Source organism: Cannabis sativa, chromosome 4, assembly GCF_029168945.1.
Source record: "Cannabis sativa cultivar Pink pepper isolate KNU-18-1 chromosome 4, ASM2916894v1, whole genome shotgun sequence".
In the NCBI taxonomy this organism is placed as follows: Eukaryota; Viridiplantae; Streptophyta; class Magnoliopsida; order Rosales; family Cannabaceae; genus Cannabis; species Cannabis sativa.
The window spans coordinates 68,142,301-68,286,479 of record NC_083604.1 but is presented as its reverse complement, the minus strand read 5'-3'; the positions used below and the strand labels follow the sequence as shown (position 1 = coordinate 68,286,479).

Sequence of the window (144,179 nt, the reverse complement as noted above, 5' to 3'; positions counted from 1 at the left end):
CTTTGACAATTAAAAATTGTGTAAATTGGATTCCATTGTACTTGTTTTAGAAAAATTTAACCCCATATAATATTTAACCATAAATGGTAAAGAGTATTCGTGGTGCCTATCATATGAGATATAATATAACTATTGGCGTCTCTCATGCGAGATATAATAAATTTAATAAAAAAATGATTAATTATGGGTGTTTTATAACAATGCCAAATATTAATAGACAATTTGAAAATGGAAGCTGTGCAAGTGCAAGATATTTTTATAATCAAGTTAACAAAGCCTGGAATTAGATGAGAATTCTAATCTTAAGCAACACGCTATTTCTTGTTTGGATTCATAAAGTTGATGCCACGAGTGAGTTGAAGAATATAGAAGGATAAGAGTAAGGTGTCGAGGCATAAACGACACAACATGAGGTGGATAAATCGAGGCCATTGATAGCTTAAAAGACTTCTCCTAGTAATTAGAGCATATATTAATTATATCTATGGGTCCTTTTCATGATGTCATTTCCTTGCGGGGAAACTTCTTGGAAAAGGACTCCAAACTCAAAAAGTGAAAAATTGGTTTAGGAATCATGAGAAATATGTATATTATCCCAATCCCACTATGGTCTATGAGGAAAGGTATCGTATTTTATAGTTTCACACATACGTGAAGTTGGAAAATTTAGTTATTAAAGACTTGGGTAAGTATGCAACTCCCTAGTCAATGGAAGAGAACCAATGGTGTGAAAGTAATAGAAGAAACAGGTTGTCTAAATATACTTAGTGGGGGTTGGTTGGTCCGTATTATAATCATTGTACATAAGTTACTAATGGGTTCTGTCCTTTCACATGGGAAAACCTATTAATTTAACTATACCAAAACTTCAATTTGTTTCAGCCTTTTGATAACAGTGTTTGAAAGGAGAGATAGTCTTCATTTATTAAGTTAACTTTCTCAACTTCGATAAAGACTATACTTCATTACATATCTATCCATTTACCTACTTTTTAACTGTAAATTGTTACCTACATCTTCTTGGCTTAACCTAATGATGTGTATGTACAGTACAACTTTTATCATCAGCTTCCAACTTGGAAAGCGACAATTATGGCTTTGGTTATAGACTAGGACCATGTTTGTTGGATGGTTTCATATGTTTCCTTTAGTCTTTTATTTATTTGGGGAGACAATGACCTTTAGTTTGGACATATAAATAAGATGAACATGAATACAGAAAGCTTTTCATCAAAGGGTAAATATCTTAGTTTTAGGTCACCTCAGATATTTGACATTATAGAAAAGCAGATGTGCAAAGTAATTGGACATTGCATAAACATATATGTACAAGCCAATTGAGAGTGATTTCTCAGGCTGATTTATTACCAGAGTAGATACCATAATACACCCAATTACACAAAACAAGGAAGTGTCACTTCATAAGAACTTTATTTTTAAGATGCAGTGCATTTCTTTTTTCGAGTCCATGATATGAACAGTGACCCCATTAAGGCTAAGCAGCTACTGCCTCATTGACTTGGGAAGTTGATGTTCCCTTCGACAGTGCATCTGCACAAGGGTTGTCAGATTGAGCAAATTTTGCACCACAACCACCACCACCACAGCCGCCACAGCCACCACAACCACCAGCACCACACCCTCCACAGCCACCACTAGACACCATGTTTCCACATCCACCGGCACCACAGCTTCCACAGCCACCACTTGAGACCATGTTTCCACATCCGCCGGCACCACAACTTCCACAGCCACCACTAGACACCGTGTTTCCACATCCACCAGCACCACAACCTCCACAGCCACCACCACAACCACCACTTTTCACCATATTTCCACATTGCCCACCACCTCCGCATCCACCACAGCTATCACTCTTCACCATGTTTCCAAATGTACTTCCACATCCTCCTCCACAGATTCCACTGGACAACTCGCCATTTCCTGGCACTGATGCATCTCTTTTGGCCACAACCATGTTAAACTTAACTTCACTTGTTGCAGAAGGGATGGAGTTGGTTCCGTTGGCCTCTTTGTTGGTTTCATTACTATTTTGAGTTATGTTGTTAAGCTCTGCATTCTTAGCATCAACAGCAAAGCCATCATATTGCTGCTCATTTACTGTATCCGAAAATATTGAAAATGATATGACACTGGGGATTAACATCCATTCTTCCTTCACCTATTTGTTATTTTCCAATGAAAAAAAAAATCACAATTAGAACAAGTCCAATCATCTAGTCAGTAAACAGAGCTCAAGGTCAATACCTTAACAAGTCCAGATTTTAAGTCGAGCAAAGCCACTGCTTTGCCATAAGGATCTTCAGCAGAGAACTCAACCGCAGTTATGAAGTCTTTTTCATTTCCATGTTTTTCACAATGTTTAGGTTCGTAGTCTAGCTTTCTACCAGGATAAAATTTCACCTGAAACATGAAGGTAGATTTGTCAGCATTGATCTACTTAATTTGAACAAGCAATTTTGTTTTCTTTGGTTTCTTGTTGTTGGATGACCGTGCTTCCTATTCCAAAAAGACTTATCACAAAATCATCTCTAAATACAACATTTATAAGATATTTCAACATAAACTATACAATCAAGCATGATTATTTTTGTGCTGGTTTATGCCAGTCTCAGGTAAACAAACATCATTTTCTTTTTTTTTTTCACCAAGAAAACAGAAGTTTTGATTGGAGAAGTCATTATACAAGTGAAATGGATGATTGCTTACCATTTTATCACCCACAAGCTCAAAAATGTAGCAATCTCCACTGGACTTCTTACAAGGGAATAGAGACCACTGACAATTCATCATAGACCATCCAGTCCCAATAAATTCTGCAAGAGTATGAATTTCACCAGACTTCATCATTCCAATTACCTCCTTCCGAGCATAGCTGTTTTCTCTCACCTTCTTTTCAGTATTCCTAAGATGTAATGCAAGAAAATAATATAGATAAGTGGGAGCTTCGCGATGGATCATAAACACAGATATAATACAACAAAAAGAAACATACATCATTGCTAACAAACCTTGGCCACACTGAAGCAGAGATTTCAAACCCAATTGAATGTAGTGCACAAATTTCTAAAACTCAGGATTATGAATTTTTAAAAATAATTTAAGAGATTACTATCAGCTTTTGGGCTAATAATGCCTCAATAACTCCCTTCTGCTTTACATGGTCTTCGTCTTTCAAAAGAAATAGCTAAAATCTTAGAATATCTCATGCTACTATAAATGCATTTTCTTTGAAACTAGAGGAAAATTATGCAATCATAACAGTACAAGATTTTAGTTTGGCCTAACTCTGTGAATATGAGTAGCTAACCAGTTGAGAAATATAGTGAATATTAGAAAACCCATTCTAATTGCATATGGTAATAAGCTGCTGATGTAAAAGTCATTGAGCATTTGATGTAAAATATGTTATAAGTTTTAACCGTGCATAGGTCCAACAATAAGATCTTTTAATAACAAGGAGCTAAACAACTTATGAAACTACCATTTCTCATCACCTGCAAGTATACGGTTTCATATTTAAATTGTGACCAAACAGAAAATTGAATGCTGCTATTACCTCATTATGGAAATGAGTAGACCATTATGTATAGGGAAACTTCAAAATGTATCCACTGATATGAATTTGAACACATTCTATACCTTATTTGGAGGTTCATGAGTTTAGTGCCGGTTTCATCAATGACATGGATTCTGCCCGTGGCATCTTTAGTCTTCCCAGGAATGGGGAAACAAGATTTTTTTAATAACTGTCGAGAATGGACCATTTCAAGCACACGTTGTGCAGCTGCTGGAGCAGTAAATGAGACAGCAACTCGTAGGCGAATTGGTTTTGAGCTCACATTTCCAGAACTTGGTACCAAGTCTAACCATTTTTCCACAGATAGGTCAGAAGCTGAGACACAGAGGTCTTGAAGAGATAGTGAAGTAGTACCCAATGTCTTTAATGACTTTGTTATCGGTAAGTTCGAAGGAGAACGAGACATGAGCTCAAATATAAGCTCCCCATTAGGTTCACACTGAAAAGATGCAACCTGCTTCACTTTGGACTCTGACAAAATAGTCAGTTTTCGTTTGGCATCAAACAAAATATCAGGTTGTGTTTTACTAAACGTGACAAAGAGACTTCCTTTGTGCCCCTCTGGTAAGTTATTAACTTCCACAAACTCCAAAACCACCTAAAAGGAGAAAGGACAATAAAGAAAACTGTTAGGACACTGAAAGCTTTCTGTCCTAGAATAGGCTCCATTACCTCTTTTGAGTTAGTAACTAATAAGAGGCTAGAAACAAATCAAAAGCTATGGGAAATGCATTAATTCAACCAGTAGAGATCAAACCCCATGAATAGGGTTGAGGTGTACCAACAAATTACTATCTATTAGTACTCCAGGGCCTAGATATCAGAGATACTAAAAGTAAAACTTCTGTATATCATTTCTTCAAATGTATAAATGAGATCTAAGCCTTATGCAGAATATTCTACTTGGGAATGAGCGGACAAGTAAATGTATATGCATAAGCTAAGCTTAAGTTCTAAATTAGGATAACTGAGTCACCCTACTGTATTGTCTTCAAAAGTACGATAAGTCAGATGTAATAATAGTTGATGAAACTTACCTCCACAAAGTTCACCTTGGGTAGCTGAATTATTTTCTTATATTCATTTGTTTTAACTTTCTCTTTGTTGATCATATTTGGTGGGAAAGGAGTGTTTGTAACAGGAGTTGGAGTACTGCCTCTATACATTGCCCCTGCTCTCCAATAACGTGTACCAAATGTTTCTTCCCACTGTTTGGTAGTGCTAGAAAACCCAACATCAAGCTTCATTCCTTTAGTTCTGTCCGAGTCTGTGTCATCATGCTCCAATACCTTTCCAAGTAGTTTATTCAGGTCTTTAAAGTAAGACACAGGATGCAATTGATGGGAATGCCAGATAAGGTCAATATCATAAGTTGGAACGCAAAAGCGCTTCAAAGATTTCTCCTTGTTTCTCCTTATCAAATGCAAAAACCCTTTATATCTAGCCAGAGCTCCTTCAAGAAACAGGTCATTGTTCATATGGGGTCTAGACACCTGTCCGGAAAACAACATAAAAAAATTAACAGGATTCAAATAGTAATTCATGCACAACCAAGTGCTAACTTACATAAATTCCTCAGAAGACCAAGAAACCGCATTCAAAAGAGTTTCAATTAAGAGTAATAGCTTCAAGATGATAATAATTATGTAACAGACAGTCTTCATTACCTGGTAAAAGAAAGGAGTCTGCCTTTTAGCAGCTGAAACCAAATCATATTTGGTGCATATCTCGAGTGCATAAACTTTATCAGAGGTATCCTCAGAAAATGCCAAGTTTAAGTCTATGATATAGGGTTCTTCAGGATAAAGACTGTCCCAAATTTCTTCAGTTTCCCTCGTACAGAATTTATCAACAGAGGATACAACATTACAGTTGTCAAGGATCCTTCCATAAAGTTCCTCACAGTCAGACTTATACTGAACCTGAACAACCAAACCAAACCAAACCAAAAGCTTGAAAATTGACAATTTCAATTCAATTAGACAAAGTTCATTAAAATTGAAAACCCAGAAAACCTACTGGATTGAGCCTGTGACAGTGCCAAATCCATTCACAATCAAGAGGTACAACCAAAGGTCCCTTAGAAACCGGCACCTCAGAATGCTTCGCAAGCAAAGGAAGCCAACAAGCATTGTACCTGTATTTATCATTCTATTAAGCAAGACTTCAAAACGTAAATACAGTTCAATCCTACTTTACCAGATGGGAAAGCTCAATAAAAAGGACCACCCACATAATCATTTTCAAAAACCTATTAACCCATAAATCAAAATAAAATGGATTCAGTACTTATAAACATATATGTCAGACACAATTTGGTTTGAACGAAAGGAAACAATCTTCTTTCCCTAATTTTGATATCAAACACTCGATCAAAAGGGTCTATTTTACTAATACTAAGCTTACCTTTCAAAGATTATGGTGCTAAACCCAATTTTGGATTTCTTTAGCTAAACAAAATAACATCACACAAGAGAAACTAGATTCTCCAATCGAGATCACACGTTGTAAAATTTAACCACCGAAAATCTCAACTACATAATACGTTAACTAAAAATTGACAATTGAAAAAAAGAAAAAGAAAACTAACCTATATATAGCTCTGTTCAGAACAGGGCCATCATAGAGAGAGCGATTCCGATCAACAGCGGCGAGAAATTGAAGCTGGCGTTTGGCCACAGCAACAAGATCAACGCTTATTCCTATATTTTGTGCTTCAATCCACTCAAGCTCTTGTTCCATCGCCATAATTACCTGCTATTGATTCTAAGAAAGTGATTATAGCACCACAAAACACAAAGCTTCAATTCTAAGAAATAATTGAAGCTTTGATGATTGACAAGTCAATAGAATTGAGGTTTGAAGGTGAAGTTTCTGTGCTCTATCTTCACTGAGCTTTGCATTTTCTTACATATTTCCTCATTTTCGATCACATATTTATAGTAAAAGTCTATAGAGCATCTCCTAGTAAAAATTTAGAAAATAATTAATGAGGTGGATATATTGAATGGTAAAATATTGGGATTGTTATATTATTTTTAAAAATTTGAGCAAGTTATTGTTGCTAAAAATTAGTATATATATAATAAATAATAATATGTGAGATTATAATTATAATATATTTGAAGAGTGATATATTATTAGAGTGTTTTTAAACAATAAAAATATAAAAAGTAATGTGAAGGAGAAATAAATATAAAAAATAAATAACATCAATTTTATTGTACATAAATTTTTAAAATAACATTATTTAATATTGAAGATAATTAGACTTGATATGTATTACTTGAATCACTAGAATACCCTTACCATAATTTTGAGTGTAGATATATTTCCTATTGTACCCTTGCATTATTTTTATCCAATTTTAACCATTATTTTATCATTAGTAATGAGAGTGAATGGAGATATTTTGTAAGGTTAAGAAATAGTCCACTAATTTTTTCCCCTTTATTTTCTACACAAAGTGGTTACTGTTCCTTTTTGAATTTTACTTCTTCAATCTAACAAGTATCATTTTATGATCTTCTCTCTTTTTTTTTTTTTTTTTTAGGAGATCTTCAATCTTTTAGTTGCTTTGTTTGTTATTATCAGGTCTTTTAATTATAAATTTAATAAAGTATTTGATTTAAAAAAAAGTCAATAAAACTAAGGGTTTAAAAACGATGTTGAATTTATATAATATAAGTAACTTGTACACTTGTTTATTTTCATATTTATTATCTGATTCTGCTTAGTAAATTTTTGTTATTAAATAATGTAAGAAAGAAAAGTAGTAAGGCATAGAAATTAGAATTGTGATAGAATTTTTTCAAAAATTAGAGCTCTTTAGCTTTGATCAATTTTTAGAGCATCTTCTTCCATGTTATAATAATATTAACAAAAAGAAAAGAACTAAAGGGGCAGGAAAGACAATTAATAATAGAAGCAATTTATTTATTTATTTATTTATTTTTGTTTTGGACAAGATTGAATAGAGTTAGAAATAAAAGAAAAAGAACTGTGGAGACGATTTGCATGGATGACATGCCAAGTTCATGTCCTTAATTTGTGTAGGAGTTAAAGTACAAAGGAAGAGAATTGCAGTACAACTAAGAAAGATTTTAGCGGAGAAAACGACAAGTCTTGGCAAGGCATCAAACATGTGTAGTACATCAATCAAGAAACCACTTATTCACACATCATAATCATATTACGTTACTCTCTTCATCTTATCCTTTCAACTATTTCTCTTTCTATAAAATTTTATTGAACCAAAGGAGGAAAGAAATCGTCACCCTTTTGTTGTTATTTCTTAATCAAACATTTTATATCCTATATTATTTTATATTAAAAGAGAAAATGCAAATTTTTGCAAATCATACATTAAGATATTGCTTATCTAGTAGAATTAATATAGGTTAACAAAACTGTTAAAAAAAACAATGGGAAGAATGGTAGATTTTCAATTTAAATAAATATGTGATAATTGATCATTAATCAAATAAAAATTAAAAACAACTTATACCGACTACAATAAAAGAGAATAACTATAAGAATATTTTATATAAAGTAAATGAAATATATTATTTGATTTAATTTAGAATATATAATTAATTATTTGTTAATTAATTTTAAATATTCTAATATAGTTAGATTTTGATTACTAAATATTTAAATTGTTTGAGTTAATTTTCTGAAGTAAAATATATGATATATATTTTTTTTAAACAATGAACAAACATTTTATTGAAAAATCATAAAAGAGTAGTACATCATGAAAAAAAGATAAATAATTCATCCAAACTAGTTTACTATCATTCTGAGTGCATGCTCTGCTAATTCATGAATACGAACATGCATTAAGGATGCCTCAAGAAAATTGGTAAGTAAACGTGTAAAAATCTCTATTAAAGATCTTAATTAATTTAATACAAATAAAAGATTGCGTAGAGAGACAAAGAACTAAATCCAAACTGTCAATTTTTTGTGACATAAACTGTCAATCTTGAAAAAGAGTGGAGGAAAATCATGCATCAAAGACTAATCCAACACCATCATCATAGCAAGCTTTAGTAACTGTGAGCCTTCCTATAAAATAAATAAAGGTGAATTAGCATATAGTAATATCCATAATAATAATATTTAAAATTTAAGGGATATTTTCTATAATAAACTAAAAATGGAACAAATTTACATTTATGACCTAAAAAAGAAAAATAAACAAAAATAGAAATTAAAAGTTGTTATTTACAAAAATACCGTACAGAAAAAACGAAGGGATCCTTCTTCTTCGTGACCCAGCCGACGAACCCCAACAACCCATTCTCAACCATTTTCCTTCCAAAACTAGGAAAATCAAATTTAAAAAAAAAATGTAGATCTCAACAAAAAAACCACTCATATCCCGAAAATCCAAATACAAAAAGGGAAAAAAAATCATCCAACCTCCATTGCTGTACAAAAAAAACTCAAAAATAACATTCAGCCAAAAGCCAAACGCGTTCAGAGAAGAAGAATCGAAGAGAAGGAGAACTGAAAATCATTGAAACTCACCCATGATTGAATCAGAGAAAGAATTGAAGGTAATATAATTTCTTCATGAACATCTTCCAATCTTTTATTCTACATAAATGAGAATTTGTTATTAATTGAGGAAAGCCGGAATAAATTGAAATAATAATGAAATATTGGTGAATCTGAACAAAAAAACAACAACGGTCTGCATGAAAAAATATTAATGCATATAATTATATGCTACAGAGTTTTAATCTGTGAACAATTGTTTATAAGTTGTTTTCCAGTAAAATAATGGTTGTTTGGGATCTATAAACGAGAAAACATGAATCTATTCTTATTAATTACTAAATGCTTCAAAATAGTTGTTTAATAGTTGATTTGATAGATTAAAATAGTCGTCTAGATCGAAATGTTATTTGCAAAAGTTGTTGCTGGAAAGAGTTGTTTATTAGTTGTTTTGCCAGATTGAAATAGTTGTTTGCAACTTCTGAAACTGAAACAAATAAACCATTACGTACAAATTTTGGTACAGAGCAATGGTGTAATATCCAGATTAAAATAGTATTTATTTATTTTTTTTTTGGATATTAATTGAGCGAGGATAATTATCTTGTTTCTTTGTGTTGTTAGTGAGTTGATATTATTGCTTAGAGTAGTTGTACCAATTTTCTAGAGAGAGTTAAAGTTGTATTAACTATGAAAGTAAAATATTATGGTATTTTTACAGAGTAAGTAATCGTTTAATTAAAGCCCAATATGAAGGTTCATTAGGGTTTTATAATATATTTAGTGAGTTTAATTAATTAATGTTAAAAATTCGTAGGTTTGGATAAATTCGTAGGATTAAAAACTGTTTTACTAAAATGATCATATCTAGAGTTCTAGAGCTCAGATTGAGTTGATTTCAGTGGCGTTGGAAAGATAATTCAGAGATCTATCAATTATGTAGAAATAGATTTATCGTAATTTTAACTTTATTGGGGTCAAAATTAAGCTACAAAGTGACGACCTGTTAAGCTTAGAAATCCTATGTTTTGAAATTTAAATTTAAGACTTATATCTAACAAATAAGATTTTTATTTAATTGTTCTATTTAGAGTTAAATTAGCATCAGATTATAGGGGTTATTTTATTATTTTCTTTTATAGGTTAATTAGATTATAAAACCTAAAGCTATCCCATTCTTGATACGTAATATGCAGAGCCTCTAACCCTAAGAAAAATAAAACTCAATCTCAATCTCTTTCTTTCAGCCTGAACACAATTCTAGCCTGAACACAATCCTTAGAAAAGACACTCATAAAATCCTATACCCTACAAGTTATTCATCTCGCCATCTATCAAAGATTTATAATTTTTCCTTCTTGTTTCGTTCTCTTCGCCAAACAACACTCATGATTTTCATCAACATAAGATTGATGTAACACCCTAACTAACTCAGGCGTATTACGTGATTTTTAAACGTACTGTGCAGCTCGTTGCTAATCAACGAGGTTTATGGAAAAACGTGATTAATTAAAATTTTGCTTTTTAATTAAACTTATAAACCATATTACAAAAGACTCGGGATCCCGATTTATAAAACCATTTACAAAAGTTTTAACTGTTTAACTATTACATAAAATTAAAAGTCGTCTAACGACCAGTTACAAAAATTCAGCCTTGTTGTCCCGAGGATCGTACGCTCCAGGCCTAACCGCCCCGACATGTACAATCTTCTCAAGCTCGCTCACGGTCCATCAGCTTTAGCCTTGCCTTTACCTACACATAAACGTAGATCTGTGAGTCGACAGACTCAGTAAGAAAAGCATAATAATACTCATACATAATACTAACTGCCGTGTCCAACACGATACTGAGTCCCGTGCGCCATGTCCAACATGGTACCGAGCCACTCTTGCCATGTCCAACATGGTACCGAGTTACGAACGTTCATAGGGACGGTACTATTGACACGTAACGGCTGATCGGTCGAGCCGGTCATACTCCATTCTTGGTCATACTCCGGCTGTACCGACGTGTTACTATATCCTCCCGATCGGTCGAACCGGTCATACTCCGGCTTGGTCATACTCCAGGCTGTACCGACGGGATACGTCAATAGTACGGAACCACCAACCAAGTGTCGGCTGATCGGTCAAACCGGTCATACTCCGCTTGGTCATACTCCAGCCTGTACCGACGTGACAGGGTTGGATGGTTCGAAGCCAACATACATAACTAATGTAATCTAACAGGCTTCCTACATGCTCGCTAAACATGTAATCTACATATGCATACTGTTATACTAATCTTACCTGGATTCCGAATTCAGGTGTGCCGGTCAACCTAACTGGAACTTAGCTGAGCGGCGGATTACAGGCTCCTAAACCGTAAAAATCACAACACCGATAAGTGACACGCTAAATCACGACGAGGACAAAGGTTTTAAAACCAAACTTAACCTACTACAACTTAATACTAAAATACCCCCAAACTAGCAGAGAACAAACTGTCTGAAAACCCGAAACTAGCACAAAACGGAAAGTTGAGAAAAACCGGTTTCTCACTCTACTGCAAAATCCTGTAACCGAAATGCAAAACATGAAAACTACTGAATAACATAAACATGCATTTCTGAATTCCATAACTAACAGCATAATAAATTATTTAAATAGCTATAAATAATTTCATAAATAATCATGATTAACTGCTAATTTCCAAATTAACTAAGCGGGCTTTACAACTATCCCCCCCTTAAAAGGATTTCGTCCCCGAAATCTAACCTGAATAACTCTGGATATTGAGCTCTCATATCTGACTCTAGCTCCCAGGTGGCTTCTTCCACCTTGCTGTTTCTCCAGAGAACCTTGACCAATGCTATGGTCTTATTCCGAAGGACTTTATCCTTTATATCCAGGATCTGCACTGGCTGTTCCTCATAAGTCATGTCTGGCTGTAGCTGAAGGCTCTCATAACTGAGTATATGAGAGGGGTCTGAAACGTATTTTCTCAACATTGAGACATGAAATACGTTGTGCACTGCTGATAAGGCTGGAGGCAATGCTAACCGATATGCCACTTGACCTATCTTCTCGAGAATCTCGAAAGGTCCTGTAAATCTAGGGCATAACTTGCCTCTTTTCCCGAAACGTTTAATCCCCTTCATCGGAGATACCCGTAAAAACACATGTTTCCCCTACTTGGAACTCAACATCTCTGCGTTTCGGATCTGCGTAACTCTTCTGTCTGCTCTGTGAGGCAAGCATTCTAGCTTTTATCTTCTCTATTGCCTCATTGGTCCGCTGCACTGACTCTGGACCTAGGTATTTCCGCTCCCCTGTCTCATCCCAGTGGATAGGGGATCTGCATTTCCTACCGTACAACAGTTCATAGGGAGCCATCCCTATCGTACTCTGATAACTGTTGTTGTACGCAAATTCTATCAACGGTAGATATTTATTCCATGAGCCTTCAAAGTCCATAACACAGGCTCTCAACATATCCTCCAATATCTGAATTGTCCTTTCGGACTGACCATCTGTCTGAGGATGGAATGCTGTACTAAATTTCAGCTTGGTACCCATTGCTCGTTGCAAACTTTGCCAAAATTTGGAGGTGAACTTCGGATCCCTGTCCGAAACTATAGACTTCGGTACCCCGTGAAGTCTTACTATCCCTCTGACGTACAGTTCTGCCAACTGATCCACTGAAAATGTTGTTCTAACCGGCAGAAAATGAGCAGATTTCGTAAATCGGTCCACCACTACCCAGATGGAATCATACAAACCCGTGGTCCTAGGTAACCCGACCACAAAATCCGTCGTGATATCTTCCCATTTCCATTCTGGTAGGGTTAGAGGCTGCAACAACCCTGCTGGTCTCTGATGTTCAGCCTTAATCTGCTGACAAGTGAGGCATCTCGATACGAATTCTACCAAATTCTTCTTCATACCGCTCCACCAGAAGTACGGTTTCGAGTCTTGGTACATCTTAGTGATGCCGGGATGCAGAGAATACGGGGTAGAATGAGCCTCCTCAAAGATCTCATTTCTAAGTTCCACACTGTTCGGAACACAAACCCTGGCTTTATACAAAAGCATCCCACTGTCTGACACTGAAAAGTCCTTGGCTTGACCAGCCAACACCTCATCTCGGATCTTCACTAACTCCGGATCTGTCATCTGAGCGACTTTTATTCTTTCCAACAGATCAGATTGCAGCGTTAAGTTGTGAAGCTGACCTACTACAAACTCAATGCTGGATCTAATCATATCCTCTGCTAGCTGAGGTGAGATCTGAATCATATTAGCTACTTGCCCGGGACCCTTTCTGCTCAGGGCATCGGCCACTACATTGGCTTTTCCGGGATGATAGAGGATCTCGCAATCGTAATCCTTCACTAATTCCAACCAACGTCTTTGTCTCATGTTCAAATCTTTCTGAGTAAAGAAATACTTGAGACTTTTATGGTCGGTATAGATCTCACACTTCTCCCCATAAAGGTAATGCCGCCAAATCTTCAGTGCAAAAACCACTGCGGCCAATTCTAAATCATGAGTCGGGTATCGCTGTTCATAATCCTTTAACTGACGGGAGGCATAAGCGATGACCCGATCGGCTTGCATCAATACACACCCCAAACCCTGTTTGGATGCGTCACAGTAGACTACGAACTTCTCCTTGTCCGAAGGCAAAGCTAGTACCGGAGCAGTAATCAACCTCTGTTTCAGCTCCTGAAAACTAGCTTCGCATTTATCTGACCAGATAAACCGCTGATTCTTCTTTGTAAGCTCGGTTAGGGGCATTGAAATTTTGGAGAACCCCTCCACGAACCTACGGTAGTACCCAGCTAATCCCAAGAAGCTTCTGATCTCTGTCACTGTCTTCGGTCTCGGCCAATCCCTGACGGATTCAATCTTCCCGGGATCCACCTTGATCCCATCTTTACTCACAATGTGCCCTAGGAAGGACACCTGAGACAACCAGAACTCACATTTCTTGAACTTGGCGTAAAGCTTATGTTCTCGAAGTCGTTGCAGTACCATTTGAAGATGTAACTCATGCTCCTCTTCTGATTGAGAGTACACGAGGATGTCGTCGATAAACACAATCACACAGATATCGAGGAAATCCTTGAATACTCTATTCATCAGGTCCATGAATGCTGCAGGAGCATTGGTTAGTTCGAATGACATAACCAGAAACTCGTAATGTCCATACCTAGTGCGGAAAGCCGTCTTTGGATTGTCCTCCTCACGGATTCTCAACTGATGATAACCCGAATGGAGATCAATCTTAGAAAAGACCGTCTTCCCCTGAAGCTGATCGAACAAGTCATCTATCCTAGGTAATGGATATTTATTCTTCACCGTTAGCTTGTTCAACTCCCTGTAGTCGATGCACATCCTCATAGATCCATCCTTCTTCTTGACGAATAAAACCAGGGCTTTGGAAACCGGTTCCACTCCTGGTGCCAAGTCAATCACAAAATCAATCTCCCGCTGAGGTGGTAACCCTGGAAGTTCTTCGGGAAAAATGTCCAAAAATTCCCGAACCACTCTGATGTCCTCTAGCCGAATGGTGTCTGGCCGAGTGGTGTCCACCACCACGGCCAGAAACCCTAAGCACCCGCCGTGCAACAATTCTCTCGCTGACATAGCCGAGATCACTGGGATTCGAGATCCCTGAACCGAACCAACAAATACAAATGGTTCTTCACTTTCCGGTTGGAAGACCACCATCTTCCTTTTACAGTCAATGCTCGCCGAATATTTAGATAGGAAATCCATTCCTAAAATAATATCGAATTCGACTAAACTCATCTCTACCAGATCAGCACTTAACTCTCTACCATCTATCCTGATCGGCATAGGCCTAATCCACCTATTGGAGATAACCAATTCTCCGCCGGGTAATAGGGTTCCAAACCCTGATTCATATCTATCATACGGTCTATCCAATTTACTAGAGATTCTAGCAGCCACACAAAAACAACATTGACCCAAGCACTCACCCGGAGAATGCCTCTTACTAAAAAGACACTCCAGTAGGAATAACGGGTCTTAACACTACCTTGACGATCGTCTTGATTCTGGTTCCCTCGGAACCTCTTGTTCTGCCTCGAGCCACCGGATGCAGTGGATGATTCCTCCTCCAGTCCATGGCCGAACCACTACCTCCCCTGCTGAAACCTGACGCAGGAGGGGTAGGAGCCCCGCCACATTCCAGAGTCCTAACTGATTCCACATACATCTAGCTGCGCCCTCAGCTCACCATGCTTTCTCCGCCATCTCAGCATAGATGGTCTTATCGTCGGTAGTGATCATAAGTCGTACTTGATCTTCACATTAAGTCCATCCCGATATTTTTCTTTCTTACTGAAATCGGTTGGCACAAATCCCGAGGCTAACCTCGCCAACCAGTTGAACTGAGTAATATATTCCGTCATGCTCATATTCTCTCGCTGGGTCAGGTGGGCGAACTCTTTCCTCCTGGCGCTTCTGACCGCCTCATTATAACATTTAGCGTTGAAGAGTTCCTAAAACCTTTCCCAGGTCATAGAGATGACGTCATGGATCTGAGACACCATGTCCCACCAGACCCGAGCGTCTACTTGAAACTGGAAAGTGGCACACACCACTCTGTCATTACCAGTGACACCCATGAAGTTCAGGATCTTGGTAATCACCGTCAGCCACTGCTCGGCTTTCATCACGTCCGGACCTCCCAGGAAAACTGGAGGTGCTTCTTCCGGAACCGCTCGTACAAAGGTTCCAATCTATGGGCCGCCACCACTATCTCGGCCTGGGCAGTAGGGGCAGGTGCCACTGGAACTACGGGCACTGGAACTGCGGGAGCACCCTGCTGTCTCAACCTCTGAATCTCGAGATCTTGCTCTTCTATCCGGGCTTGCATTTCCGCAAACCGTAACTTCCCAAATCTGGGCTTCCTGATTGACTTGGGCAGCCTGCGGCGAGTTAACATCACTCCAACCGCGAACCCTGCCCCTGGGACCTCTACCTCGGCCTAAAACACTTGAGGGGAACTGAGCTCCTCGACCTTGATCTGACCAGACTGAGATGCCCTGACTCCTAATATTTCGTCTGGCGTCCATCTAGTCTGAACCGCCTCGAAATCCCGAGTTGGCACTTCAGGTCACGATCATCATGAGCTTACTAATGCCGCTTAATTTGGAAATTAAAAACGAAACATGCGCCTATTCTACTATCAGGCTACTAACATGCTTCCTAACAGGCTTTTCTTTTTCATAACTGAATAAAATAAACTACTAAAGCAATAAAGGCTTACTGAACCGTGAACCGAGCTAACTGCTGATGATGATTGTACATGTCGTGACGATCTTCGGAAGACAACCTGGCGGCTCTGATACCAAATTGTAACACCCTAACTAACTCAGGCGTATTACGTGATTTTTAAACGTACTGTGCAGCTCGTTGCTAATCAACGAGGTTTATGGAAAAACGTGATTAATTAAAATTTGCTTTTTAATTAAACTTGTAAACCATATTACAAAAGACTCGGGATCCCGATTTATAAAACCATTTACAAAAGTTTTAACTGTTTAACTATTACATAAAATTAAAAGTCGTCTAACGACCAGTTACAAAAATTCAGCCTTGCTGTCTCGAGGATCGTACGCTCCAGGCCTAACCGCCCCGACATGTACAATCTTCTCAAGCTCGCTCACGGTCCATCAGCTTTAGCCTTGCCTTTACCTACACATAAACGTAGATCTGTGAGTCGATAGACTCAGTAAGAAAAGCATAATAATACTCATACATAATACTAACTGCCGTGTCCAACACGATACTGAGTCCCGCTACTGCCATGTCCAACATGGTACTGAGCCACTACTGCCATGTCCAACATGGTACTGAGTTCTGAACGTTCATAGGGACGGTACTATTGACACGTAACAGCCTGATCGGTCGAACCGGTCATACTCCGGCTGCTGGTCATACTCCAGCCTGTACCGACGTGTTACTATATCCTCCTGATCGGTCGAACCGGTCATACTCCGGCTGCTGGTCATACTCCAGCCTGTACCGACGGGATACGTCAATAGTACGGAACCACCAACCAAGTGTCAGCCTGATCGGTCAAACCGGTCATACTCGAGCTGGCTTGGTCATACTCCAGCCTGTACCGACGTGACAGGGTTGGATGGTTCGAAGCCAACATACATAACTAATGTAATCTAACAGGCTTCCTACATGCTCGCTAAACATGTAATCTACATATGCATACTGTTATACTAATCTTACCTAGATTCCGAATTCAGGTGTGCCGGTCAACCTAACTGGAACTTAGCTGAGCGGCGGATTACAGGCTCCTAAACCGTAAAAATCACAACACCGATAAGTGACACGCTAAATCACGACGGGGACAAAGGTTTTAAAACCAAACTTAACCTACTACAACTTAATACTAAAATACCCCCAAACTAGCAGAGAACAAACTGTCTGAAAACCCGAAACTAGCACAAAACGGAAAGTTGAGAAAAACCGGTTTCTCACTCTACTGCAAAATCCGGGTAACCGGAAATGCAAAACATGAAAACTACTGAATAACATAAACATGCATTTCTGAATTCCATAACTAACAGCATAATAAATTATTTAAATAGCTATAAATAATTTCATAAATAATCATGATTAACTGCTAATTTCCAAATTAACTAAGCGGGCTTTACAATTGAGATCATCATCTCCATTCTAATAATTTGAGATTTCAAGATCTAGCACTGATTAAGAAGAGTCATCAAGAGGTAAGAAAGATCTTCCACTTATTGTTGTGAACTTTTAGGTTAAACTATGAAATCTTGTTTTTTATTTTTTCTGAAAATTATTGTCTTAGTAAAATAGTCATATCTCTTTCAATATTGATCCGTTTCCAGTGATTTTTGTATCTTTAGAAAGCTTATTCGACGATCTAAATTTTTTATGAAGAAACTATTCACCATTTCGGTAATATTCTATGTCGAAAATTATCATCTTTCTGTTGTAAATCGTTTTTTTCATATTCCCAGAAAAAATACTTTGACTTAAAATACTATCTCTCTCAATTCTCATCCATTTTTAATGATCTATATATAGTTTCAAAGCTTATTTGATTTCTCATAAGTTTCATGAATAAACATTTCATTAATTTGGAGTTATACTATGTTGAAAAGTTATTTTCCTTCTGTATTATTTGCTTCGTTTCTTGAATCTTGTTCTTCCAAAACTGTTTTGGTAAAATTGCAATATCTCTTTCAAATAATTCCAATAACGAAGATTTTGGTATCATTGGAAAGGGAATTTAATTTCCTAAAACTTTCATGAAGATGTTATCTTCTATTTCTGAACCTTTCAATACAAAAAGTTTGTATTTTCGCTAAGTCGTATAATTCGTTACTCCATATTCCTTCTCAGAAATAGTTTCAGTAAAACAATCATAACTCCCTCAGTTTTAATCCATTTTTTATTATCTTTATATCATTGGAAAGATACTGGAATTTTCTATAATTTTTATGAAGACAACTTTTACTGAATTAGTGTAGTTGCTAGTCAAAAATGGTGATCTTTCTGCTGTACTGTAAGAGTACGAATTTTAATATTAGGGCCTTGACCCATGTCTTATTATAGGTAGTAGTGACAAGATAGCAAGTCTTAAGCAGCGGGATTTGAGGTAAGGAAATTAGATAGTTTTGTATGTGTTTATTTGCATAAATTTAAATTCTTTATGTATTGAAATATGATTTATGAATCTGTATATGGTACTGAGAATGTGTGGTATAGACACAATATGAGTTTGTGAATTGATATGTAAATTATGGTTGTATGACTTGTATATGTTGTATGTTGTATGTTGTGTGTTGTATGCTAACGTCTCAGGTAAAGTGAGGGACCATGGTGGGGTATGATACGGGGTAAGACCGTTGAATGTAGAGATACCCTACCCTGCATTTTACTGAGTCGTGTATGAGATTGTTATGGTGAAGTATGATACAGTGATATTACTGTTGAATATAGAGATACCCTATCCTATAACAATGGTAGGGCTGCATAGGCCCAGGTTATTATATGGTAGGGCTGCATAGGCCCAGGATATTGTAGGGCCAGGTTAGGCCCGGGTTATGTAAGTAATGGCTACGATATAACAATGTTATGGTAATGACGATATTATTTTATAGTATTGGTATGAATATATTATGAGTATAATATTAGGGTTATGATCTCTGTATATGTGTTTGGTGTGAACAATTAGTATGGACCTATATGATAAAAGTTTTCATGTGTACAGTTATTTGGCTATAGTTATAAAATAAGGTGTATGATATTGCTAAAACTTAATAAATTAATAATATGTGTGATATTATATGGTATTGTATGATAAGCATTTCCTTACTGGGCTTTTAGCTCACCCCCTTACTTTCCCCCTACAGGCAATAGGCAGGAAACATTGAATGTAAGTTTGAAGAGTTGGGTCAGTTCTGGTATGTATACTGCGAGGGGCTATGGACGAGCAAACGGTCTAGAACGCCGGTGGAGCCTTGGTTTTGTTTTTTTTTTATAGTAAAGTAATCTGAGCTCAGTGGGATGTTACAAATTTAATTTTTTTTTGCACTCAACTACTTATTTTGTTTTTAATATGAATGATCATTCACCTTTTTGCATATTCATTGTAAAACCCACTGTGTATTTCTAAACATCTTTGAATCTTTTTAACTAATGCATCAAAAATAGTATTTTGTAAAATAAGGCAAAATATTGGGGCGTTACAAATGGACATTGGGATGACAACAAAAATTATGTTGAATATGAATCAAGTTGAGAGAATTAATTTTCAGCAAATGCACTTCTGATGAACTAGTGAGAATAATGATGGAAGAACTCCAATGCAACCCTGAAACAACACAAATACAACTGAAAGAAGGAGGCCAACCACTACAAATCAAGGATGACAAAAGTCTGTTGTTCTACATAAAGCTATTAGCCAAAGAGGTTGATTTCATAAGGTACCCATTGTGTGTAAACAAAATCAGCAACACAACACTACCTAACCAAACAATGGTGTGCAACAATATGATGATGGCATCATATGACAACAACTCAGCACAGACAGATTTGCAGCAACTTGAAAAAAACCCGGCAACAACTTCCAAGCAACAACTATCTGCGCACACAATTGGATCAATTCATCAAGATGATACATTTTTTCTAGAAACAGGGACCGTGACATCAGAATCAACCATACAATAACCAGAAAACAACAGAGAAAAAACTACAGCAGTAGATGAATATTTTGAATTCACCGACTACGCAAAGCTTGTGGCTGCAAAAATTGTACAACAACGTGAAAACAACCAGGAAGAAGAAGAAGAAGTCGATAACACAGAAATAATTATCATCACTGACAACTTCAAAAAAAAAATGAAATTTAAAAATTATTTGTCAATCCAGAAATTATAATAAACAACCAAAAAAAAAAAAACTAAAAATAAACAGATAAACAACCGTTTATAACAATGCTGTAAATTCTTGCAAAACCAATAACGCTTTGAACTGTGTAATATAAAAACAACCAAAAAATAACTCAATAACAACACAAAAATAACATCAACAAAAATACATAAATGAAATACAAAAAAATGACACAAAACATAAAACCGTCATGATAAACGAATAAATCATTGAAAAAAATAAATAAATAGTTGTTGTAAAAATAAACTCAATAAAATGATACAAATCAAGTTAATAATACCTTGAATTTAACTTTAGGCTTTTCTCCCACATCATGCACTTCATCCTCAAAATCAGAATCTGATATAACCTAGAACAAGAAGGGGGAAAATTTAAAACATAAAATGTAATACAAAAAAATACAACAACCAGAAAAAAAACTAAACAAAAATTAAAAAACAACAAAACCAAACTTACATCCTTTGCAGACTTCGAAGGTTTTTCTCTCTTAGCCTTACGAGACTCGACCTTATCTGGAATGGGTCTTTTTTTAGTACCAGATGGCTCTGGAACATCACCTATTACTTTCTTAGCAATGCACTTCAAACCCATCTTAGGATCGACTTTAGATGAATTTTTAGGAGGTTTCTTAGAATTTTTTAAAAAATTTTTTAGCTAGAGATGGGGACTTCGAACCACTTCTAGTGGTGGCTATTTATAGAAAAAGAGAACACAATGGGGGAGGAAGAACTTACAGATATTATCGAGAAAAATGAGGATAGTGGCATAGAAGGGAGGTTGAGAAAAACGTGGGTTAGGGCTTCGACTGGATCGTGGGTTATGGAGGTTGAAGAACAAAGGAAAAAGAAATAGAGAATAAATTTTTTTTTTTTTAAAAAAAGAAGAATAGGGCAGCTTTGGAGGAGGTGGGGTGCTAGAATGCATAAAACATGACATATGCATGGTAAATGTATATTTGTAATTATTGAACTTTTGAAAAAGTAAAATTGAAAAATGAAAAATGTATAAAAGTTTAAATAACCAAAAATATATAAAAATGTAACAAAATGGTGGAAAAGGGCATCAGGTGTAAAAATCCCAAAATTTAAAAGAAAAAAACTTATCTGCTACAAATAATTCAAGATGTGGTATAAAGATTCTCCATCTATACATTGTCACCAAACAAAACTTATGCCGCAACATCACATAATGTAACAAAATAAATATAATAACATACCATCACCATATTCATAAATAGAAATATTCTTCTTAAAAAAATAGAGGTAAAAGTATTTAAAACACAATTAAACTCTTTAATAGAATAAAAACTATTAACTAAAAATTAGACACACTATTGAAATAAAAAATAAAATTAATATCTCAAATATAACTATTACTGTATATAATAAAAAAGAAAATATTGTACTACAAATCATTAATGTAAATTATTTCAGCAAAAACTATATATAAATAGTATACATATAATTATTAAATAAAAATCAATATATTAAAATTATTAACTAAAAAGATTATATAAAATATAAAAAAGGAAAAGCTAAAGGCCAAATTAACGCAAAATAAAAATAAAAATCAGTAATCAAGGTAATTATCGATAAATAGATAAAATTTTATAAATTAAATTAAAATAGAAAAAATTAATTTAAAATTATTTTATCTTTTTTTTTAACCCATATATTTAAATTCTAACCTAACCCTAATAAGTTTAGTATAAAAAGATAATTATAGGCTCTTATTTGAAAGAGGTTGATAACCTAATTTTATTTTGTCAGAAAAATAAGAGAGCTGTTATAATTAATTTTCGAATTCCCTTCTTTTCTCTCCTCTTGAATTCGTGTCATATAATATCAAGTCAATACTCAATCATAGTGTGGAAGATTGTGAAGAATTCCATCACTTGAAGGAGATTCAAGTTCAGATCTTGGCAATACTCTGCGACAGAAAGAAATAAGGTGATGTTTAGTTTGGTAGAATGTAATAGTAATGGTAATGGTAATTGTAATGGAATAAGAATAGTAATATGTTTGGTTTGTTATTGGAATGAATATTAGAATAAATGATAAATTGATAAAATTATTCCCTACTTTAACTTTTATATTTATATAAAAAAGGGTATTAAAGTCATTTTAGTTTTACTTTATTTAGTCTTTTGTAATGTAATACTCATTAGATAGCTTTTCTAATGTAATGGGGATTCCCTTGTATAATGTAATTATGATTACAATGTAATCCCATTACATCATTTTTAAAAGCAAAACAAACATTGTAATGGATAATCTGATTCCATTACCCATTACAACAAACCAAACATGCCAAGGGTTAGAAATCTGAATAGAAGGAATCATTATATTCTGCTACCACTAATGTAAGATTTTCTACAACTTTATATGTGTTTATTTTACTGTTTTAGGAAAATCATATTTAGGGTATTATTATAGTCCTATTATCAACATACATGTTAATAAATTTAGATCCTGATAAAATAAGTTCTAAAATCTTGTGACATGTACACATTTAGCAAAACTCATATACAATTTAAGTACAATTGTCAAAATTTTGTATAATCACGACTAAAATATTGCGTTTTAACTTAAAATCGCCGCAGATTTCCATAACGACTATTCTAAACCGTCAGGAATACTCAATTTTTCCTGACAGTTTAAAATAGTCATTTAAATTTATTAGCGACAGTCCCCGAAAAAAAACGTTTTTAGAACAGTCGCGAATACCCCTTTTTGTAGTAGTGAAAGAAAGAACTGAGTCCAAATACCATAAATGAGCACTTCACTAAAATAAGATTAGAGGTATAAAGGTTACATGTTTTATTATCCATCTCACAACACAAGAATTGTAGAATTAAGAATTGACTTGATCAGTGTGAACGATCAATCCACGAACATAGTTTCTGAGAAAGGTCATTCATATTTTCAAATTTCCACCTCAAGTATTAGACTGATTGTGATTCACAACAACCCCTAAAATTAAATGGTTATATTAATCATTGAAAACTCACAAGTCATTGATAATATTTTAGTAGATCAATCTATTTAGTAGTTTCTTGCAAATTGCCAAACAACTTACATGTTGAACCATCTGCTCTTTAAGAGAGGCTTCTGGTTCATCCTTAAAATGACATATTAGAACAACATAATCAAGGATTTTTAGTGATTACATTGTGTACAGTAAGAGTTCAACTACAATATTAATTTTAGACACATATTAAATTGTGGATTGCAAAGGATTAAAATTATAGTATAATATGCTATGAATGAAGAAATAAATATCCTAAAGAGCAATGAAGTATATCTTCAATTAAATTTCCTAAGGCGTGGAGGAAATTAAACACAGATTTTTACCAATAAACACTCATTAGCCAACATAGAGATTATAAAGATGTAAAATAAGAGTCAATGCTAAAAGATTCATTTAGAAGAAAGAATGAATTACAATGAGATTTACATTCTCACTAATCTTTATAAAAGATTTTTATAGTAATCTTGACTTTTGTTGCTCCTTTAAATTTATTTATCAATTCCAAATAACGAACTAGAGGAGAAGGTATACTAAAATAACCATAAAGATTTTCCTCTAAATGATGGTAAACATATGCAAGATGCTTAAGAAGTTTATCTGCAAACTAAAACAAGCCTCTCACAAATAGTATTTTTCATTATGTCATATTTTCTTTTTGATTTGAGAAGAACATTATGGAATTAATTATATACCAGAATGTTAGTGGGAGTAATAATTATTTTATTTGTAGATGATATATTACTTACAAAATAGTTCATTCTCAAATTATTTTTTAAATGATACATAATTTCAATTAATTTGAGAGTAGTCACAACATCTCTGATTAAATAAAATTATATATTATTCATCTCATATTATTTTATCTTTATGGGTGATAAATTCAACTCAAACTAGTGTCTGTAAATGATCTGGGATGGGAAGAAATTAAGAACATTCTTTTTGCTTCTATCTATAGAAGCCTAATGTATGCCTAAGTCTCTATAAGATTTGGTATTGCATTTGTTTTAGGAATGTTAAGAAATATCAAATTAACTAAAGTTTAGACCACCTTAGAGTTGCATTATATGTGATGATGTGTCTTTAAGATATTATAGATTAGATTCATACATATTTGAGATGAACTAATATTCTGGAAATATTGTTAGCCACTTAAATTTCGACCTCAGTGGTTATATTGATTCACGAACATCAATATTTAATTACGTCATTAAAATTACCAGTAAATTGTATCGTGAAGAACTTTAATTTTTCCATTATAGAAATCAGATTTTTTTTAGAGAACATTATAGAAACCAGATTACTTTCTCGTTTTGAGGATACATCATATTGTGTATTATAGAATTTCATGCTAGACTTAGAGTTTATAATTACATTTTCAAGCAATTAAGAAAATTTCACAATAAATTTAGCTAGAATATTTATGGATGAAGAACTATAATAATTCTGGTTGAAGTTAGCATATCGACATTAAGTATTTTAGTCATTAAGAAGCATTAGTGGTCATTAAGCAAGCAACATTGAATTGAATGATCGCAATATCCTTGACTAATTACATGCTGCAACATAAATTCAAGGATCATAAAGTAAACATGTGATTTAGTTTTTCCTTTTGCCATTTTTGTTGTACAACTAAAATTATTCAATAAAACTTTTTTTTTTATTTATTTTTTTTTTTTATATTTTCTCATATTCATGTGCACCTTAATTTCATCTAGAAAAATTATCTTCATAGGCCGAGAATAAATATAGGGTTTATTCAGTTAACTACATGTTATGTAATGAATATATTGTAATACATGGAAGATAATACTCGTCATATAATGAAACTAGGAAACAAAGCCGCGCTTCGCGCGGTTTTGAAATATTTAAAGAAAATTATATATATTTACATTCAAAAATATATTAATTTCATATTTATTTATTAGTTTAATATTTAAAAATATATGTAATATGAGTGAAGAATTTTTCAATTTAGTAATTTTTCATTTTTCATATAATATAATATTTTTGAAACTCATTTTATATTTATATATATACACATGTATTAAATCATCACTTATAGTATAATTGTTCATCAATTAATTATTATTTGTATTTAATTTGTTTTATATTTTTTATAATCCTTATATAGAAAATATATGCGGAACAATACATACCACAACTATTTTTATTTTTTATTTTTGTGTCATATGATTATTACAAAAAATAAATTAAAAGACAACAACAATAATGTGATAGAGTTCATAACATAAAAAATTATTTTTTTTTAACAAAAATATATATGAAACTCTCACACTTTATTTAAAACTAAAATAAAATATTACTTAGACTTATTTGAGCTTTCTTATTTTATATATAAATATATAGATTTTATCAACTCAACTAATATTATAAATATTTATAAAAATATTAAATTATTTATATTAGTGTATATACTTTAGACCAAACATAAATAAAATTATACAAAAAAACACAAATGCATGTACATATATATAGGAAAAAAAATAGAATACAGTGATAAATGAAATGTCATCCCAACACTCAAGAGGTGTAACTAAAATTGTATTATAATTATTATCATTAAAAAGATATTGATGATTATTAAAAATCGTATGATTATTGCTTTTAGAATATCATAGGTTATTTTTTATTCTTTATGATTTTAGAAATTGTATTTAATATATTTTTTTTTATTAATTATCATGGTGATATATTAATACTATTTATAATTCTCGTTATTATTTTTTTTCCTTCAATTATTAATATGTATACACACTTTTATATAGAATATGTAAAGACATATATATGTTACGGTTTTTATAACTGATTGTAATATTTATTATTATAAGATATAATTGAATATTACTTATAATTGTGGTTATTGTTAGGATAATATATAGATTAAGAGTATAAATTACGAAAAATTAAAAAATTGCAAAGAAAGAAAGATAGGCTGCCACTTAAGAGTTTATATATTGATTTGTAAAATAATTTATATTAATGCATATTATAGGTAATACATAACAATAGAATTTTTCTAATTTTATAGAAACATATATAGAGGTATATATAATAGGTATGCGATTAGTTATTCAGAAAATATAATAATAATAATAATAATAATAATAATAATAATAATAATAATAATAGTGGGAGTTATAACAAATGAAAAGTCACCATTGATAATGAATGATAATTAATTAAAAAAATACTAATACAAACATTAAATTTTAGAATTAAATTATAATTAATTAATAATCTTTCATTAGTAATAACATAAAAAAATAGAAAAAATAAAAAATTAAATAAATTCAAAATAATGAAAAAAAAAAAAGAACATAGAAATAATGCAGGGAGAATGCCACAAAAATCTATAAGTAGCTTCCAAGAGTCTCAAAGCCTACGACAGTTGAAAAAAAATAATATTAGTACTAAACAATGCAATATGATTAAATATAGAGAGAGAATTAAGAAGGTAATTACTTTTTTTTTTTAAATACCTTCGGTAGTGCAGAAGACAATATGATCACAAAAATTAATTTATCAAAATATTTTTTATAAGAAATTAAAAACAATTAAACATATACACACTGCACACAATCTCAAAATTTTTGTCTAAAAAAAGGAATAATAATAATATTAGAGACAATGATAATAGCATAAGTATACAAACCATATCATCCTTACAAACTATCTTTGTCTCATCCATCATCCCAACCCACTCTGTGAACCTACAAAACAATAACCCATAATGTTGAATCATAAGGTCAAGTTCATTTAATTTTAATTATGAGATTGAAAACATATATTGATCAAACAAATCCTAATGAAAACAAATGATAGATAATAGAACACAATATAAGTTAGGAAAAAAAAATGAAACTAACAGAAGAAATTAAGAAAGGACTTACGTGGAGATGTTGGTGGGAGGTGATGATGATGAAGAAAAAGAAAGAGCTTCAAATGCAGAAATAACCTCACACGTCGGTAGAGCCATCCTCTATAGTGATGATGGTGGTGAACAAAGGGCTATATATGGTGATTTTGGACAATGAATTCCAAAGATTAGGAAGTTTCAGTTATGGAATGAAAGAAAAACGTAGGAGAATTTTTAGGAGAATTAGTTGGGAAGTAATGCGTTACAATTAGTGACAAAATTAAATGAGAGATTTAAAAAGTTAGAGCCAATTAAATGAGAAAAATAGAATAAAAATCTAATTAAATCACAAAAATTGAGATAATTAGGATTAGCCAAAAAAAGCTTATAAACTTGCCACTTCACCACTCTTTAAACATTCCTTTATATATACTAGGTGAATGTACGTGCCGAGCCACGTATTGCTAGTTTTATTTAAGATTTTGGTATTTTTAAGATTTTGAATGTATTTTATTTTTAAAGATTACAAATTTTTTGTTTGAAAAAATTAAATATTTATATTTGAAATATTATTTAATAATGTATTAAAAATAATATTAGTGTAATTATAAAATTGTAAATAAATTTATTATTGGAGTAGTAGATTATTCTATTTAGTTCTTTTTTTAACATAGCATTGTAATGTAAGTTTATATTTATAAATATTCTGTAAAGTGTTAATATTATATGAACATCTCCATTTATAAAGCTAAAAAGTGGGTCAATGACAGAAGTGGTATATCTGCAATCACACAAAGATAGAAGTGGTATTTCTGCTTCCTATGCTTAAAAAAATATTAATATTTTCCCAAAATAAGTTTGTTAGAGAGATATGTGGGTAAAATGATTTTTTTCATTTAAGAAAAGATTATTAATATTTAAAAGATTGTTTAATTTTTTGGGTTTAATTATTGGGTTTATTTGTTAACGGGAGATAAAACCTAATCGTTAAATTTAACAGAATATTCTTTTTATTTTTAAGAATATTCTGTTAAACCAAGAATTGCCGTTAGATAGACACTTTTAATATATAAAGATATATTGATGATTCTATCACTATAATTCATATGTTTATTAAGTAATAAGGATCAATGAATTTAAGTGGTAAATTTAAATGCTAACAAAGTGGAAAAATATTAGAATATTTTGTATAGGGAAGTCAAATATATGATTTGATTTAATTTATAAAATATACAATTAAAATTTTATAACTAATTATAAATATTTTAATTATGATCAGATTTTGATTGTAAAATATTCTAATTGTTCAATTTAATTTTCTGAATTAATTGTCAAAATATTCTGACAATTATTGTGACACAAATATTGATAAGTATCCTACTTATAAAGATATAGTACCATTCCCAAGCTCACTACTCGTTTTGTGTACATTGTAAATGCCATCTAAAAGAGTTAGTGAGAGCTTGGAAGATTGAATATCTGTTCTTAAAGTTATTTTCAATTTTCTTTTGTAAATCTAAATATCCTAGGATTGAAGCTCAAAAAATTAACAAATGTGAGTATTTTTGTCCTTTCACTGCATATATATCGATATGTTTACAACTTTAATTTTGCATTGATATCGATCATATTATATGCTTTATGTTTATATATTAATTTCTTACAATAACAAAATCAACTATGTTAGGAAAAAACAAAATGTTTATATATTAACTTCTTATAATAACAAAACCCACTGCTGAAACATAAAACAAAAAAATAAAAGCACCTAAAAAGTCATCAACATTTAGGACGCAAAAGTCATCAAAATGGACACCACCACCAAGTGTAGAAGCACCCCACACCCATGGGAGCCCGCCAAAACCCACAGGAAACCAACCAAACACTCACCCAACTAGGAGTGAAACCCCCCTCACTAGGCTGCCACAAAGATGCCCAAGCTAGAGAAATCAATGTCATCCATATAGAAACCCCAATCTTATTCTTAGTCATTTCATTATGGGCGATCATAACTTTAGTTTGCTTTCATTTCGAGCATAAAAGTCATCCACGGACTTGAGCCACAGCTTAGTTGTGTGACATGAGTAGTAAATATGATGGTAACAAACTAAAAATACAACTATATTACACATAAAAATATAAAATAGAAAGAAAAAAAAATCACATTCATCCCATGTTACAAAATTGGCACCAAAGTTTCTACTGATTATTCCTGAGTTATTAAGAGCTAAGGAAACTCAGGAAGCTGCAGATAAGCATGTGATTCTTTGGTTCTGCAAAGCTCAACGAATCAGAAATCCTAACACTTTTTTGAGAATCTTTGGAGCTTTTATGGTGAAATTATGGGCAGCACCTCATGACTCGTCTGACTTGCCATCGTCTTCTGTTTGTGGCTTTTGAACTGTGCCCCGTTCCAAATATTCTTCTTCAATGGTTTCTTTGAGGATGAAGAGTCTTTGTATAACTACAGGGTCAATCAGCTGCTTGGCTTCCCTAATATCAGTCTCTTCCTTGTTGAGATGGTATGCGTCGAGCATGATCTTAATCCACTTGAGTAGCTCCTTGGGAGTACTGCTAATCCATACAAGTTATTTATTAGTTTTGAGCAAAACAAAACCGGCTACAATCTAAAAGATAATTTCATATCCTGAATGAGAAAATTCTCTTACGAGTATAAAGCTTTCGGATGTTTGGCTTCATGTTCATCTCCTGGGGAGAACGATGTTGCCAAGGCTGAGAATCGCTCTTCAGGATCTGCGATGTTAAGCAAATATTTCAGAAGCTTTATTTCTTTTGGAGCAATACTTCTGAGACTGCTCTTTGTGGCTTTGTACAGACGATACATTATGTCTTTGACCTGGATTGAAACATGTAATCTTAGAGGAAGCAAGAGAGAAAAAAAGAGACACTCCCATATGCTGTCTTAAAATAATGCAGCAAAGTCAAATGCTTTTAATGTACATGCTATAATGATACAGTGTCTAAAACTAATTCAGCAAAGCATACCAGTCTTGTGGAGTTGAGAGATAGATACAGTTTCAATCCAGTCCTACTTTCTAAACACAATCTTACTGTAAATGTTATGATAGGTACAGAAAAAATTAATCTATAAGAGGCAATATTTAATGCTTGAGAGATTTTTCTATGTGATTCTGCACTATAACCTAATCAATTAGAGTTTAACTTTTTAGAATTTAACCTACATTATTGCTAGATCTAATACCCTTTACACATACGAGAGATGACTGTGAAATGTACACAAATGCAACTATTTTAAGACTATTATGAACTGTACTTCCAATGTTGAGATGCTGATGATAAACACAGGTAAGACCAACACAGGTCCAGTGTAATAATCAATGATTTAAAATGAATGTTCTCAACATAAGGTGCAAACCATACTTCATTCTTCATGGTAGGGGACTCCTTAGCCGATGCCCAAGCAGCATTTATCAGTAAGATCAGTGAAGAATCAAGTTGCTTTGCCTTAGCAAGGCTGTTTATCTTTTCACATGCCTCGTCCACTGACGGCGAGTTTAAGATATCATCGAATTTGGCCTGAGCAGAATCTAGTGAATCCACAATGTCCAATGTGTTATCATAAGCACTCACAGCAGATAAGCATCTAGCCCCCAGCCGAGACATCTCTGTCAAAATATAAATTGTGTAAAAGACAGGAAGCCTTTAGGAAAGCTACATGTAGATAGATCTTATTTCGTGAAATGGGGTATAAGAGTCGTACGAACTCATCTAAATGAATAAACTTTAACTAGAATGGTCCTTGTACACAATCTCACCAGTTGTCCTTCCAATGAATTATGCAAAACAATCATTAATAATAAAACTAAGTTGAAAAAGAAGAAATTGAACATGATTCAAACATTTACCATCACGATCCTCCAAACCATCAAAGGTCTCAGAAAGTAGGGTCAGGTAGCGAAAAAACTCTTCGCTGAAATCTTTACGCCGCCTTGTAACGATTGCGTTAATGTCTGTTGGACTATCCTGTATCTCCTTAAGAAGTTCACCGTTCCTCTCCATTTCTTCATCAATCTGCAAAGCTCACTCCTGATCAAACACAGCCAGAAAAGACTCTAAACTCAAAGTATCTGTATATGCAGTTCTTTGCCCTCTCTATGCATTATCTTACAGAATTAGACCTAAAAAAAGATCAAAACACCAATACACTCCCAATTCCCAGAAAAAATATAAAGAGCACTGGTATCTAAAGTAACATGTTCCATATTCCTCCGCAAAATCAAACAGTGTTCAGAATGTAAATATTAAATTTCTCTTCACTCAGTCATTTCAGCAAACAGATGTAATGCAGGTACGAAAATCAAATGATTAGAACATGAATACATATACACTTGTGCCTTACCTTCTTCACCTTTTGCCCCAATGAAATCAATTTTTGTTTCATGGTTTGATCACTCTCGGCATCTGCACGTCTTCTACAACGACTATAGAAGCTCTCTCTATATTTATTCCATTCCTCCCTAAACACCAAATACTTTCTCCATTCTTTTGTTTTAGGCTTCTCATTTAGAAACACATCAATCATCTTATCACAAAATTCAGTTATGGTGTAACCCTCAGCAACTTCAACCTGTACTTCTTCTTCCACCTCTGCAATGTCCATTTTGCTAGCTTCAGGTCCTGAAAGAAACTTTCTTCTTAGATTTCCATGAAAATGATTATTCTTTTAAACCGCAAAGTATTAAAATTTTAGACGTTTTGGTTTATTACATGAAAAACCCACCTCAAATTACTCATTTTGCTTAAAATTCGAAAGTTATAGAAGGTTCAAAACTCATCCAAAATACACACTATATAAAAAGAAAGAAGAAGCAGAAGAAGCTGTGCTCTTGTTCATGTTCATCCATAAAAACTAAAAAAGAAAAATAGAAAAAATCCCAAGAACCAAAATAAGCCAAAAGGAAAAACTAAGACCATGAAAATGGAAATTCTCACTCACTGACTGTGGAGCTGAAAAGGGCAGTGTGGGTTTTAATGTGAAGACTTTTTGTTTTCCCTTTGAGCTTAGTGGAAGGTGGAAAAAGAGAAGCAGAGGACATGGTGGGGATTGTATGTGTGGTTGGAGAGTTATTTTCCACCATGGGAGAGAAGAAGAGGTTGGTGAGTAGAGAGTATTTGGCTATGGAGTTGGAAATATCCATTGCCATGAAACTGCTCATGCTGGTAGGCAGTTCAGAGTGCAAAAAGAGTATAGAGAAGAAAAGAAAAGCAGCAAAAATGAGGTTTGAGTTCAATGAACGGATAAAGTGGAGTCAGAGTCATACTAATTAAAACGACGATTCAGGGGCTTACAACGACATGTTTCAATTACATGGGGAGATGGATTGAGCCATGGAGGGGTGTTTCGATTTTTTTTTTGCCTCAAAGTTTGGAAAGATTTTATTTAATTTTAAGAGAAATACTAAAGGTGTCAATTATCCTTTTACGTATTAATCTTGTTATTAGTCTAATTAAGTATGATATAGTTTAGAGGAGTACTAAGAACACTCTCTATCACATTCTCTTTCGCACTTTCTAGTTAATTTAATGACAAATGTTATCTTTTTAATAAGTTTAAATTTTACTTAATAACTAATCATAATATTATCCTTTTATTACAATTATACCATTCCCACTAATTTACTCAGATAATTTTTAACTTATTGTAAATTAAATATTTTAAAGAAAGCAAGTCATAATAAAAAGAAATAAATAAATGAGCACAATACACATATATAAGTTTTTTATTGTTACATATCTTTTGTTAATTCCTCTTAATTAATAAAAAAGAGTCTTTTAAAAAAAAAATTACACCTTATGCCACATCTCTCACATGAGTATACTATCTATATAAACATATAATTAGTATTGCAATATGTATATAAATTAAAGTTATATTATTGTTGATTATTTTTAATGCAATATATAATATATCTATATATATATATAACATTAATGTGCACATATTTACATATAACTTATTTTTTATTTTTATTTTTTTTTTGAAAATATATCTATGTCATCTATCAATAGCAGTTTATAAAAAAAGAAATACTCGTGTTTATAATTTTCTCAAATTTGTGACATGTATAGTTATTAATTTATAATTTAATATGTGTATAAAAAAATGAAAATAAACAAAATATAAAAAAATTAAAATTAAAAAAAAAAATGAAGAGGAAGGAAAACAAAAAAGATATATTATTACTAGGGTTTTTTTATTTTTACACTTTAAAACAATTATTAAATTAGTTAGAATGGTATTATTGTAATAAAAGTATAATATTATGACTAATTATTAAGTAAAACTAAACATTGTTTAAAAGATGATCAAATTAGATAGAGAGTACAAAAGAAGGTGTGATAGAGAGTGTTCTTATCACTCCTCTATAGTTTAAGTATCACATAGGGAGTATCGCTAGTCAATCGCAATGGGACATGTTTAGAATTAGATCACATCTAATAGATTTGGACACAACCAATCCAATAGATATTTGATTTTGTTATTCGATCCAATCCAATCGAATTGAGACATCCGATCCGATCCAATGAATGTATTGAATTGGATCGGTTTCTACCATTGGATGCATTAATTGGCTTTCTATTAGATTAGATTGAATCCATCCAATCTATTTTAGCTACCATTTAAGTTGATTTTATTAAAAAGAAAAAAATATATAAAAAACATAATTTAAAACCTAATAACCCAACATATATAATAAACATTAGTTTAGTCTAACCTAATTCTCATAATTTCATAATAAATCCGCCAAAAAATAAAACTTGATCAATAACATTGACAATTTTATTGGCGTTTAGAAAAATAAAAATTAATAATTTAGATCTAAAGTTTTTTTTCTTTAATCTAATGTGTTAAATGTATATTAAATCAATTAATATATTTTTTTAAAATAAAATATTTTAAATATATAAAATTATAAATATATTTTATATTTTTATAATATATAAATATAATTAGATGATAATTGGATCGGTTCGGTTCGGTTATCCATTGGATCAGATGTCTCATCCAACAACCGATCCGATCCGATTGGATTTTCAAAATTTACATCCGATCCAATCCAATTATGATTGGATATCTGATCATATTGGATTGATCGGTTGTAATTTGATCAGATGACTTTCTCCACACCCGCAATTTTAAATCTTTATATATATACTAGTTCATCAACACGTGTGTCATATTTGTAACTTCAGAGCAAATTATCCTCAATAATATCAAGATAGATTTAAAAAGTAATACATATTGTTGAGGCAATTTTTCGTTATCTGATCTAAGAAAATCGTAAAATAAAGAGGACTGTGATGAATTAATTTAACTAAATAAAACCACAATAAAAAAATAGACACCAGGGATTTATAGTAGTTCACCCCCATGTCGCGATGGTAATGGAGCTACGTCTACTTTTACTTTTATTAATTAGATTCGACACACTAGAGTTATGTTCTCAAGAGTGAGTGGACAATAAAACAACAATGGACTTCTAGGTGAAATCTATATCAAGATTTATGAACACAAGACTCATGGGAGACTCAATATTCACAAATCTAATCAAAGTTGGTGGTTGTGAGGTTCTTGGGAACAATAAACCAATAAAAGTAAGAAAAGAGAATGGTCCCTGTACTTGGTAACTGTGTGGATCAATGGTGCTTTGATCAAGGAGATTTGATGTCGACAAAGTATGGAAGACTCAAAAAAAAAAAGGTGAAGGAAAGGATATGGTGTTCTTAGTTGCCGTCGAGTAAGTCATAAAAAAAGATCCCCCCTACTTCAACATCGTACTCTCATTATATAGGCTTAGGGCTTGTTAGTGATCCCTCACATGTCGGGGTGTTTCACAAACAAATCTCATATTTTATTCCTGATAATGAATGAAAAATTATAAATAAATAAATATCTACAAAAATCTCCTTATTTTTAGGTCAAAATCCCACAAATATTGGAAAATTAGTTATTCTCGATTATGCATCAAATTGAAGTGGAGTGACAAGGGATGTCACCTCTCAGCTTGAAATTGATGACATTGGTGAGAAGTGTTAGAAATATGTGTTTTGGGGTGCCATTTCTCGCACAAGATGCCACATGGGCTATGGCATTGTTCTCTAACATCCTACACTTAATTACACTACTCAATTCCCGAGTAAAGTGTACCAGCCTGCCTTGTGAGCCAATTTTGGACTCGATAACTTCAGAATTGAGCTATGACTATTACACACACTTAGATTTTTATTGAATATATCTTTCCAATGCAAGTTGAACCAGATCATTTGGATAAAAATTGAGAGAGTTATGCCTGCTTTATTGAAGGAAATTTTATGTATTTTGCTCCAGCTGTGAGCACTGACATGGCCAAGTGGCAGCTCTCGGCAATGCATGTTCTTGGACCCCTTGGAGTGTGTTTTGACTTTTTTTTTTTAGGGTGAATCATATTTTGGTGGTCCCGGGACCCCAAAAACCTCATTTCGACGTTTGAAACCCTAATGGGAGACCACTGCCACAGTCGGGGCCGAAAAGTGGCAGTGGTTGGCCATGGCTTATGGGAAGCCATGAATGGTGTTTCTTGCTTATTTCAATCATATGGATGCTAGAAAAACCACTTTGGTCACATTGGTTCTTGACCAATTGCTTAAGAGAGCACTAACATCTTTTTGGCCAAAAAGAGGGCAGTGGTCGCATAAGAGTGCTATGGAGCCTTGGGTGACTTTTCTCACTTATATTTGATACATGAATGTTGGAAATACAATTTGGCCAATGAAAATCCTCCTCCTATGTGATGGCCAACCACTGCCACCATTTGTGCCAAAAATGTGGCAGTGGTCAGCCAAGTGGTTTCTATACCACTTGGTGGCTTTTTTCACTTAGTTTTGACATGTTATTGATGAAAAAGTACTCTTGGGAAAAAATCTTGTCCCCTTTCAATGTGGCTGACCACTGCCACAATTTGTGCCACAAAGATGGCAGTGGTTAGCTAAGCTTGTCCCTTGGTGAGAAATGGTTTCTTTCACCTGTGTTGCACTCCTTGGTATTGAGGGAACACATTTTAACAATTCCCTTTGGTATTTAGTGAGTGGCGAGAGCTGCCATCTTCTTGTGGTAGTGCTCTCTAAAAAGGAGGAGAATACTACCATCTTCATGTGGCAGTCCTCTCCATAAAGCAGGAGAATACTGCCATCTTCATGTGGCAGTGGTCGCATATGCCATATTGCATGGGGTTCTTGTGTAATTTTCACTTTATGTTCAAGTCTAAGCCTTTTTATGCCTAAATGAATTAAGTCCTTGTTGGTTTCCTTGTCGAATTGATGTCTCAAGGGTGAAAACGCTCGCCCAGGCCCATAAACCCTAGTTTGGACACACTTGGGTGTGTGAGTCCCGACACCAAATAATTGGCCGATGTTTTCGAGTCTCATAGAGGTGCCATGAGGCCCTTAAGTAGGATGTCTTAACTCATTTGGCCTTTGTAAGTCTGGTTCAAAGTTGGGTTGACTTTAGTATCTTCAAGGCACTCTTGGTATGTGAGCCCTTATGCAAGAGTAATCATTTTATTTTTAGCATTGCTATGAGGCACCCATGGTGCTTAGCACCACGATGAAGTGTCGCCGTATAATTGGTTAGCAATTTTCTATAATATTTATTAAAGTAAAGTAAGTGGGACACGATATTGAGTTGCACCATTGGGTATTCATCCAATCAAATCCGTACTATTTTGCTCATAGTGTATCCGATCCGCACTAAGTGCGGATTTCATATTTTAGATCCAATCCAATCCGTAAAAGTGCAGATTAGATCGGTTATTTTGGATTGGTTACTTTTTTAATATTAAATTATTTAATATTTATGAAAATATATATTTTTTTCACATAATTATATTGTTATTTTATGTCTCTAACAACAAATTAAAATAAATAATAACAAATTTAAAGAAAAAAATGTATGTATAAAAATGTTTAATTTTATTTTAAATTATATGTAGAAAAAAAATTATATATAAGAATATAATATACATTTAAGCTATTAAGTTTTGAAATATATGTGTATTATATGTATTAAATTTTTAAATTACTATTTTCTTTACATTAAAATTTTAATTGTACATATAATTTTTAAAATTTTTTATAAATATGTGTGGATTGGATTGGATCAGTTACTTTTACATGTCAATCAACATCCAATCCGCACAAGTGCAAATTTTGAATTTTCCAATCTAATTAAATCTGCACAAGTACAGATATTCTTACTTTGTGGATTAGATTGGATTGGATCGTACGAATTGGATTAGATTAACTATTTTATAAACACCCCTAACCAATAACAATATTACACATCACAAGGTACTAGACACCATGAGTACCTTTAGCATTTCTCTTTTATTTTGTTGGCAAAAACTAGGTATAACACATATTATTGGTGAAGTTCTCAAAACATATGTTTTAGCATAATACCTAAGGTATCATTTTTTTTTCTTTTTGAAAAAAAAATTTATACTCTAATCATTTTCTAATTATGTTAAAATAGTTTTGTTTAATTATAAAGAATATTTTTATTTAATTACGTGTTAGTATGTTATAATTCATTAAATTTACATAGAAAGTGTTAAAAAATAAAAGAATTTCATTCAATTAATTTTTTTTTAATTAATTGAGACAAATAAAATTAGACAACCACTTATTATAAAAAGAAAATTTGATAAAGTATACTTAAATACTTAACAAAATCTTTAATATACCACATTAAAACAAATATACTAACTATTTTTCTAAAACCCTTAAACCTAATAATACTTTTACAATTCAAAACATCTTTTTTCTCTCTCTCTCTCTCTCTCTCTCTCTCTCTCTCTCTCTCTCTCTCTCTCTCTCTCTCTCTCTCTCTCTCTCTCTCTCTCTCTCTCTCTCTCTCTCTCTCTCTCAACGGTTCACTATCCCCGACCCATCCCAAAAATCTGACCACCCTCTCTCTCCTCTCGCAGGCTTATACTGTCGCCCAGGAGACGCACCACCGTTCTGAACGCCACGCAACTCGCACGAAGCTCAGTTCGCGACGACAAGCTATGACAGCTAACCCCCACAAACCACTGCGACATACCACGACAACCCACAAGACCTCTCTCTCTCTATCTTCTCTCTTTCTTTCTCTCTCTTCAAAACACAAAAGACAAACCCCATAACCACCACCTGTGGAGCACCGACGACCCACATCTGGTCACCTTACGATCACACGTGCCGTAGCTACACGACCACCGATCAATGGTGATCTTACACCTCAAGTTTAGTGGCAATCAGAGCAAGGATGCAACCATACGAAACCTTCGAAGTTTCATCGTCAAAACTTTTAGGCGACATTACGATCAACTCCGGCCACCATTTGAAAAATGGTTGGTACCGTTGAAATCACCGTCGCGAGAGGAACATCCCTCACTAAGTCATTTTGCTTAACTCTTTACTTTTCCTGATGAGATTTGGGTATCTCCGACCCTTTGAAAGCATTTTTCGGCAATTCCGATGTTTGTTTAGGCTAACGGGTAGTACATCTGTGATCTACTCGTCAAGGGGTCGTTTTGATATATACTACCCTTATTTTCGGCGATATTTACGGTACACCGATTTCTACCACCATCGATAGTTAATGTGCACTGCTTAGGTGAGGTTTTAGAACTCCAAAATTTAAATATAGTCATATTATATGTCGTTGGACTCAGTTTTGAATGTAAAATACAATGATGATAATTATTTAGTCATTTGATGGTACATGTGAGAGTGATATCTAAGATTGGACTAAACAATTGGAGCTTTAGACTTGAGAGCTTAGGATAATTTTTTGGACAAAGCTCAACGACTTGTGAGAGGTAGGGACTCAACTTGATTATTGGACTTGATTTTATATGTGTTGAATAATATTAGATATATTCCAATTTTTATGATTTGCAAATTGTTTAAAGAATTGAAAACTTAATCAGCATATTAATCTGGACTGTTCTGGGGCACTGAGTGCCAAATATATTTTTGTACAAATATTTATGCAGGTTATAATTTTTAGGTTTATTCAAAATACAACCGTTATGCTGCTGGATTTTCTAGAAATAAAAGGGAATATGTTCTTTTGTTATTCTTATTATTTTCTTGCTTTTGGTTATACGTATGATAGCCATGTTGAGCATGATTTGTGCATATTGTTATTTCACGACCTAATCTATGTGTCATCATAGGTAGATCAGGTGTGCACTCACCTGTAGGTGAAATACCTAAAATCTGTACAGGGAGTGCATTAAATTTGAGCCCCTGTATTATGGTGGTTATCAGGTGCGACTACCCAGTTTTTGGATGTCGTTTTCTATGATTGGTATTGAGAGCTAGGAGTCTAGTGGACGGTGTGATATGCATTTGACGCTTGATATTGTGATTATTTGTAGTCTCTCTACTTTGTTTACACATTTTGATAATGGTGATGAAATATTTTATTATAAAAGCTATCTGTTTCCCGTGATTTTTGGAAACAGAATAAAATAATAAGAATTGAAGAAACAATAATTAAAAGAAATAATATAATAAGAGACAAACAGTTTTTACGTGACTGGGGCGTTAACTAGCCTTAGTCCACGAGTCTGTTTTATTCAGTGAAGTGTTTACTTGTAAATATTCTCGAAGGGATACAAGGTGTATCTTATTATGTTTGCCTGAGCAAAAGAACACGAGAGAATTCAACCCTTAATCTATGAGATTAGTTGGGTATTTATAGTAGTTGAAGAATTACATTAGGGTTTCCCATTTTCTCTCTACTGGGGAGTTTACAACTGAACAATGTCTTTGGGCTTACTCATGAAGTCCAGCCCATGAAGAATACAATCTGCTAACTAGGAAAATCAGGCTTGAGTTAATCAGGTCAAAATTGTACATGATTTTAATGGGAGAATATTCTGAAATAACTGTCCTACGCTTGTTATGGAAAGTTTCTCCTTTAATTGCGATATGATCTTCCCGACCAATCTGACAGCTGGAGTTTCGTTATTTATAGGAGAAAACAAATAAGGAAACCGGAAGGGTCTCCCGAGAACGCACCTCCCTTTCCCTCCAAGCTCATGATACCGGAGCTCGACATATCAAGGGCAAAAGGTATCATGAGCTCATAACCAAAATAACACTCGGAAGGTCCTATCTAGGTGGGTTTGGAGGCCATGTGTATTGTACCAAAAATGCGGATAACACTAACCATGCATGAATTTTTATTAAATAAATAGTCATTTGATATTAGTTGTTTTCCTATTGGACTTTATAAGCTCACCCTCTATATTTCCTTTTCAGGAACTCAGTTGGATACCTATGGATGTGGGAAAGTCGTTGATGGAGAACCATAAGATTAGCTTAGTCCTACCTTAATTATTAATTAACTCTTTTTTAAAGATTAGATATGTATCTAATTATTAACAGATAGTTTGTATGATTTATATAGACATGACCAGTTAAGGATGCGGAATATTATCTTAGTATTATCTTAATTAGTATTTTTCGGGTTATAAATTTTAACTATTTGGTAATTATATAACTGTGAAAATATTATTGTTGTATATATATATTGACGAGTAATTTTATTTTATTACAATTACGTACTTTCTATATATTATAGGAGTTACTCTATTATTTTAAGGAAAACTTATAAAAATATTAGAATTTAAGTTAATTTTTACAAAAATACTGTTACACGAAAATCTTTTCAAAAATACTATATTTTTATAAAACAACAGTGGAACACAAAACAAAACAATTAAAACCAACAATGGAACAACTAGAAAACAACCGCAGAACAACAATGAAAACTTAACACAGTACACAGTATAAAACTTACACAATATTTTTGAAAAAAATTCCGCCCCAGAGTATAAAAGTAAAAAAATTGAAAATTTGAGTGGTGTAATTTTTAATTATGTCTTATGTAATATTGGAAAACATTGTCCCACATGGATTAAATGTAAAAGTATTGAGCTATATATAAGAACATGGGCTACTCCACTCATTGGCAATTGGTTTTGAGATGGAACCACATGATTCTCAACATGGTATCAGAGCCATATCCCTAGCGGGCTTTCGATCCACACCTATCCAGATGGTTAGCCAGCCGCACGAGATCCAGATGGTGCAAAGACGCCTGAGATCCGAACAAAAATAAGCGAGCAAATGGCATGGCCTGTGATAAGGTGATTCAAGGTTGGTGAGCAAAAATAGCCACCATTAAATGTAAAAGTATTGAGGCATATATAAGAAAATGGGCTACTCCACTCATTGCCAATTGGTTTTGAGATGGAACCCCATGATTCTCAACATGTAATTTTGTAATATATATTAAGGAATTATTTGTAAGGCTTAATTTTTTTTTTCATAAGTGTAAAAGTGAAACTTTTTACTATCCAAATTGTAGATATTATGCTACAGCCTAGCACTCAGAGCTGGTGACACCTGCATTGATTAATGGATACAATGTTAAGTAATTGCTCTCTTCGAGACAGAGCTAATCTCCAAACTTGCTCAAGGCAATTTCATTCACAGCATAAAAAACAAAATAGAGTCATACAAGAAATTTATATAATCTCATTACAATCTTCAATAGCAAATTCGGTTACTCCTACTCAGCTTACTTTCTCTCTCTTCATCGCGCCCATAACAGAACAAAGTCTCTCAACCAGCTTGGCTTGATCCTCTTCCTCTTGCGGCTTGTTTCCCCCTTTTCAGCTTGGTCGATTTCACTGTTCACCTTCTCTTTCGAGCCTTCTGTGATGCGCTGAGCCGAAGCTTCTTCCCATTCTTTGACTTGCTGTATAATGGCTTCTGGGTCCAATTGTATTGGGTTGATTGTTTGTGGGCTGTCAACTTGGGCTTTGCTATCACTGCTTCCCTCTCCGAGAACGACCTTGTCCTCAAGGTCGACTAAATTGTACATCCGTATGAAAGCATCAAAGTCTTCCCATGTTGCATCTTCAGGCGAACTGAGAGTCCATTGAACGAGCACTTGACGAGTCATACCAGTAGCTGTGTGATTAATTCTGGTAGCGAGAATAGCCAACGGCGTGAGGATTGGTTTTTTAGCCAAGCTGAACTCAGGCAACGGATAGCACGGTAACTGTTGTGATCCCCGAAATGGTTTGAGCAGTGATACGTGAAAAGTGGGGTGGATGCGGCTGCCTTGGGGAAGTTTTAGCGTATATGCAACGGGGCCGGCATGTCCGATAACTTCAAACGGGCCAAAATATCGACGACTAAGCTTGAAGTTGTTGCGGTGCTACTGTGGATTGCCGGTAAGGTTGGAGTTTAACCAAGACCAAATCGCCAATTTGGAAGGAGATGTCTTTGCGCTTCTTGTTAGCCTGTTGGCACATTCTGTTTTGAGCCTTGAGCAAATTGTCTTTGAGATGCTGTAAGATGTCGTCCCTTGTCAACAAGTCTTCCTCTACCGCTTGAACAGTTGTGGACCCTTGAATATACGTCGGAATGGATGGAGGTGTTCGGCCATATACCGTCTGAAAGGGAGTCATTGCAATAGCGGAATGGTGGCTCGTGTTATAATGATACTCTGCCCAACACAAAAACTTGCTCCATTGTTTGGGATTCTCGGCAATTAAAGCTCGAAGATATTGCTCCAAATAGCGGTTCGTAACTTCCGTTTGACCATCCGTTTGGGGATGATAAGCTGAGCTCATTTTCAACTTAGTGCCCATAAGCTCAAATAGCTTCTTCCAAAATGCACTAGTAAACACCGGATCTCTGTCACTCACTATAGTTCTCGGTAATCCATGGAGCTTAATGACCATATTGCTGAATAATTCTGCCACTTTTGTGGCTGAGTATTGACGGGGCAAGGCACCAAAGTGTGCATATTTTGTGAAGCAATCAATCACGACCAAAATGTTTGTGACGCCATTAGAGTTAGGAAGGCCTACAATGAAATCCATAGCTAAGTCCTCCTAAACTCTCTCTGGAATGTCTAGCGGTTGAAGAAGACCATATGGTGCCGAAGTTGAATGTTTCACCGTTTGACAAATAGTGCAAGTGGCCACAAATTGCTTAACATCAGATCGCATCCCATGCCAAAAAAATTTGCTCCTAAGCGCAAGTAGGTGCACTCTATGCCCGCATGGCCTCGCATTGGTGTATCATGGAACTCATGAAGCAGTTTTTGTTTCAGATTAGAATAAGCACTAATAAAAAGTTTTTGGCGGTAGTACATGAGGCCATCTCTCTGAGAATACAAAGTAGCATCAAGCTGTCCCTGCTGCAATTGAGTGTGAAGAAGCCTCAAATCTGGGCAAGTAATATTCTCCTGCTGTAATTCCTCTAGAAAATCATAACAACCAGCACTTTAACCGATCAATAATGATGAAGAAGGTGTCTCAAACTTTCGGGAGAGGGCATCAACAGCAAAATTTAATGTACCCGCTTTGTATTCAATAGTAAAATGAAAACCCAGCAGCTTATGAATGAACTGTTGTTGTTCCGGTGTTTAAATGACTTGTGTTAAGAGCTCCCGTAAACTTCTGTGGTCTGTCCTGATAATGAAATGGTGGCCTAACAAATACTGTCGCCATTTGTTGACTGCTTCAACTATCGCACGCATCTCCCTTAGATAAGCCGACGAACCCATGAAACGAGGTCCCAATTTCTTGCTAAAATAAGCCAATGGGTGGCCATCCTGCATTAAAATAGCTCCTATGCCGACGTTAGATGCATCTGTTTCAACTATAAATTCTTTAGAAAAATCAGGCAACTTGAGTACGGGTGTCTCGGTCATCGCTTTCTTGAGATGGGCAAAGGCAGTAGCAGCTTCGGCAGTCCATTTAAAATTGTCTCGCTTCAGTAAGTCAGTCAGAGGGGATGCTATTGTTGCATAATGAGATACAAAGCGGCGGTAATATCCTGTAAGACCCAAGAATCCACGTAGTTGTTTCAAAGAAGTAGGCACAGGCCATTCGTTCATGGCTGTAATCTTTGATGGATCAGCCTGCACACCATTTGAAGATACCAAGTGGCCTAAATATTCAACTCTTTTCTGGAAGAAATTGCATTTACTGGCCTTAGCAAAAAATTTAGTATCCTGGAGCACTCGAAGGACTATGGCCAGATGTTGAGCGTGGTCGGTCTCATTGTTGCTGTACACAAGAATATCGTAAAAAAAAAACGATAACAAAATGTCGAAGGTAGGGTCTGAAAACCTGATTCATAGCTGCTTGGAACGTCGAAGGGGCATTTGTTAGCCCAAAAGGCATCACAACAAATTCGTAATGGCCTTGGTGCGTCCTGAAAGATGTCTTGTGAATGTCCCTGCGATCCATTCGTATTTGATGATAGCCAGCTCTCAGATCTAACTTGGAGAAGACGGTAGCACCACCCAGTTCGTCGAGTAGTTCGTCTATTGTGGGAATGGGGAAGCGGTCTTTAATGGTGAGACCGTTCAACGCTCTGTAATCCACGCAGAATCGCCATGACCCGTCTTTCTTTTTAACTAATAGCACAGGTGAAGAATAGGGGCTAGTACTTGGTCGAATAAATCCAACATCCTGCATCTCTTGCACCAGTTTTTCAATAACGTCCTTTTGAAAATAGGGGTACCGGTAAGGTCGCACGTTTACAGGTGCCGAGCTTGGCTGTAGAAAAATGCGGTGATCCACCGAACGAAAAGGGGGCAACTGATTCGGTGTAGCAAAAACTGCTGCAAACTGAGACAATAAACCCCGTCCCTGTGGCGGAAAATGGGATTCAAGAGCTGCCAGATTAGTAATGTCATTCTCCTTAGTGTCCTCAGTTGTTTCGAGTCGAAATAAACCCCGAACTTCTCCTTCGCGCAGTAAGGTAGTGAGCTGTGTGTAAGTAAGATGGTTCCCAGAAATTTGAGTGGAACCCGATAGCTTAATAATGTTTCCCTGCCAAGTAAATTCCATGGTGAGTGCCTTGTGATCGTGAATGCACGGTCGCAAAGTTTGAAGCCATTGCATACCCAAAACGACGTCCAAGCCACAGATCGGAAGAACATATAGATTTACTATGAAGCAGTGCCATTGTAACCATAGCTCAACCTCCTTACAGAGCTTGTAACACAACATAAAATTTCCATTACCCATGTATACTTTGAAACGTTTCGTCTCTTCCCACGGTAAATTGAGTTGTGTAGCCAATGATTCTTGAATAAAATTATTATTGCTACCGGTGTCGACCAATACTTCGAGTAATTCATTGCCATGTTTCGCTGTAATGCGGAAAATTCTCGGGTTCAATGAATTAGAGAGCGAATTGAGACTTACTTCTTCTTCTGGACTGTCAATTTCATGTTCCTCCTCGTCAGCCCCCATGGATGCATCTTCCTCATCTTGAACGCACATAATCAACATTTTGTTCTTGCATTTATGACCATAATGAAACTTCTCTTCACATGTATAGCATAAGTCTTTCTCCCGACGTTCCTTCATTTCACTGGGTGATAATTTCTTAATTGGCAGAGAGATTGTATTGGGTGGTTTACCCAATGGTTGGATTGGAGGTGATGGAGGACCCGTACTCGGCTTGTATGTGGTCGAAAAAGTTGAATGTGAATTAGGTTGTTGGTAACTTGGTTTCGAGATCCACCCGGTTCTATTATGGTCTCGTTGTCGAGCGAACAGATCTTCATTGCGATCCTCGAATAATTGAGCTTTGGCCATAGCATCGGCTAAATTCGCAGGAGGTGCCATCAATAACTCTCGTCGGATTTCTAACTTCAGTCCCCAAATGAAGAAGTTCAAGAACATGGAGTCTGCCACTCCTGTGATACGAGGCATCAACATTTCGAACTCTTGTCTGTACTCCGAAACCTTCCCCGTCTGTGTGAGTTTCGAAATTCAACCCAAAGGATCGTCGTAAATGGATGTACCAAAGCGAAGTTGTAATTCCCTTAAGAAGGAATCCCAATCATAAATCGATCCACCTTTTTCCATCCATTGAAACCAGCTGGATGGAGGTCCGCCTAAGTGAAACGGAACAACCGCTAATCGCATTCCATAATCCACTCGGTGAAGATCAAAAAACTTATTGATCTTATAAATCCAATCGTCCACATTCTGTCCGTCAAAGCGAGGCACCTTAACTCGCAAGGTTTTGAGAATTGAGTTGATGTCTCGGCAATCTGATTCAGCATCGGAACGTCGGCTCCGTTCGCGAACTGAGTCTCTGCCCCCACTTGCTTCACCCACTTGGTTCACCGGCGATGGTTGAGAATTCTGGTTGAAGCGTTCATCGATCATCATCTTGATAGTCTCCATCTGGGATTCCGATCGTTGTTCCCACTTGAGGTCCAACGCCTGCAACAATGCAGCAATCTCCTCGTTCTTCATTCTGGAAAGAAAAAAAAAGGGTCAATGAAAGCACCAAATGTTAAGTAATTGCTCTCTTCGAGACAGAGCTAATCTCCAAACTTGCTCAAGGCAATTTCATTCACAGCATAAAAAACAAAATAGAGTCATACAAGAAATTTATATAATCTCATTACAATCCTCAATAGAAAATTCGGTTACTCCTACTCAGCTTACTTTCTCTCCCTTCATCGCGCCCATAACAGAACAAAGTCTCTCAACCAGCTTGGCTTGATCCTCTTCCTCTTACGGCTTGTTTCCCCCTTTTCAGCTTGGTCGATTTCACTGTTCACCTTCTCTTTCGAGCCTTCTGTGATGTGCTGAGCCGAAGCTTCTTCCCATTCTTTGACTTGCTGTATAATGGCTTCTGGGTCCAATTGTATTGGGCTGATTGTTTGTGGGCTGTCAACTTGGGCTTTGCTATCATACAAATTTATTGATTACAGTTCATTTTTTTTTCTTATTATCTTGTTCTTTTTCTAATTTCTTTATGCATGACTCCGATTTCTTTATTCATGTGAATTGAGAGAGTGGGAGAAACCGAGGTCATGCATTTTTGAAAAAGAGAATATTTTAATAAGAAATTTCATATCACAATTCAGCAAAAGAAGAAAAAATATATATATATATATTTCACATCATAGTTGGTGCATGTGAAAAAAAAAAAATCTTCAACGACATAGTATACTGATCATTTATAGCAGAAAACTAGAAAACATAATTATTTTCAATGCAAACGAGACAATAGTAATATACCCAAGATCTATTTGTATATAACATAGAACACAATAGTAATATATAATAATTAGGTATGTGTCCCTGATTGATCCATAGCAATTATCTCTGTTTGATCCACAACAGTTACTCCAATTTGATAGTGCAATACTATCAACTAAGTCTTCCTCCCTAGATCTCTAAATCAGAAGTAGTTTTATTTATCTGATTATCAAAAGGTATACAATTGTGATGAGACAATATGTATTTATAGAGTTAGGGAGGGGACTTAGCTACAAAACCCTAGTTGGGCTGGGCCTGCTCATCAAAGGCTTCAGTCAACTAGAAAAGCCCACACTTCTGCTTCATCTAGACTTTACACACAGATGCTAAGCCCATTAACAATTGATCACCAACAACATGGGCTAACACAGCAAAGAACTATCCAATCAACCCAAGTTTTAATAAAACCAATAAAACTTAATGTAAGCCCAAATAAAAAGTCTAACATTCTCCCACTTGGGCTACATTAATTTTAATACATATATATTATATATCAAAATAATTTTATTTGAAAATGACTCATGGGTTGAACAACAAGAAAACATTTGTGGCCACTTTAAAAAATGATAGTTCTCTGATAGCATCTCAACATACCGGTCCAATTTAACTTTTGATAATGAACTATGACAATCATAATGTTTTTAACTCAACAAAAGACATTCATAATCACAAATACCAAAGTATTAAATCGACATGGCCAATAAGTCTAGCAGTGTGGTAAGGAATTATGTTCAACATGTGATCAATTTAAAATAACATAATATCCTTATCAGTCCTCAATTTCACTGATACCGTGATGCTTAATAAATAAGCCAGTGAAATTCATCATACACCACTTAAAATAAGTTAGTGTCACTAAATATGCTTAAAGAATTAAGCCAACAACATATCATTGTCATTAAGCAAATATACTTAAAATACAATGATCACAACAAGATATGAACTACATGCTTTCAATTCAATCATTCTCGAGAATATAACAAAACCTAACTGAAAGCATAAACATCCAATAATCAAAAAGTATTGGCCCACAAAGTAGTTCATAACATCAACAAGTAAATTACATATAAATGTAATCTCAAAAGATAAAATAAGAAATTCCCACTAACCCAAAGGAACAAAAGATTATAAAATGCTCATATGAACAACATGTAATCAAACAATATGGCACTTAATCCTTTGGTTAGAGGATCTGCTAACATCAACTTGGTCTTTCAATATTCTATCACAATGTCTCCTTTCTTGACCAAGTCTCTAATAGTGAGATACTTTATTTCCATATGTTTAGAAGCACTACTAATCTCATTATTCTTTGAAAAGAAAACAACAATATTATTATCACAATAGATTAGTATAGGAGAGGAAATAGAATCAACTAGTCGTATCTCTAAAATCAAATTCTTTAACCATAAAGCTTGCAAAGATGCCTCATAACATACGACAAACTCAACATATATAGTAGATGATGTGATTAAAGTCTATTTAACACTTTTTCAAGAAATAGCAGCACCAACAAAAGTGAAAATATAGCCAGAAGTTGACTTTAAATCATCTACACAACCACCAAAATCTGAATCTGAATACCCAACAACTCGAAGATTGTCAACATGCTTATACACGAGCATAAAACTCTTCGTTCTTTGCAAATATCTCAAAACTTTCTTGGCTGCAACCCAACGATCATGGTCAGGATCAGATAAATATCTCCCAAGAACATCGACCATGAAAGCAATGTCAGGTCTAGTGCAAACCTAAGCATACATCAAACTCCCTACTACATTTGCATATGGGATATTCTTCATTGCTTCTCTTTTTAAGTCGTTCTTGGGACAATGTTGCTTAGTAAATTTGTCCCTTTCAAAATAAGAACGAATCAGCTTTACACAAATCCATGTTGAACCTTTTGAGCACACGATTAATGTAAGCTTCTTGAGGTAAGCCAAGAAATTTTCAATTCTTATCATGATGAATCTCAATCTCCAAAACTAAAGATGCCTCTCCAAGATCTTTCATATCAAAATTGGTAGACAGAAAACTTTTGGTCTCATTTAGTAATGACAAATCACTGCTGGCAAGTAAAATATTATCTACATAAAGAACAAGAAAAAATATGATGACTCCCACTGATCTTCATATAAATACACTAGTCAAACTTGTTCTCGATGAAACCCAACAGTGTCACAACCTTATCAAACTTCAAGTACCACTGGTGAGATGCTTGTTTGAGACAATAAATAGATCATTTTAATTTGCAAACTAAATTGTCATTTCTATTTTCCTCGAAGCCTTCAGGTTGAGACATATAGACTTGCTCACTCAATTCTCCATTCAGAACAACAGTTTTAACGTCCATTTGATGCAACTCTAAATCAAAATGCGCAACTAAGGCCATAATAATTTTGAATGAATCTTTAGTGGAAACATGTGAGAAAGTTTCAGTGTAATCAATACCTTCTCTTTGAGTAAAGCCTTTAGCCACTAAACGCGCTTTAAACCTTTCAATCTGTCCCCTTTTTATCCCTTTTAGTTTTTAAAATCCACTTACAACCTATTGGTTTGAAACCATCAGGTAATAGAACTAACTTCCACATATACATTATGTTTGTCCATGAACTTAATCTCATCATCCATAGCTTCTATCCATTTTGAAGAATGTGGACAATTGGGTGCTTCACTATAAGTAAGAGGTTCCATAAAATGACCAAGATCACATTCACCTTCTCCAAGGTAAATAGATTTATCATCACACCTTATTGACATTTTTTGTCTTTGAGATCTCCATATAGGAGGTACTTCTGGAATAACCTCTATTTGTTAACCACCATTTTGAATGACATATTCCACAATTGGAATTTCTTCAATAACAGGATCTTCATTAACAACAAAACCTTCTTCAATAATAGGTTCCTCATCAATAGTAGGACCCTTGTCATCTTAGATTTTAGGAGCAATATATTCATCAGCAATGGGAGTGTTATCAACTAGAGTAAGAATAAGACTGCTATTATTATCATCTCTTGAAAAAGAGATAGGAATAAAATTTCCTTTAGATGACTCCCCCATTTCAAGAGATGGTGAAGTAATATTTTCAGCAACATTAAATTCCAGAAATTTAGCAGTCTGAGATTCAACAATTCGCGTACCACGAGTAGGACAGTAAAAGCGATATCCTTTTGAGCGCATTGGATAACCAATGAAATAACAACGATTTGTTCTCGAATCTAACTTTTTCAAATTAGGATCATATATCCGTACTTCAGCTGGACAACCCCATACATGAAGATGATTTAGACTAGGCTTTCTCTCAATCCACAACTCAAAAGGATTTTGGAAACAGATTTACTGGAAACACGATTTAAAATATAAGTTGCAGTCATGAGTGCTTCACCCCATAAAAACTCTGAAAGATTTGTTCTACTTATCATGTTTCTGATCATATCCATGAGAGTGCGATTTCTCCTTTCAGCAACGCCATTTTTCTCAGTGAACCTGACATATTGTATTCAGAAACTACACAATTTTTTAGAAAATATTCAGCAAAAGGCCTCATGTGTTGTTTAGATTCTATATAACAACCAGAATATTCTCCTCCGCGATCAAAATGAACAAATTTTATGACTCTTCCCAATGATTTCTCAAGAACATTTCGAAAGATTTTGACTTTATCAAAAGCGTTGGATTGTCTCTGATCAGGTAGGTGAGGCCATAAGAAGAAAAAACATCGATAAAAGTTCTAAAATACTTGTTCGCACAACGTGTTGGAATAAGGTTTACCGATGTTAGTGTGGATAATCTCTTATAAAGAGTGACTATAGTGAGCGATCCGCTTTCTTATTTTAGTCAATTTTTTACCAAGACAATCAAGACAAGTATCACAACCAGAAACATCAACAGGAGAAAGAATTTTAGCTAGAAGTAATCGATCAATTCTTTCTTTAGAAATATGACCCGATTTATCGTGCCAGAATAATAAGGATGTTATCTTAATATAAGATTTCTTATCCACAATATTCACAATATTGAAAAAGGAAGCTAAGGAAGTCAATGATAATTTGAAAAGAATATCAGAGTAAAAACAGTTTCCAATTATTCGGAGTCAAACATAATGTCAACACTATAATTGGCAAAACGAAAAGAAAATCATTGTTTAACTATAAGCGGAAGCGAAACTGAATTACTTTAAAAGTAGGAATCAAGAAATTACTGTTCAAAACAATCTGAACACTAAACTGTAATTCAAGAATAAGTGTGCCAATATAGATAACATCAACTCTAACATAAGTGCCACTTTAAGCTTTGACTCCCTCTCACTTATCTTCTGAGATCCCTTAGCCCCTGGTTGTGGTTGCTTCTTTTCATATTTTCTTTATCCTTTGTTGGGCTTGAGTTGAGAAACAAAGTGAGAAGACTCATTCTTCTCATTTTGTTAGCTTGCTTTGCTTAACTTTATACTGAGAAATAAGGTTACTAACACTTTATATTTTACTATAAGTGTTTAGGTTGTCTTGATAAGGCTGAAAGAGGCAGGAAGTGCATGAAGAACTTGAAGAATAGTGTAAAAGTCGGGAAGAAGAATATTATAATCTTTCAACTTGTACTGAACATTAATAATTTTTAAAATAAAACCTCGCACTCCTTTGATTTATCATACTGAATGGTTGTCATTGCATTCATAAGATGTCCAATTGCAGCGATTTCACTAGTGTGAAATAGTTTTTCTTTGCTTTGAAATATTCATTAACATTTGTGGTGTTTGACAAACCACCAAAAGATGTTCAGGAATTAAACGTTTCACAGCAATGAGACTAAGATGATTTGAATTTTTTAATGTGCATGAAGAATTTTTGGGCAACAATTCTGATATTAGAATAAGATCAGCAGATTTTTTCTTCTCGAAGGCATAAGTCCAAATCTATTATGCCTAAATTAATTTTCACATCTCGTTTCTATGTCTTAAAGTTGGAAGCATTCAGAATTCAGATGAAACCGTTATTGTTGTTCGTAGAAAGGAGACCGAAAAATCCAAAAAAGTAAAACTTGAATAAGCAATATGAGCGATGCATTAGAAAATATTGTAGAGTCAACTGGTCATTATAAACTCCCCTTTGGGGTGAGAATATAACACACACATGATCTACCTTCATGAAGTTAACAACAAAGAAAAAATACATATCATTTAAGAATTTTATTACCTTTGGGTAAATAAATTTCTTAAAAATATGTATTAATTCAAGCAAAAAATAATAATAAATTTATATATTTAAATTATTACCTTTGGGCAAATAATTAAAATATATACATTTAATATTAACTCACTTCATGGAATGTGAACTAATATATGTAAATACTACCTTTGGGCAAGTAATTACACATATAGTCAACCAAAAGATATAATATTTTCTTCAACATGTGAAATTTGGTGATAAAACAATCATTGAAAATTAATAATTTTCAACCAAATTTTCAAAAGAGATATATTAATTGCTTTTATTATATTGATAATGAAAAAAAATAAAGTGTCCACCATAACACATTATTTTTGTATCAAACAATCAAGTTTTATAATTTTAGAACAACAAATAATGGAAAGATGTGAAAGAAAGAATATTGGTGGAGATTACATAGTCAAGATAAATCAAATAAGAGAGTGACTATATCTTATGGAACGAGAAGAAACCCAAAAAATTTTCTATGATTTATGGATTTTGAAAAATCATCAAAAATTATTTTTAATAATTTTTTAACTGCATAATTATCATTAAAATAATAATAATTATTAAACGGCGTCAAAAAATTAATTTAAAATCACCAAAAAATCAGAAATCAAATTCTAATAATGCTGGAAAAAAGAATCGTCGAAAACGGAGTCACGAAACTACCTCACTCTCTCTCACTCTCCGGCAGCCGCGAGTGGGCTTCGTCCCAGCAGGTTGTCTTCAACCTCCAGCAGTCTCCTTAATGCTGTAAACGGGTTTGTGCGACCCGGTTCAGAACCGTACGGGTCGGGATGAAATTCCGACCAAAAAAGTGATGAAACAGACGGGAAAAAGAGGGGTTTTGATTGATTTACAATTTCTAATAGATCTATGGTATTAATTTCATGCAACAACACATAAATTTAGGTAGATCTAAATTAAAACTAATCCAAAAACTAAAGAAGCAAAGTAACCCGAAAATTTGATCCAATTCGGAAATTAAACTTTTAGAAACATTTTAAATCAATGATTGATGAGATATGCACAATTAATTTCAGATTATAATCAATAGAATTAAAAAACACAAAATTAATTTCATAAAGAAAATATATAAACCGTAAAAGTTTAATCTTAAAATTCTCCTAAATCACTCAATAATTTTATGCAAATAATATATCAAAAGAAAGAGAATTTAATGAGGAATAAAACCCCTAAAATTTTAAGATTGAAAAACAAAAAATTCAACATAAAATAATAACGAAATTAATATGTAATTGAAAAAAAAAAATTAACATATACATATTAATGGTTATACAAATTATAGGTTCTAAATCATATACAATTGGCAATCTGATACCACATGTTAAAAAATTAATAATATACCCAAAATCTATTTGTATATAACATAGAACACAATAGTAATATATAATAATTAGGTATGTGTACCTGATTGATCCATAGCAATTATCTCTGTTTGATCCACAGCAGTTACTCCAATTTGATAGTGCAATACTATCAACTAAGTATTCCTCCCTAGATCTCTAAATCAGAAGCAGTTTTATTTATCTGATTATCAAAAGGTATACAATTGTGATGAGACAATATGTATTTATAGAGTTAGGGAGGAGACTTAGCTACAAAACCCTAGTTGGGCTGGGCCTGCTCATCAAAGGCTTCAGTCAACTAGAAAAGCCCACACTTCTGCTTCACCTAGACTTTACACACAGATGCTAAGCCCATTAACAATTGATCACCAACAACATGGGCTAACACAGCAAAGAACTATCCAATCAACCCAAGTTTTAATAAAACCAATAAAACTTAATGTAAGCCCAAATAAAAAGTCTAACACTTGGAACCTAAACAAAACTAGTTGTGTTCCGATATTGGACAACTACTGAAACTCTGTCTATTGTACAATGAAACGTTGCATTGACCAAACATATCAATATCTATTATTAAATTATACATTTTTATCCGTAGAAATGATTCAAATTTCAGATCCCTGGCCAAAAGAACAAACGCCAATAAAGCCAAAACAATTGATCGATGTAGAAAACAAGAAAAATATATTTAAAAATAATTTCATATCCATCTTTCCCCTTTTCGATTAAAACTATTTGAATTGGACTATTCCATAAAAACATTTCTTTACCCACTTTGAAAGTACCTCCTTAAAATGTCTCATGACCAGCTGTAGACATTTTTAGACCATTACTACTTGTTTTAATTGCCTCTTTATTCCCTTACCTCAAAATTGAGAGGCTAGGCTAATAAGCTAGATACCTCTCTCTCAAACCTCACACTACTACTACTACTAATCTATTATTACATGGCTAAAAATTACAACGATCACCGCCGTGACGCGGTGATTGACATAGCAAATAAGGCTGTGAACTTCACTGGTGGGTTAGAGTTCAGTGACTTGACATACACGGTAACGAAGAAAAAGAAGGTAGAAGGCAAATGGGAGAGCCAGGAAGTAGACTTGTTGCATGAGATACGTGGTTATGCGCCTAAGGGGTCCATCACCGCGGTGATGGGGCCGAGTGGTGCTGGAAAATCCACCCTTTTGGATGGTCTGGCAGGCAGAATCGCCAGTGGGAGTCTAATGGGCAGAGTGTGTTTAGATGGTGTAGTAATGAACCCAAGCATGATCAAAAGGACTTCGGCTTATATTATGCAAGAAGATAGGCTGTTCCCAATGCTTACAGTCTTCGAGACTTTGATGTTCGCAGCTGATTTTCGACTCGGCTCCATCTCTCGTACCGACAAGAAACACAGAGTGGAAAAACTTATCGAACAACTTGGATTAACAGTAAGTGATAAATTGATAATAATCATCTCTAACTTATAAAGAGTGAGAGTACTTTTCTTATTTTTAATCACATTTAAAGTGTATTGTTATAAAGAGAAATATGAGCACTCTAAATCATACATGAATACATTCTAGTAATACTTAATATTAAAAACATAAAGCCACACACATTATGGTATTACACAACTGAAAATACCAAATAACAATATTATTAATTTTAATAGTAGTACCGATGTGCACTAATAATCTTTAGCATTAATCTAATTTTTAATTTGAGTATTGTTATTAAGCACTATTGGTGCTAAGTACCTTTTAGACGTTAGCTTGAGATTGATTAGTGATATTCCCTAAAAGTTATTGCATTAAACTATATGAGACTCGATAATTAATTAGACCAATAAAAATATTGACATATAAAATGCTAAGCATCACTAGTACCTTTTAATTATCATTTCTCTTTTAATTGCCACCATTATACATATTGAAATGCTGAAGGGTACCATTAGTAAAATTTAATATTCAGTCTACTTATTTTAATTTAACTTATAGAAAATCGTTAACTAATTATAAAATAGTATAGGATAGATGTTATTAATCTTGGTGCCCCGTAATGATGCTCATATTTATAAGAAAAATACTAAGAGTATTTCCAATGGTAAAATTTTAGAGAATGTTTGGTAAGGTGATATATTATGTGACAAAATATTGAGATGCTATACCATTGTAGAGAAAATGATTTGCATGGATGCTATGTTGTAGCATTGATGCTATTTATTTTTTTTAATAAACAATTGAAGCTAAAAAGTTATTGTAGCTAAAAATTAGAATATATATTAAATAATAATGAGTGAGATTATAAATATAACATTTTAAAGAGTGTTATACATTTGAGTATTTTTAGAAGTAAGAGTGTTAAAAATAATGTGGAAGAGAGATAAAATAAAATATTATATTTTTAAATAATATGTAAATTTTTAACATTTTTAAAAAATATTACCACTAGAGATACTCTAAGAGAACACCACAAGATAATATATTGCTATTGTTGTATTTTAATATCAGGTCACATATTTAAATTTAATAAATAATAATATATTGCTATTGGTACATCACACCTTCAATTTTAACAAATAATATAAAAAATTGTTAATCAATTGACATCAAACCTTAAAATGCTAGAACATTTGTTATGTATGGAAGTGTACAATACTATAAAATTTCGATTGATCCAATATTTAGAATATATAATATTGTGTTGGACAACAATATTCTATTAACTGCATTAATCAATATACATCAAAATGATATATACTAGCTAGTAACATGGTACCGGCTTAAATCTAATTTTGTTTTTTTTTTTCTGCATTTTCCTCTAGTCAGCTCGCAACACCTTCATAGGTGACGAGGGAAGTAGGGGAGTGTCGGGCGGTGAGAGGCGAAGAGTTTCTATAGGTGTTGACATCATTCACGGTCCATCTCTGCTTTTCCTCGACGAGCCAACCTCGGGGTTGGACTCAACCAGTGCTCACAGCGTCATAGAAAAAGTTCACGACATAGCACGATCGGGCAGCACCGTGATCCTCACCATTCACCAACCCTCCTCACGAATCGTGCAGCTTCTTGACCACCTTATAGTTTTGGCTCGAGGGCAACTCATGTTTCAAGGCCCACCCAAGGATGTCACTGGCTACCTCAATAGAATGGGGCGAAAAGTGCCTAATGGAGAGAGCTCCTTAGAGAATCTTATAGATGTTATTCAAGAGTATGATCAGTCTGAATTGGGAGTTGAGGCTGTAGCTGAATTTGCGCGCACGGGCGTGAAACCCGCCAAGTTAAGGGAAATAGATGTTTCGGTTATTTCAACAGTAGTGCCATCATCACCAACAGCACTACCTCGCCGAGGGAGTCGTGATGGTGTTGCGAGGGGAGGCAATAAAAGGCTTCACTTGCATGCTAGTAAAGATAATGCTTCGGATTTTGATCGTAGTGTGAGGAGCCCTTATAATAATAATTCCACGTCAAGGTCGTGGGCTGCTAGCCATAGTGGTGTGGTGGAGAAACTAAAGTTTACTCCACCTCGGCCCAAGAATACTGCTCATCAAAAAGCTGCAGGCAACCCTATGAGGTAATAATTAAGCAGTACAATAAATTGAAAATAAATTAAAGAAATATTTTTAAAGATTCTTTTTCTTTTGGATATTTGGAGAAGAAAGAAAATGGAAGTTGAGATCTGTTATTTTAAGGAGAAATCTAGTTTACTATATAACACAACTTTATCATGCCCTTAAAAATATATGACATTAGAGAAACGTTAAAAGAAACTTTAGCATTACAATGTCATGTCGTTTTTTTGAATACTATTTGAAAATCAAACAATAATATATAAAATAGGTAACTTTTATTTTGTTAGGCATTTGTGCTTAGTTATACTCTTATCAATCAATGCATATTTCAGTAACTTATTTTAACCAATTCCTAGCTTAATTTCCTAGAGTTTGACTAGTAAAGTAACAAAAACAAAATTGTAGTGCTAATTATGAAATTTCAGTAACTGATTTTTCATCATATATATTTACATGTATTTTCAAATGATGATGATGATTATCATCATATCTAAAATGTACAAAGATTTCATGCATGCACCATTTACACATCTAGATATTTCCACACAATGAACATATACAAGCAATAATTATATGAGATAGGGAATAAGTTACAATTAATTAATTGTGTGTTTTTTCAGTTCATCACCGGGATATTACGCCTACTCAAGCGAGATCCTACCAGGCACACCAACCCCACACAGCAGTGACTACACAGTAAACGAGAACGATTACATGACACCAGGTGTGCTAGACAGCTCCATCATCAACTACGGTCCCAAATTCTCAAACTCATTTTTCCCAGAAACATGGACCTTAATCCGCCGCAACTTCATCAACATCCGCAGAACACCAGAACTCTTCCTATCACGACTCGTGGTCCTAACCGTCATGGGTTTCATGATGGCCACAATGTTCAAAGACCCACCAAAAACACTCCAAGGCATAACAAACAGAATCAGTTTCTTCATCTTCACAGTATGTCTCTTCTTCTTCTCCTCAAACGACGCCGTCCCAGCCTTCATTCAAGAACGCTTCGTCTTCGTTCGCGAAACCTCTTACAACGCCTACCGCGCCTCTTCCTACACCATAGCCGGCCTCATAACCTACCTTCCCTTTCTTGCTCTCCAAGCACTCGTCTACGCTCTCATCGTCTGGTTCGCCCTTAAACTCGACGGCCCTTTTCTCTATTTCTACATTGTTCTCTACGTTGCTTTGCTCTCCACCAATTCTTTTGTCGTCTTCGTTAGCTCAATCGTGCCCAACTACATATTGGGTTACGCGGCTGTGATAGCTTTCACAGCTCTGTTTTTCTTGTTTTGTGGGTATTTTTTGAACAGTCATGATATTCCTGTTTACTGGAAATGGATGAATAAGATCTCAACCATGACTTATCCTTACGAAGGTCTGCTGATGAATCAGTACCAGAACACCGTCGTGTTTGGAATCAATCCGAGTGATGGGACACCTGTGAATGGACAGAGTATATTGAAGAGTCTCGGGATTGATAGTGATTTAGGATCTAATAAGAAGTGGGAAAATGTTGTCATAATGTTGGGTTGGGCTGTGCTTTACAGGGTTTTGTTTTACTTGGTTCTTCGTTTTGCGTCTAAGAACCAGAGAACGTAAGAGAAATAGATATAATGAGAGAATTATATACTTGAAAATTTTATTTTATATAGGTCGACAAATTTATGAGCTTTTTACTTTAGGGTTTGGCTATTTGATATTATTTTTTTTTCTTCATGAAATCATCAGCTTATTACCAATGATCGCCTATTAGATTTTGAAATCGATGTTTTTAATTTAACATTCATATTCATATATCATTATGTGGAGAAGATGCTTCGATTTCAAGTATTTTAAAAGATAATTAAAATAATCTTTCAAAAGAAAGAAGATAATTAAAATAAAACCAATTATATAAGACAATTTTAAAATTTATTTAAATGAAGTAATACTTTTTTTACTTTCTATTTTACAACTATTTCTAAAGAAAAGTTAATCCATCAATTAAGTATGTGTTTTACATATCACTTAAAATATCGATAATTAATCATTAAGAAATTTCTATTAATTTACAACGAATTCTTTTGTGCAAGCACAGTTTGACCAAATAAGGGATATGATCAAGGGCTTAATTAGCTAGTTCGAAACCTTCAGACCTTGAGCTAGACTGGTCAAAAGGATCACCATTATCGACATACATAAATGCTTTGCCCTTGCCCAAGTTTAAGATACCGGTATGGAAGATGTATTATACCGAGCGAGAAGATCCACTGGCACACATCAAGTACTTTGAGATGCAGCTCGATCTCCAGAAGGTTACTGGTGATGTGCGGTGTCGCATATTGTCAGCAACTTTTTTCGAAACAACTCAATAATGGTACTTTAAGCTTGCCCCATGAAAATTCAATTCTTGAAATGAGTTTTCAGGAGAATGCTACACTCAACTCTTTTCCTCAAGGCTTATACCATCACAGCTAGAAGAGCTTGTCAAAGTCAAACAATGACAAGGAGAACCTTTGAAGGATTACATCCAGAGGTTCATGGCCGAGGCCACCAAGGTCAAAGGCCTTACAGAAGAAGGTCGATATACGGCCATACTGGGGGGCATCCTTCCATTGAGTTACTTCTGAAAAGATATCTAGAGGATCTCAACTAACAACATGAAAGAGTTTCTCGATAGAGCTAACGACTTTATCAAACTAAAAGAAGCTATTTGACAAGCCCAGACAAGGCAAGTCAGCAATAGTCAGACACAAAGTATCCTACAACCCCATGACTTGCCAGGCGCACAGGTAGATACCAGCAACTCTGCCCAAACCTCCAGTGGTAAGAACACTAGTAGCAAGCGCAACAACAAACAATTCTGGAAGAAATAGTGGCAAAAAGGAGAAGTTTAACACTTCTTCCACGTCAGTTCTAGGCAATAAATCCCCTGTTGAGGTTCTATTCAAAATTCAACCTGATTATACAGCCTTTAAAACATTTAGGTGTAGGTGCTTTCCCAAAATCAGACCATACAATAGCTTGAGTATAGGTCAACACCATGCATCTTCTTGGGTTATAGCCTAAACCACAAAGGATACAAGTGTCTAAATACAAATGGGAAATTGTATATCTCTAGGGATATTGTCTTTGAGGAATTATCATTTCCCTATGAAACACTCTGTCAAAAAACATCTTCCACATAAAAACAAGACAAGTTTCCAAGTGTTTCTGCTATAGTCCCCACCTGTTCTCATCATCATTGTTCATATTCCATGTCTGATCTGATAAGTCGACAACTTGAGATTGATCAAAATGCTTTAACAAATACTGTCACACCTTATTTGGTTTCTGCTACTAATAGTTGGCTGCCAAGTTAACCATCTGTTTTTGATGTAGGACAATCTTTTGGACAGCATGCTGAAATATCAGATGCCACAACGTCTACTCCACTTCCTTCACCAACAGGAACATGTGGAGTAGGCTCTTCCTCACATAACAGAACTGGTCCCTGGTCCTTAAATTGATTAGCATTTGGACACACACATTCCAAATACTTTTGAGACTTCTGGTGAAACCACTGTCCAAGTTGCAGACAATCCTAGTATTGTTAATAGTGCCAGCATATCCGTCATAGATAACACTGATATTGCTCCTGGTTCTGCAACTCACAAGGCTGCTGTTTCTGGCTATCACAAACCTCCAAACCAGAACAACACACACAACATCAGAACCAGATCCAAGCCTGGTATACACAAGCCTAAAGCCCTATTAGTTACCAGGGAACCAACATCACTTCAAGAAACACTCAGTCAGATTGTTTGGAACAGAGGTATGAATGATGAGGTTTTAGCTTTTGTCAGAAAAAAAAACTTATACTCTTGTCAAATCACTACTAGGAAGGAAAGCAATTGGTTATAAATGGGTATACAAGATCAAGGAAAATCCAGATGGATCAGTCCTTGAACACAAGGCAAGGCTTGTTGCTAAGGGGTTTCATCAAGAACACGAATTTGACTTTACTAAGACTTTTAGTCCAGTAGTTAAACCTGTCATTATTAGGGTAGTTTTGACAATTGCTTTGACAAAAGGATGGCTTATTAGACAACTTGATGTCAATAATGCCTTTCTCATTGGAGACTTACAAGAATAGGTGTACATGATGCAACCTCCAAGGTTTGAGGTCCCTGACAAGATAGATCTAGTATGCAAATTAAACAAAGCTCTCTATGGCCTTAATCAAGCCCCTAGAGCATGGTTTGATAAGCTTTAATACTCTCTGATACTTGACTAGTTGGTGATGCAATTGGCAAGTGAACAACGAGTCTTGGTTGATGACTCAAGCTTGTGGGCTTGATAGAAGCGGCTATGACACTTCTTTAGATCTTCTATCATTCTAGTCCTTCTTCCACATGAGATCCTATTTTTCCTAACTCCATGTAGCACCACTATCCAATGAAAAAAACCCTGCTCTGTGGAGATGAACAATAAGGAATGTGTCCCTTGGTTTCACTTCATCCAAGTCTAATCACTCACTGTTTATTCTACATACTTCTAATTCTGTTACACTTATATTAGTCTATGTTGATGATATATTAATCACATGAAGTGATCAAACTGTAGTGGAAGCTATTATTACAGCTCTTAATAGTCAGATTGCTATGAAAGATCTAGGCCCTCTCACATACTTCCTTGGTATTGAAGTGACATAAACTAATACATGTATTCATTTGTCACATGCCAAATATGCTAAAAATCTGCTTGTTAAGGCTCAAATGAGTAATGCCAAGCTTGTATGGTTGTACCTACTCCAATGACAAGTGGTATTCGTTTATCAGTTGACTAAAGAGAACCATTACAAGATGTTCAACTGTATATGTCAGTTGTTGGAGCCCTGTAATATCTGACCATCACAAGGCCTGAACTTTCCTTCAGTGTAAATAAGGTTTGCCAATTTATGCAAAAACCTTTGTCTACACATTGTTCAGCTGTTAAAAGAATACTTCGCTACATAAGTGGTACAATAGAGTATGGGCTGCATCTGCAAAAAACCAGATACTCTTGAGCTTGTAGCCTAGTGTGATGCAGACTGGGCCTCAGACCCAGATAATAGAAGATCAACTACATGGTTTGATATTTTCCTTGGCTCAAATATGATTGCTTGGAAAAGCAAAAAAGCAAGACCATATCTTGATCTAGCACTGAAGCTGAGTATAAAAGTGCTGCTAGTGTTACAGCTGAATTGACTTAGTTGCGGTATCTGCTCTCTAAACTTCGAATTCAACTCTCTCAACTTCCTACTATATGGTGCGATAATCTAAGTACCATCATGCTCACCCAGAATTCTGTGCTTCACTAAAGAACATAACATATTGAGCTCGACCTGTATTTCATCAGAGAAAAGGTGCTTAATAAAACTGTCCAGATCAAACATCTCTCTGCCTATGATCATTTGGCAGATGGGCTAATTAAAGCCATATCGAGTCAAAGATTTACCGAGTTCAGACATAAACTTAAAATTGAAGATCGTTCAATTATGAGTTTGAGGGGAGGTGTTGAAGACGGTTAATATAGTTAGAGGTTATTAAAGTTTGTTAAGCACGTGTCAATTATGTCCTATTGAGTTTGTTATAGATTCTGTTATTGAATCATTTGTAATATAGTGCTAGCTATTTGGTTTTATTTTTTTTTTAATAATACTTATGTGCAGATTAATACTTATAAATTAGGGTAAATACTATTTTGGACCTTGTGTTTTGCAAAAGTTACTGATTGGACTCTGTATTTTGTTAAATGACAAAATGGACTATGTATTATCCAAAATGGTAAAAATATGACCCTAAGCTTAATTTATTTTGACAACTTTTTTTTAATGTAGCCAACTTGAAGACAATTCTTAATACGAACAGATATTAAAAATGTAAACAGTTTTTGTTATAACACTTTTAGATCGGATTATAATTAAATTTTATTTTAACAAAAAATAAATTCAAGATTCTATTTGTACTATTTTAGAAAGTACATGGTCCATTTTATTATTTAACAAAATAAAAAATTTAATTAGTAACTTTTGCAGTCCAAATTTTACCCTAAAAATTATAACATATTAATTATATTCTAGTACTTTTTAGAATTAGTTGGTAGAATTTGTCTCCACATTTGATATTAAAGTGTAAATTAATGCATTAATTCATATTTTATTAATTAATTAAATCACCCGAATGACAACAATTTGATGAAAAATTAATGAATATTTTTGGAGAAATAAATAAAAATGATTAAGATATTGGTCCTTTGTGAGAGAGAGATAGATCAGAAAATGATTACTCCGATTGCACTTTGGAATATGCCAAGCTCTCAGTTAGAATCGTCAATATATATATATGTCACACATTTATATATATTTATTATATATATCCACACCTATTAAACTTTAATATATAATATTTGTTTGTCCATTAATAATTTCAAATCTTTCTCTATATATAAATATATGAGAAATGTTAGACCTAACACCATTTATATATCAATTTAACTAATAACTTTTAGAGAATATTATTAGCCAATTATAAGACGACACATCTAGAAGATACTAAATACTACTGGTGCTTAATAACAATGCGCTAAATATCTATTCTAATTCTATACAAAATATTACTATGTAACAAAATTTTTAATTTAACGGTGTTTTTTTTGGTTTCCTAGGTTAATTTTAATATAATATCTTATTACTTAACAAAATATTTTTTTATTAATTTTATAATATTATTATATATATTGAAAAATACAAAATTAGGTGGATAAAAATTATATAAATATTTTATATAAAATAATTTTAATTTAAATTTAAAATACTTAAAATATTATAAATTTTAGGGAAAATTACATGTGGACACGTTTTTTTCCATTTAATTCTAATAATAACGTTACTTTTTAAATTATTGAATATACCGTTAGTTTTACCGTTTTTCCATTTTATTCTATTTCTTTATGTTTGGCTTGTTGAGCACGTTTAGTGGATGAGGGGGGCTGACGTTAGTGTCAGTTGAATGGGATGGAGGTCATGTCAAAGTGGGCTGAAGAGAGGGATGACGTCAGTGACAGTTGGATGGGACGTGCGTCAGGAGGTGCAGAGCACATGATCACGGTTTTCCAAATTTTTCATAATTTTTTTAATACCTCCTTCTGTAAACCTCTTTCTGTAAACCTCCTTTGTAAACATATTTTGCAAAGCTGCCTCTTATAAATTTCAATACTTTTTGTTGCTTTCATATCAAGTTAGATGTTCACAATCAACATTTTTTTAAAGCTGATATGTTTACAATTATTAATGGTGTTTATAATTTTCTTTTTATTTTCAAACTAAATATTGAATATATTCATGATATTGGGTTACAAAACTGATATACAAAAGAAACATAGATCATACAAAGTAATTCATATAGAAAACATACTATTAGTTATGCTAATAAATCTATTAGTTTATCTTTGCATATTAAAATAAATTTTATTTTTCTTTTGTATATTGGAACAAGAAATTATTTCATTTCATATAGCCTACAATATGTTAATAAACCTACTAGTTATCGTTTGTTGGAGGAATAATTTTTATTTTTTTTCAATACAGAGTAAACTATAATCAAACATAATGATATACGCCAAGAAACACATTAGTCTAATTTTCGTGTATATTGGAACAACAATTCATTTTTTTTTGTTTCAAACACAATTTGTAAATATAAAATAACAAACTAATTAGCCTATTTTTTTTTTCAAGTTGAGACATCAAATCTGGTTGTATACAAAGTACATTACTGTAACATGTCTTATATAGTAAACCTGAATAACAATATATTCATTTGTCAAAGATTTGAATATGATGAAATTCCTTGCTTATAAGTTTATTTGGCATATATGCCTATACTCATATATGCCTAATAAACTTATTAGTTTATTTTGACATATTGAAATTGTTAGGTTATAATTAGCCTATGTTTCGGGTCTTTAAAGTTAGCATTATCTCGTCTATTGGTGCCTTTTGGAGCAGTTTTACGCTTGATTTTCATTATTTCAGGTTCCCGGAGTGTTAAAGTTCAAATTCAGTCAAATGGCGAAAAACTGGGATAAACTGGAAAAAAATTGGAAAATTCGGCTCCAGAAGCTACAGTAGTCGCGACTTCATGAGAGCCAGGTCGCGACCCTTTTTCCAGGTCGCGACTCTGGTCGCGACTTCGAGGTTTGGCAGAACCTTCGATTTTTGAGGTTTGCCTGTAGTCGCGACCAGCTTAAGGGCTAGTCGCGACTTGGTACGGACGTCGTGGTTTTGACCTAATTTTGATTTTTCTCTCAGTTGGAGGCACACTACTCATCCCTATATAAGGAATACGACACTGAAGGTCAGAATTAAGCAGAAATAGACCTAAATAGTGGATGCAAGTAGAGAGAAAGCTATCTTGAAGACCCGGAGCGATATCACCTTCTAGTTTCTTTCTTTTACCCTTAAATTCTTCTTTATGTTTGTTTTTGTTTCTGAATTAATCATGGATGTTTTTAGAGTTATTATGAACTAAATTTCCCAATAAGGGAGGATGATGATTGTTGTTTAAGTTTATGCCTAGTTAATAAATAATTGCCATTCCTTCATCTTATGTGTGAATACTATCTTTATTTGTGTTTAATTCCATGTGCGAGCTTGATCACCTTTTACATGTTCAATGATCTCAATTCGAAATCTGAAAAGTGAGAATTGAGAATGCTAAAATTGGATAGTCTAGGTTTTGATGTGAAACGAAAGTATTTACATAGCCTCAGTGACCAATAGATTATTGCTTAATGCTGATTTTATGTTGATTTAATTAAGAAGTTAATTAGAGAACATAAGATTTAGAACCTAAAAGATCTGAAAAGAGTTAGGTTAATTCATAATCTATCATTCACATTAAGATAAGGATAGCAATTAGGTATTAACATTGGTAACTTATCAACAGGATTCACCTCCCTAATCTCTCATCTTGATTAATCGTCGTATATTCTTTTTAATTTTCTGAGTTATTTTCTTTAACTTGCAAAAATATTATTTTTACCAAATAGAATCATAAGTATAGTTTAGTAGTACTTAATCCAATTCCCTGTGGTTCGACCTCACTTGCGTGAGATACTACTTGATTGCGTATACTTGCGTAGTAACCATAAAATTCGTAACAAGTTTTTGGCGCCGTTGCCGGGGAATTGTTTAAAGATTAATATTACACAAAATTATACTAACTTCTACTTTGGTATATTTTTCTCTTGCTGATTTTTCTAACTTTTTTCTTACAATATTTTCGTGATCCATTTCAGGAATTCTAAGTGTATGCGCCGTCAGGGACAAGCTGTCATATTACCAGTTGATCCTGAAATAGAGAAAACTTGTAGGAGAAATCGAAAGAACAAGAGGCAAGAAGGAGTTTCAGCAACTGCTGAAACTTCAGAAATCATGGTTGCTAATGTGAATGCTAATGCTGCGAACAATAGAGGTAATAATGGTAATAATGGTGGCGCCGTGGAAGATCAAGCTAATGGCCGCAGCTTGAGAGATTACATTCTCCCTACTCTGACGGGAGTGCAGTCATGTATCAGGCCACCGGCAGTGGATGCGAACAACTTTGAGATCAAACCTGCCATACTTCAAATGGTGCGCCTTCGCCCGCCTTGGTGGCCTCCCTTCTGAAGATCCTAACCTGCATCTCTCTAACTTCATGGAACTTTGTGAAACTTTTAAAGTTAATGGAGTTAGTGATGATGATATTCGACTGAGACTGTTCCCATTCTCTCTTAGAGAACGAGCCAAGAGTTGGCTAAACTCCTTGCCACCCAACTCTATTGCCACCTGGAATGATCTGGCAACGAAATTCTTGTCAAAGTTCTTTCCTCCAGCCAAGTCTGCAAAGCTGAGAGGAGAAATCAATAACTTCTGCCAACAAGATAATGAATCTCTCCATGAGGCTTGTAAGAGGTTTAAAGATCTGATCAGAAAGTGTCCTCATCATGGTATAGAGAAGTGGATGCTGGTCCACAACTTTTACAATGGGTTAATAACGGTATGGGTGATGACGTGTCACGGTATATGGATGGATTGTTTTTATATAACGTTTTTTTTGTAATATTAATGCATATAATGTATATATATAAAAATTTCTCCAAATTTTATATAAGAACTTTAATTGTAAATATTATTTATTTTTTTTCAATTAATATGTAAAGTGAAACCTAATAATTTTTTTTTTCTTTTCGATCAATATAATAGTAGAGTGAAACTTAATAATTTTTATGATTTTATCGATCAATATATTTCATATAATTTTTAAAGGTACAAGATCTTGAAATATAATATTAAAATCGAAAGTATTTTAAGTCAAACTATATTTATAAGGTAAGTCAAATTTCATATATTATAATTATATGAAGTATTAATTATTGATAGGAGACATATATACACTAATGTTGCTGCAATAGTAAAAAAAATCTTAAAATTTAAAATCTCAAATCTCATTTTAAAAATAAAAAAATATTATTTAATTAAAAAAATTAAACATACATATATTGCACTTAACATCACCTAATAAAATCTAATTAAAAAGAAAACTAATTATACTTGCATTGCACGTAACATTAATCTAGTATATATATAAATACAGATACACAGGAATATATGAATATACATAGGGGTGTTCATCCAATCCAATCCGCATTATTTTGCTCGTAGTGTATCCGATCCGCACTAAGTGCGAATTTCATTTTTTGGATCCAATCCAATCCAATCCGCACAATAGCTCAAATCCAATCCGTAAAAGTGTGGATTAGATCGGTTATTTTGAATTGGTTACTTTTTAATATTTATGAAAAAATATATTTTTTTATGTAACTAGCAACAAAATAAAAAAAATTATAATTATTTTATGTCTCCAACAACACATTAAAATAAATAAAATAACAAATAACAAATTCAAAAGAAGGAAAAAAATATATGTATAACGAAATGTTTAATTTTGTTTTAAATTGTATTTGAAAAAAAAAATTATATATAAGAATAGAATATACATTTGATTTATTTTTGAAATATAATTGTAACTTTTAAATTATTATTTTCTTTACATTAAAATACTATTTATATATATAATTTTTTAATTTTTTTAATAAAAATGTGTGGATTAGATTGGATCGGTTACTTTTACATGTCAATTAACATTCAATTCGCACAAGTACGGATTTTGAATTTTCCAATCCAATCCAATCTGCACAAGTGCGGATATTCGCACTTTGCGGATTGGATTGGATCGAATCGTGCGGATTGGATTGAATCGTGCAAATTGGATTTGATCGGCAATTTTATAAACACCCCTAATTATATACATATATAAAAAGTATAGGTAGGGTGACTTTGTTGAAGGGTAGTGTTAGTGTACCCCTTAATTTATAATTTAGGTTTGCCATTATATATATATATATTGCCATTATATATATTTATATAAATATATATATATATATATATATTCTGGTGTTTACAAGAAATCTTAATTATCATCAAACTACTTGAATTTTGTAAATTCTCATCTAAACAAATTTAAGAAAATAAAAAGGGCACCAATGATCATTAGCCTAGCTAACCAAGGACAAGGAATGGGTAGAATATAATATCACAGTACTGCCAAAAAATCTAGTTTTGGTGGACTGTTTAAAATGATGGAGTAATTAAGACATATATTTTAACAGTATTAATATTTAAATTTTGAATTCAATTACTATTGAATGGAGATTTCATTTAAAAATGTGATTCATAAATCAATCACCTGAAACTTATTATTAAATAGTGTCTATATTATTTTATATACCACTTTCAATATAATTTGTATTGAAAATCACTACACCAATACAAGAACATCATCCCATATATGTAAGATGATGAGAATCAAAAACTAAAATTAATAAAAACTTAAATCGAAAAACAGATATCGAGAGTTGAGACACTAATTTTTGAAGAACACCCTAATTAAGAGAACAAAAGCTATACACCAAGTCTAAAAAATGTGAGTTCTGGTTATTACAAGTATCTTTTCTTGGTCATATTGTCAGTAAAGATGGTATAATGGTAAATCGGGGAAATATTGAATTAGTTAGAGATTGGCCAAGACCTAAAACTGCTACAGAATTCAGAAGGTTTCTTAGTTTGGTTGGGTATTACCGTTGTTTTGTAAGGATTTTTCAAGATTTTCACACCTTTGATAGAATTTACACAGAAGAATTAGATATTTGTGTAGAAAGATAAGTGTGAAACCAGTTTTCAAGAACTAAAGTAGCGGTTAATTATAGTTGCATTGTTAGCCTTTCCATTAGATTAAGAGAAATTTATGATTTATTGTGATGCTTCCAAACAGGGTATGGGGTATGGGGTGTGTTCTGATGCAGGCTAACAAGGTAATTACTTATGCTTCTCGTCAGTTAAAAGAGTATGAGCAGTAGTGTTATCAAACTCATGATTTAGAACTTGTTGTCGTGGTGTTTGCACTGAAAATATGGAGGCACTATCTCTATGGAGAGAAATGTAAAAGTTACACTGGCCACAAGAGTCTTAAATATTTCTTTACTCATAAAGATTTAAACATGAGATAGAGACAGTGGTTGGAGTTAGTGAAAGATTATTATTGTGAGATTTTGTATCATCCTGAGAAGGTTAATATAGTAGCAAATGCCTTTAGTAGAATAAGTCCCGAGTAGGTGTTTAGTACTAAGTTAATCTCCCCTCAGTTAGCAATTGAGATGGCTAGGGCTAGTATCGAGTTTATGGTTAGTAGACTTAGTAACCTGATGCTTCATTCAAACCTGTTAGAAATGTACAAATGAAAGACCCTGAGTTATTTAAGTCTCAGGAAGAAGTCTTAGTGTTAGGTTTTTTTAGTACTATTTTAGGTTAATCTTAGTATATTTTTAATTAAGTTTTACTCTTGTTTTGAGCAATTTCATCCTTTTTGGTATCTTTTATTTTGTAGGTTTGAAATAGAAGAAAAATAAAAAATATTGAAGGAATATGAAGAAAAATAATCAAATAAATTCTCGGGGCAAGAGCACCTGGAAATTAGTTTGAGAAAAAAATCCAGAAGTTATGGTGTGATTGGAGATGTGTACCTTAGCTGGCCGTAGGGGTGGGCATCATCCAATCCAATCCAATTGAACCGAACTGATCCAATCCAATTCAATTACAAAAAGTTGGATATCCAATGACAATTGGATTGGATTGGATGCTAAAAGTTAGATTCTAATTGGATTGGATCGGTTATTGGATGTCAATCTCAAAATAATTAAAAACTGACCCAATCCAATTATATTTGTATATATTAAAATTATTTATATAATAAAAAATATTGAAAAATATAATACATATTTATTATATTTTTATTAGATTTTTTGTGTGTTGAATTTGTAATACTTGGTTGTTTTATGTATTTATTTTCATGATGTTTTGTTTTGTTTTATTTTATTAATTAGAAATATTGTTGTTTAATTATTTAAAATTTTTGGCTACATTACACTTGTCACAATAGTATGTTTATGAAATATTAAACTTAATAAAAAGTGATAATTAATTTTTATATATTTTTCTTCATATTTTTAAGTTAATATTAAAATTTAGGTAAGTAATTAGATATCCAATTAAAAAATCGATCAATTCCAAGTAGTAATTAGATTGGATTGGATTGGATCGAATGATGATTTTCTAAATCCAATTAGTTACTAATTGGATTGGATCAGATGAGGAAAAAAATATTGGATTAGATCGGATGCCCACCTCTAACTGGTCAGACTAAAGACTTTTCAATTTTAAATAGTGGGATGCTTCAGTACATGGATCAGGTTCGTGTTCCAACTAGTGGCGGGATTAGAAAGGAAATCTTAGATGAAGCCCATACCTCTCCTTACTCGTTACATCCAGGTACAACCAAAATGTATCAAGATTTGAAAACTTATTATCGGTGGCATGTTATGAAAAAGAATGTGATAGATTATGTATCCCAGTGTTTAACATGTTAGTAGATAAATGTTGAACATCAGAGACATGCACATTTGTTGCAGCTTAATTTTGACCCTTTCAGAGTGGAAGGGGGAAAACATCACTGTGGATTTGTGGTTAGAGTACCTAGAACCATAGTATTATATGATTCAATTTGGGTAATAGTAAATCATTTCACTGAATCAACACTTTATACCGGTGAAAACAACCTATACAATAAATCAGTATAAGCTATCACACATTATTATTGTCAGGCTATCTAACAATTATTATATAGCATCTTTTACTTATGTAGATTTAATCACACTAAATTAACATTTATACAATATTATCAATAGCATCTTTACATTAATTTATTTTACACTAGTTCAACATGAATATATGATTGTTATATTTTTAATTTAGATCACTTTGGGTTCTTTTAATAAACCGTAAAAAAGTCGTATTGTATTTAAATAATAAATATTATTATGTCTAAATAAAATAATATATTATATTAATTATTATGACCAAAAATTTTAATACAATATAAATTGTATTATTTGATACATAACAAATAGTCCGTATTAGCTTGTACTATAATATTTATAAAGGATCCAGAGTCAACTCCAATCTCCGACCCGGATCCAAGGACCCAGACCAGACACGAACTCGAACCCCAGACCCCAAACTGACCTAGACTGAATCCAGGAATTGGACCCAGGACTCAGACTCAGACCCGAGACCTAGACAAGTCCTGGACCCAGACCCAGACCGGACTCAGACCGCACCCAAGACCCAGACGCGGACCTCGGACCTAGACGAGTCTTGGACCCTAGAATCAGACCCAAACCCAGACCCAAACACGGACCCCGACCAGACCAAACCTGGTCCAGACCTAAGACAGATCCGAAACCTAGACTTGGACCCAGACCCAAACCTGGACCCCGAACCTAAACGGGTTTGGGACCTTAGACCCAGACCGGACCGGACCGGATCGGACCCGGGACTCGAACCCAGACCTAGACCGAAATCTAGAATTCAAACTCGTAACCTGAGACCTCGGACCTAAGACGCGAATCCCGGATCCTAGACCTAGACCTGACTTGAGCCCGGACTGGATCCGGACCACGAACCCGGACCCCAAACCCAAACCACGTACCCAAACCCAACCCGGAGTCAGTGTTGGGGTCGAGTTTATTAAAAATATATTATAACTTTACACAACCTATTCATACAAGTCAATATCAAACATAATATTGTATTAAATAATATTACTACAATACAATATAATACAATCCAACATATAGTCAGTTGTGAATAATTTTGTGCTTCTCTCAAGAAAAATAATTAACGTTTACCTTTTTCTTTTAATTATATAGGTTTTGAAAGATTAATTGAAATATTGAGGCTAGCCTAAAACTAATAAATTGGTTAGGAATAATGACACCAAATTCAAATAATAATCATAATCAGTTCAAAAAAAAATCAAATAATAATCGATGTTTCATTCATATTTGTATCAATAAGAGACGAAGAAGGAGACGAAAGTAGACCCTGCTTCACCCTATTCATTTTATACCATATTATTAGCTTAAAATATTATAACTAATCAAACAACCACCACCACAACCAAAAACACTACGTGAGTATTGATTAATTTCTTTTTTAATTTTTTTTAAAGACTACCTATAAATTGATTTTATATATATATATATATATATATGTGCAACAGTGCAAGTAATAGTTTAATTAGTTGTTTAAAATTTATCTTTGAAATTAATTAAAATAACTTCATACTAATTAATATTCTAATTCAAGTAGTCTCCCTTCCTCCTTGCATGTATTACTGTACTCTCCATGATATAAGTCAAACCCAATTTATCAAATCTTTTTCTTTTCCACAATTTCTATAATAATACCCTTTTGATGTTTTCTTGTCCTTGAAGATTTCAAGATCCTGATTAATCTTGGGGGACATGTTCTAATATGTTCTTTTGAGTTAAACAAGGTGCCTTTTATTTTCATTCTTATATATATAAAAATATTTCATGTGTCTTTCTAGGAAAATATCAGAATTTGGTTAAGGCAGAGTTGTCCTAGCAAAAATAGAGAAGAAAATGAGAATGAAAAGACTTTGGTTTTGAGCTTGGTTATGAGGACCAAATGGAGAAGTTAAGAAGATGATGGAAAAGTTGGTCAACAATTGGGTTTCAAGCTTGGTATTTCATTGTTTTCTCATCTGCTTATTCTTCCTTCTACCTCAATCAACTTCTGCCCAAGAAGGTAAGCCATGATTATAAAGAGAATTTTTATTTTTTTTACTAGATTATCAAGGATCAAGATATATACATAAACATTGATATAATTGTTGATGAATTAGGTTAAAATTGTATCAATTTCAGATTGATTGAATTTGTGTGTTTCAGATTCTACATATATCATCAGTTCAAAACTGGTACCTATACAAACTCAGTAATACTCATAATTAAACAAAAGAAAATAAAGGATTGCCTCATGAATTAGCAAGATCCTCTTTTTACAAGTCACTTTAATAAATGCATATTTGTATAGAATTACATTTTTCAGCTGTCTAAAATAGAGACAGTTTAATTTAGCCATAAATGTGTTACTTTCAATGCAGGGTTTATCAGCCTAGCATGCTGTAAAGACAATTATACTGATACTCAAACCAACATAAGGTGGGAATCAGATTACAATTGGTTCCCTGATAAGACTGGTTGCCAAAAAATAACCAAGGCAACTGGCTATGATGAAACTCGAATATTCAACATAGACTTTTCAGGGAAAAGATGTTATAGCCTTGAAACAATAAAGGGTCAAGATTATCTCATAAGGGGTACATTTTTATACAATGGTGATACAGTTTTAAAACAATCCTTTTCCATATTAGTTGGTGTTACTAATATTAGTCAAGTAAATTTTCCAAAAGAGTTGGAGGTTGTTGAGGGGGTTTTTAGAGCTACTAAGAGGTACATAGACTTTTGCTTAGTGAAAAAAGTGGGATCCCCTTATATTTCTCAGCTTGAATTGAGGGAATTGAAAGGTTTGGAATATTTACAAGGGTTATCATTTAAAGTTCTAAAAGTGGTCAAGAGAGTTGACTTGGGGAGTCAAGAAGGAGACATCATAAGGTATGTTTTTCTATTTTTATTCAAACCTATTAACCATTAATGTCAGTTGATAAAGTTTACTTTAACATAACTCTGCACTAAACAAGTTGTGATTAATTTCAGATACCCAACTGATCCAAGTGATAGAATTTGGAAATCAGAGCCAGGTTCTGACCCAACAAGCAAGCCAAACCAAGTGGCTGATGCCAAAGTTGTGAACTACAAAGGTAATGTAGAAGTACCTTTACAAGTGTTGCAAACAACCTTAGCTAATCCCAATCGATTGGAGTTCACCGAAAATGACCTCGACGCAGACGATTCCATGTACCGTGTGATTCTCTACTTTCTTGAACTCAATCAGACAGTTCAGCCTGGTACAAGGCTGTTTGATATATTCATAAACAGTGAGGAAAAGGAAACTAGATTTGATATATTGGGTAATGGCTCCAACTACAAGGAGCTTAGTTTTGATGTCAACGCAAATGGGTTTCTTAATGTGACCTTGGTAAAGGCCTCTGGATCAAGTTTAGGACCCATTTGTAATGCTTATGAGATCTTTCAGGTGTTCCATTGGGAACAAGAAACCAATCCAAATGATGGTGAGCTCAAATTTTGATAAGTTGTTCCATTCCTAAACCTCTCAATTTGACTTTCACTCACTGAATTTAACTCTCTTTCTTTTAGTGAATGTGATTTTGGATGTCAAACGTGAGTTGTTGGTTTCTAATCAGCACAACAAAGTTTTGGATAGTTGGACTGGAGACCCATGTCGTCCAAGTCCCTGGGAAGGCCTGACTTGTGGAACCATGAATGGTTCCACACTCATAACCAAACTGTAAGTCTTTCTTAGTTTGTATCAATATTGAATGTGGTCATGTTTATCATTTTTTTTTGTGGTATTTAAGAGACTTGGTTCATTTAGGTTATTGCTTCTGAAGTTTTTGTTTTTCTTCATCTATGCTACATTTTTCAGGAACCTCTCGTCAATGAATCTTAATGGACCAATTCCTCCAAATATTACTATGTTGGCCAACTTAAACACCCTGTACGGTAACAAAGAAGTAATTTCATTTTGTGGTGTTAAGTATTGATGTGGTAATTTGACTAAATCTATCTCTACCCTCTAACTCAAAGTTGTACTACATTTTTTGTGTGATGTGTAGGAATCTAAGCCACAATGGTTTCACTGGTGAAATTCCAGTCTTTCCTTCTTCCTCCATGTTGACATTAGTGTAATTTCTCTTTTCAATTCTACAACTTTATTGCACTTTAACAAATAGCTTTAAGAACATTCACCATATGCACAGAGTTCTGAATAAAAGTTATGTAACTATTAATTCAATAGCTAGTGATAGATCTCCTCTCAGGGGAATATTATTCAAACAAGCTTTTGTAAAAACCTTTTACTTTAAATTGCTCTTTATATTGATTTGCAATTACATGTTTCAAACAAGTATTGACTGTTTCATTTCTCATCTCATGATTGATTTACATTTTCCTATTAGAGATTTACGGAGCAATGATCTTAGTGGGCCATTTCCCAAATCTCTTTTAATGCTGCCACATTTGGAAATGCTGTAAGTTAGTGAAGTCCCTATTAATTTATATCAACTTATGGCGTATGCAAATGAAAATAATCAAGTGTATAGCAACTAAAAACCTGTTTGATTCTAGATATATTGGCTGTAACCAAAATATTGTCCAAGGAGATACATCTGGCTTCAACAGCTCAAAACTTGACACATGGTATGAAACATTGTCACAAGCACTTATCAAATAATCACATACATACATATATATATATATACATATATATAACATAATCCAAAATTTAAAATATCAGGTCTGGAATTTGCATCTCTACCAGTGAAGAAGAAGCAGCAGCAAACCGAAGTATCATCATAGGCTCTGTTGCAGGTGGAACTATTCTATTGACTGTTGCAGCTGGTATCATCTTCTTTTGCTATTACAAGAAAAAATTGATGCCTCAGGGAGTATTCAATGGCAAACGATTTAAAGGACCAACATCAAAGAGTGAGTGCACTAAATCAATTTAAAGCTTGATAATGCTGCTAAATCTATATGTTTGTGTTTGTTCAGATCAGTTTCTAGCATATTTAAATTGATTAGTGAAAAATTCTTGAACCTGCAGAAACTAAAGGCCTGATATTCTCGTTACCTATCATAGACGAGACCAAGGCAAAGTCAATATCCATACAAACATTTAGTCTGGCCAACATAGAAGCTGCCACCCAAAATTACAGAACTTCCATTGGAGAAGGTGGCTTTGGTTCTGTTTATCGTGGCACTCTTCCTGATGGGCAGAATGTGGCAGTTAAAGTCCGATCAGCGACTTCAACTCAAGGAACTCGAGAATTCGAGAATGAGGTATCACATCTTTCTGAGACAAGTTTCCATGAGTTTTATGTAAAGCATTTAATTGTTATCACCAATTGTCACTCAACCATTTTTGAAACATTTCCTTCTGATTCTTTCAACAGCTAAATCTTCTTTCAACTATATTCCATGACAATCTGGTGCCTCTACTTGGCTATTGTAGTGAAAATGATCAACAAATTCTTGTTTATCCATTCATGTCTAATGGCTCCCTCCAAGATCGTCTCTATGGTACATTCCACACCCACCTTTCTTATCTCTTCCTCTGTGCATGGACATCTGTTTTTGACAGAAAAGACTTGCTTTCTTAACAGGAGAAGCATCAGCAAGAAGAAAAAAGCTGGACTGGCCAATAAGACTTTCGATCGCTCTTGGTGCTGCACGAGGCAAGATTTCTATATTTGATATTGGCTTGTCCCATTTAACAATTTTCCATTAAAATGGCTGATGAAATGGGGTATTGAGGTTTGAAGAATTCTTTCATATGAATCTGCAGGATTAACTTATCTTCACACATATGCCGGCTGCGTTATACATAGGGATGTGAAATCAAGTAACATACTTTTAGATCAAAGCATGAACGCCAAAGTTGCTGATTTTGGTTTCTCAAAATATGCTCCTCAAGAAGGTGACAGTGTCGTTTCCTTGGAAGTTAGAGGAACTGCCGGATATTTGGACCCAGAGTATGATTTTTCTTCAGCTCATTTTTCGCTATGTAGTTTTCCTTCCCTTTTGTTAATCTAACTCCAGGAAGAAAGTTTCTGAAACCTTTTCATTTCCTCTCATAAAAAATATTGCTGCCTTATTTTATAAAAAGAAAAAAACTGCAACCTTTGTTCTTTGAAAAAAACTGCAACCTTTTGTTGTCATACATGAAAACTTGACAACATGGCCAAAAATTGCTCAAATTGATACTCTAATGCTTTCAGGTACTATACAACCCATCATTTATCTGACAAAAGCGATGTCTTTAGCTTCGGTGTTGTGCTACTTGAAATCATAAGTGGTAGGGAGCCACTCAACATACGCAGGCCGCGGAGTGAGTGGAGTCTGGTTGAATGGGTATGAATAATCAACTTCATAAATTTCTGAAACTCACCATATTGTAAAGTTCTTTCATTTGTGAGGTTCTTGCCATTTCACCTGTTAACAAGAAGAAATCATCAGTGTTTAAAAAGCTAGACTTGTTATTTGAGTCAACTTGACTGAATAATAAATACAAATACTAAGACTGAAAACAACACCTATGTTTGCAGGCTAAACAACATGCAAGGGAATCAAACGTCGATGAAATTGTGGATCCAAGCATAAAGGGAGGTTACCATGCGGAAGCTATGTGGAGAGTGGTAGAGGTGGCATTGTTATGCACTGAGCCCTACTCTACTTATCGACCTTGCATGGCTGACATCGTTCGTGAACTTGAGGATGCTTTGATCATAGAAAACAATGCATCAGAATATATGAGGTCAATTGAGAGCTCGGCTTCCATAGTCTTGGACAAGAGAATTGTAATACCACCATCCACTCCAACAGAAGCTTCACCTACTTTACAAGCCTTGCCTCCTCCAGAGCCAAGATGATAAAAATTGTAATAACTGCTGTAATGAGCCTTGAATTGACAATGAAATGAGGATCTTTTTGTAAAACTTCTCTCCATTGTTGATTTTTCTTCTTATTTATATTATTCCATTATTCACTCGAGCAATTTACATTCTGAATCATGATGAATGGGGTTTGGTTTTGCACTATTATACCAGAATCCAAAACCAATACAAGTGTGAAGTGTCTATAATTAAAGCTAAAGCCTCTGAATTGTGTATTATCCGGAGAAAAATGTGACTAATCTAAACGAAGAAGATTGCGTTTAGCTCTAGAACTATGAAGCCAATTCCACGATCAACCAAAAAACAATGAAAATTCACTTCAGAATGTAACAGTCTTTTTTAATTACTTCATTTACGCTAATCAAGACACTGTAGCATGCTACATTAAGGTTCCCATGAGAAATAAAATCATAACACACTAACACATTATTAGAGGTCAGATTATTGGATATGCTCCCCAGTGGAATCGAACCAACACTGAAAACTCTTAAGAGATTTCGAATCCCATATCTCATAAAGCAAATCATGGGTCCTTTTTCTTACTTGCTCATAATTAGGCAGGAATGTAATTGTGATTTGTGAAAGTTGGGTACGACATGATCAGTAACTATTGTAAAACAATGGAAAGGAAAAAAGTCAAAGTGGGCAGTTTGTGAAAAGAAATAATCGTAAATGAAAGAACATAAAATGGATCAGCAAATACCATGAAACGAACGCCAGCTTATTTATTATTAAATATATGCAGACAAGACAGTAGCTAAGACATTACAAATCCAATGATTTAACAAACAAACAAAAAAGAAGAAAAAAAAATACAACAATACTTCCAAACTGGGTTTACAAATATCAATAGAAATGAGACAACAAGAGGAAAAGTGGATTAATTTGAAAAAAGAGAAGGGTTAGCTGAGGCTGTACCCACTTGGACTTCAAGAAGTTCGAGTCTACGTTCCAAAGTATCAAGCTTTTCATTCAATGTAGCCAATTTGCTCTTAGTCGTAGCCTCTGACAGCCCCCAAAAGAAAAAACACATAAAGACATAAACATAAATATATATATAAATATATATATATTTATATAATATTGATTTGGGGCAATTGTATTACAGAAAGAAAAACCTTTAGATTGAAAACAAAAAGGGGGAAATTAGATTATATACCAAATTGAACAAGGAAATCGAAGAGGCGGCGAACGTTGAGGGAAATATGAGAGATGAACTCGCGATTCTCCCAATCGGCTTGAACTGCTATCCCTACATTTACGGCATTGGTTATTCCTCCGGCCCGAGCCATTCAATCAATAATCTCAATGATCAACGATCTGCACTTGCAATTGCCCTAGAAATTTTACATAAAACAATAAAGAGTTTTGGTCTGGTGTGGACTCTCGTCAGGTTGGCACCTTCGACTTCAGCTAACTATATATGTTTTAATACAAAAACTTACTCTAACTAATCTATTTTCCTTTTCTTTTTCTTTTTAGTGGTTTAACTTAATGCAATCTTTATTCCTTTTCAAACTTAAAAATACAATCTTTATTCAAATAAAATACAATCTATTTCTCTTTTTTTCTTCTGTTTTGCCAAAAAAAAAAACGTAACTAACTAACTAATCTTGCAAGCAAACTAGTAGTGCCGTTTGGCCAGTGTAATTTATTATTTACAGAAACAAATATATAAGTGCACCCAGCACCTTACATATTTTTTATAATTAAATATTTATAATCTCAATTTCATTTGTATGATTGTGTATATTATAGTGTTAATGCTGAATTTTTTTTTTTTTTTTTTGAAAATGAAATAGTAACATCATTGAATAATTAGCATTCAGAATACAAAAGGGAGTGTAACTCGTCCCAAGCATTATACTCAAAAATGCTACGACTAGAGAGAAAACAAGAGTGCCTAGCCACAACATGGGCAACTCGGTTTGCTGATCGTCTAATAAAGCAAAGCTTAACATTATTTAGAGAAGAAAATAAAACTTGACAGTCATGAATAATCAAGCCAAAAATAGAATTTAAGGATTGGTTACTACGAATGCCTTGCACAGTGAGCATACTATCAGTCTCAATCTCAACATCAGACCAATTCTTACTTTTAATCCAGCTGAGAGCTTCTTTGACTCCTATTGCTTCAACAACTTCCGCATCATAAGTACCTCTGAAGTAGCATGATTTAGCCTCAACAAGCTTACCGAGGCTATCCCGAGCAACTATCCCAAAACCATAAGAGTTATCCCGTGGAAAGAGTGCAGCATCAACATTTATCTTGATTTTATTTGCTTCAGGTGTAGTCCAGCGCTCAGCTCCATCTCCTCTATTATCCAAAAATAGAGAAGATAAGGAAGTGTTATCTTGAGCGTTACGCCAATGATCAAGAGTTATTCGAGCTGATGCAATCACTTCGGTTCTTGAGGATACTTTATTTTTCCATACAACAAGATTTCGGGCCTTCCAAATTGCCCAACACAACATAGCAGCTTGTGGAGCAATCTCCTCATCAAGGTTCATAAGAGCTTTCTCAAACCAGCCACCAAAAGATAATGGATGTACCGGGTCATAAGTGATACCAAGGGTACGCCAACATGACATAGCAAAGGGGCATGTGAGAAGAGCATGGACAGTAGACTCAGCTTGATCAGTACAAACAGGGCAGATTGCAGAGATACTTACATGTTTTGTCACCAATTGAAGACAAGTGGGAAGACAACCAGTAACAGCACGACATAACAGATTCTTAACTTTAGGCGGGATCTTCAATTGCCACAGTTTACGCCAAAATCCAGAATTATCAGGTCTTGGATGCCGTGGTTTATTTTTCTGCAGCAGGAGATAGGCAGTTTTAACAGAGAAAAGCCCAGTATGGTCTCCTGACCATGACCAAAAATCAGAGTCAACATTAGGAGACAAAGGAAGACCAAGTATCAAGCTAGCATCCCGATTATTGAACAGATCATCGATGATATTTGAATCCCAGCTACGAGTACTCACAGAGAGGAGAGAACTCACATTATTATTCAAGAGAGCTGGATGAGTTGAAGTAACAAGTCTATTGTCCGGATCAGGAAGCCATGGATTTGAAAGAATTCTGGTAGTTTCTCCATCTCCAATGATACGAACAGCCCCTTGACGGACCACCTTTTGAGCGGCCCAGATACTACGCCAGACAAAGCTGGGATTATTTCCCAATTCGGCTGAGAGATAATCAGTGGTAGGAAAATATTTGGCTCTAAAAATTTGCCCCACCAAAGAGTCAGGTTGGCACAAGAGTCTCCAGCCTTGCTTAGCAAGCATAGCAATATTAAAATCATGAAGATGTCGGAATCCCATACCGCCTTCTAGTTTTGGAGTCGCCATTCTTTCCCAGGACATCCATATAATACCACGACCCTTGCTTGAGCTTGTCTTCCACCAAAAACTAGCCATAAGTTTCTCAATATCCTCACAAATGCCAAGAGGAATTAGGAAGACACTCATAGCATATGTTGGCAAAGATTGGATCACAGTCTTGAGAAGAATTTCCTTGCCAGCTCGAGATAAAAATTTACCATCCCAACTATTAATACGAGACATGACCTTATTCTTTAAGAAGCCGAGAATAGAGTTCTTGTTTCGACCAATAATGTTAGGTAAGCCAAGATACAGACTGCCCTCTGAGGCTTCAACCATCCCAAGCACAGAACAAATACTAGAACGATGTTGCACAGTGGTGTTAGGGCTAAAGAAGATCGATGACTTAGAAAAATTTACTTGCTGCCCAGAAGCCAATTGGAACATATGAAGGAGGGAGTTTACACTCGTAGCAGCTTCTGTAGTGGCTTGGCAAAAGAGATAACTGTCATCGGCAAAAAGCATGTGAGTGATAGAAGGGGCACCGCGAGCCACCTTACATCCTTGAATAGCCCGTCTTGCTTCAAACTTATTAATAAGCGCCGTAAGTCCTTCAGCACACATGATGAATAGATAAGTGGAAAGTGGGTCACCTTGCCGAATACCGCGAGATGGAGTAATAGGACCAACAACATGACCACCATGGATTACCTTATAGCTGACCGAGGTAATACAGGACATAACAAGCTCTATCCACTTCGAATGAAATCCCATATGAGACATAACTGCATGAAGATAGTTCCACTCAACCCGGTCGTATGCTTTGCTCATATCAAGTTTAAGTGCCATAAACCCCTGCTTGCCTTTTGTTTTTCGCTTCAAATAGTGCATCACCTCAAAAGCAATCATCACATTATCAGAGATAAGTCTACCAGCGATAAAAGCACTCTGATTCACAGAGATAATCTGATCAATAATACCTCTCATACGGTTGGCAATGACCTTAGAGAGCACTTTGTATAACACATTACAAAGAGCTATCGGTCTCATATCACTCATGGAGACAAAATTTTTCTTCTTGGGGATCAGTACAAGATTTGTGATATTCAGATCAGTAGGAATGACACCAGAAGCAAAAAAATCAGTGACCATATTTACTATATCCGGGCCGACCACATCCCAGTGTTTTTGATAAAAGCCTGGCCCCATGCCATCGGGTCCAGGGGCCTTATCAGGATGCATTTGAAAGAGAGCATGTCGAACTTCATCAGGAGTAACAGGTTGTAATAAGATATTATTTTGAGCTTCATCAATGCTACACCGAATATCATTGGCAACAGTATTTTGAAGAGTGCCATTGGATGTGAACAAATTAATAAAATAGTCAGATATTACCTCGTTCAGACCATTGTCCCAACCGGACCACTCTCCATTCGGTTTTTGCAGCTGGTAAATCTGGTTGTTCCTTTTTCGTGAACTTGCAGTGGCATGAAAGTACTTGCTGTTCTTGTCTCCCGCATTTAACCAAAACTGCTTGGATCTCTGCTTCCAGTAAATTTCCTGCTGAGCAAGGATCTCAAAGTAATTATTTTTCTCAGTTGCATAATCCTGATCACAGTTATCAATGCCTGAAAGTTTCAGAGCAGCCATCTTTTTCTTGCTTTTGACTAGGCGACTTTTAAAATTTCCAGTAAGAGTTTTCCCCCACTTTTCCAATTGAGAACTACACAGATTAATCTTTTCAAGCAGAGTAAGGTGACTATTATTTTCCCAACAGGATTTCACAATCTGAGCACACATGGGTTCACGGCACCAGGAATTTTCAAACCGAAAATGGAAAACATTATCACGGTGGGGGCTGTCATGAAATTCCAAAAAAATAGGAGTGTGATCCGAAGATGAAACAGAGAGATTGGTCAAGGTTACCTGATGGAAGAGATCGAGCCATCGTTGAGAAACTAAGGCTTTGTCAAGCCTTATCTCTACCAAGTTGCCAGACGCACGGCCTCGTTCCCATGTAAAAGGATATCCGCGAAGCTCCAGGTCATGTAGGGAACAGTCGTGGAGAACTGATTGGAAACCGGTGATTAACGCAGAAGGATAAGCACGGCCTCCTCGTTTTTCTGCTTGGTTACCAATGTTGTTGAAGTCCCCAATTAAGCACCAAGGAAGGTGCGATTCAGAGAAGAGGGTTCGAAGGAGAGTCCACGTCCGTGAGCGTAACGATCGGTTTGGTTCACCATAGAAACCGGTGAGGCGCCAAGGTGTCGTACCAGAAATCGTGATCTCAAAGTCAATATGATTCTGAGAATATCCCAACAGTCGGGCTTCATCTGCGTTTTTCCAGAAAAAGGCTAGCCCACCAGACCGCCCAATAGCCTCAACAGTAAAACAAGAATCAAAGCCCAATCTATTTTTTATTCGGTCCACAACTTCCTTTGAACAAAGAGTTTCACATAAAAATACAAATTTGGGTTTCTTTTGACAACAAATGTCCACCACGAATTGTTGGGCCCGTGGGTTCCCAAGCCCACGGCAATTCCAACTTAGAGTATTCATAATGATTGGTGGGCCTGGACACCAGTACCCACCATTGAAATGTTTTTTGAGCTGCCCTCTGTATTTGTGGTATTTTTCAAAGTAGCAAGAGTAATTTTTCGAAATTCATACATCATGATTAATCCCAGAACTTATACTTAACTATGTTAGTTTACATAATTTCTCTAAGGTTTCGAATAATTCTTCTTTGTGTCCCTTGCTCTCGAGCTAATGAGTATGTCGAAGATGTATTCTTACAGAATTTTGACTGGTGTGGTATGATCAAGAACCTACAATCATTTTTGAATGATAGGGTCTAGGGGTGTTCACTAAGTATCCGATCCAATCCAATCCACACGATCCAATCCAATCCAATCCGCAAAATGCGGATATTCGCACTTGCGCGGATTGGATTGGATTGAAAAATCTTAAATCCGCACTTGTGCGGATTGGATGTTGTTTAGCCTAAAAAAGTAACCGATCCAATCCAATCCGCACTTAATTATATATATTTTTTAATAATATATTATTGAAAAAAAAAGACACAAACTTATAATTTCTTAATCTTTTTTAGTAATATATTGAGTTGATGTATTTTATTTGTTTTATAATAAAAAATACCAAAAAAATTATTCTTTATTCACATAAACACGTACACATAAATTTAAATATATATACTAACTTATTTATTTTAATAATGAATACATATATATTTTAGTGTAAATCTAAAGATGAGAACATATATATTGACACATATGTATTGGTTTGATTTATATATAAATGGAGATGGAAATTGATTATTATTGGAGATTAAAATACAATAGTCTTTTTTTTTTTAATTTTTTTCTATGAAATATTAAATAATTTATCTTTAAAAAAAATAACCGATCCAAAATAACCAATCCAATCCGCACTATTACGGATTGGATTGGATTTAAACTGTTATGCGGATCAGATTGGATCCAAAATATGAAATCCACACTTAGTGCGGATTGGATGTTGTTTGACCAAAAAAGTGCGGATTGGATCGGATGAACACCCCTAATAGGGTCCCCAATTTATAGGCTAGAGTAAATGTGGAACTACTCTCTTCCTTTGTTCCATTTGATTCGCACGAACTCAGTCTTCTTATTTCCTCGCGCGAACTCACTTTTCTTATTTCCTCGCGCTCTTCCTTTTTTGTTATGCTCTTTAAGCTCTGTTCCTCTTGATATCCAAGCTTTGATATGCTCTTTGAGCTCTAACCCGCTACTTAACTTTTCCTTTTAATGAAACGGTGTGTTTTATATTTTTTCCAGTCACATCACCTTATTAGTTCTGTTGTTATTATAAGAACAAAATTACTTTTATATCTCATGAATTATTTTTATCCTTTACAATTTTCCATCGGTTCTATAATTTTTGAGCTTGTGACTTCTTTAGTTTGAGGTCAGATATTATGGAACTGGTTACTTAAAATTATTCACAAGTGTCATAATAGGCCATAATCCATTTAATGAAGTAACCGTTTCAAATTTTTGGGAACTTTCCCCGCCTTTTTGATATACTAATTTTTAATTTTGAATTTAAACCACTGATATTTATTTAAAAAGAAATTTATTAGTTTTGGTAGCTTGATATTTTCGACTATCTCTGACTTTTCCTCCATTCTTTGTCCTTTCTCTACAAGCACCTTCTTGCTTTGTTTTCCTTCCTACTTCCTATTTTCCTTCTTCTATTCTTCAATCATTACCTCAAGAAACACTAAAGGTAAATTTAAATCAATTACTAAGAAAGCTTCTCCCTTAATTGGCTCAAATTTTCTCCCTAATTATGAATCTGCTTATAATGACATATACTCTAAGTACCAGTTCTTGAAGGAATTACTTTTCGTATGTTGACAAAAAATGAACTATCGAAAGGTCTGGAAGATCTTGAAATGTCAAATGGCAAAACTCTAGTTAGCCGAAAACACATGGAGCTCTTGTGCTTTCCCATTCCACTTTTATTGGCCTACATTCTTTCTCTTATAGGAGTTTTCATGATCCAATTACTTCCTAATATTATTCAAATGATTTTGGGTGTGGCTGCCCTTTGTGCTCTTAAGGGTATGATATTCCTTACTTCTGAATTCTTCACTTGTTTTAACAGAACCACCTGTTCATCTCGCTTTATTGCTTGGTATATTTCTCCAAAAAAAAAAAAAAAACCCTTAATTACATAGTTAAAGGGTTAAAGGATGGAATGCTTTTATTTTGACGCATTAAATTATTTTAAATTTCTTAAAAAATTACAAGATGTCTTAAATAATTATGATGCACAATGTTATATAAGAAAATTACAATTGAATATATCTGGATGTCAAAAATATAAAATAGATGCATCGGTACACTAAATTTTAGAGATATTTGCACAGAAATACGTGCATTTAAAAATAATTGTATGAATACCCTCTTCTATATTAATGTCGTTTTTTTAATAATTGCACACACGCATACCGATGTTCACCTTTCTTAGATTGAAGCAGCTTATTTCGTTTTTAATGCAAATTTCTTCTCCAACATTATCAACTCATGTGTTGTACTTGCTAGTTGTCCTACTCTCATTTGTAACCAAATAATTATGAAAAAAAAAATTAAATAACAAAAGATTGATTTACCTTTTTTTCCTTAAAATAAATAAATAAAAAGTTTTTTCCTCATTTCTTTTTTATTTTTTTTCTTACTTAACTTTTATCAGTATTTTGAAATTTTAATAAAAAAAATTTTCAAACAGGCACATCAATTTTTTTTTTATTATTACTTTTAATTAATTTATTACTTTAATATATGTGTAATTAACTTTTAATACGAAAAGAATTCTCTCTCATTTTTTTCTTTTTATGTGTAAACAATTTTTTTTTACCACACTAATAATTATTTAGTCTCAAAAATTACACTATTATAATATAATTTTTAAATTAATTATTTTAATATGTAAGAATCATATATTTATTTGTTGTCCGTGGAAATGTTAACCAAAATCAGTATAGTAACATTTTAGTTTTTTTTAATCATTATGTAAATAATAGTAAAGCTTAAATAAAATTCAGTATTATCAAACAACTTCATAAGTTACTAAAAAAATACAATATAATAAAAAAAAATATAATAATTTATGATATTATTTGATATGTTGAATATTATTAAGTTTAAAGTTTTATTATTTTTATTAACAAAAAATAAAAAAGAAACATTAAAGTTACTTTTAATATTAATCGTTATTTTTTGGAGACAAAAAAATATATTTTCTCACATATTAAAATAATTATTTTATTATTTATATATGTGTAAAATTTTAAAATAAATTTTTTAATGAAAAAGTAACCAATTAAATCTTATTTCCATTAAAAGCAACTAAATGGTTTCTTTTTTCAAAACTCTCAAAACGTGAAAATACTTGAAAACGAGATTTTTTAATTTTTTTCCATTTTCGGTATTTGTTTTGAATTCTGGTATAGATGCTGATGTGGCACATCGGTATTTGTGCAAATAATTTCCTTAAAGGTATTTTCATAAATAAAATCAATTTTTAGTATATTATTAAAAAAACCCCTATTTAGGGGGTGCACTATAGAATTTTCTATTATAAATTCTATATAATATTAAAAAAAATTAGTTACATCCAGTTGTACATCTGAGCTGCCCATTAAAAAAAAATTAATGATCAACCAAAAAATTAAAAATATTACAAAATTACGGACGCATGGTTATTTTAAATATTTTTAAGGACTAAAAGTTTCGTTTACAAAAATAAAAACTGTTATTTTCATAAAGATATTTATAATATGTTGTTTGCACATTATTTTTATATTGTGTAAGTTGTTTTCATCGATATGAATCTAATCTATTAAATTGAATAAAAACTTTGAATTATGAAGATTAAAGTAAAAAGAAGAATTCAAAATTTACCAGTTCGTAAGACATTTCGAACGGCTATTCTTTGGATCATAAAGATCGGGCACATAACTTTATTATCAATCAATGCGAATTTACAATCACCAACTCATATATTACAAAAGTAACTTTACATTCCTTGATAGAGTAAAAACAAAAGATACCCACTCTTGTGTTCCCACACTCAAGAAAAGTGAATCAAAGTCCCCTGGAAACCCTAGAGTCAAATCTCTTGACTTTTTATACAAGATCCATCGTGTACACCAACTTAAATCCCTTTAGCTACCACAAATCTGATAAGCGATCATAACTATAAAAAAAGAGTTAATAGTAAGATAAACACATGTTATAATAGTTCACTCTCCGTATAAACTGGTAAAGGAACTACATCTACTTGAGCTTTTATTAATCACAAAAAAATTTATAGTTTTACAAGAGAAAGATTTAGGAAGCCTTATAATCAAATCAAAGCTTATACAGAGAAATCGTACTGAATCTAGAGAGAGAATCTTTGAAGTAACAAAGTGTGAGTATGTGAAAAGTAAACTGGAAGAGCCTTTTATTTATAGGAATGGAAGTCTCTTAAAATAACAATAAAATATTACAAGTATCAGGAATATGTTGTGAATATTCTTTCTGAGCATATTTGAGACCATTGGTAGATTTCATGTCATTATTGAAGGGTTGAGATTGTTCATCTTGACCTTAGATGATGATCATCAATTTCGGGAGATCGGATATAGACTATCAAATTATTTTCTGATGTTCTGATCCAAAAATCGTACTTTGACTTGGGAGTCAATTTTCAATATGAAATTATCGAAATTTTGATATGACTATCATACATGTGTAGAAAGATCTTTGAAATACTTAGAATCACATCAAGATATGATTGAAACACTGCGATGTGTTTAGCAACCAACAATCAAGTTGACTCTCAACAGTCAGGTTGACTGCAAGAGTTAACCTGTGTGCTAGAAACACCAAAAACCATGTTCTTAGCATATTGTAGGATGTTAAGGTAATGGTAGTACATCAATAAGCTAATTTCATGATTTTGGTGAAGTTGGTCACTGTCTTATGGTGATTGAGCTCAGCCATGCATCAAGTGATGACTGATGGCCACCTGAGCACAAGTATGTCAACTTAGGCTCAGGGTGACGTACCAAAGTGAAAATTTGACTTCCACAAGCGCTATACCTTGTTCGTGGTGGAAAACTAGCACAATTCCCAAAACATAACTACATTTGGATGAATGAAACCACATGCACCAGTGCTAACAGTGAACATGGGCATTAGTGCAGTGTTCAGGTGTCACCTGGATGTCATTCAGGTATTTCAATGATGAATTTGTATGAATACGAGTACTCTCCCTTCATTCGGTGCTAAAATACAAGGAATGCCCAAGACAAAATTATTATTTGAGTGACAAAACCGCACGTTCCAAGTTGATAGTCAACTTGGGTGTTTTTTTGAAAATATCAACTTGGGTGTTGATAACTAGTGTCACAATTAACTTGGGCGTTAATTAGGTGTTTTTTTTCCTAAATAGATTCGTTTGTTGCCCAAAAATACTTGTATCTTTTTATTTGATGAAAACGAAGAAAATTCACTAGAAATATCTTCATAAAACATGTTGGAAGTGTCTCGGGTCAACATACGTCAACTTGGGCATTGGTGATTGTGCAACAATTAACTTGGGCCTAGAGTATAAGTTGAAATAGGAGGAAATTACATTCTATACCTACTTTACTTTATTTGTTTTAATTTTTACCTTTATTTCTATATTCTTTAAGATATACCCACTTTTATAGATGATGTTCCCATTAGATTATTGGAGAACATTGTCCCACATGGATTAAATGTAAAAGTATTGAGCCATATATAAAAAACATGGGCTACTCCACTCATAGCCAATTGGTTTTGAGATGGAACCACATGATTCTCAACATGGTATCAGAGCCATATCCCTAGCGGGCTTTCGATCCACACTTATCCAGATGATTAGCTAGCCGCACGAGATCCAAGCCACCATCTTGAGGGGGGATATTGGAGAACATTGTCCCACATGGACTACTCCACTCATAGCCAATTGGTTTTGAGATGGAACCCCATGATTCTCAACATAGATTAATGTGAAATATGTGTTAGACTTAAGTGGAAGGTAAGGATATATTGGGGAATCTACTCACAAAAGTGAGTACTTTTTAATGAAATATAATATGAGGGTATTTTTTATTAATGAATACAAAAAAGAGATATTCCTCAACTTATCCCTTGAAATAGACTCTTTTTGATTTTTTTTTTTTTCGATTTTCAATCTTCTTCCTTGTGGAGAGTATTTTTTTCCATTTCTAAAATTTATTACACCATTACATGTAATAGTTGAATCATACAATATAACATACATACAACATGCTAATGTTAATGAACCCCTCAATTTCCAACCCAACATAATATCCCTACCAAGAATAACTATAGAAGAAAAAAGTACAAAACTTCCACTGAAAGCAACTACTTACAGAGATCATCACCACTTGGCCTTGGTCCTACTTTACCTCCACCCTTTGAACAACTATTTTTAAAATTTACACCATTCTTAATTTCCTCATAAAAAAAATATATTTATATATAAAAATTTGTTATATTTTAAGATTTTAGTATATTTTTGTCTGGCGGCCAGCCTCCCACATAAGTCATATGTATTTGTTGTTTTGATACTCAATTAACAGAATCGCACGTTGTGGTGTGCCCATTAACTCCGCTCCACTCAACTCAAAGCCGCTTCCTTTTCTCTTCACAGAAACAGAAAGATGAGTATCGTCGGTGTTCTCGCTTTACAGGGTTCTTTTAACGAACATATTGCAGGTCACTTTTCCATCTCTCTCCTTAATTGTGTGTGTATATTTTCACAAGTGGTTCTGTCTTGTGCTTATATGTGGGTTTGTTTTTTGTTTGGGGGGCAGTGCTTAGAAGGATTGGAGTTAAGGGCGTGGAGATAAGGAAGCCAGAACAACTTCAAAATGTTTCCTCTCTTATTATTCCGGGAGGAGAGAGTACAACCATGGCTAAGTTGGCTGAGTATCACAACCTGGTCTCTCTCTCATTCACTTAAAACTTTTCTCATTTTCTAATTCCATATATCTTTTTCATATGATTCCATTGACTGTTTCTTGTTTCGAAAGCTCTACTCCAGGTAACATGCGTAACGCTTGTAAATATACAAATTGTTGAATGGGTTTTCTTTGTCAATTCAAATTACTCTGAATTGCTGAAATTCTTTGTGTTCACGTATGTAACATGATAATAATAGAAAGGAAAAGATAAAGACCATTGATTTAAATAATGCTGTCTATATTGTTTTGAATTTAGATTTTATAGTACATATATCTTCAATTGTTAAATTATGCTCATAATCAAATTCTATTTTCTTTTTTCTTACCCCCATTCCCTTTATATTGTGGTCAGTTTCCTGCCTTGCGTGAATTTGTCAAAATGGGAAAGCCTGTTTGGGGGACATGTGCAGGGCTTATCTTCTTGGCAGATAAAGCTATAGGTTGGTTTTCTTGTTCGGGATTATGAATGGTCTATATGATTTGTCTATTTTCAAGTTGAATTATCAGTTTTTATGTAGGAAATATGTGTGTTTTGAAAATGTTCTGTAATTGAAATGAGCACATATACTTTCAGGGCAGAAAGAAGGAGGACAGGAACTGGTTGGAGGCCTAGACTGCACAGTGCACAGGAATTTCTTTGGTAGTCAGGTGATAATTGAATTGCTTGATTTCCATTGTCAATTGTTACATCTACCAAAATAAATCTTTCTATGCTGCAAAATTTTGTGTGTGTTTCTGTATGTAGTTTCTTTGGAATTAAATTTATGTTTTAATTTAGGATCAAGTGTGCAAAATTTTGACATGTTAGATTAGTTCAGTACTAACTACTAGTGTTTAAGAGTAGACTAGGTTGTTGTGAATTTGTTTTTGTTTTTCTTTTTCAAATTTGTTATTTTAACATGCAGGCATACACAGAAAGCCAAGTAGAGAAATCCATTGGACCTTATACAAGTTCTTGAAATTTTTGTGATTTTTAATATCAATTAATTCTATATTCCTCTTTCTTGTTAGGTTTCTAATAAGATAATGTCTTCTATGGAGTTTTGCATAGTATGCTTATAGTTGCGGTGAAAGAAGGGGAAAGGGGAAAATTTATTGAAATGACTATTTAAAAAACTACTGTATTGACAATTGAATTGTTCTATACTTCTAGGCCAACATTCAATATTGATATATTTGTTGATAAAAATTAACAGATCCAAAGCTTTGAGGCAGAGATTGAGGCACCAGAGCTTTCTTCTACGGAAGGTGGTCCTGAAACATTTCGTGGAGTTTTTATACGTGCTCCTGCTATTCTTGAAGTGGGATCAGAAGTTCAGGTGCTCGCCAACTATCCTGTTTCATCAAAACCTACTAAAGGGTCAGATTCAAATTCTGCGGATGGAGGTCAAGAGGTTTGTCCTTATCTGGCTATACACATTTTTCCTTTCTATTCTACTATATTAAAAAGTTCTATATGCATTTGCTTTTGGTCTTCTAAAAGATTCCACTAGTGTTGCTGCTTACAATCAAACGTGTAATTGATGTTTATGTCAAATTGCTCTCTCCATACTAAACAAGAATTGGTTTGAAAGGAGTCTCATTTGCTTGAAATGTGATTACTGTGTTTTTATGGTAGACATCTAACATGGTACTTTCCCTGAGGATTTAGTAATGTTTTCTTTGTTTGGGTATGTTTTTCTCTTCTTTCTTTTCTTTAGTATATTGAACTATTAAAGAAGTGACAATTTAGAAGGTGGGATGAACAGAGTCTGATGTCTGTACTCTGTGTTACAGGTTGTTGAAAGACTCTTTCATATACCACAGGATAAGCTTTTTCTGTATTCAGTGAAATTTTCTATATAATCAAAATCATTTTTTGTTGATCTTAAGTAACTGAAAGTATTAGAATAAGGTTAACACAACCCACACACATTGCTGGAATAGGAATATTTAATTATCTGTTTAATTTTGATTTTGTTCATTTATTTCTTTATTTTTTTATGAATCACTCTGTATTCCCATCACATGACTTTCTAGAAGAGGAGTTTAGCCAGTTTTAATAGTCCTGAAAAATAAGAGTACTTGGAAAACAGTCTATTTGTATGGTTGCTTTGTTACCCTGTTGAGTTTATCTACTCATATTTTAACAAAAAAAAAAAGTAACATCAACTTCACCAAACTCCAATTCATTTTTGTTTGCATTTACATCTAAAAGTTTTTGTGATGAAACCTACAATTCTTCCTAAATGATAGCAATGGTGATAACTTATAGGATACATGTGGAAGTTCCATGGGTGTAAATGAGTACTTTTGACATCAGTCCTCTTTGGATGGAAACCTCTATAATATCCTTGATTATTTTATCAAGAATTTTATTTTGTATGCCAGATTTTATTCTCCCATTTTCTAACTTTCCAAGAATGCTTTGTATGAAAGTTACTCTTGTACAAAATAAATCCAAAAGCTTTATTTACTTACTCTCTGAATGGAAAGAGTTGCATAACAAGTTTTGCTGCATATGTTGTGTTTTGGGGTGTTTGAATTACTAGCAGACCTCATTTTTTGCTGTATTTTGTACTATGCACAAGCATTTATTACTATACAAGATGTGGGTACATTTGTTGAAACTGGCCAAACAATATCACTGGAGTTGATTATTGAAGTGAATCATATTCTTTCAGGGGAATACCAGTTCTCAAACAAGAGTGATTGTAGCTGTAAGACAGGGGAATTTGCTGGCTACCGCTTTTCATCCTGAACTGACAGCAGATACTCGATGGTACACGTCTCTTTTGCTGAACTTCTGTTCTCATTGTTTCACATTCACTGTTCTCTGAGTTCTAAGTTTTTCTTCTTGTTCAGGCATAGTTACTTTTTGAAGATGATGGGTGAAGGATCATCGAGTAGTAGTATCGACTCGGTTGGAACTGATTCACATATAATTCACCCACCACCACGAATTGACTTTCCCATATATCAGTAATTGCTGATCAACATAGTACTTTTTCCTAACCCCAAGGGGTGGTCTAGTGGTAAGGACTGTTGGAAAGTGCAAGGTAAGTCTATGTTCCAAGGTTTGAATCCCCAGACTCAAAAGCCTTGGGGCCATTAAGAGGTGTCTCCGTCGAACTGCCAGGGCCAAAATTTCAAACAAAAAAAAAAAAACCAGTATTTTCTTCTCAGATTTGATCTCATTCAATTTATATATTTCTACTCTGATCATTGTGGTAGCTGCTGAAGGTTCCCTAATGATTCTTTCCATATGGTTCAGTTTGTATTTCAGATAGTGATATGATTTAAAAGTGTAAACAGATTTTGCAATGCTGTCTGTCGACTTCTACTAGTTTGCTCATTTGTAAGTTGTTCATTTTCATAGTTTAAAATTGTTTTATTTGTTTCACCCCCAAAAGCTACCTCTTAGATCTCTGAACTGCACTTACCACTAACTAACTAGATCAAATCAAACCCCCAAGCTGGTAGATTTAGTTGGCAACATATTATTTGGCTTGCTTTAGTAATCTGATTAATGAGTTAGACTTTCATCAGCGGAGGAACAATGTTGATACCAACTAAAGATAAACTAATACCTTATGGGTTTGTTGCTCACTAGATACCAATGCAAAATATTGATATCTGGAGCAAGTGATGTGGTCCCTCCATTTCTATTAGCGGTCTGTAAGATAGTCGACGGTGCTCTAGACAGGCCTCCCAGTATTCAGACACCGTCGTCGCCACTAATTGGTTTGTTGCTGCTGCATCGTTATCACTAATCAGTTTGAACAACTCAACAAACACATGAAGAATCATTAATCTCTCTTCAACCAACCCTTCCAATCACCCAACCGTCTTCTATTGATTTTCACTAAAGAGATACAATCCACCAATATTATAATGAACAAAAAAAAAATAAAAAAAAATAAGAGCAACATTAAATAATCCCCTGTTTTCCCCAATATTCTAAACGACACTCAAATGATGATCTATCAGAAATATATATCATGTAAAACAGCCCCAACTATGGGTCTTTTTTGACATTACATGAAAATAAGAAGTGAGGAATTGTATAGTTGCTATCCCCTTTTGGGAGTGTTTGGTATAAGGTTTAACTTGATGGGAATAAATTTAGGATTCCTTGGAAATTGAAGATGGGAATGTTGAAGCTTAGGAAAGCATCATTATTCTATTTGGTGTGTGCATGATAATTATTAAGATTCTTCAGAATTTTAAAATTATCTTGTTTGGTTGTATATAAGAATGTGGTTTAATTTTATTTTTTTATTTGTAAAATATAAATTATTCAGTATTTTTTTTAAAAAAAAATTAAATTATTTCTTTAAGAATATTATTATTAATGTTATATGTATAAAAAATTATATTACCATACCAATCACATTCATAAGCTGAAAACAGATCAAGGTGATTGGGTGGAGTGGGACAATGGCCTGCAGGAGTTGGTGGCTGAAAACAGATCAAGGAGATTGGGTGAAGTGGGACAATGGCCTGCAGGAGTTGGTGGTGAATTATTTTTTTAACTTATTTTCGGCTTCTAATGCTAACTGGCGAGAGGTGATTTAGTGTGTTTCGCTTACTGTTTCGATTACTCATAATTTGGAGTTGCTCAAGCCTGTGTTAGAAGAAGAAGTTAAACATGCTTTGTTCCAAATGCACCTAGAGAAGAGCCCAGGACCGGATGGCATGACTTCTGCTTTTTTCCAAAAATATTGGGAGATAGTTGGTCATGATATGGTGAGGATGGTTCGAGATTTTTTTGATCGTGGTGTTCTCTCGGAGGTTAATGAAACTAATGTGGTTCTCATTCCCAAGAAGAAGCACCCTTTTGTGTTGGGGAACTTGTGATCTATTTCTTTGTGTAATGTGTTGGTCAAAGTAATTACTAAGGTGATTGCTAATAGAATGAAAGGGTTGTTGGATGTTGTTGTGTCTGATACTCAAATTGCGTTTATTCTGGGTCGCCTAATCTCTGACAATATCACGGTCTCTTTTGAAGTCATGCACTACTTGAAAAGAGAAAGGAGAGGTCGAGAGGGTAGTATGGCTCTTAAGTTGGATATGAGTAAGGCATATAACATGGTGGAATGGGGTCATCTTCATGCAATTTTGCTTCAAATGGGATTCACGGAGAGATGGGTTGATTTGATTCTTACTTGTGTCACTTCAGTGTCTTATACTATTGTACACGGTGGTAGAGAGATGGGACCTATCTTTCCAACTCATGGCATTCGAGAAAGAGATCCATTTTCTCTATATTTATTTATAATATGTGTCGAGGATCTTTTCTCATTTATTCGAGTCTATGAATCTTGGAAGTGGATTATAGGAATCAAAGTTTGCAGGTAAGCTCCTGTTATCTCTCATATGTTTTTTTTACTGATGACAGTTATATCTTTTGCAAAGCTTTCCCTGAAGATGCTATAAGAGTTTTGGAGTTGCTTCATAAGTTTGAGGAGGCATCAAGTCAGCAAGTTAATTTGGAAAAATCTAATGTCTTTTTTAGTGCCAATGTGGCGGGGCCAACTCAATTGGATCTTTGCAATATTTTACAAATGGCAGAAGCTTTTGAACACATTACTTATCTTGGTTTACCTAATACCCTGGGTCGGTCTAAGTCTGTGAGTCTGGGTTTCTTGAAGGATATAATTCGGAAAAAGGTTCAAGATTAGGATGGAAAGCTTCTTTCTTATGCTGAGTGTTAGGTTATTTTAAGTATTAATTTTAGATTAAGTTTAGTATATTTTTAATTTAGTTTTAATCGTGTTTGGAGCATTTTCACGCTTGTTATCTTTTATTTTTGCACATTTAAAATAGAAGAATATTAGAAAAATATCAGAGAAAAAGATGGGAAAAAGATAAAAATATCATGATATTTAAAATAGAGAAAACTGTGCAAGAAAATAAAGCTGTAACTTCAAGCCTGAATTTGACTATCATCAAATTAGATTTTCGAAAATGTTAAAACATAAAAGTTCTAGATCTCTCTTTTATCTTTCCAGAACATCTTGAATTGTCCAATTCCGAGCAATATCGAGAGAGTTATGACCAAAATACTATCAGTCGATGCAGTAGAAAAAATATCTCGTCTGAGATTTACCAAAAATTTAAATTCGAATGGGAATTTAAACATGTGCGTTTTTTCCATCTTTTTAGGCCTTCAATGCCTATATAAAAGGAAGAAGGGAGTTGAGTTTAGCAAGCAATTTTAGAGAGAAAAAAAAAAGAGAGAATTCAGATACAGAGTGGAGAGATCAACTGCAATATTGGAGGCATACTTCTCAGGGGTTTTCAGCATTTTCTCTTCTTCTCTTCTCTATTTTCATTTCTTTTCTTAAAGTTAATATGTGTAATTGTGCTTCCATGAACATGTGTAGCTAAACACTTTATTAGGGTTAGATGAATATTGTTTAACATTGTTTTATGGTTTTAATATGATTTATTTTCCCCCTAATTTCTATGTATTTTATTTCATTCGTACTTATTTACTTTTAATTGTCTGGCCACCAATTAACTGTTTATGATTTTGATGCGAGATTTGAGAAGTGAGTGTCAATTATGCTATAGTGAAATAGAACTGAATTTCGATATAGAACGAGAGTACCTATATGGTTTAGATAGCTTATAGGGTTTCTGTGTTTAATGCCTGTTGCATGCTAAATTTATCACGAGAGTAGAAAGTTTGCATGTAATTGAGATTTATATATCTGAGAAGACTATAAATTACCTTAGTAAACCTGCTATTGCATAGAAATTAATATTAGAAAAATAATCATATTAGGCCATAATCAATAGAAACAATTGAAATCGAAGCCCTAGTTTTTATTAACTCTCAATTTTCTTAAATAATTGCTTCTTATTAGTCCCTTATTTTTAATTCTTTCTTAATTTTCATTCAACCAAATAGAAGTAAAGGTTTAATTTTAACATACTTAACTGCACTCCCTGTGGGATCGACCTCACTCCTGGTGAGTTTACTACTTGAAACGATACGTACACTTGCGTGTGCAAAATATCGCAACAAGTTTTTGACGCCGTTGCCGGGGAGTGATAGTTAATATTATTAAAAATTAAATTTTGTTCTAATTTGGTTTTCTTTTCAATTTGAGTACTAACTCGATTTGTCTCAAGATCTTATTTTGTTTTCAGGTTCAATAGTTTATGAGAAGTAGAGTTCCAATTGCCAGATTACCTGTTGACCCTGAGATAGAAAAGACTTGCAGAAGAAACAGAAGAATGAGAAAATTGGAAAGAGCGGCACTAGAGATTGAACAAGAAGGAGTCATAGCTGACAACACCAACTATGGCAACAATGGGAGCAACGGAGGAGGCGTAGAAGACCAGGCTAATGGACACAACAACAATGACCGTAGCCTGAGGGATTACTTGCTTCCTAACTTGACAGTGGCCCGATCCTGTATAAGGCCACCTGCTGTTGACGCCAACACTTTTGAAATCAAGCCAGCCATACTACAAATGGTCCAATCTTCAGTCCAGTTTGGGAGATTGCCGTCAGAAGACCCAAACATGCACCTCGCCAACTTCGAAGAATTGTGCCGGACATTCAAGATGAATGGAGTTAGCGATGACGCCATCAGGCTAAGGCTGTTCCCATTCTCACTAAGGGAGCGAGCCAAAAGTTGGTTGGTATCTTTGCCAACCCACTCTATCAACACTTGGGAGGAATTGGCCCTGAAATTCCTTTCCAAATACTTTCCTCCTGCAAAAATTGCCAAGCTGAGAGCTGAAATTAACAACTTTACCCAGCATGACAACAAATCTCTTTATGAAGCCTGGGAGAGATTCAAGGACTTATTGAGGAAGTGCCCGAATCATGGGATTGTGAAGTGGTTGCAAGTGCATAACTTCTATACTGGATTAATGAGCAACACCCGAACATTGATAGATGCCACAGCTGGTGGGGATTTTATGAGGAAAAGTGCTAATGAGGCCTTTGAATTACTTGAAGAGATGGCCATAACTAATCAACAATGGTCAACAGAGAGAGGCCCAACTAAAAAGGTTGCGGGAATGCATGACGTTGATGCCATAACCAAGTTGACAGCCCAGGTAAAGGCATTAACAAAGTTGGTGACTGCACAAGCCAAGCAAGCTCAAGTTGTCTGCAAGCTGTGTGGAGGACCTCATACTACTGATACCTGCCCAATAGATGTAGACAGTTCGCCAATGGAGCAAGCCCACGCCATTGGAAACTATCAGAATAATTATGGTTTCAACCAAGGAGGTCGTCAGCAGAGCTTCCAAAAGCAGTTTCCTAATCAGCAACAACAAGGGTTTTATCCTCAGCAAAGCCAACAACAACAACAACAAGACTCAAGTGGAGGGTCTAATCCTCAATTAGACACGTTGATGCAATTCATGACAAAGATTGAGTCTTCCATTAAGGTCTTGGAAAACAAAGTGGAGCAGTTGGCTTCTCAAAATACTAACAGGGCTCAAGGTAACTTGCCTAATACTACTGAGGTAAATCCAAAAGAGAATTGTAATGCAATTACCTTGAGAAGTGGTAAGACCTATGCTGAGACAAACCAAGACAAGCCAAAGGAGAAAGAAGATGGAGAACCAGTACCAACACAAAAGAAGAAGAAGACTACTGATGGTCTTCAACAAAAAGAAACTCCACCTCCCATCAGCATTAACCATCACATCAAAATTCCTTATCCTCAAAGACTTCACAAGAATAAGATGGATAAGCAGTTTTCAAAATTCCTTGAAATATTCAAGAAACTGCATAGCAACATCCCATTCATAGAGGCTTTGGAACAGATGCCAACTTACCTGAAGTTCATGAAAGACATCTTATCCAAGAAAATGAAGTTGAAAGAATTTGAGATGGTGGCACTTACTGAAGAGTGCAGTGCGGTCCTGCAAAAGAAACTACCACCCAAGCTAAAAGATCCGGGTAGTTTCAACATCCCATGCTCAATAGGGGGTTTGATACAAACAAAAGCTTTATGTGATCTGGGAGCCAGTATCAACTTAATGCCCCTATCCATGTTTAAAAGATTGAAATTAGGGGAAGCCAAGCCCACAACAGTCACTTTACAGATGGCAGATCGTTCTTTAACTCATCCTCGGGGTATAATTGAAGATGTTTTGGTAAAGGTTGGTAAGTTCATCTTCCCTGCTGATTTCATAATACTTGACATGGAGGAAGATGAAAATATTCCTATCATCTTCAGAAGACCATTCCTAGCAACGGGAAGAGCATTAATTGATGTACAGAAGGGGGAGTTAAAGTTGCGTGTTCAAAAAGAAGAAGAGACTTTCAAAGTATTTGCCGCAACTGAAATTCCTACTTGTTGTCGACTGGAAGTTGTAAAGGATGGTCGAGAAGTCATTACCAACAAGACGAAAGGGAAGTCTAAAGAACGATTTCGAACTGTTCGACGACGTATGAAAAGACTGTTGTGTGGGAATTATGAAGGTGACTCTCAATCTAAGGACAACTTTAAAAATTGCAACATTAGAGGTCAGTTTTCTTCGTTTGGCACAAATGTTAGGCTAAAATTAGTCTAAGATTCGGGTCATATTTCGGTTAGTTTTCACTCTTTGTTTCTAGTTTTAGGGCTATATTACGCTTGATTCTTTTGTTTCAGGTCCTCGGGCATTTAAAGAAAGTATGTACAAGAATTGAGGAAAAATGGTGAAAGAATCGAGAAGAAAAACCAAGATTGGCGTCGCTGCCTGTTCCCGTCGCGACGGGAACTGGCAGAAAGTTTCAAGAAATTCGAAGTTGAACTCCCGTCGCGACGGGGGCTTTGCCAGTCGCGACGGGGACCCTTATGACGGGATTTTTGGGCAGTTTCGTAATTTCACGAATTTTAAAGATGAGAATTGGTTTAAATAGTAAGGGTTCGTGAAAATTAGAGAGCATTCAGAATTGGAACCCTAGAAACAAAGGAGGAGGCTAGAAGAGCGGCTTGTGGCGACCCGGATCAATTGCTTCAACTAGTTCTTTCTCTTCTCTTTAATTTTTCTATGTTCTTTTCTATTTCAATGTTAATTATGGATTTGATTATGGATGTTTTGAACTAAACTCCTATTTAGGGAGAATGATGAATGTTGTTTAAGTTTTTCCTAGTTAATGGATAATTGCCATTCCTCCATCTTGATTGTGAATACTATTCATATTTGTGTTTAATTTCCATGTGCAAGATTGATCACCTTTTACATGTTTTATGATCTCAATTCGAAATCTGAAAAGTGAGAATTGAGAATGCTAAAATTGGATAGTCTAGGTTTTGATGTGAAACGAAAGTATTTACATAGCCTTTGTGACATTTAGATTATTGCTTAATGCTGATTTCATGTTAGTTTAATTAAGAGATTAATTAGAGAGCATGAGATTTAGAACCTAGAAGATCTGAAAAGAGCTAGGTTAATTCATAATCTGTCATTCACTTCAAGAGAAGGATAGCATTTAAACATTAACATTGGTAACTTAACAACAGGATTCGTCTCCCTATTTTCTTATCTTGATTAATCGTCCTTTGTTATTTTTAATTTTCTGAATTGTCTTAGTTAATTCATAAAAAGTATTCTTTTACCAGATAGAATCAATAGTATAATTTAGTAGTAATTAGTCCAATTCCCTGTGGTTCGACCTCACCTGTGTGAGTTTACTACTTGATTGCGTATACTTGCGTAGTGATCATAATGTTCGTAACAAGTTTTTGGCGCCGTTGCCGGGGAATTGTTTAAAGATTAATATTACATAAAATTATACTAACTTCTACTTTGGTTAATTCTTTTGCTTATTTCCAATTTGTTTCTTTTAGATTAAAGTTTGTAATATTATTAAAAAGTAAATTTTTTTTTCTAATTTGGTTTTTCTTTTTAGTTTTAGTATTAATTTTGTTGTTTCAATTTTTTTTTTTATCTTTTTAGTACTAATTTAGTTTTATTTTTTAATTTTACTAATGTTTTACTTATGAGTTTGAACTGCAAGATAAATCCAGATGCTATATCTTGATGATTTTGTCCAACAACACAATGAACCATTCTATTCTGCTTGGAGGAGATTTAAAGAGCTTGGAGAGAGATGTTATCCCACTTTCTCAAGTGGATGTTTTACATGGCTCTTGTATAATGGACTTAACGATGAAACAAGAAGCTGGGTTGATTATGGAGCAGAGGCAACGGGAGCGCCTTTATTAATGAGAGGCTATGACGTAATAAATCTGTTGAATGATATGGCAGATTTTGATTACGATTGGCATTGGAATCCATCACTTCAGGGTTGGAGTCACCAATACCCACCTTATTGCCCAAATTCATCCCAACAAACAGAAAAAGAGGAGCAACTACTATCACTTCTACAATCACTTCCAGGAGAGATTAATCGCTTAACTGACATGGTGAGATCTTTATGTGATAATTCAATGACTCATGATTCAGAATGTAATAACTCCAATGATGAAAGTTATGAGAGTTGTTGGTACAATGAAGAAGGGTCATTATTTGAATACAAGGAAGATAATGAGCCTACAGTTGAAGATCAAGATCCTTGTGAAAAGGAAATCATTGAATATGAAATCATAAGTGAGGGTATGGATAGCCAAGTGAAGAGTGAGCAACAAGAAGAAGGGTTGTTAGATGAAAGTGTTGAAACTGTGACATTGGAGGATGAGGAAGAACATGACATCATTGATTCAACTGCATCAATGATATTGACAAACAAACCACCAATGGATCCATATATTTCATCAACACCATATTATATCCTCTACGAGCTTCGAAAGGCTTCTCCCCAAGCTCATCATCGAAAGTCTTGTGTTGTTGGTGTGGTTTTTGGTTCAAACTCATTACATGCCAAGCTTGAGGGCATTTTTAAAAACAACTTTCAAGTTGTCCAACATGATGCTTATTACGGGCGTCAACCGCTTGTTGATGTGGCGCTCAGGTAAGTTTCCTTTTCTTTTTTTTTTAATGTCACATTGGGGACAATGTCATATTTAGTTTGGGGGGAGAGACTTAAAATTTTTAAATTCTGCATTTTAATTATCTGTTTTAGTTTTTTTGTTTTAGTTAAGGAATGGCAATAAGCTAGAAGATAATTGGGTGCTGTTGATTAGTGTGATGTGATCTGAAATTGTAAAATAACTGTGTGCTTGATTCTGTTAACTCTTTGGATTAGTTTGGATGCTTAGAAACCTGTGTTTATCTGCAAATACTCAATCTGTGAAAATTGATATAATTGTTTTACGATGGTTTGTGGTAAGATTGACAGGATAGCTTAGAACTTGCATGTTTATTCTTTTGAGACGAAATCCTTGATAGTGTTCAATTGGAATATGACTTAGGCATTTGTTGGATAGTTTGAGCCTTTCAAGCCTACCGTAATAATGTGTATCCTTAGTTAACCTTTTGAGCCTAAACCCGTTATGTTTTTCACCCATCGATTTGAAAAATTGCAACCACGCTATTAATTTTTCTTCATCATGTTATCCATGATATCATAAGCTACATAATTAGTTTGGGGGAGGAGAAACATTTAGTGTGAGGAAATAGTGAGAGGGAGAAAAACTTGTAAGATTGAGAAGAGCAAAAAAAAAAAATTGTGTAATTCAATGTCACTGAAAACAAATGGAATATGATGAAAAAAAACACAATAAAAAGTAAAAATATGTGTGAAAAAAAAAAGAAAAAATTTCAGTGATGTTGAAAAATAATAGAGATATCTTCTATCAATCTTGGTAAATTCAGGGAATATTATGAGATCTTAGAAAAAGAAAACTAAGAAGCTTGTGGGTTCTGTTTGTGTGCTTATGATATCTTGAGCCAAAATTGTCTTTTGCCTATCCACAATATAAAGGTCATACTACCTAAAGCCTTGAAAAGACCTAATGATTCCAAAGAATACGTCAACATTAGTGGAGAAAGGTAAGCATGCAAGCTTATGAGTTATCGGGTACGTGGGCTGTTGGAAAGAGTAAAACTTTTATAACAATGTTTCACATATGGATAAATTTTGTGGTTATACATAGTGTTATGAATTGAGCATCTGAGTTAATTGTTAGAGTTATTAGGGTCGAAATTCTAGTTTATGCAAGGAAGAAAGCAGAGCATGAGTCAGCAGTGTAGTGATTTTCTGATAGCGTAGTTAGTTTTTTTTATCTTACTCGAGGGCGAGTAAGAATCTAGTTTGGGGGAATTTGTTAGGCTAAAATTAGTCTAAGATTCGGGTCATATTTCGGTTAGTTTTCACTCTTTGTTTCTAGTTTTAGGGCTATATTACGCTTGATTCTTTTGTTTCAGGTCCTCGGGCATTTAAAGAAAGTATGTACAAGAATTGAGGAAAAATGGTGAAAGAGTCGAGAAGAAAAACCAAGATTGGCGTCGCTACTGTTCCGTCGCGACGGGGAATTTACCCGATCGCGACGGGAGCGCGAAAGTTTCAAGAAATTCGAAGTTGAACTCCCGTCGCGACGGGGGCTTTGCCAGTCGCGACGGGGACCCTTATGACGGGATTTTTGGGCAGTTTCGTAATTTCACGAATTTTAAAGATGAGAATTGGTTTAAATAGTAAGGGTTCGTGAAAATTAGAGAGCATTCAGAATTGGAACCCTAGAAACAAAGGAGAAGGCTAGAAGAGTGGCTTGTGGCGACCCGGATCAATTGCTTCAACTAGTTCTTTCTCTTCTCTTTAATTTTTCTATGTTCTTTTCTATTTCAATGTTAATTATGGATTTGATTATGGATGTTTTGAACTAAACTCCTATTTAGGGAGAATGATGAATGTTGTTTAAGTTTTTCCTAGTTAATGGATAATTGCCATTCCTCCATCTTGATTGTGAATACTATTCATATTTGTGTTTAATTTCCGTGTGCAAGATTGATCACCTTTTACATGTTTTATGATCTCGGTCGAAATGCGAAAAGTGAGAATTGAGAATGCTAAAATTGGATAGTCTAGGTTTTGATGTGAAACGAAAGTATTTACATAGCCTTTGTGACATTTAGATTATTGCTTAATGCTGATTTCATGTTAGTTTAATTAAGAGATTAATTAGAGAGCATGAGATTTAGAACCTAGAAGATCTGAAAAGAGCTAGGTTAATTCATAATCTGTCATTCACTTCAAGAGAAGGATAGCATTTAAACATTAACATTGGTAACTTAACAACAGGATTCGTCTCCCTATTTTCTTATCTTGATTAATCGTCCTTTGTTATTTTTAATTTTCTGAATTGTCTTAGTTAATTCATAAAAAGTATTCTTTTACCAGATAGAATCAATAGTATAATTTAGTAGTAATTAGTCCAATTCCCTGTGGTTCGACCTCACCTGTGTGAGTTTACTACTTGATTGCGTATACTTGCGTAGTGATCATAATGTTCGTAACAACAAAGGCCCTCATGGATGCAAGAGGTGGATTCTACCCGCCACCACCACCGCCGCCATACTGACATGGCGCTCAGGTAAGTTCCCTTCCCTTTAGTTTTTAATGTCACATTGGGGACAATGTGTCACTTTAGTTTGGGGGGTGAACTTAAATTTTAAAATTTTAATTTAAATTTTTTATTTTTTTAGTTCTAAAATTAATTTTTAATGTGAGTTAGTTTGCTTAATATGAGTTAATTTGAAAGTAGGTAGATAGCATGATTTGAAAAGTTTATTTATTTTTTGAAAAATCAGTGTGCTTGGTGATATTACATTCTTGACTCATTTCAATTTTGTGCTTTAAAAGAACATGGAAACATATTAGGTAATTTTCTAGTAATTGAATTGGTTTATGTATGCTAATTGGAACATGTGAAAAGTTGCTTGGAAAATTCTAGAACTTACTTGCTTGCTATTTGAGGCGAAATAAATAAATTATGCATGACTAGGAAAGTGATTTAGGCAATTTTTTTTGATCGATTGTGCCTTTCAAGCCATCCTTGTAATTTTTATCCTAGTTACCTTTTTTTTTTAGCCTTAACCTATTCTTTATTCTACACATATTGAGCCTAAAAAGATAAACCCATGAATATCCAAGATATTTAACCCTAATTATACCATAAGTATATCTTCAGTTTGGGAGAATTTTGATGGGAAGTTTGTTGTATGTGTGTGGAAAAGGTGTGAAAATTGAGAAAATATATATATATATATATATATATATATAAAAAAATTGATTGGGAACAACTTGAAAAAAAAAAAGAGAGAGAGAAAAGAAAGAAAATCTGACAATCAGTGTCAAATCTAGAAAAAAAAAATAAACATAAAGTTGTTGCAATCTTGTTGAAAAAAATAATAATCTCTCATGCAATTAGAAAGAGGGGTATTAGGATTGTGTGAAATATATTTTGGGTGACATGATTGGAGAAACTTATGGTATAGGAAAGCCTAAATGACACTTTCAACTACCTTCACCCTAAGCCTAACATTACAAGCCTAGAAAGACCTTCTGATTCTTAGTTGTGCATTAATCTATATTAGTGGAGAATAGTAAGTATTGTAAGCATATGGAATTCTGGGTTAGTGGATTGATGATTGTATTTGGCATGCATAAAATGGTTTAATTGTTAGTTAATTGCATTCTATGGTTTCATGGGCTAAATGAAAATAAATTGGAATATGTCAAGGGTGTAATTGAACTGAAATTCTGGATTATATGCATAAGTGAATTTTTGCATAATCATGTTATTGAAGCTACTTGAAAATTACTCATGTTTTGGAGATTGACTTGTTTGATGTTTATTTAGTGTCTTACTCGAGGACGAGTAAAAGCTTAGTTTAGGGGAATTTGTTAGGTTATTTTAAGTATTAATTTTAGATTAAGTTTAGTATATTTTTAATTTAGTTTAAATCGTGTTTGGAGCATTTTCACTCTTGTTATCTTTTATTTTTTCAGATTTAAAATAGAAGAAGATTAGAAAAATATCAGAGAAAAAGATGGGAAAAAGATAAAAATATCATGATATTTAAAATAGAGAAAACTGTGCATGAAAATAAAGCTGCAACTTCAAGCCTGAATTCAACTATCTTCTGATTAGATTTTCAGAAAAGTCAAAACATAAAAGTTCTATATCTCTCTTTTATCTTTCCGGAACATCTTGAATCGTCCAATTCCGAGCAATATCGAGAGAGTTATGACCAAAATACTATCAGTCGATGCAGCAGAAAAAATATCTCGTCTGAGATTTTCCAAAAATTTAAATCCGAATGGGAATTTAAACATGTGCGTTTTTTCCATATTTTTAGGCCTTCAATGCCTATATAAAGGGAAGAAGGGAGTTGATTTCAGCAAGCAATTTCAGAGAGAAAAAAAGAGAGAATTCAGATACAGAGTGGAGAGATCAACTGCAATATTGGAGGCATACTTCTCAGGGTTTTCAGCATTTTCTCTTCTTCTCTTCTCTATTTTCATCTCTTTTCTTAAAGTTAATATGTGTAATTGTGCTTCCATGAACATGTATAGCTAAACACTTTATTAGGGTTAGATGGATATTGTTTAACATTGTTTTATGGTTTTAATATGATTTATTTTCCCCCTAATTTCTATGTATTTTATATCATTCGTACTTATTTACTTTTAATTGTCTGGCCACCAATTAACTGTTTATGATTTTGATGCGAGATCTGAGAAGTGAGTGTCAATTATGCTATAGTGAAATATAACTGAATTTCGATATAGGACGAGAGTACCTATATGGTTTAGATAGCTTATAAGGTTTCTGTGTTTAATGCCTGTTGCATGTTAAATTTATCACGAGAGTAGAAAGTTTGCATGTAATTGAGATTTATATATCTGAGAAGACTATAAATTACCTTAGTAAACCTGCCATTGCATAGAAATTAATATTAGGAAAATAATCATATTAGGCCATAATCAATAGAAACAATTGAAATCGAAGCCCTAGTTTTTATTAACTGCCAATTTTCTTAAATAATTGCTTCTTACGAGTTCCTTATTTTTAATTCTTTCTTAATTTTCATTCAACCAAATAGAAGTAAAGGTTTAATTTTAACATACTTAACTGCACTCCCTGTGGGATCGACCTCACTCCTGGTGAGTTTACTACTTGAAACGATACGTACACTTGCGTGTGCAAAATATTGCAACACTGAGAAAGAGGTTCTTATTAAAATGGTTGCTCAGTCATTGCCTACGTATGTCGTGAGTGTTTTCTTGCTCTCAATTGATGTGTCTAAAAATTTGGAGAGAATTACGAGTAAGTTTTGGTGGCATTCAAATTCTTCTCATGTGGCGGTGTTCATTGGATGGGTTGTGAAAGAATTAAGTGCCCTCCACCACAACCAACATAACATAAAGAAAGAAGGAACCGGTCCGCCCCCATGGTCACCTTCGTTCGTAAGGTAAGAAAGAATAGACATTCTTGTCTTGGCCCAGGTTATGCACATGAATGAAAGTGATTCTTTTGTGATCTCGCAAAGTAGACATAAAACTATGGGTGGAGTGGGCTTTCGTAATCGTCGTGACTTTCATTTGACAATGTTGGAAAAGTAAGGGTGGCGTTTACTGACAAAAACCAAACTCTTTGGTGAGTAGGTTATATAAGGCTCGTTATTTTCCCATGGATAATTTTCTTTCAGTATCCCTTTGTAATAATCCAAGTTTTGTGTGGAAGAGCGTCTTCGAAATCGCAAAAGCTTTTCATGTCTTGGGTTTGTTGGGAAACAGGTTCTAGTGTGAAGGTTGATATTTTGCATCAGCCATGGCTTCTTGATGATGTGTGCCCTTTTGTTACTTTAGGTGCCCAATATTTGGTGGGCCATAAGGTGAGCTCGTTGATGTATACTGATAAGAGTGAATGAAATTTAGATATTATTAAAGATCTTTTAATGAGCACGATCAACAATATATTTTGGCAGTTCCATTGAGTCTGAATGTAGCTGATGATCGTTTTTTTGTCTAAGGAGCATCATGGTTTCTACTCGGTGTGTAATACATACAAGTTGATACAAGCTCAGAAAGGAAATTAGATTGCAGCTGTGTTGTTGGACTTGCCCTCAATTATTCTTGTCTGAGGATCCTTTTCGCTTGGCATGCTATCTCAAGAGAACGAGGAGAGTAGGACTGAAGAAAGAGTTTGTGACTCAGAAATTGGGGAAGAATCTCCTTGAGATAGGGTATCGAATGTTTTGCCATGATGATGATGACAAAAGTCTGTTAGTTTGGGCCTAGGCCTTTCAGAAACGAGTTCTGGCGCAAGCTCTAGAATTTAAAGGTACCACTGAAAGCTCTTAATTTGGTATGGCGAGTTGCTTCAAATTATTTACCCACCTTGACTCAATTAAGTAGTAAAAGGGTCCCAGTTCAAATTATGTGCCCTGTTTGTCAAAAGTGAGAAAACTATTTTTCATGTGCTTATTTCCTGTTTCATTTGCTGCTCAATGCTGGCAGAGGCTTTTGGCTGGGATTAGGCCGATTGTTGCTGCTAATTTTAGCACCTGGTTTGAGTAAATTTTGCAAAAGTGCAATAAGGACAAGTGTGGGGAGGCTGTTATGTTGTGCTGGGAGTTATGGAAGGCTCAAAACAAGTTGGTTTAGAACCAAAAGTATGCTACGGTAGATGGTGTTCTCATCTCATCTATGAATTGTCTTGTGCAATGAAAGTCAGCCCAAAATAGAGGTTCAGAGGCTTCTCTTTTAATTTTTGAAGCTAGTAATAGAGCGAAATTTCAAGTTAAGCCGCAAGAGAATGCAATCAAGGTAACTATTGATGGTGCCATTTTTTGTGATCGAACAGCGTTTGGTTTGCTCATTTTTAAAGACTTAGGTGTCGTTTGGTAACACTTTTGTTTTTTAATTTTTTAATCACAAAATGAAAGTAAAATTTTTGTTTTTAAAAAATTTATTTTTAAAAAACAAAAATGCGTTCTGTAACCACTTTTGTTTTTCAATTTTAAAAACTATAAAACAAAAGTGTGTTCTGTAAAGTTCATTTTTATTTTTATTTTTTGATTTTATTTAAGTCGGATCAAGATCCGGGGTTAGATTCGGGTTCGGGTCAGAAGCCGGGTTCAGCGCCAAGGCCGTGAGAAGGGGATTTTTGTCTGGGTCTGGTTGTAATCTAAAAGATTGATTAAGAAAAAAAGCTGTTTAAAAAAATATTGAAAGTGATTTTTTTTGTTTTTAAAATTTTGATTTCTAATTATAAAATTGAAAAGTAAAAACAGTTTTATAAAACATATTTTTGAAAAATATTTTTACTTTTTCACTTTTAAAAACAAAAAATTGATTAAAAAAGTGTTACCAAACGTCACCTTAAAATTCTTAACTTTCAAAAGAAAAGGAAAAGAAAAAAGAAAATACAAACCTAAGCTAAGAGTATTTAGAATTTTTATGTGGATAGAATCATTTTTATGAAAATCTTTTAAGAGGATTCACTTATAATTATGTGTTAAATAGATTAATAGAGGTTATTTAGTTGAACTTCTCTAAAAATAATTAGATTACAACTTCTCCATATACCAATAATAAATTTGTCTCTACCAATAAAAACAAATAATACCCCAAGTAAAAATAAATAGTATTCCACATATTCAACTTTTTAAAACTCAAATTCTTAAATCTACGATCACTTCATTTTTTCCAATTTTATTTGTTGAAAACTAGTAAATTATTTTCCAAGTGCGGAAAAACAGTGAATCTGGCTTTAAAGTTAAAGGCTAGCTTTTACATGTATAATAAATAAATAAAAGCTATTGAATATTAAATTATATATTGTTGCATAGGACGGGTAGTTGTATAGAAAATAAGATTTTGCAAGGAACATGTTGGTGACCACAAAGGACAACTGGGGAGAAGTTCGTTAGGACAGTTTAATCAAGACAAGTTCTAGACATCCTCAGAAAGTTTTAGCAACCTGTTCAGACGTCTGCTGCTTCTTAAGAGTTTTTTAACCCCAATCGCCCCGCCCCTGCTCGACAATTAGAAAACCACACAAACAACCCTGCAACTCCATTTCACAGCTCCATGCAACAGCTGATCATCAACATTGCAAATCAAGCAAAGGCTGCAACGTCTAAAAGGCCATTGTGCCTAAGCAGTGCCTCAGGTGAAGGTTCGCGACCTCGGAATGCCACAAATACCTGGTGGTGTTCAGAAAATTTGCTTAATAAGAACAGTCATCAAGAATCAGATGGTAAACAAGTCCCTATGGCAAACCACAATTATGTGTGGATTTGAGTAAAATAGCAAGAATATCAAGATGATTATGAACAAACACAACAGTTCTCCAGCAAAGAAGAAAGGTTGGATTCACATTAACATTCTCTGGAGAGAAAGGTCTGACCTCTAGTGGTGCTTTTCCACCTCCAAGAGCAAGGACGGTTTCTCTGAACTTGTTCCCTGTTTCTTTGACAGCCTATAATAACATGACAATACTTAGCTACATGATGCATCAAAACAACAAAGATTTCTACATTGATTCCATTTTACAGAAATGTTAGCAAAACACAAACAGCATACAAGTCTTCTAAGTCTCACAAGTATCAAGTACAATTATGAAAGTATGCAAAAAGTTGAGCCAACGGTATTATTTACTTCATTTCACCATTATGAATAAAGTAACTTCCAACTCAATAAAACTAGGTTTCGGCAACGATGAATGTTTCGTTTTCCCAACCTGCCTCAGGTTCTGATATTGAACCTTTCATTACTCATCAGGTTTCAATATATACTAGTGTCGCAAAATGCTATATACCCAAAAAAACAAATCCAAGCTCATGTTAAACACACAAAGTTTAAAGTAGTATTATTTATTTTTACTTTTCTTTTTTAATTTTCGCCGTTCTACTGCCGGGAGACCTCACAGTGGCCCCAAGGTTGTTTTGAGCTTGTGACCCTGTGGGGATTCGAGCCTTTGGAACAAATGCCTACCAGCACTTTCCAAGACTCCTCCTTACCACTAGACCACCACTTGGGACTCAAAGGTTAAAGTATAAAGTATTACGATAAGAAAAAAGAGCCTTCTTAGGAATTCTTCTGCATTTACCTTGATGTCATCCAATCCAGCATCCTCAAAGGCAGAGAAGGCATCTGCTGACAAAACCTCAGCCCACTGAGAAAGAAAAATAGAAATTTGCCTCAGGAGACATGAGAGAAAAAGATATTTATTGCTCAAAGAGCTACAAGCCTAGAATCTTCTTGGAAGTTATTTGTTCCCATCCCCAACCTGCTACCTTTCTGCAGGTACCCTTTGGAAAAATGAGGATAGAAAAAATAATAACAATACAATGCTCCAAGATCAATTACAGATTTCCAAATGTTTTGTTATTGGTTTTTTTCTTTCTTTTTCCGCCACCTCTTTCTGTAGGTAAACTCAAGATGAAAGGTGGGCGGACTATTTTCATCATAACCTTATTGGAAGCAATATATACCTTGTAGCTGTAGTACCCAGCTGCATAACCACCTAAAAGTTGCAAAGAGACGTATTGATAAGTAGTTGCTAAGACGAAAAATTTCTTGAATTTGAAATCAAATTAGGGAAGGAAAAGGCAAACCTGCAAAGATATGGCTAAAACCGCAAAGGAATCTGTCTTCAGGCAGAGGAGGGATCACTTGTGTTCTTTCAGAAACCTTGCGATCAATATCATAAATGGATTCTGAGCCACCGGGAACATACTTTGTATGCAGCTCCAAATCCAGACTTGCGAATTTGATCTGACAATAAAGAATATCAATAACTTGTATGAAAGACCTTAATTTTAAAAATATTTGTCACGGTAATTTTTATTATCTAGATATTTGAAAAGCAATGAATTGATAAAACAAGCTAGATGTACCATTCTCGCAAGAGTAAATATAATATCAAAAAAAAATGATAGTTCAACTGAAAGAAAAATTGTACAAACCTGGCGAAGACTAAGAGACCCTGCACGGAAAGTCCTAGCTGCAAGAAGCTTCAAATATACTTCTTCAGGAAGACTTTCCCCAGTTTCGTAATGTTTTGCTATACCCATTAAAGTATCCCTACCACATAAAGCAAGTTTTAATATGGTTTAAGAAAATTATTACCTAATTCAACCATGTTGATTGGAAATCCCTAAATTTATATATGTATAAATATATATATACCTATGATAACACCAGTTTTCCATGAATTGTGACGGCAATTCAACAGCATCCCATTCAACTCCTCGAATACCAGCAACCAAACCCTCATCCTGCTTAGTCAGCATATGCTGAAGTGCATGACCAAATTCATGGAAGACAGTCTCTACCTGCAAAAGATATCACAATTCCTAATCTTATGTCTTGATGATCACATATAGAAACATCCCATGCTTCAATGCCGTTCCAGAGTGAGTCTACAATACATCCTAAAATGTGATTCACTGCAATAAATATGTACGTTAAAAAAATCTTCCACTCCTCCCTCCAATAACCCCAAATGGGACCATAGTAGGGCTTGAGGAAGTAGATGATTTTCCACTCCACACCACAATATCAACAAAAATAATCCCATTTTATTATCCCAATTGGGTAGCTCAAACGGTTAGGCATGGGTACCCACATAGCAATTGCTATAATTTGGTGGCCTGAGTCTCCAAATATTTGAGGGTTAGGTGGGGAGAGGGGAGCCTCATTTCAATAATAATAAAAATAATCCCATTTTATTTTCTTGTAGCACTTCTCTCCAAAATTTTTAGCACTGAATGGTATTATAGTTATGGATCAATTTTTATTTTTAATAGATCATGCTTATTAGTAAATGGCTTGTCAAATTCTTAAGTTAAGGTTTACCTCACGGAAGGTCATTAAACTGGGCTTGTTTCCCACTGGTGGTGTCTGATTGCAAACCATGTGAGCAACAGGCAACCTTGCAGATGTGCCATTGCGCGACAACACACGACTTCGAGCAACAACCTCATCCATCCAGGCACCTCCCCTTTTCTCTGAAGGCCGAGCATAAGGATCAAAATAAAAGTATGCAACAGGTTCACCTGAAATATCTTTGACACAGTAGAATCGAACATCCTTGTTCCACACCTGAAAGATAACCGAATATTATTTTGATTTTGAGTTTTAGAAAGAAGTAATCCACATAAACCAGAAATGAAGTGGACAATATACATACCGGAGCCTGACCATCAGCCGCTTCAATTTCAATTCCAAAAAGAGTCTTCGCAAGGTCAAAAAGCCCATTCATAACCTTTGGTAATGAGAAATATGGACGCAATTCTTCCTGTGTACAAAGGCTCACACATAAGTCTTTGAATCAAAACTCAGGGCTTTGATAAATTCAGAATGATAATTAAAAATGAAATCAGAAAAAGCTCAGAACCCAGAAAAACCAATTTATAACCAAATAAAGCATTCCTGCTTTTTCTCTTTTGAAAAATATAATAGTATATAAATAATGTATCATATGATAACTTTCATCATCAAAACAAAAATACACAGCTCTAATGGAATGGGAGATTCCTCATAACATAAAAGTACTAATATATTTTGCAATACTTTCAATTTCAAACCTCAGTAGCAAATCAAAACCACACACACGTCAATAAGATTCTCTATTCTTCTACTAAAAAATAGTAAATATATTTTGCGTAGAGGAAGCTAATAGTTCACAATGGTTCATACTAAATCAGAACTTGCAAAGACACGCATACTGCACATGAAGAGAGTATAAGAGAAATCCAACCTCATTGATGTCATATTTGGACTCACGAAGCCTCTCGCTCCAAAAGGTCATGTCCCAATGGCTCAAGTCATCAGCTTCTAATGCCCCTTGCTTCTTGGAAAAATTCTTAAGGTCTTCAAGATCTACAAGGAAGGAAAAAAAATAAACCTCAACAGCTATTCTCCGGAAAGTTAAAAGGTATCAATATATGTATATAGTTATAACAGGAGACTTTAAAATCCAACTAAAAGAAGTCCAACTTCTACTTAAAAGTTTAAAACACTTGTTCTGTATATTGTCTGATATGAAGTTTGCTTCGTTTTAGCATAGATCTTGCACATTAATGTGTCAAATTTAAAATAAACACAAATGGACAATTATGGAAAGGAAACTTGTAAACAAACATCTGAATGCCTTACCTTGAACTGCAGGACCCCATGAAGCACTGCGAAGCTTTTCCAGAAGTTCTTCTGCTTTTTCAACAGTTGCCATTTTGGTTGCCATGCTAACCTGTAAGATTGTGTTTCATCATACCTTCGGTAGTTGAGTTGCAAAAGACAAATTTATTATAAAATAAGATACTACCACAACCTCAGCAAAGTTATTGTAATTAAGAAGCTTGGCCTTCTCCAATCTAAGCTTCAAAATTTCTTCAATGATGGATGTATTATCTAGATCCCCACTAGAGGCACGAGTAATATAAGCACGGTAAATTTCCTCACGCAATGACCGGTTTTTACAATGTTGCATGACAGCGAGAAAACTCGGAGCATCTAATGTGATCATCCAGGGACCACTCTCGGCGGTGGCATTTTCATGCCCCTGAAGGTAAAAGCAGATGTATCAAGCTATACTAATGAAAAGCAATTGTAACGAACATGAAGAATGAAACTTATAGAGCAGCCAGATGAAAAAGCTAAAAAGCCAATTGTTTCAATGGGAATACCTTTGAAGCAGCAGTTTGTGCAGCCAACCCAAGAGCAGTAGCAGGCAATCCCTCAATTTCTTTCTTATCAGTAATTAGTTTCTCAAACTTTTTTGTTGCATCTAAAACATTTTCTTCAAACTTTTGAGATAGTCTTTGCAGTTCCTGCAAATAAATTTAAGACTTATTAGAAATCTGATATGAACTTTTCATCCTAAAAAGACTGAGGAAGAAACCTAACCAATCTACAGCTTCAATAGTTCCCATATCCAAAATTATCTTTCTTTTTAGGAAACTCACTTATTCATTTAAGAGAGACATATTTGGGTTCCAGTGTTTATAGTTTACAATTAGCACTAGGCAAACACTAGAGAAATAACTTTTTTTTTTCTTTGTTAAAGGTGGAGGGAGAAGAGAAGCCTTCTGTTCTCCTTGCTTTAACAATACTAACTTAAGCATACCTGTTCAATTTTGTTAAAGTTGTCCCTTTCATCATCTTTAAGAGCAACACCACTGAGAACTGCTTCCTTTATTTGGCCTGAATGTGCACAATAAATATACAAGGGGAACTGTCAGACAAGACGGTTAAGCTAAACTATACAAGTAACTATGTGATAGTAAGTAGATGGATTAATCACGCCCCATATACTAAAGTTTTAACAGAAGTTTTTTATGTAGACAAGCAGAACTAGTTAGCAGCCATATGAGATTCACGGAATATAAATACACTGTCATCAGAAAACAGCAGCAAGCTATCATAACTGCTATCACAGAATCCAGTCACGATGTTGCACAAGAACAAGTTTAGATTACAGAGCTTTAGATACTTATTATAATACCACCTTTTGTGGATAACATTACCGGTATAAGCTACATGGAAAGTTTCCAATCTTGACAACATTTAAACAACAAAGAAACGAAAAAGATAGACTATGGCCTCCATTCACGTAGTATCAAATAGTCTTGATACTCACCTTCCACTATGCGTTTACGTGCTTCACTTAAGGTATGCCAATCAGGGGATTCTCGAATACTTTTGAATGCATTGTAGATGGGCTTACTTTGTCCCAACCTTAGCAAGAACTTGACCTTCTCTGGCTGCAAACCACAAACAAACAATGCCATCGTATAAAGAAGATACACATAATCATACACTTTCACTTCCTATGCTTTCTTATTTTCATCGTAATTGCAGAAGCTAAAAAAGCATCATCAAAAGAAAGCACTTTCACATGTATTTAAAAGTGCATACCTGGACTTCTTCAATGGCAGAACGAAGCTCGGTGGAATCCTTGACAGATTTAAGATGGTTGACAACTCCCCAAACGACAGTCAATTTGTCCACGATCTTCTCTAAAGGCTCAACCAATTTAGGCCAAGACGGTTCAACTGTTAGCTCCAATTCATCCAAATCAGCCTCCTAAAGAAAACAACAAAAAACACACCCATTATCACAACCAAACCAAACCCAAAACCCCACAAAATGAAATCGACAAAAGCTTCTCTCTTTTTCATGTTGCGTTCCCCACAAAGAAGGGATTTCAATCCGTACAAGTTTTTTCAACAGGGCACGAATCCCAGGCCTAACGTGGGTGGCATCGACGGAATCGAAGGGCGGGAATTCAAACTCTTGAAGAAGTGGGTTGGCTTGAAGCGAATCGTCAAGAGCAGCAGAGGCGGTGGCGGCAGCAGCCATGGATGAAGAAGGGCGAACAGAGCAAGAGCGAGAGAACGGTGAAGGTGTAACGGTGGTGATAGTAGATTTGTGTAGACAAAAGGAGAAGGAAGAAGACCAGAGAGGACAAGGATGGGATTTGAGTAAATGTTTATGCGAAGAAGAGCGAGAGCAACGATGAAATGAGTGAGAGTGTTTAAGGAGAAGAGGTTGTACTACTGAGCGTGAGAGGCCAATGCGCGTTGTTGCCATGACCATATTCATTATTACAAAAGCTCTTAACAACTCTCCCCTTCTTACGTCAAACAACTTCATTTTACTAATAAAAAAAAATGGAATTTTTATCCACAAAAATGGAACAAATATCTTAGGATTGGACCTATCATAAAACTAACTGCTTATACTCTTACACATCCCATCATTTTCCAAGTTCTATAATCAATTTGAGGTTATACTTTAGGAAGATTGGAGTTCCACCTGACTTTCTTAGGTCAACCATCAACTTTTAAGGTAAGATTGAGTTTTCTTATTCTCTTTCAATTAGAATATAGAATATGCAACTTTTAATATGTTTGAGTCAGGTTTTTGTCTTGTAACATAAACATGAGATCAATTCATTTGGTTTGAGCACTAGTAGGATTATGCTTTTATTAAACCAATTAAAGGGAGTTTGCTATGTCAACATATCACATAAATAAAAGAGATAAGAGTTATGTAGTTTTATTGCATTACAGGGCCTCAAATAGTGTATTTACATATACTTCTTGAAGAACCAAATTGAGGTCTCCTAAATCTGTAGGTAAGGTATAAAAGCCTCAAGATTAAACTCCTTCGCATATGGTCCTTCTCATTTGTCAAATGGGAAACTCCTCTTCGCGTCTGCATACAGTGCCTATTCTGTTCCATACTTGTAATCAGTGAAAGAAAAACCCACGAAATATTTAAAATATATAAACTTTAAAATTTCATTAAAACTCAAATTAGCATCCTTTGTTTTTTTTCAAAAGAGCTTTCGAATACAAAAAACACATTTAAATAATTACCCAAATAACTTTTAGGCTCTGAAAGTACTTTCAAAGCTATGACAAACAAGTTTAAAGAATCCGAACTTTTCAATCACCGATGAATTAGATACATGGACATTCATTCATTTGCATACCTAGAACATGAGGATGTCTCCCTTAATGCTTGTACTTCATGGTTTCCTTCTCAAACCCAATTGTAGGGAACTGCTTGGCATACTCTTCCACATCATGTTTGAGCTTTGCAACCTCGGATTGGATGTGAGGGGCCTGCAAGGAGGCCACAAAGTCCTTCAACTTTGTACCTGCTGCTTCTCCCTTGATTTTCAAGGCCAAAGTCACAGCAGCATCAAAGAATTCTGCAACCTTGGCAAAATCTTCCTCAATAAATCCTCTTGAGGTAAGAGCAGGAGTTCCTGTAGTGCACAAGAAGATATACTGAGTAAACCATTTAGTAGAGAAAGCACTAGTACAATCCAAATGAGAAGAGGCTATTACCCATCCTAATACCACCAGGAACCATGGCTGAAACATCTCCAGGGACGGTGTTCTTGTTAGCAGCGATGTGAACAGCTTCCAAAACCTTCTCAACTCTGGAGCCATCAATACCCTGTACAAAATTCCAGAGAAGGATAAGAGAGATTCATTGCTCTTTATAAATTTCAGGATACCAGGATGGATCAATACAATATATACTAATGGGTTCCATATTTATTTTATCAGTTGAAGAGAAAAAAAATAAGAACAGCCATTAGTCTATTACCTTCTTTTTCAAGTTAACCAAGACCAAGTGGTTATCAGTTCCACCAGAAACAAGCTCATAGCCCCTTTCAGCCAGAGTCTGCAACCATGTCAAACTTCAGGTATGGGAACGCTTAAATAAATAAATCAGAGACAAATGATTTATGTCTGCAAATACTTGTTTATTGTGTTTTCTTACTATAAAGAAAAGCTTGAGAAAACATTGAAATTAAAAAAAAGTTTGCGAAATTTCTTAATATACTACATAGAAATACTTGATATGATACCTGTGCAAATTTTGAGCAATTGTTGAGAACCTGCTCTTGATAGGCCTTGTATTCTGGAGTTGTAGCCTGCATGCATGCAACAGATGACATAAATGACCATCCAAAGAGGAATCACAAGCCAAATATGATAACTTCGCTTAAGGACTATCACTAAAGGGAGGGAAGAGTTAACGGAGATGGCTCAGGAGGGTAATGTCCCTACTGCCTACTAGGATATTTTAATTGAGATCAGAGGAAATTATTTCTTCTCAAAATTGAATGAAGCCATAAGTAATCATTCAATCTTTCAAGCATCTGATTTTTCTATTTATCAGACTCAAAGAATGAATGATGAGCTCTAATCACAAAAGCCATAGTAATCATTTAATCAGCACAAATAAAAATACACTACAAAGAAGTATATACCAAAAAAAACCATTATGCAAAATGGCTGAATTCCTGCCCAGGTCCCAAGATAAGCAAATGCAAAACAAATCTTTTCACACAAAAGTTATTGAGCAGCAGTTATAGGATTTGTCTGTCCAAATTTTACCTGTTTCAATGCTACTGCCAAACCAGTAATTGTGTGGTTGTGTGGACCACCTTGAAGTCCGGGAAAGACAGCCTGATTGATCTTGTCTTCAAAGTCATACAACACCTTCAAGAGGAAATATGAAGCAGCAACAGTTAGATTCAATAAAAATCATAAGTGAGCTAATTGCAGATATACAATAAAGAGTTTACAATTTCAAAAAGCAATTACAGCAATTTACCTCTTTTCCCTGTTTGTTGATCTCTTTCACTCCCTTCCTGAAGAAAATCATGGCTCCACGAGGACCACGAAGTGACTTGTGAGTTGTGGTGGTTACTACATCTGCATAGTCAAAAGGTGATGGGATGACACCAGCAGCAACCAATCCACTGATGTGTGCCATATCTGCCAACATTATGGCTTTTTGTTTGTTGCAGATCTATCAAATAGTAAGAAAATTATGACTGGACTTTTCACCATAAAACGATTCATAAGTACGTACCAAAATTTACATAAGTTTTATAACATGGATCAAATAAGTTTAAAGAAAGTTACCTTGCGGATACGGTCATAGTCATACAGACGTGCATAAGCACTAGCACCAGCAACTATTAATTTTGGCCTGAATAATGTGGCACTTTTCTCCATCTACAAATCATAGTTATTAATGTCATATAGTCCAACAAAGAGTTAGCTATCTTCTCTTTTTCTGTGTCCTGTTTTTCAACTAGAAATCTAGAATATAAATCAGAGAAATGAGGATTTTGTGTTTTAAATTTAATCAAGCACTGTCAATTTTCACCGAAAGAGGAAAAAAGTAGTATGGCACTTAATGGAGGACACCAAAGGTACCTGGTCATAGTCGATATATCCAGTGCTCTCATCCAATCTATACGGCATTGTCTCAAAGAAAATAGACACAGCAGATATCTTTTTGGTATCAGTCTGCACACATCAAGTAGTTAAAGAGGTGGTGTCATTCTCTTAATATAACCAACCAGACCAAATGACCGGAATTGATTCTTTGAAATAGAGAATAATTCCAGACATCCAGATTAAGACAAAAACAAATTCAAAATGTATTTGAACGGTCTCCATACTGAACCACGTTCAGTAATAAATTGCTAAAAAAATAAATAAACGTAGACTTCAAAAGTTTTTTTAAAGGCACACCGTCAGCCAGAATTGTATAAGTACCTGGTACCCATGAGAAAGATGTCCACCATGAGGAAGATCAAGTGCCATGATTCTCTCATGAGGTTTTAGCAATGCGGTGTACACCTGAAAATTAGCCGGAGACCCTGATAGGGACTGCACATTCACTGCCATATGAAACAGAGATGCTGACTTTTAGAAATGCTATAAAAACAATAATAATATGAAAACAACGAACCGATTAACTTCTTTCAAAGAAGAAAGCTACTGGCACTGGCACAATCTCAATCACCACCAAGACTAAATCTAGATTTATTCAGAAATATTGATTATTCTTTATCAGAAATTACGAACCAATAAAGTTAAAAATAAAATTCATCCAAATTCAAATTCATGGGATGAACGATAATATGATGCGCATGTTGATTCTAGCAAACGAACGTCATCTACTTAAAAAAGAAGTGGCAAAGAAGGAAACTAAACAAGACAAAGGGGGGAGGAGGTTCTCATGGCATACATGTATCAAGAGTACTTACCTCCCCATTTCTCTGGATCCAACCGAAAAGCTTCCAAAGCCCGCTTCTGGCATAATGTTTCTGCCATGTCAATGAACCTGAAGTATATTGAATCTTAATATCAAATATAGCCACAAAAGCTAAAACAAAATAATACAAAGGGGAATCCAAACAAACACAGCCACAGATTTATTATAAATAAGCAAGATCAAGGAGTAGAAGGAAGGACCACATACTCATTTCCTCCATAGTATCTAGCACCGGGATATCCTTCACTGTATTTGTTAGTCATGACAGACCCAACAGCTTGCATTACAGAGACTGAAGTGAAATTCTCGGAGGGTATGAGCTCTAGCCCCTTCACATAAAAAAAATGAATAAGATTAAAAACAAAATAAGAAACTCAGACAAAGATAGTCCATACTCATGCTAGTATGAAATAAATCATGCAATAAACGAGTGAGGAAACCTCTCGGGCTTCAAATAATTTTATTTTGTTTCATATCAAAAATTGAACTTGCCCCACGATTTAATTTTTTAATAGCATCGAGAGGTAATAAACCTGAGTAAACAGAATATTAGCAAAGTTTCTCTATCAACTAAAACACAAAACAACGTTATACCTTCCATTGCCTAGCTTTTTCGTGCTCAATGATATCTGCAATTTCTGGATCGATAGCTTCCAATGGAGCATTCAGCTGCTTAGTCCACTATACCAAAAAAAAAAAAAGCAAAAAACTTTAAATAAACTCCAAACATGAGATGCAGAATGAAAAGCAATTGAGGTAAACAGCTACAAATTCAATAAAGTTTTGCTTACCGAAACACCATTTTTCTCTTTTTCGTACACAGCTTCATTGGGCAGAGAAGACTAAAAGAAACCCAAAAAAAGAAAAGAAGAACATGCAGTGAATATTGTATTAATACAAACCATGCATAAACAATCGAAAACGTAGAAAACAAACCACTTTCAAGAAGAACGAAATAAAACCCAGAAAGTGAAAAAGAAAAGGGAAACAATAATAAACCATATAATAAAGCGAGCCTCCATTAATGCGTGGACGAACGGACTTGTCAACAGAAGAGGAGAGCCTCCGGAGCGCCAAAGCCATGGCCATGTTTTCTCTCTATCTGTCTCTCACACACAAACTCTCTCCCTCTAACCGTATGAGAGGCTCTGGTTAAGGGTGAGGTTTTGGTGGTAAGTAAAGTTTGGCGTTTAGGAGATTTGGTTGGTTTTCTCTACTCCATAGGTTCGATCAGATCTCATGAAAATGAAGATTGGTGTCCCGCGATCCACTTCCGTCACTGGCTAAGGTCCCACCAAATACAAATTGTATTATAATATTTATTAAATTTATTATAGAATACGTATCCATTGATGCTCACTTCCACAAATTAAGAAAAAAAAAACATTTTCTATGTCAGACACTTTATCCCAATCTATTTTTGTTTGAGGAGTAGTAATCTTTTATTACAATCTTTCAGTTAGCGAAAATATTTTTTTTTTAATTTTTTCTTATAGCAATATTTATTACCGTTACAATACCATTCATGTAAATTTTTAAAAAATTCTCATTAGTTTACGATGCTAAAAATAGAGTTACTAATATTTCAGTTTACCACGTTCAAAAAACTTCAAATATTTTCGATAATGTAATTTATTCGAAATTTTTTAAAAATTTACAAAAATAATATTGTAAATATAATGAACACCACCATAAAAAAAAATTTCAACATGTATTTTTAAACACAAAAATTATAATAAGCGATTAACTATATCACTTCTCTTTTTGTTTTTTCTGATAAAAAATACTATAAAAAAAAAAAAATCTTCACAAATGGTATTGTTGAAACATATTCATATGTAATAAAATAAAATAAAAGTTGGTGAGTAAAAGGAAGATGTGTGTAGTGTGGTTGTAAAATTATGAGATGAGAGCAAAACAAAACCAACCATGAAAGCCCTATCCAAACGCACTATTTCTTAACCACAAACAAAGTGTGTGAGAAGATGTGTAATGTAATAATGTCATTTGTGAGATAGATTTGGCCACCAAACCACACGTCCATTTCAATTTGAATTATTCCCCTATATTTTATTATTTATATTGAAAAAAGGGTCTTTTCTCCAGTCTTTGATTTATGGTTCAAGAGATTGTGACAAGAGATCATTTACTAATCTGAAATAAAAGAAGAAAAAAGAAAGACCAATTTTGAAGTCCCGGCCCAAATATCAGGGAATCAGTGTAAGACTAAAAAATCGCTAGAAGGAGGGTTCGAACCTCCGACCTTGTGGTTAACAGCCACACGCTCTAACCAGCTGAGCTATTCCAGCTTGTTGGTCATTGCTAGCGTAAGATATTATTTATACGTTAAATAATTTCTTCATACGTTATAAGTGAAGTTAAAGACCTTTTAAAAATAGCTAACAATCTACCCCAACATCCCTAAAACATAATATTTTATTTTCTGTCGTTGGCATTATTTTCTTTTACCAATCTCATTCACATCATTTTAAGTCATTATTTTTGAAATTACTCCAATGCTAAGCAATTCTAAAATATGTCAACAAGGACCCATACACCATTATTTTTTTTATTATTATTATTTTTTTTTTTGACAAAATGATTAAAATCACTCATGAATTTATGACGCCCATGTCCGCCATCGGCACTGGAACCTCTTCGAACCAGGATAGCTCACCATCTAACCGCAGAGCATGCTTTACCAATCATGGGCCGCTAAAATCTTAGAGCGAGCCCCATGGGACAAAACTGCTCCCGGAAGTTTAGACAATAAAGCTATAACATCTTCAAACAACGCTCCTAACTCAATAAAATACTGAAGTTCCACCTAAAAAAAAACATCAAAAACAACATAAAACTTTAATTAGAAAACTATTCAAACTGAAGAGAATCAACCAATCACCAAGACTAAGCAATTAGATCTCCCTATAAAATACTAGAACTAGCCAAACGGATTACCCTTTGGCTAATAACAACTAAATTATAGCATTCTACTTCATAACCTTCATAGGATCCCTATTCCTTACTTTACCCTTTTAAAATCAAACATAAATAAAATTTCCTTTTAATACCCATTATTCCTTAAATATTCAAAATATTATATACTAATTATTTTATTTTATCTCTTAAAAATATTACTTATTTATAGACTAAAACATGTCAATATTAAGTTAAATTATTTATTATTTTAAAAAAAATTAATATACACCATTATTTAATGTATCATTTTTAAAAAAAAAAAAATTAATGAATTCTCATTAAATGGCATATGTCAAAATAAGAGCAAAAGCTCAAATACATGAAGGAGTACCAAACCATAGAATCTAAAGAAAAAGATAAAATTAGCATGCATGTTAGAATGAGTGAAGCTAATAACATTAGATTAGAGCATAATAGAAATACAATCCAAAATGATATTACCAAACTTAAACAGAAAAGGAGTCTTGCTTGAAAGACCCACCACAACCCGATTGCAATCTGATTCGACATCCACATCTTTATAGCCTAGGCGAGCATAGAGAAGTAAACCATATAAAATAGCAAGAGCCTCAACCACATCCAACCTTCAATTCTCTGGTTGAGGCAAGACAATGACCAGAAGCATCATGAATAACTATCCCACACTCAATTTTATGATTGATTTTCTAAAATTTATTATGACAATTTAGTTTCATGTGACCCAAACCTGGAAGCAAGCACTGAATCATCGTAGAACGCACCCACCCCTCCCTCAATGGATCGAGAAACATCTCCAAGAATCTTATTCACCTCACTGTATTATTCATAGAATTCCAAAGCCCATCTAAGAACCCATTCACCCTTGAGAATCCTATGTGCATGGACAAACTTGTTCGATTGAAATCGAATTCGCCAAACCAACACCAACAATCTTTCAATATCAACTTGACACATCATAGAAGTGTTAGGAAGACTTATATAGTATCAAATTATTTTTCATGTAAATAATTTTTTAAAAATTTAATTATTCCCTATAACATGTTATCTAAAATCTTTGAATTATATATGAGTAACAGAATACTTTTAGTGGTTATTTCATAGAGGAATATGACTTCTTCCATTCAGTGATCTAACTCTTGTTCATTTTGGTCACAATGTATTATGAATCATTGAATTTGGATCTCCATAGGACTCAGAACAAAGCACCAATTTCATCGTAATCTTCCATAGTGATCTGGGTGTTAATATTGCCCACACATTACTAGAAAGAAAGATTTTGAAAACACATCACTAGTGATGAATGTTGAAAATTATCTATAGTCATGATAACCTCGTAATGTGTTTTCACTATGGTGGAAATCATTCTGGGGGATGAAAATTCCAAGAAAAATCTTACATTTTGCGTAGAGGGTTATCATGAAATTCTACCTACGCGTAATGGTTTGTTTAGACGGAATATCGCCTCTAGTACTTCTTGTCAGCTATGTGGTTTTAGAGGAGAGTCGAATGCTCATGCAATTTTTTGATGTCCCGTTTCACAAGCCATTTGAAATCTTCTGGAATTCTCTTTTCTACATGAAGTAAAAGAAGAGATTAATTTCAAGAATGTTTTACTTTATGCTTCTAAAGTGGTGGAAAGAGATGCCATTGCAAAATTAATTATGTGTTCCTGGGCAATATGAACAGAAAGAAATAAGATTACTCATGGCCAACAGACAAGAAAACCACAACATGTAGTTGAGTGGATAATTAGTTATTATGATTCGATCATTTCAATTAAGGATGGTCCCGAAAAAAGTCTCCAAACTAATGGAAGGAATAGAGGAGCTTTGGCTAGAAATTCTAGAGGTGCCCAAGAAGAGAGTTTACACTCTAAACTTATGGTGGATGCAGCAGTATTAAGCACCATGAGCTTAGTTGGATTAGGTGATGTTATATTATCAGAAGATAATATAGTTCACGTTGCGTTGAGCAAACTCCTCAAAGGTTAGTCATAGTGGGTACATTAAAAATATTATTCGTTTCTTATTTTATTATTGTGATAATTTTCAAAGGAAACTGTTGATATCCTAGGTATGGGAGTATTGCATGGCTTATTTGTTGTTGTTAATTCCATTTTTGGCATATTTAATTGACAAAAATATTTTATTATTTAATGTATATTTCGGTTGGTGTGTTTAATATGGTTTCCCTATTTGTGTATATCTAAACTTGGAAGGAAAGTTGTCTAGCTTTCCTATTTATGGAAATTGAGGTAAATATGGTAAGTTTTGATTACACATTTATTCTTTTCTAACCAGCTGTTAACCTGATCTTGTGTTGAGTTTCCCATTTTCTTAGATCAGGTTTCTTGAAGAGAAAACCGGAGCTAAACTTTCCTTTTCTATAAAAGGAAAGTTGTAGTTATTGCCCACGATTCTGTAGGTACAGAAACGGAAATTCCTGGACTGATTGAAGAATTATTTTAGGGAAGTTTCTAGTGGGTTGAGGTCTTGTTCAGACCGAATGTAAGCTGTCTATGAGATGTATATTCATTATAAATACATCCTATAGCTGCTATATTTTGTATCTCTTTCACACACTTAGAATTGTATTCATATCTTAAGGAAAGAGTGTCTTTGTTTTGTTAAACTCTTTTATTCACTTTCATATCTTAAGAAAAGAGTGTCTTTGTTTTGTAGAGAAGAGTTGTTCTACTCTTACTCTGTTTATTTGTTGTTTGTATTGTCTTGAGTCTGTATTCAAGTCTACAACGAAGAAGAACATCAGTGCACCTTCGGGAGAAGGGTATTTACAAGCTTTCGGGAGATTGCTTTTGAAGTCTTGCATCGGGATGATACAAGCACACAACCTTCGGGAGATGGTTGTATAGGCTTTCGGGAGATAGCCTTTAAGCCTTGAATCAGGAGGATTCAAGCACTCTTCAAGGTGATCGAAGGGAGTTCGAGCTCTTGGAGTTTTATCAAGATTCGGTTAGTAGGTGGAATACATCAAGCTTGCGGCATACAATAAGAGGGAGTCTATTTATGCATAAGTCAATTACTTTGTATTTTTGATACCGATCTAATGAATCTTATCTCTGGGCGTGGCCCCGTGGACTAGTAACAATCTGAAAGGATTGTTGAAACCACGTACAAAAATCTTGTGTGTTTTTACTTTTATGCACTGTTTGTTTTTCTGGGTTTCTCTGGAGTTACAGAGTTGTATTCTGTAACTACGGAAAAACTGTTTTCAGTACCAGTTTCATTATTCCGCATTTAATTAATCACTTAATTAAATAATCAAACTGAGAATATTAAAATACGGAATTTTAGTTGTTACTAGATTACATATCAAAATCTTTTTTAGGTCTTAGGGTCTTAGTAAGGGATAGTAATCCTAAGATGATTATAAAGTAAAATATAAGAGTTAAGTTGTTACTAGCCAAAGGATATTCCTTTTGGCTAGTTCTAGTATTTTTATAGGGGGATTTAGTTGTTTAATTTTGGTGTTTGATTGTTTTTGATCAGCTTGATAGTTTTCTAATTAAAATTATTTTGGTTTTTTGATATTTTTTCATGTGGAATTTTAGTGTTACAGGCTAAAACTTTAGTCATGTTGGTTGGTCTCAGGGGCGGATGTACATTAGAGCATATAGGGGCCATGGCCCCCTTAGAATATATATGTGCTTATATTTATATATGTAAATTGGTTTGTTTTGGTAATTATTGTATGAGACTCCTTTGAAAAGTTAAATTAAAATTTATAAATGTTAACTTTTTTTTGTCCATAAGTCTTTACTTTCTTTTATTTATTTATTTATTTTATGAAAATCTATTTGTTTCTTTTTTTTCTTTAAAGCATTATTTCTTTTTTAATAATATTGATTTTTTAAAAAAAAACTTTAATAATATTGATTTGCTTTGCAAGATATCACTTCAATTTTTTTCCGTGCCACTTCAAATATTTTAATTATGTATAAAGTGATAACTCTTATTCTTACACTTCTAGAATTACCAAAAAATGATCTTTTTCAGATATGAATATAGTAAAAACTACACTTGCCAACAAGATAAAAGTGAATATTTAAGTAGTTGTTTGCAGTATTGTATATTGAAAATGAGAAATCGTCAAAAAAAAAAAAATTAGTATTCCTTATCAATAACTTTCTAGATATGTAAGAAAGAGGTTCTGCGTATTAATTTTAATTATGAAGATTTTTTTTTGAAAGAAATTTTAATTATAAAGTTAATAAAGCGTTTTTGAAATATTTTATCACCTAAATTTATAATATAGTTCGGCCCCCCCTAACTTCTCATTCTGGCTCCGCCCCTGGTTGGTCTTAATTGGGCTCATATGTGTGGTCTTCCAATTCATGCAGCTTATTCAGATTCGTTAGCTTTAGTGACGGCCATCAACAACGGGAAGATGTACTTCAACAAGTTAGGAGTGTTGTTTGAAGATGTTATAACTTTATTGTCTAAATTTTCGGGGGTAGTATTGTCCCATGTGGCTCGCTCTGAGAATTTAGCGACCCATGGCTTGGCAAAGCATGCTCCGTGATTAGACGATAAGCTATCTTGGTTCGAAGAGATTCCAGCGCCGTCGTAAATTCATGAGTGATTCTAATCCCTTTGTCAAAAAAATGTATATTAAATCAATTAATATATATTGTTAAATAAAATATATTAAATATATAAAATTATAAATATATTTTAAAAATATATAAATATAATTGGATGATAATTGGATCAGTTTGGTTGGTTATCCATTGGATCGGATGTCCCATCTAACAACCGATCCGATTGAATTTTCAAAATTTACATCCGATCTGATTCAATTATGATTCGATATCCAATTCTATTAGATTGGTTGGGATTGAAAAATACTTTTTTATTTATATATTAATTAAATTTACCTCCAAATAAAATTATATAACAAACATACCTCCTTTTATGAGTATTGTACTCAAATTATCCTTACACCCTCACATAACCAAGATACAATTTTAAACATAATAGATTGTGTTATTTGGAAATAGATGTGTAAATTTGTGAGAAAATTTGAGCAAAATTTTAATTAAAGAATGGATACTATCGTGAAATGATAGGGATAAAATTAGTAGAATAATTGAAAAAGAGGTAAACATAATAAATTTTGAAAGAAGGGGTAAAAATTAAAAACATCAATTTAAATTTAAAAGAAATATGTATTGTAATTTTTTAAATTTTATAATTATGCTTCAATGTACTAGGAGTAAAAGAAACTTTATTTTAATAAAAAGGTGCCAACAAATGTTTTAAAAAAATATTAAATTTTAATAAAAAGTATATAAAAACTATATTTTTATTTGGAACAAGTATATAAAAACTATATTAAATATATAAATAAAAATCCAATAAAATTATTAATTAACAATAATAACTAGCAATGGAGTAAATAATCAAAGTAACATTTATTATAGTGTAACATTTGACTCCTAATATATTTTGAGTTAAATTTAATACAATTTTTGGCTTATGTTAAATTTAGACCACATTAAAGTTCAATTATATAAAAATTAGCTAAAAAATACATATACACTGCATTTATCTTATCCCATTAAAAACAACACCAAATTCCAGAACACATCATACACAAGACAATTGTAAACTTATCCCATTTCCCATTCCAATATTCCCAGCCCATTTAATTGAATAGTCCTAAGCAATACTAAAAATTGAATGACACATCTTCAGCTGTGAAACAAAATAAGCAATACTAAGACCATTTTCATTTCATTGCTGAGATTCTCAATCATTTTAAAATATTACTGAACTGTATATTCAAAGTTCAACAAGACCGGCTACTCTTAAATTCAAAGACATCAACATTCAACGCTTCCTGTCTGGGAAATCAATACAACATAGCTACCTAAATGCTTTCAAATCACACAATGCCATTGTCTTGAAACATGCAGGCGACATAATTTCAACGTCAATTTTATCTTAATCACTGATCACGAGAGAGGCTACGTTGGTTAGAACTCAGAGGGAGGTTTTAACCTTATCAGTCTTCTGATTCTATCTTTTTCTGTATTCTCCAGATATCCCTTTGGAAATACAAAAATTAATTTGTATCAAGCAAAGTAAGAAACAAACAAAAGCAAAACGGAGAAAACCAGCATAGTACCACAATATGTCATATAAAAGCTCACAAATATATACCTCCACTAACTTTATGCAATTAAGTTGCTTTTAATAGAGAATTATTAGCATGATTTAATGCAGTTTTGAAAAGCTCATATGACGTTAATAGAAACAAAAGGTGCATATTATTAGGAATGTATTATATTCAGGATACTGGCATGAATTACTAGTTTTGCTTTAAGATATATAAATATAATTATTGATGGCCTCACCTTCCAAACAATTTCATCCAAACACAAGCAAATCCTTCCATACTTGTCTAGAAAGAGGCGTTCGGTAGGAGGCTTTCCACAAACATCCTTCACAGCTGATGTAATTACAAAGATAACTTCTGACACTGGAAAGATACCATCCAAGGTTAGAAATCCTTAATCTCAAACAGATAAATCTGTCATTTGTTTGCCTTTGTGAAAAACTAAAATTACAGTTACTTACAAGCAAGTTCATCATACTCATCCTTGCCAACAACAAAGATGCTGACATCACCAAGTACTGTGTAAACAATGTAAACTGACCTGATAAAGAAAAGGAGATTGGGTAAGGTTTAAAATTATAAAAGGGCTCTGATCTCCCTATGGTTATAAAGGAAGAACATTTCCCTACGATTTTTAAAGGGAGAACATTTTCCAAGATGGGACACCATATATAAATTGCTCAGACATGCTTTGTTCACGCTTAATAATTTGGAACAAAATTTACTTGGCATCCAACTACAGTTCTCAGTTATTCTAAAGTTAATTTACTTGGCATCCAATTTGATGTGCAATAGTCAAATATTTAGCAACATACCAATGTAAAAAGAAAAAGAGAAAGAACTATCCTGGTTGGAACCCAACAACAATATGAGCCATGTGAACAAGGAAAGACAAACTAAGATGTTTAGCAACCAAGAAAACTTAAGGTTCCTTTACATCTTTGTTGGGAAAACTTAGATCATCCATCTCTGATTTCTTCCTTTATTCAAATCTTAGTGAAGCCCAAGTTCTACATGTTGTTCACAGTTCAATTATCCATTTTCTAGGACCAATCTACCCTACCAAACTCAGATATGAAACCAGTAAAGGTATGACCAAGACAACAGTGCTTTAATATGATTCCAATAACACTCATTGTTGACAAACTAAACATTTGTGTATAAAAGCTACTACATATATTATAAAAAAACAAAACAAAGAAAGAAAGATACGAATATGCATACTTGTGGCAAGCAACCAAGAGCTCCTCATTCTTTACACCTTTAAGATTATCAGCCCCTAGTTTAACCAGAAACGATCGCCAATGAAGTCGTTCTTCAGCAGGGACTCCATTAAAACTAAACAAAGACATTAACAAATAAATGAGTGCAGTAATATCTAAAGGAAATTGTTAAGTAGATGTACAGCTCATAATTCCTTTTAGTAGTCAAGCAATCTCTCATTTCATAACCTTTATTTCTTTACTCCATATTTGACAACTTAACAAAGCCAATGAATGGGCAAAGGCAGTGCATTTATGCATGGCTTTCATCATTTTCTTAAGCAGTGAAAATTTTTAATAACCACAATTCAGATCAACTCTTTATTGATAATATGGTCTTTTAAAATAGAACCATTTTTTGCAGAGCCATCAAGCGATTTCTAACCTAAAAGTTAGCCACATTTTTCTTGCACCCACTACCAATGAACAAACAAATCCATAATAAATTTCATATAACATCTTTCCTTCTAGCATAAATGGTTCGACACATCCAATCTTGTAAATTTATACATAAACCAACCCAAATCATCTACAAATAGAATTACCCAATTGAAATCCATCAGAAACAAAAAGAAGAAAGTGGAGATCTATGCATACCGTTCAACGAGGATGTTGCCCTCAGAATTGGCGAACAAGACTGCCAGAATCATAATTTTCTTCACCTCTAGGGAATAGGGACTTGTGTATGGAGGTCGATCAGAGTCACAGAGTTGTGGCGCTCGTTGCGATTATTGATCCCAAATCCAAATCAAATACTTTTACATTTTTAACATGTTTGTTTCACCATCCAATTGAATAATAATTATTGAATAGTTCTAACTTATATTGGTCTAGTCTAATTACTAAAAACTATTAGTAGAATTTGTAATTTTTTTTTACCGTAATGACTAAGGGGGCTAATTGGACGTTTTCCCATTAAAGAAAGATTTGGGGTTATTTGTTGATTCCGTTCTTCAACTATTAAGTAACTATTTCTTTGAAGGCTAATTAGTAATTTTTCTCTTTGAACTTTGACATATACTAAATTGTGCCCCCTGAACTTTTTTAGCCGTCAAAAATTCCCCCCGAACTATTGAGATTGTTAAATTTAAAGACTTTTATCTAATTTTAGTAAAAAATTCTAACATGAATGAAAGTTCAAGGGGCATGATTTAGTACATATCAAAGTTTGAGAGACATGATTTGGTAGATATCAAAGTCTTGGGAGCATGGTTTAGTACATAAACAATCACTGAAATAGTAAAATTGAATGAAATTAGACAAAAGTCCTTAAATTTAACAATCTCAATAGTTCGGGAGGAATTTTTAACGGCCAAAAAAGTTCAGAGGGCACAATTTACTACATGTCAAAGTTCAAGGGAAAAAATTACTAATTAGCCTTCTTTTAAAGTAATATAATCACGTTTTTCATTTAATTAAATATTAAATACTAAAATATATTATTTTTTAGTATGATTACTTGCTAAAATACTAAGAATGCACATAAAAAATTATATTTTTTTTAAGAGAAAGGGTTAACCACCAAACACCAAGAACGATAAACACTCAAAAAAAAAAAAGTGGGAGTGAGGATTTATTCAAGAGTAGTATTCGCTATTAATATGTTCTAAATACAATTGGAATTCTCTAACCACCAAATAACACTACTACTTGCCGACAAAACAAGTTTGATCAAAGTATGAGCAACATCATTACAATATTTATGACAATAGATAAACCTAATAACATGGATCCTATTACAAAGCTTAGTAATATCATCTAAAACAATGCACAAAGAAGTTATGATAAAATCATTGTTTTTAATTTTATGCACAACATTTAAACAATCAGACTCAATAAAGATGTGATACCCAAAGGAGAGGCATTGAATTAAAGCATTTCAGATAGCTAAAGCTTCAGCAACTTCTGGATCAAAACCACCTTCCAAGTGCCAAATAGCCGATGCTTTAGCCACACGCAAATTATCACGAATCACCATACCCAACCCACTACAATAATTTGTCGAATTAAGTGCAGCATCTGTATTTACTTTCAAAAAACCAGGAGGGGGAGGAACCCATTTGGATGTCGGCAAAGCGGAACACAACCTTGTTGGCGAAACACCTCCCTGAAGATCAATCACTCTTGGCTGAGACGGGGAAGCAGTCACCACTTGCTGTTTGTTGTGGAAATTCCCAAGGTAGTCCCTAGCCCAATTAACAGTGAGCGCATGAGTCAACTCAGCATTGTTATGAACTTTTCTGTTACGTCGAAACCAAATTCGCCACAAAATTACCATAACCAATCAATCATCTCATTGGGTAGGGGATCAACAAATCTATGAACAAAGTCAAAAAAAATCCACAAAATGTCTCCACGGGTCCCCCCAACACAAACTCATAAATCTTCCTACTGTGTATCAAAGAAAGACAGCCCCAAAATGCATGATGAGTAGTTTCCTCTTCCACTCCACATAAAGGACATAAACCATCAGTTAAAATTACAATTTTATATCTAAATATGCTTCCTTATTTAATAATTATACAATTACTTTCAAGTTGCTTTTTAACCGAAGGAGAATTCCATTAAAAGGAAAAAAGCCAAAACAAAAGATCAATACAAAATAGTCAAGGATCAGAAGCAAGACAATAAACTAGGTCACCAAACCTTAGAAGAGTCAAAGGATAAAGTCAAACGTGCAAGAGAATGAGCCATAGCATTTTTGAGCTCTTTTACAATGAGTAAGAGAAATAAAAGAGAAAGAAGACCAAACATGTAAAATATCATGAACAATAATACCAACTCAGTCTGATATTTATCCTTGTAATTAATAGAATGGACAAGACGAAGACAGTCTGAGAAAACAGTAATGGAGTTGTATCCCAAATAGCGACACAGCAGCAACCCATTTAAGAGAGTTGATGCCTCTATCACATGAGGATGAAAGGAGGCTACCACTGGATCACTTGAAGAACACAAAACAAAACCACCCAGTCACGGTCTATCACACTGCCCCGAGACCCATACAACTGTGGTCCACATTGATACTCGCATCCATAAATAGATTAAAATCACCTAACCTCAAAGTCTCAGTCGAGCCACTAGAGAGCCCAACCACAGTCTCCGCCAACTTCACATGAGCAATCAAAGCCAGATTAGATTGAGCATCTTGATAATGCAAAAGAAAACTCAAAGCCCATTGACTAACCAACACATCAGAGAGCAGCTTATTGTATGAACAAAAGTGTTGCGACGATACCAAATCCTCCAACATAACACAAGATATTCTTCCATATCCTGCTTTGAAAGAACATCCATACAACCCATAAGCAATTCATAGAAACATGAAGCCTCTTTCCAAGTATCCAACCTTTTAACAACCTAGCCTTTTCAAATATTTTTAAGTGAAGAACAAAACCAAAGAGCATGGCTTGTGGTTTCATTATTTTGGAAACATAAAGGGCACACATCAGAAGTCTTCATACCATGCCTTGCGAGATTAGCATAACAAGGCACAAAATTATTGCTAGCTTTCCAAATAAACTTCCTAACCTTGGGCAGGATGGTGAGAGATCATAAATACTTCCAACAACACTTGTCCCCATCCCAATTTTGAAATAGAACTCCAATACTCACTATTTACTATATACATACGAGTTTCAACAAAGTTCCAAATCAAGTAATTATGTCTACCAAATGTCGAAACTAGAATAGACAAAATAGCCTTAGATTCAATACCATCAAAGAGCTCCTTAACTAAGGGTAGCTTAAGGTCACTCAAGCCGTAATTGAAGCCCCCATGGAATGAATATGCTCTCCATACATGATCTTTAAGTATACAAGTATCAGTTCAAATACGAATAGACTCTACATTACCCACAAGCCACCTAGTCTCTTCTTTCCAAATATCTCGATCCCATAATATACTTTTCTAAGTATTTTTTGATTTTTAGTTTTGCTTTTTCGCTAAATAAAAGTAAAATATTTTTTTCCATGTAATTTATTTGCATATAGAGAATAAAAAATTGTATTTTTATTTCATGAGATTTTGATTTTGGTTTTTCAATTTTTGGGTAAAACATATACATATTGGGTGTTTAAAAAAATTTACAAACTGCTCAAATCAAACCGACAAAAAACAAAACTTGAAGAACTTAACGAAAAATCTATATTGCTCAATAAATATATTGGGCAGGTTGAATATTATTCTAATCCACCAAAATAACCTGAATAAATCGATTTATATTTTTTACTAAAATTATCTATAATATAATATCTATATAAATTAAGTTTAATATTTAAACTATTTTACATTTAAAGTTTGTATTTTATAATGTTTAATTTAAAATTTAAAGTTTATAGTTGATAATTTTGATCGTATTTAAATATTAAAGTTTAAATTTAGAATTTATACATGAATATATTTTTTTCTTTTATTTTATGAAGAATGTTGTTTAATAATAATTTAATGTTTATTCAATTTATATTTATCTTATATTTAAATTTTTAACATTAATTTAAACTATAACCCTTTTAATCTTGAAAAGTTATGGCTAAAATACAAAGTTCAATGTTTCCCAAAAACTGACCAAACGGAATTCTGGTTGGTACCATCCGAAATTCTGGTTCTAAACAGTTTGAAACACGAATTTCCTCAACTTAAAACCCTCCAAACCTAACCAAATGATTACAAACTTCACAGAACAATCATATAACATCCATACATCAGTTTCAACCTAACGAAAATCGAAAACAAGTCCTTAAATAAAAAATGCCATTAGATCTTGAGATTTGAGATTTAAAAGCTCAAACCCAATTCTACTTCAAAACCACCTCAAATTCATTAAGTAAGCATTGAAATCAATCTCGTATCAACCTGAAAACAAAATTATAGAGTCACAGTATCTCACAAATCTTCGAAAATACAAAGTCAACATATAAAACTCAAAATTTTTAACTTAAAAGAAATCCGAACTCTTACCTCAAAAGCTTTTCTCTACAGAGGTTACCACCTAGCTGCTAGCAAGGTTTGAAACACTAGATTCGAGTGAGAAATTAAAAAAAAAATGGTAATGGTGGCGGTTGGTTTCGTCGCACAAAGAGGAGCAGGGAGAGAGGGTTTTATTATTAATAATAATATTAATAATAATACGGTAATAATAATAACATTAATAATAATATAATAGTAAAATTTTATTAATGAAAGTTATTTTGCTATTTTTTAGCCACTGAGAAATTCCTAATCATAGGGCATTAGGTCAAGTCCCAAGTATCTCTAATTATCTCAATAAACCTAATATCAACTTACCATAACATTCCTATCAAAACCGCTAGCGCAACAACCTGCTATGATATTTTGGCCTCTGATCGAGTCTCTAAACTTAAAAATATTTTTATTCTACAAACAATTTATTTTATATTCACACATGCTATATAAATCTCTGTAGTTAATAAACTATGCTTATTATGATAAAATTTATAATTTATGTTGAAATAAATAGTAGGATCATAATCCCACTCATTACTTGGTTAACCCGTAATATATATTAAACCCTAAGTATTCACAATTAGGTTTATGGGAATATTACAACCATCCATTCCTTATATAAATCTGGTCCTCAAAATTTACCTAAATAATTTGGGATACTGTTTTCGCATTTGTGACTCAAACTCCTAAGTCGCTTTCTCAACTTTGATCTTCATCCATAACACGTTAACCAGCAAAATTGTCTTATTTCGGAGTACTTTCTCTTTTCGATCTAAAACATGAACATGTTATTCTTCATAAGATAAGTCTATCTGGAGCTCAATGTCATCGTAACTCAAAATATGTGTCAGATCTGAAACGTACTTCCTCAACATAGAGATATAATACATTATGCACCCTAGACAACACAGGTAGTATAACTAATCGATATGCTACTTGGCCTACTCACTTCAGTATCTCAAAAGGACTGATAAATCTAAGGCTCATCTTCCCTTTCTTCCCAAATCTATGTACCCCTTTTACAGGTGATACTCAGAGAAATACAGAGTCTCCCACTTAGAATTAAATATCCATACGCTTCAGATCCGTGTAGCTTTTTTGTTACCTTGTGAAACAAGCATACAAGATTGAATTTTTTCACAGGCATTTTTGTTTTTTTTATCTAACTGGTTCTTTTCATATTTATGCCTTAATATTTTTGGAATTGATCCCATTTTTTTTTAAAAAAATTATAATCGGTTTTATGAGATATTATGTGCTATGAGGTATTTTGTTGCGGAACTAGTTTTATTTTTAATTTATGTTTAATATTTTAGGAACTGATTTCTTCTTATTTTTTAATTGTAATCGGTTTGAGTTATTGCGTGTTACTTATTTGTATTCATTATGTTATATAACTGAATCTATTTTTGTTATAATCGGTTTGAGTTATTTCATGTTATTTATTTTTATTCATTATAACTGGTTTGAGTTATTTTGTGTTATTTATTTTTATTCATTATGTTATAGGACTGGTTATATTTCAATTATAATCAGTTTGAGTTAATTATTTTTATTCATTATGTTATAGAATCAATTCTATTTTTAGTTATATCTGATATATCTATTTCTGGTAACTTTTCTAGTGGCGGTGACTTTTCTGGCGACGGTGATTTTTCTGGCAACACTAACTTTTCCGGCGCCAGTGACTTTTTCAGCGAAAACTTATTATTACAAGTTTTATTAAATTTATTTAATTTTTTTTCCATATATTAAACTTTAATTATTTTTTAATCCCATATTTTTTTTTACATTATTTATTTTTGCCATAAAAAATAAAGGGGAGATTACACATCATACTGTATTTTTGCCAAATATTACATTTATAATGTACACCGGTATAAATAATATCTATACTGTGCGCAATATAACTTTTATACTGTTTTTTTTAAATTTCTTTTATATTGACTTGTCACTTCTGGCACAGTTTTCTATATATTTTTTTTATCACAATAATCACATGTTATCCCATATTTCCCATTTCATTATTTCATTTATTTTATATTTTTTTTCATCATCACCTTTATTCTTAAGCTATTCATCTATCTCCTCTGTTTATCTTCTTCTTCTTCTTCATGTTCTTCTTTATTTTTTTCTTTTGTGTTTACAAATTCATACAGTTATTTGGACTTTAGCCCTCAAGATGTTCTTGATAAGAGAGAGAGAGAGAGAGAGAGAGAGAGAGAGAGAGAGAGAGAGAGAGAGAGAGAGAGAGAGAGAGAGAGAGAGAGAGAGAGAGAGAGAGAGAGGGAGGTTTTGAAAACCCATTTCGGCAAAGGATCTGATGTACAGAGAAGATAAGAGTGTGATTTTTTTTATTCCGATTTTCTAAGATTGAGCTTGTAAATATAGTCTTTAATGTATCTAGTGTTTAAGGTTGTGCAGAAGATGATTAGTTTATTTTAATCATTTTTTCATTTTATTTTTCATTTGTTTAGTGTTATTTTACGGTTATTTACCATCATTTATTTATTTGACGTCAATTTCACTGTTCTTGTTCCATCTCGCCAAAATTAATGGTTATTTTCTGAGTGTTCTCGTGTTGCTCGGGTGGTTTTGTCCGTGAGTGTGGAAGATGAAGGCTATAAATACATTTCTTCTTCGTTCTCTTTGGCTATTTTCGTAATTTTTTTATTTTAGTTATCCTATAAATATATTTGACGAGCTCACTAACAAAAAGTTTTTGAGGTGTGTGGTTCTTTTATGCTTTTCTCAGTGGTTATATCTGTTTTATTGTTTTACATTGTTTTTGTGTTGTTTTAGTAGTTTTTTTATTATGATTTTTTAGTACTGGACTTGCAAATATAGCTACTATTGCATCTGATGTTGAGGTTGTACAGAAGATTGTTAGTTTTTTTAAATCCTTTTTTTCTTTTATTTTTTTATTTGTTTTAGTGTTGTTTTACAGTTGTTTTGTCATGATTATTTATTTGACATCGATTTCACTGTTTTTGCTCAATCTCGCTGGAATTAATGGTTGTTTTCCGGCTGTCTTGATGTTGGTGTGGTAGTTCTGTCTATGAGTGTGGAAGATGGAGGCTTCATATTTTTTTTGGTGTTTACAGGATAAAATAAAAAAGGGGGAGGACAGTATAAATGTAATTTCTACCGTGTGATAGTAAAATTAAAAAATTTTACCCAAAATATAGTATTTTTGTAAAAACCCCAAAAATAAAAGAAAAGTTACCCAAAATATGAGAAAATTTTAAGAGTTTACTTTTTTATAGCATAAATAAATAAAGCTAAGTGGTTATGGGTTTTTTTTATTTTTTTTACATTTATATGGTTTTTTGTTGCCATATTTTTGTAAAAAAAAGTAGAAATCTCATATTTGTAAAACAACAATAAGTTTTGCCGGAAAACTCGCTGGCATCGAAAAAGTCACCGGAAAAGTCACAGGCGCCGAAAAAGTCACCGGAAAAGTCAATGTGGCCGGAAAGTCAACGAAAAAGTCAACATCGCTAGAAAAGTCACCAAAGTAAATGTCTCATATAGAGTAATTTGCGGCAAACCCCCCCAACTATCAATTTACTTGCAAAAAACCATCCAACCTCATATTTTGGTGGAAAAACCCTCTAAAGTACTGTTCTGTTTACATTTTTAAGGTGCCGTCTATCCAGCCTCGTTAAGTCTTAATTTTGCCCATGTGGCAATGACAGATTACTAAAAAATTATCTTTGTTATAGTGAGATTTCTCTCACCTAGAAACTCGAGACCAGACTCCTCTTTAAAGGACACGTGTATTCAGACTTCCAATGAAGGCTGAATGTCCGTGAGAGATTTCTCGAAGTTTAGATCTCGCGCAGGCTAAAAATAGCGAGATATTGTAGGTGCGATTTAGGTCACACCGCATAACCATAATTCTCATCATGCAGGGTAGATCCAATTTGCATATGTCAGAACATGTGCGAGTGTCCCCCTCTATACCTCCGCGACGAGTATAGAGACCAATGCCCTATGATGCAGTTTTGGTCCCAGCGACCCAATAGCCCTAACAAACCACTATAAGTTCGCATGTCCAGATGTTACCAGCTTCAACATGCGACGTCTACAAAGGGCGATTACCTAAGGACGCAGACGTTCCAAACATATGTGCGACCCTACGAGCTCAACAGACGGAACATGAACGGTCAACTCGCAGATGCGAAAGACGCATACGTTGATGAATTTAGTAACTGTCATACATTTATTAATGTTAACGTTGTTTGAGTTTAGTCATTGCAATTCAATGTGTAAATAATGGATTAACAATAAATGTGATCCTCATGTAACCGATTGGACACCTACTTTGTATATAAAGGGGTGATCCACCATGAAAATGGACCTACGAATCCCTTGCTACAGTGGACTAAGCAGAACAAAATCTGACTGAACCACTATAATTCATCGTCTTGTTTACTTTTTCCAGCCTTGTTGTCTGTTCTTACACTCCCAATCGAGTACTCGCCATTCTAGGTTGAATACTCGCATTTGTCATCTCTCAAATAATTCTCTTTTTTACCAGTTAAATTATACTTTTTGGTGTTGCGAAATTTGCTCGACAACATTTGGCGCCGTCTGTGGGAATCGACTGTAAGATTCTATTCACTTCAAAGAACACCACTCATCATGGCTGGAAATCACGCTAACGGAGCTAACAATGAATCCATCAATATTGGAATGATGAGCGTACCATTGCCTGGAGCCGGAGTGCCACCTGTAGACGTCATCAACGGCGGAGTAGGGAGGAGCAACATCAGACCACTCAACCTATTTCCAGAAACAACTGGTCCTCAAGTCGGAGGCACGTCCACACCACCAGCAACCATGCACTTTCCCCCTGTCACCCCGGCGGTCGTGTCCGAAGGAGTAGTCCAGCTCACGACTGATCAATACGCTGCAATCCAGGATCAGCTGCGAGCACTACAAGCCGAGGTAGATGGACAAAGCCGAGCTCGACGCCCTCCTCGGGTCCCTGCCATTCGTAACGAAAACCCTCAGGTAACAGTTTCCCGACGTCAAACTAACCGTGCACGCAGGGAGCGAAGAACTGATCCTGAAATCTTGGACTTGAATCACCCGACGTCAAGAGACCAATCTGCAAGGTTGCCTAACCAGAGCGCACAAATCGACGAGGATCCTGAGCGCCGCAACCCTCGCAGTCGTCCACCTCGAGATAACGACGCAGAGTCAGCCTCCTCATCCTCGCATGGTCGCACTCCGAAGCAGTATACGAGGTGCGGCTCGCATGCGGACACAGCAAGGAGGACACTATCGTGTACACCGAGGTGATCTGCGTGATCATCTCAACGCAGTCTTTAGGGCGCGCTCTCGCGGCCCGCATAACACGGAGACGCTCCATGATCCCCATACGGGCGATCAGGGTGTCAATACAGTTAACAACCCGCCTATCGCGCCGATCGCGACCACTGGGATTAATATCCCCTCGAACCTTGCCGCAGTGGCTGCGAGCCCCGCTATTGTAGCAACTCCAACCCCTGCGACAGGAGGAATCGATCAAAGTATGCTTCTGCAAGCCTTGAAGATGCTCGAGCAGCAGCGTAAGCCCATATACAAGCTGCACGGCACCTCGCCTTTTACCGCAGAAGTGCGACAGGCCCAACTTCCAAAGGGGTTTCGCTTATCCGAATCCCTCAAATATAAAGGTACTTCTAACCCGTTAGATTACCTAGAAAAGTTTAACACCATAATGGAAGTGGACCAGGTACCGCAACTTGCGAAGTGTCGCATTCTCGCGGCCACACTCGAGGAGAATGCCCATGATTGGTTCACCCAATTACCAGAGGCATCGATATCGACGTGGGAGAACTTCGTCGATTTATTTCTCACACATTTCCAGGCCACGATGACGTATAGGCCACCCTATAAGACTTTGGCGAACATCAAGCAAGAACCTGGTGAGTCTTTGCAGAATTATTTCAAGCGTTTTAACGCCGAAGTAACAAAAGTTGAGAAGGCCCCCGAGTCTTCGCTTGTTTGCATGTTAATAACAGGTATCTTGCCAAGAACCGACTTCTGGAAAGAGCTACAGGCCCGAAGGCCAGAATCCTTGGTAGAATTCTTCGCCATGGCCGAACCTCATAAGAGAATCGAGAACTCCTTGGCGGAATTGGAGAAGGGCAAGAACAAACGGCGATCACCCATACCGCGGTCGCGGTCCCGCAGTCCGCGAGGAAAGAATTCCAGGGGCCGAAGGCCCAGAAGACGCAGTCCACGCAAACCGCGGAGCCCGAAGTTGGCTAAGTCACCTCCAAAAAAGGAGTCCTCGCCCAAAAGAAAAGGAGGACCTCGCTTCGTCAATTATACCGAACTTGCCGTACCTCGAGACCATATCTATGCGATTGAAGAAAGGAACGGCGTCTTCAAAAGGCCGCCCCCCATCAGGGGAAATCGCGACCGAAGAGATCCCAAAAAGTTCTGTAAGTACCACAAAGACATCGGTCACACTACCCTTGAGTGTTGGGTCTTGCAGGACGAGATTGAGGAATTGATCAGAAGGGGAAAGTTCGACAAATATAAGAGAAACGAGGAAAGACATCCCC

The 144,179-nt window shown here is 34.2% G+C and overlaps 11 protein-coding genes, 1 long non-coding RNA gene and 3 other non-coding genes across 19 annotated transcripts; 5 read left to right on the top strand and 10 right to left on the bottom strand.

Moving 5' to 3' along the window:
* Positions 1–1,224: 1,224 nt before the first annotated feature.
* On the bottom strand, positions 1,225–6,821 carry LOC115714799 (glycine-rich domain-containing protein 1). Its single transcript, XM_030643550.2, has 8 exons — positions 6,192–6,821; positions 5,621–5,738; positions 5,269–5,523; positions 4,639–5,094; positions 3,664–4,199; positions 2,731–2,926; positions 2,269–2,424; positions 1,225–2,182 (listed from the first exon to the last, which is right to left on the bottom strand). Exons 1-8 carry the CDS (start codon positions 6,347–6,349, stop codon positions 1,496–1,498), a joined length of 2,562 nt encoding a protein of 853 aa, XP_030499410.2. The 5' UTR covers positions 6,350–6,821; the 3' UTR covers positions 1,225–1,495.
* A 22,597-nt stretch (positions 6,822–29,418) lies between these two features.
* On the bottom strand, positions 29,419–32,770 carry LOC115715313 (uncharacterized protein At4g37920). Of its 3 annotated transcripts, none has more exons than XM_030644167.2 (6): positions 32,454–32,770; positions 31,857–32,134; positions 31,363–31,528; positions 30,878–31,122; positions 30,145–30,332; positions 29,419–30,049 (listed from the first exon to the last, which is right to left on the bottom strand). In XM_030644167.2, the coding sequence occupies exons 1-6, from the start codon at positions 32,671–32,673 to the stop codon at positions 29,830–29,832; spliced, it is 1,317 nt and encodes a 438-aa protein (XP_030500027.2). In that variant the 5' UTR covers positions 32,674–32,770; the 3' UTR covers positions 29,419–29,829. The 3 variants fall into 3 exon arrangements, with proteins under 3 accessions (XP_030500027.2, XP_030500028.2, XP_060970371.1); XM_030644168.2 differs by having other exon boundaries at positions 29,419–30,046; XM_061114388.1 differs by having other exon boundaries at positions 32,450–32,581.
* A 21,664-nt stretch (positions 32,771–54,434) lies between these two features.
* On the top strand, positions 54,435–59,404 carry LOC133037342 (ABC transporter G family member STR2-like). The gene is made up of 3 exons (XM_061114387.1): positions 54,435–55,665; positions 57,042–57,790; positions 58,409–59,404. The coding sequence occupies exons 1-3, from the start codon at positions 55,180–55,182 to the stop codon at positions 59,394–59,396; spliced, it is 2,223 nt and encodes a 740-aa protein (XP_060970370.1). The 5' UTR covers positions 54,435–55,179; the 3' UTR covers positions 59,397–59,404.
* An 8,280-nt stretch (positions 59,405–67,684) lies between these two features.
* LOC133037552 (small nucleolar RNA R71) lies at positions 67,685–67,791 on the bottom strand. The gene has a single exon (XR_009687640.1). It is a non-coding gene; the product is annotated as a small nucleolar RNA R71 (small nucleolar RNA).
* A 5,682-nt stretch (positions 67,792–73,473) lies between these two features.
* On the top strand, positions 73,474–79,017 carry LOC133037335 (nodulation receptor kinase-like). The gene is made up of 15 exons (XM_061114379.1): positions 73,474–74,067; positions 74,426–74,936; positions 75,039–75,514; positions 75,600–75,750; positions 75,889–75,960; positions 76,079–76,147; positions 76,421–76,492; positions 76,590–76,661; positions 76,759–76,949; positions 77,068–77,303; positions 77,417–77,543; positions 77,627–77,698; positions 77,809–77,995; positions 78,242–78,374; positions 78,569–79,017. Exons 1-15 carry the CDS (start codon positions 73,965–73,967, stop codon positions 78,890–78,892), a joined length of 2,796 nt encoding a protein of 931 aa, XP_060970362.1. The 5' UTR covers positions 73,474–73,964; the 3' UTR covers positions 78,893–79,017.
* On the bottom strand, positions 76,562–77,228 carry LOC133037341 (uncharacterized). The gene is made up of 2 exons (XR_009687436.1): positions 77,095–77,228; positions 76,562–76,878 (listed from the first exon to the last, which is right to left on the bottom strand). It is a non-coding gene; the product is annotated as an uncharacterized LOC133037341 (long non-coding RNA).
* A 599-nt stretch (positions 79,018–79,616) lies between the features above and the next one.
* LOC133037340 (protein BRICK 1) lies at positions 79,617–80,526 on the bottom strand. The gene is made up of 2 exons (XM_061114386.1): positions 80,076–80,526; positions 79,617–79,921 (listed from the first exon to the last, which is right to left on the bottom strand). The coding sequence occupies exons 1-2, from the start codon at positions 80,206–80,208 to the stop codon at positions 79,797–79,799; spliced, it is 258 nt and encodes an 85-aa protein (XP_060970369.1). The 5' UTR covers positions 80,209–80,526; the 3' UTR covers positions 79,617–79,796.
* A 10,827-nt stretch (positions 80,527–91,353) lies between these two features.
* Positions 91,354–95,205, top strand: LOC133037338 (probable pyridoxal 5'-phosphate synthase subunit PDX2). Its single transcript, XM_061114383.1, has 7 exons — positions 91,354–91,566; positions 91,665–91,792; positions 92,167–92,254; positions 92,389–92,462; positions 93,011–93,208; positions 94,478–94,575; positions 94,659–95,205. The coding sequence occupies exons 1-7, from the start codon at positions 91,512–91,514 to the stop codon at positions 94,777–94,779; spliced, it is 762 nt and encodes a 253-aa protein (XP_060970366.1). The 5' UTR covers positions 91,354–91,511; the 3' UTR covers positions 94,780–95,205.
* Positions 95,206–96,710: 1,505 nt separating this feature from the next.
* LOC133037102 (uncharacterized) lies at positions 96,711–97,477 on the top strand. Its single transcript, XM_061113921.1, has 2 exons — positions 96,711–97,150; positions 97,195–97,477. The coding sequence occupies exons 1-2, from the start codon at positions 96,711–96,713 to the stop codon at positions 97,475–97,477; spliced, it is 723 nt and encodes a 240-aa protein (XP_060969904.1).
* A 1,489-nt stretch (positions 97,478–98,966) lies between these two features.
* LOC115699997 (uncharacterized) lies at positions 98,967–101,345 on the top strand. Its single transcript, XM_030627541.2, has one exon. The coding sequence runs from the start codon at positions 98,967–98,969 to the stop codon at positions 101,343–101,345; it is 2,379 nt and encodes a 792-aa protein (XP_030483401.2).
* Positions 99,540–99,646, bottom strand: LOC115711802 (small nucleolar RNA R71). Its single transcript, XR_004010675.2, has one exon. It is a non-coding gene; the product is annotated as a small nucleolar RNA R71 (small nucleolar RNA).
* Positions 101,346–111,328: 9,983 nt separating the features above from the next.
* Positions 111,329–118,514, bottom strand: LOC133037336 (probable cytosolic oligopeptidase A). The gene is made up of 17 exons (XM_061114380.1): positions 117,889–118,514; positions 117,589–117,756; positions 117,311–117,434; positions 116,798–116,874; positions 116,358–116,501; positions 116,003–116,233; positions 115,831–115,921; positions 115,433–115,554; positions 114,863–114,970; positions 114,529–114,774; positions 113,860–114,005; positions 113,637–113,754; positions 113,286–113,445; positions 113,163–113,194; positions 112,778–112,843; positions 112,076–112,147; positions 111,329–111,872 (listed from the first exon to the last, which is right to left on the bottom strand). Exons 1-17 carry the CDS (start codon positions 118,324–118,326, stop codon positions 111,786–111,788), a joined length of 2,430 nt encoding a protein of 809 aa, XP_060970363.1. The 5' UTR covers positions 118,327–118,514; the 3' UTR covers positions 111,329–111,785.
* A 114-nt stretch (positions 118,515–118,628) lies between these two features.
* Positions 118,629–124,155, bottom strand: LOC133037337 (serine hydroxymethyltransferase, mitochondrial). Of its 2 annotated transcripts, none has more exons than XM_061114382.1 (15): positions 123,271–124,155; positions 123,063–123,113; positions 122,866–122,952; positions 122,479–122,600; positions 122,264–122,340; positions 121,770–121,894; positions 121,425–121,517; positions 121,128–121,220; positions 120,814–121,011; positions 120,594–120,698; positions 120,062–120,127; positions 119,797–119,874; positions 119,532–119,643; positions 119,171–119,449; positions 118,629–118,903 (listed from the first exon to the last, which is right to left on the bottom strand). In XM_061114382.1, the coding sequence occupies exons 1-14, from the start codon at positions 123,358–123,360 to the stop codon at positions 119,193–119,195; spliced, it is 1,554 nt and encodes a 517-aa protein (XP_060970365.1). In that variant the 5' UTR covers positions 123,361–124,155; the 3' UTR covers positions 118,629–118,903; positions 119,171–119,192. The 2 variants fall into 2 exon arrangements, with proteins under 2 accessions (XP_060970365.1, XP_060970364.1); XM_061114381.1 differs by having other exon boundaries at positions 118,629–118,908; positions 123,271–124,106.
* A 351-nt stretch (positions 124,156–124,506) lies between these two features.
* TRNAN-GUU (transfer RNA asparagine (anticodon GUU)) lies at positions 124,507–124,580 on the bottom strand. The gene has a single exon. It is a non-coding gene; the product is annotated as a tRNA-Asn (tRNA).
* A 6,369-nt stretch (positions 124,581–130,949) lies between these two features.
* On the bottom strand, positions 130,950–133,468 carry LOC133037339 (uncharacterized). Of its 2 annotated transcripts, XM_061114385.1 has the most exons (5): positions 133,230–133,468; positions 132,595–132,708; positions 131,832–131,911; positions 131,609–131,733; positions 130,950–131,299 (listed from the first exon to the last, which is right to left on the bottom strand). In XM_061114385.1, exons 1-5 carry the CDS (start codon positions 133,280–133,282, stop codon positions 131,228–131,230), a joined length of 444 nt encoding a protein of 147 aa, XP_060970368.1. In that variant the 5' UTR covers positions 133,283–133,468; the 3' UTR covers positions 130,950–131,227. The 2 variants fall into 2 exon arrangements, with proteins under 2 accessions (XP_060970368.1, XP_060970367.1); XM_061114384.1 differs by having other exon boundaries at positions 130,950–131,733; positions 133,230–133,467.
* Positions 133,469–144,179: the final 10,711 nt, after the last annotated feature.

Coding starts and splice junctions, on each gene's coding strand:
- LOC133037335 (XM_061114379.1), top strand. CDS start 73,965: ATGATGGAAAAGTTGGTCAACAATTGGGTTTCAAGCTTGGTATTTCAT. Junction 75,751..75,888: donor TCCACACTCATAACCAAACT/GTAAGTCTTTCT, acceptor TACATTTTTCAG/GAACCTCTCGTCAATGAATC. Junction 78,375..78,568: donor AGTGGAGTCTGGTTGAATGG/GTATGAATAATC, acceptor CTATGTTTGCAG/GCTAAACAACATGCAAGGGA.
- LOC133037102 (XM_061113921.1), top strand. CDS start 96,711: ATGAAAGGGTTGTTGGATGTTGTTGTGTCTGATACTCAAATTGCGTTT. Junction 97,151..97,194: donor ATAGGAATCAAAGTTTGCAG/GTAAGCTCCTGT, acceptor TACTGATGACAG/TTATATCTTTTGCAAAGCTT.
- LOC115699997 (XM_030627541.2), top strand. CDS start 98,967: ATGAGAAGTAGAGTTCCAATTGCCAGATTACCTGTTGACCCTGAGATA.
- LOC133037338 (XM_061114383.1), top strand. CDS start 91,512: ATGAGTATCGTCGGTGTTCTCGCTTTACAGGGTTCTTTTAACGAACAT. Junction 91,567..91,664: donor TTTTAACGAACATATTGCAG/GTCACTTTTCCA, acceptor TTTGGGGGGCAG/TGCTTAGAAGGATTGGAGTT. Junction 94,576..94,658: donor CTGACAGCAGATACTCGATG/GTACACGTCTCT, acceptor CTTCTTGTTCAG/GCATAGTTACTTTTTGAAGA.
- LOC133037336 (XM_061114380.1), bottom strand. CDS start 118,326: ATGAAGTTGTTTGACGTAAGAAGGGGAGAGTTGTTAAGAGCTTTTGTA. Junction 117,757..117,888: donor GTGCCCTGTTGAAAAAACTT/GTACGGATTGAA, acceptor TGTTTTCTTTAG/GAGGCTGATTTGGATGAATT. Junction 116,234..116,357: donor CACAAACTGCTGCTTCAAAG/GTATTCCCATTG, acceptor TTTTACCTTCAG/GGGCATGAAAATGCCACCGC.
- LOC133037339 (XM_061114384.1), bottom strand. CDS start 133,282: ATGATTCTGGCAGTCTTGTTCGCCAATTCTGAGGGCAACATCCTCGTT. Junction 131,912..132,594: donor CTCTTGGTTGCTTGCCACAA/GTATGCATATTC, acceptor TTTCTTTATCAG/GTCAGTTTACATTGTTTACA. Junction 131,734..131,831: donor TGAGTATGATGAACTTGCTT/GTAAGTAACTGT, acceptor GTATCTTTCCAG/TGTCAGAAGTTATCTTTGTA.
- LOC115714799 (XM_030643550.2), bottom strand. CDS start 6,349: ATGGCGATGGAACAAGAGCTTGAGTGGATTGAAGCACAAAATATAGGA. Junction 5,739..6,191: donor CTGAACAGAGCTATATATAG/GTTAGTTTTCTT, acceptor TGATAAATACAG/GTACAATGCTTGTTGGCTTC. Junction 5,524..5,620: donor ACTGTCACAGGCTCAATCCA/GTAGGTTTTCTG, acceptor TTGGTTGTTCAG/GTTCAGTATAAGTCTGACTG.
- LOC133037340 (XM_061114386.1), bottom strand. CDS start 80,208: ATGGCTCGGGCCGGAGGAATAACCAATGCCGTAAATGTAGGGATAGCA. Junction 79,922..80,075: donor CGATTTCCTTGTTCAATTTG/GTATATAATCTA, acceptor GGGGGCTGTCAG/AGGCTACGACTAAGAGCAAA.
- LOC115715313 (XM_030644167.2), bottom strand. CDS start 32,673: ATGAGCAGTTTCATGGCAATGGATATTTCCAACTCCATAGCCAAATAC. Junction 32,135..32,453: donor CCTTTTCAGCTCCACAGTCA/GTGAGTGAGAAT, acceptor AGTTTCTTTCAG/GACCTGAAGCTAGCAAAATG. Junction 30,333..30,877: donor CCCCTACCATGAAGAATGAA/GTATGGTTTGCA, acceptor GTTTCAATCCAG/GTCAAAGACATAATGTATCG.
- LOC133037337 (XM_061114382.1), bottom strand. CDS start 123,360: ATGGCCATGGCTTTGGCGCTCCGGAGGCTCTCCTCTTCTGTTGACAAG. Junction 123,114..123,270: donor GAGGCTCGCTTTATTATATG/GTTTATTATTGT, acceptor GGTTTCTTTTAG/TCTTCTCTGCCCAATGAAGC. Junction 120,128..120,593: donor TGGCAGTAGCATTGAAACAG/GTAAAATTTGGA, acceptor GCATGCATGCAG/GCTACAACTCCAGAATACAA.
- LOC133037342 (XM_061114387.1), top strand. CDS start 55,180: ATGGCTAAAAATTACAACGATCACCGCCGTGACGCGGTGATTGACATA. Junction 55,666..57,041: donor TCGAACAACTTGGATTAACA/GTAAGTGATAAA, acceptor ATTTTCCTCTAG/TCAGCTCGCAACACCTTCAT. Junction 57,791..58,408: donor GCTGCAGGCAACCCTATGAG/GTAATAATTAAG, acceptor GTGTTTTTTCAG/TTCATCACCGGGATATTACG.